Source organism: Patella vulgata, chromosome 1 (assembly GCF_932274485.2).
Source record: "Patella vulgata chromosome 1, xgPatVulg1.2, whole genome shotgun sequence".
NCBI lineage: Eukaryota > Metazoa > Mollusca > Gastropoda > Patellidae > Patella > Patella vulgata.
This window is the reverse complement of record NC_065879.2, coordinates 12935481-13062529: the sequence shown is the minus strand read 5'-3', so window position 1 is coordinate 13062529 and position 127049 is coordinate 12935481. Positions and strand designations below refer to the sequence as shown.

At 36.9% G+C, this 127049-nt stretch overlaps 4 protein-coding genes across 8 annotated transcripts; 2 read left to right on the top strand and 2 right to left on the bottom strand.

Moving 5' to 3' along the window:
* The first annotated feature begins 51920 nt into the window (after positions 1 to 51920).
* Positions 51921 to 66398, top strand: LOC126808624 (uncharacterized). 3 transcript variants are annotated; one of them, XM_050533510.2, is made up of 6 exons: positions 51921 to 52318; positions 56017 to 57132; positions 58210 to 58269; positions 59443 to 59720; positions 60837 to 60921; positions 61194 to 66398. In XM_050533510.2, exons 1-6 carry the CDS (start codon positions 51973 to 51975, stop codon positions 63860 to 63862), a joined length of 4554 nt encoding a protein of 1517 aa, XP_050389467.1. In that variant the 5' UTR covers positions 51921 to 51972; the 3' UTR covers positions 63863 to 66398. The 3 variants fall into 3 exon arrangements, with proteins under 3 accessions (XP_050389467.1, XP_050389466.1, XP_050389468.1); XM_050533509.2 differs by having other exon boundaries at positions 56014 to 57132; XM_050533511.1 differs by lacking the exon at positions 51921 to 52318 and having other exon boundaries at positions 55727 to 57132.
* A 1479-nt stretch (positions 66399 to 67877) lies between these two features.
* Positions 67878 to 83775, bottom strand: LOC126808665 (cyclin-C). 2 transcript variants are annotated; one of them, XM_056101537.1, is made up of 12 exons: positions 83711 to 83775; positions 82173 to 82279; positions 81342 to 81426; positions 80788 to 80857; positions 80260 to 80311; positions 78371 to 78462; positions 77503 to 77594; positions 76060 to 76127; positions 74831 to 74910; positions 73046 to 73164; positions 72157 to 72211; positions 67878 to 69452 (listed from the first exon to the last, which is right to left on the bottom strand). In XM_056101537.1, exons 1-12 carry the CDS (start codon positions 83740 to 83742, stop codon positions 69417 to 69419), a joined length of 888 nt encoding a protein of 295 aa, XP_055957512.1. In that variant the 5' UTR covers positions 83743 to 83775; the 3' UTR covers positions 67878 to 69416. The 2 variants fall into 2 exon arrangements, with proteins under 2 accessions (XP_055957512.1, XP_050389545.1); XM_050533588.1 differs by lacking the exon at positions 72157 to 72211.
* Positions 83776 to 85088: 1313 nt separating this feature from the next.
* LOC126808641 (H/ACA ribonucleoprotein complex subunit DKC1) lies at positions 85089 to 100418 on the bottom strand. Of its 2 annotated transcripts, XM_050533541.2 has the most exons (14): positions 100315 to 100416; positions 99968 to 100011; positions 98902 to 98988; positions 96508 to 96599; positions 95424 to 95673; positions 94927 to 95053; positions 93979 to 94109; positions 92901 to 93044; positions 90807 to 90927; positions 89135 to 89253; positions 88181 to 88284; positions 87518 to 87584; positions 86769 to 86930; positions 85089 to 86380 (listed from the first exon to the last, which is right to left on the bottom strand). In XM_050533541.2, exons 1-14 carry the CDS (start codon positions 100328 to 100330, stop codon positions 86321 to 86323), a joined length of 1524 nt encoding a protein of 507 aa, XP_050389498.1. In that variant the 5' UTR covers positions 100331 to 100416; the 3' UTR covers positions 85089 to 86320. The 2 variants fall into 2 exon arrangements, with proteins under 2 accessions (XP_050389498.1, XP_050389499.1); XM_050533542.2 differs by lacking the exons at positions 85089 to 86380; positions 86769 to 86930; positions 87518 to 87584 and having other exon boundaries at positions 88177 to 88284; positions 100315 to 100418.
* Positions 100419 to 100426: 8 nt separating this feature from the next.
* On the top strand, positions 100427 to 117254 carry LOC126812100 (DNA excision repair protein ERCC-5). Its single transcript, XM_050538349.2, has 15 exons — positions 100427 to 100602; positions 102292 to 102427; positions 103531 to 103706; positions 104300 to 104505; positions 105225 to 105294; positions 106076 to 106216; positions 107186 to 107780; positions 108469 to 109076; positions 110093 to 110344; positions 112522 to 112641; positions 113613 to 113826; positions 114569 to 114713; positions 115420 to 115508; positions 116614 to 116716; positions 117122 to 117254. Exons 2-15 carry the CDS (start codon positions 102340 to 102342, stop codon positions 117252 to 117254), a joined length of 2940 nt encoding a protein of 979 aa, XP_050394306.1. The 5' UTR covers positions 100427 to 100602; positions 102292 to 102339.
* The last annotated feature ends 9795 nt before the right edge of the window (positions 117255 to 127049 follow it).

Sequence of the window (127049 nt, the reverse complement as noted above, 5' to 3'; positions counted from 1 at the left end):
GAATGATGAGGATGGTGACTTTGCCTAAAGATCTAGAGCTATATAGTTATCTGCGACGTTAAGTAAACTTACTTCACATTCATTTAATAATTTGTGGCATAAGGTGTTAGATTTCAAAAGGTATTAATCGTGCCAAAACCTGCAAAAGTTGGGATAAAACCCGGAACCCTGCTAAGAAAACCTTGTACAAAATATTCTCGTCCTACCCATAATTAAGCTAAAGATAGAAGGACACAGAGGATTCGGTCAGAGAGAATTTTAACCCTACGCAGTTACCTTCTATATTTAACATTTGTGGGTGAAACGTACGTCCACCAAAAACATTCCACCCTTGTCGACAAAACATAAACCCTACCCCCAACCTCATTCGCAAATTAAGCCTTCCACATTGCAATTGCCTAATTGGTGAAGCAGTTAGCCACCACTATCAGCACATGTTAGCCACCGTTGGGACAAAGTCTCGTGTGCAAGTTAAACAATTAGCCTGTTTAACCTCTGTGACCGAAAACGTCAGTCCACCCAAAACCTGCCACAGTTGCGACGCAATCTCCAATCCTACTCCCAGCAAAATAAGCCCTCGTCATTGCCTAAAAGTTACAGAAGGACGTAGAATATTTTTTAGAGACGCTTGTTCAAGACGAGTTGTTGTTTGAGAACATCTGCTGTACGAGGTGTCAAACCAATTGACAGAACACTTGAAGAGATTAAATAAAACTTAATATAAAAAATCCGCGAGCAAGAACAAGTAGAGTTACCAATCCTGAACAACGCATTCAACCATTCATTGCGTTTGTTTACACTAATGTCACGCCCGAATATTCACAATTTTAATAAAATATTCTAATTTTTTAAATGGATAGGAAAAAAAATCGAGAAAATAATACACAATAACATCTCAATTAATATTGATAAATAGCTATTAATATCGGATGTTTTGAAATTTGGTTGGGGTTTTGTTTGTTTTATTCTTGACGAAGTATGATTAAGACATAAAGGCAATAAAACGCGTCTCTGTTATTCCCGCTTTTAACACCTTCAAATACCCGGCGATATTTTTTTAATAAAATAATCCAATTTATTTAAAGACATGTGTGATATACAAATGAATAGATTCTCCATTTGCTACTTTAAGGAGAAAAAAAACAGAAAAAAAGAAATACTAGTTGTATAATGAATTTTAGTAATAAACAGACCGAGAAGAGGTTCATGGAGGGCAGATTGACAGTTCAAAAGTGACATAAATTCATTAAAGTCACAGGGTACTTAGTGCGAGTACTTCAATGTAATCGGGTATCGCATATTCCATTTTTTTCGTTTCTATTCAGTAATGTTAATTTAAATTCATAATTGATGTAATTATGCATTATACATTCAAACATCCGGTGATGCTTGTTTTCTGCTTATATTATATAGTTCAAGATTTGGATATTTTAAAAATATTGGAAAGCACTTGAAAATTTTTTAGTTGGTGTCAATAATGTAGCCCTATACGATATTTTATGGAATTAGTGATGACTGTTGTTCATAGACAAGGTGTATAATCCTCCTCATAATAGAGTTTATCAGGTTTGTTTACATTTCTTAGTTTAAGAAATTAAATAGAATGGGATTCAACCTACTTGTGTACAACAAGTCAACAACCGGAATAAGACGGTCATTGGCCATGTTGTGTGCTATAAGAGACATGACCCGGACAACAGCGCTACGGCCAACTCTTTATTTCGAATTCCAACTTCCTAAGTTTCTTTTACGTGCATATCAACGCGTACACGGGACCTTGGCTTTTCGTCCCATCCAAGTTAATAGTTTTAAGTTTGGATTCTTAAAATACTGGCAAACACTTAAGAGATTTACAAAATGGTTTAATACTACCTTAATACTTCTAGGGGGAATTATTACTGAGTGTCGTGGACGAGGCAGACAGTATAGGGTGAGGCTATTTTAATAATTAAAATATTCGCAAAACATAGAAAACAATTATAAATAGAATCAGTATTAATATTAAGTGCTGTGCACGGCACAGAGTATGCTTATTCCGCATTGCTTATTTCGATACCAAACTTTTTCTGCGGTGAGAGTCGTAGTGATGGGCAAGACTCCCCGATCCCACCCCCTCGCCTCCTCCTCTCTCACGTTCATGATTTGGCGTGTTATCTCTGTAGAAGGTATATAATATTGTGAACCTTTTTTTAAGCAACATTGTTACTGTTTTCTTAATCATTTTAGAACAAATGATTTGACAGGTAAGTGTTTTGTAATGTTGTAGCGTGATTAAAGTGAATGCAAAACTCCGTTTTCCGTTTCCCAAAGTTGTCAGCCTACTGACAATCTTATGTGTGTCGTACCAACGCAGCTAATTTTAAAATTAATGATCATTTAATTTGTAGCTAAATGTTCATCACAACTATAGAATTCAAACAGAAAATATATCTCCTATAACCGGAAGTCCCACTTCCACTTTACTTATGTTTAAGTGGGTTTTTTTTTTAAATTGTGTTCTTGCATTGAACTTCGATTATTGGACTAAGACCGGAAACTGACACATCTTTAGGCGTATCTTGGAAGTACATAACTATTTTTAGAATTTTTATATAAGAAATAATTTAGCGTATGCTGTCGTCATATTGTCTACCAATCCAGATACAGCGAAACGCCCACATTCACTATTGACTCGCATTTTAAAAGATGCAATGATGTTTGATATAGATACAGTTCTCTCTGGTCTATCATTATTATAGGAAAACAAAATGTTATTATTAATACATCGTCAAGTTATTAATATGAAGCCAGTGGCTGGAAATGAGTTGTACTTGTTTCTCCGTACCTTACAACCGTTCGGCACAATAGACACATACCTCACCGCTAATCAGCTGTATGTCACGATTACCAGGACGTTGGGTGGACATTACAGAATAGTCATATCAATACCTATCGATCGAGACTAGTTCCGGTTTATTTATCCCGGGACAATGGGGCTCGGCAAGCGCCATGTTTTCAATTTATTTTGAATAGTATAAAAATATTGGCATGAATATGCAATTAATATTTGTTTACATGCCCGTTGTGAAGAATTAATCAGTTTGTAATCCGCACCAAATCAACCCAACTTTACTCAGAGACGTTTTCGCTTTGATAACTTTTAATCGACCGACTACACAAACCGCCATCTGATTCGATCGCTAGAAATTGTCGAACAAATCAGGATCGAAATTTAATCTATGATCAGGTAATAATACCTGTCTATTATTTCTCGCCTTTCTATACAATATTAGAACCCGTATTCTTTTCACGAAGGAAATATTAATCTGTGGAAACAATTGCTATTTCTAACCGGCTTTTCTCAACACGTAATAAACTACTTATTAAAATATCTCCGTGTGTTTTTGATAATCAATCGTCCCGTAATTATTTCTCCTGAATATAAAATTGTCTCCCTTTATTTCTATTATTTTGTTACAAATTATATCTATTATGATGTTTTGTTTGATGTTTTTGTAACTGGATGAGATTCTATAACAAGAATTTGTTTTCCTGCAGAAATATGTCTTGTACTAAAAGCCACCTGTTTTGTTCTAAAATAATGTTTTGGTTTATTTTATGAAATAATCACACTAGAAAAAGTTTGTTGATTTAATAACATAATTCACTGATGCTTTCTCTTCTTTATTTGGTGTTCAGAATATCAAAATCTTTTCACATACAAAAGAAAATCATTTATAGCTAAGTGTTAAAAATGTAACTAAAACACTGCGAGAACCCAGTAAACAAACATATTCTACAGCAAAAAGAGTGAAAAATAAATAAAAAATAGCTAACATTTTATTGGTCACAACACTTTCATTTGTTTGTTGGAAAATACGATGGCTTGGAAATCAAGCGGGGCAATCTGAATATAGACCAGACGTTTATGGAGTAAGACTACTTACTGTGTCCCCATGTAATGTTAATTTCTTGTTATAGGAGCTTACAGTTTGTTCTTGGGAGTCTATAAAAATAATTGTTGGAATTTATTAACTACCAACCCAACATGCCACAATTATCTGATCCAAATCTTGATCTGTTCTATCTGTTTGTAGCTAATAAACTTACCGAACAAATGTTGTTTTTTTTTCATGGGGTATTCTACGCCATAAATAAACAATCATAGGCATGGAAAGGGGTAGAAAAAGAAGCCTAGGGGATTTAACACTGTCATTTTCTACCCTAATTATTAGTGGGCTGTGTCCATATCGAACCACTTATTTAGGATTGTCGTTCATGGTGAAGTGGTTAAGAGTTCATTTCCGGTATCAAATGAAAAGACAACATGGACGGCACATCAGTTAATGATACTGATCTGCACTGTTGAATTTGACTATCAGATCGAATTTAATAGCCACGGGTAGTTACTCGATGGAATTGCATCAGACTCTCTGATATACTCACATGATGCACTAAAAGAGTCGCCCCAGATTCCATTTTAAGCATTTTGAGAATCCTTGCCATAATTGTTTATCGGGCCTGTATAACTCACAAAATGCTATAGATACCCTATAGTCGGACTTAATAAGAACAGATGAGAATGGTCGGTTTACATTTCAGGGGCCTTGTATAAACTAAATATACTGTTTTTAAAATTCGAAAAGACAGCTATTTGACAACAGGACCTCCATGAAGGTTTTAAACGACTTTAATTTCGAATGAAAGTCAATTTTTAACAGGCTTTTGGTTACAGAACCGATCCAGTCTCGATTTAAACCATAAAGGAAGACATCAATGAAACGACTGGATCAGACCTTTACAAATGAGCAGTTAAGAGCGTCATGAACAGTGCATAATTGCAATCCAGGATTTGATCGAGAAGCCTCCTCCAAAGTTTCCAGTTTGGTTTCTGGGAGATACCCCCACCCATGCCTGTCTTTATTAGCCCAGTTGGTGCAGAAAAGTAAAACCTTAATCCCTATTTCATTTCACTGTTTATATATAGTTTAGGAATTATTCCGTACCTTTGTATTTACATAGACCCGTGGTCTCTTGTCGAGAACCTTAGGTCATGATTTAATATTCAATAAGTTAATTCTTGTTAAATATTTCACCTTTCATAATAAACAATTACGTTAGCTCCAGGGTACGACTTTAAATAAAGTAATTGTCCCACAAATAACAACAATCTTTATAATTTGGTTTATTTAATCTTTAATGCTTTTAAGATCTCCCCAATATTCGGACTGACATATTGACCAAGCTAAAACGATGCTTTCATATCAACAATCTTCAAAGAAAGTACTTTACATAATTTATGTAAATTAGACAGATATTGTTTAAATTTGCATAAATTAATATATGATTAGATCTTTTAACCAATTTGTTGCTTTTCATATTTACCGAACACAAATTACAATAGTTTCTAATTTAATTGATTTTTAAATTAGTATTTGGATTGTTTTCGTGTGTGATTTATGTATGTCAGTCATTCCAAAGAGACTTGTTTTTGCCATAAGCCATACTTATATTTGTATCGTTATAACTTGAGCCAAAAAGCGATGCTGTCTTTCTATGTGTATAGAATAGGTCTCGGACACCAGAAATGCAATTTAAAACAAAGCAAGCCCTTCTTCGTGCCAAAACAAAAAGAGAAACCCCCAATAAATACATGTCCAAAAACTGCGATTTGCGATGTTGTTAACGCCAAGATTCAAGGAATTACGAACACAATTTATAAATGTACTAGCATTCTTTTTATTACTATTATTTTATTAGTCAACTGATGTTTTGAATTAGATATCTTGTAAAGCACAATTTGACCGTAACTTTGCATTGGATGCTAAAATAATTAGGGTTCACAAGTTGTTGACGCTGTAAAACTACAAAAGTTTATGAAACGCAGGTGCATTATGTAACGATAAAGAACTATTTCTTTTCCGAATAAAATCTCTTTATTTTAAGTCCACTGCCAAAGGCGTACCGGGTACACAATTATGCATTTTAAAAGAAATTTCGAAACTTCCATTTCTTCAACATACCAAGTTTGGCATTTCTTATAAGTATATAACCGACTACATATTGAATAATGATCCAATTTAATATTTATTTTAAATTTTCTGCAGTTTCCTAATACTATCTGGATTATCGCCCTTATTTTAGGCCTTTATAAATACACTTTCATACTACCATTTCTTCAGCATACACAATCTTCATTTCTTGTAGGGGTATTACGTATTGTATTTTGTGCAATTACATAAGTACTAATTCCGATTAGTTGCTAAATCGATAGTTTGTTAACCTTTTGGTGTTATTTAATCTGGATTGTCGCCCTTTTTATTGTGTTTTTTGTTATTTTTCTAATTTTGACGTCATTGACAACCTACCGGGTTTTTTACGTCACGTCATTCAGTCAGCAGACGGCTGTCTTTCTTTGTATTCAGTATTGTTTGTTTTTGTTTTGCTAATTTTTACTTAAATATGCTTACATTCATATTTCGTGTAACATATTTATAGCAAATCATGACCAATGCTGGCATTACACAATGGTTTCTCTGAGTTATATTCCTGATTGTTTTCAAATTTGAGTGAAGTCTGTATCACTACAGGCCCGGGACTGTACAGCGCAGTGGACGCTTACGGCTAGCCCCCGGATCCATTCACTTAATTTGAATTGTTCATTTGGTTGTGATTTCTGAGTGTTGTGTCTTGTCCGTATATTTGTTTTTGTGTAAATTATGTGTAGCGCAGTCCCCTTGCACTTACTATTTCAGCTTTATATTTTCTGTAATATGCACGATTTGCACAGAAAGCTAAAAATAGCGTGATCTAATATTGCGACTTGTGTTGTTTTAGCTGCAAATTTCCAAGCAAGTTTATTCAAAATTATGAAAACAATTCGAAATTATGAATATAATTGACAAATGCAGATGTATTCTTTCTATCCATATTTTTTAAAATATACCATTGATGTTTTGGTGGGATTTTTTGCAATTATATTTTGCTGTGAATGCTAAACAAAACGTGACCCCAAACTGCGACTGGGGTTGTGTTGGCTACACATTAAGAAGAAATTATGAAAATAATTTACAAATGTAGGAGTATTCTTTTTTTTTTCTTTTGAACTATTTATGTTTTGGTGGGATTTTGTTCCAGTTCTATGTCCTGTAACCCACAATTTGACCAAAACTGACCCAAACTTTTACCATAAAGAGATAGAACGTGCTTCGCCTTGCAGTCATAGTTAAGTAATCTTTTCACGAGGCACTGACCGTCTTAATACCCGGATGACGAATGGCGTCATACAACTTAGAATAAATGCCTTGAGCATAGTGTGAGACAGAAAAATCCGTACTTTCATAATCAGAAAGTAATTTACTTGATTAAAAATACGGATTAGACGAAAAGCCAGTCTTGATTCCAGCAGCAAAACAAGACGGTTTAAACCGTTCAGGACTTAGCTTGCTAAAATCCAGAAATGAAGATGGAAAAAAGCCAGACTGAAAATTAATCTCTTTTAGATGTATATTGTGCTGTCAAACTAAAAGATATGTTTTTCTCTGGTGCTATTTATACAACGGAATGTGGGTCATTTTTATAGTGCATTCAAACATACATATTGATGTAATGTTTTCACGAACATACATTTCCAAACAAAAGCTGGAATGTAGGTAAAAGACCCCATTTGCAGTTGGAATTCGATATAAATGAAATGAAATGGGGTTCAACGTCCTACTGTTCTGCTCCAAACTGGGCTAATGAAGACGGGCATACGCCATACAGTGTGCTATGAGGGAAATTTTGCCCGAACAGCGGCACTACGTCATACTCTTATATCGAATTCCAACTGTCAAGGGATATTTTACGTGCACGCCAATGTGTACACGGGACCTCGGTTTTTCGTTCCATAAGAACGACTAGACAGCTGTCCTTGTCAGGCTCTGCGTCCTGCGGAATTCGATATAAGAGTAGGCAGCAGCGCCGCTGTCCGGACAAAATTTCCCTTATAGAACACTGTATGGCATATGTCTGTCTTCTTTAGCTCAGTCACAGCAGAGCAGTAGTAGGCCTACGTTAAACACCATTTCATTTTCATTTCCAGATAGAGGCAGGAGAACTGCTCGGCAAAGCACAAACAGAACTGTACATAATGAACAAAATGAAATGGGGTTTAACGTCCTACATTACTGTACCAACCTGGCTAATAAAGAAATGAAATGAAATGAAATGGAGTTTAACGTCCTAATGTTCTGCTCCTAACCTGGGCTAATGAAGACGGGCATACGCCATACAGTGTGCTATGAGGGAAATTTTGCCCGGACAGCGGCACTACGGCCTACTCTTATATCAAATTCCAACTGTCAAGGGATCTTTTACGTGCACGCCAATGTGTACACGGGACCTCGGTTTTTCGTCCCATCCGAACGACTAGACAGCTTTCCTTGTCAGCCCCTCCGTCCTGCATCACTGACAAGGGAGAACCACGCCGGAAAATCTGGATGAACTTTCTCGGCCAATCCAGAGATCGAACACCCGACCTCCAGGCTAGGGCTAATAAAGAAGAACATGTGCCATGCCGTGTGATATGAGCGAAACTATATCCTCAAGGCGTCGTTTTCACCTTCTCTTCATCGAATTCCAACTGCTACGATGTACACAAGATCTCGGAGTTTCGTCATAAACACAGTTTCCATATCAAGCCCTGGTTTCACAAAGCATTTTCATACTTAAGTTACGAATTTACTCAACTTTTAATCACTGTTTATGAGAAATATTTTTTGATCCAGAAACACAAAACTTTGCACGTTGTTTCTTATTGATGTATTTGATACATTAAAATAACAAAGGTTTATAAAGGGTTATATTTTAGTTAAATTAAGGGAACAATTTTGAGTAAATTCTTAAAGCGAGAATTTCATATTTTCTAAGAAAGTCAAAACATAATTATTTCTATGTCTTTTGCTCAATAGGTTGTCAACTCACTATTATACGATCATAGGTATCATTCTCCCACTTATAAATCCTTGACCCCGGAAATAACAACACAATTACCTCCCTTGTTTTTCTATTTCCCCCGATGGAATAGCTATCTTCAAACATTTGAAGTTGAAAATTATATTTTTGCCAATTTCTCAACTGGCAATAGTGAATTATAGGGTTAATAGAATTATTCTTTAACAAGGTAGGACTGTTTATAGATACCATCTATTTTAAGGCTTTATTTTAATACATTTTAAAAATATAACTTAAAAATATGAAATTGCAACTTTAAGTCTGAGAATCTTTTGTGAAACCGGGGCCTGACCACCCGCCCTGTACAAAGATAAATCAGACTGGAAAATCCCAAGGAACTTTCTCGGCCAGAACCAGGATCCGACACGAGAGCCCCGGTTAGTGAGCCAGTGCCTTACTTAAACCGTCGCTCCATAGTGCAGCAGAACTGCGCAGTTAACCATAGACAGAAATCCGATCTGAGAACCGATCTGAGACCGGTTAACGAGTAGCGAGACCACCTCAGTTCTGCATGGTTATGTTTGACCCATTTACAATATACAACAAAGTTAACCGTGCTGTTCTCGGCACCGTTCCTGGCACCCTTAAAATTTATAACGTAAATGGGGTGGGTTTATCATAAACCGATTGGCAACATCTTTCTAAATCTTGCCTGGTTTATTCTTCTGTCTGTTTCCCGCAATGAAACTATAGATTTATTCGACAAATACACTAGTTGATATGAATAACTGACTCATAATAATTGTTGTTGGCTTATTTTCGTAATGATTTATAAAAAAAATGTCGATTATTAAACCAACAGAATAAGACCATCTGTCTTTTGTTTTATCTTCTTGGGTTTTAACCCACTTTAGAAAAATAAAGATTCGGTAGAAAAATGTCATATTTGTTTTTTTGGGTTTTTTTGTAAGTTGAACAATTCAAAAGATATCGACCAATGAATATTATCTATTTTGAGCCACCCTACACTGATTAACAAATATTTTGTATCTCATAAAAGTAGATACTTAGGTTATTTTGGAGGGGCGGTTTTTTTTATTTTCAGTGGAGTGTCATTCGTATATTCGTAACTAAAGTGATTTGACAATTTGTTAGAAATGTACAAATGAAAAAATATAAAAAAATAAAAAAATTACATCGTTGTTTTTGTCAGAACAGTACATTTTACTGTATGTATCTTATTATAAAATATGTTTGGTATATCTGCAAATACGTACCCTAATATTGTGGCTGGGAGTAAGCGACTATTAGTCAATATTTAAATAATGAATACCAGAATAACCAGTAACTAATGTTGTTAAACACTACAGTTTAACTAAGCATCTAAGTAAATATTAGCCATATATTTGATTCGAGGCTATTTTCATTAGCGATGTGTGTGGATACTAAATTCTATAGCTCAATATTGATATTAAATAAACACATTTTAAAATCTATCGCCGCTATAGGATTTAGCTACAGGCGGTCATTTTTCATTAGGAAATAAATTCATGGTCATTTTCATTTACTTCTCTCCCGGAAGTTTGGCAGTGTTTGTTAATTCGCAAATGACGTCATTAAGTCATTTATACCAAAGTAAGCAAAACGCCAGAAAAACAATAACCAATAATATTTTGGCAAACATTATTTTTAAAAGTAAAGTGGGGTTTTTTTTCGTTTTTTTTTTCTTAGTTTTTTTTTCATTCAAGTTAAGGAAATTAAAACCTTTCGCATATTGATAAATATTATGTAATCTATTATAATATGCATGTATACAACTCTATGACGTAGGTAATAATATTTATATACATTACAGCATTTGACGAGGCTTATTAAGGGCAAACAGATCGCTTATAAATTGATGCATATCAGAATGAAAAGTGAAAGTAGTTAATTTTTGTTTAATTAACGATTTATAATATAAATAAATTATATTATATATGAAACAAGACATAACAAAATTAATAGGGTTTCTTAATGACGGGCATCTTAAAAAACTAAAAAAAGAATAACAGAAAAATATATTTTGTAAAAAAACTTTACAAGTGCATTTCGATCCATCAAATTTAGATTCATTTTAAATATTTCGTTTCGTTTCTCATTCATCATATTCCAATATTTGCTAATACTTTGTGACCCTTGACCTCCCGGCAATGACCTTTGGTCGCATATGCCCACATCTATCAATATTTTGCTTTTAATTCGTGACGGAGTAATGTTGGTAATAAATTCATATTGCCGTTTCTATAGAATCACTTGATGGATTTAGAGTAGTCGTGATAGGTCTCGGTCACTTGCTGTTATTAGTTCTCTCTAAGATAAATTTGTTTTAGAACCCCCCGAGACCGACGTTTGTGTATCTTCTATTTAGCGCGAGTGGCATATATTTGTAGTAATTTGATCTGGTTAGATTGAGATATGTTTAAGAAAAATAAAATATATCTACCATTGATACGTTTATTGGGCCGGTAAATATAGAAGATATGTTTTAGATAATTTAGTAAATTACTACCATGTTGCGTTGATTGGATCAGTAAACATAGAAGGTATATATGCCTAATACAATAAAGACGTATCGCCCTACCCCACTCTCAAAAAAAGATTTTGTATTTCCCTGAGGTATATTGATTAGAATGGAAAATATAGATGATACGTTAGAAGACGAACATTGACAAAAAAATTCTAATAAACTTCGTGATTGTTTATAGATGTTATGGTCTCGAAATGATGGCAGTGTTATGTTGATGCGGTATCATACGCCGTGTTACTCTTTTAAATGCAGCTTAATATATAATAGCCATAGACGGGGATTTATCGTTTAAATTAATTGAGTCATACACTTTAAACTTGTGACGGTAAAAAAAACCCTTAAACCTTATTACAAGAACTGTATGTTTAAAAGAGTTGAAAGGAACCGGGGAAAGCAGAGGGATAAACAAATATATATGAGGAAATATGAAATGAAATGGAATTTAAGGTCTTTTTTTTCAGCACGGGGGGGGGGGGGGGTGGATGGCCGAATGGTTAGCACGTGCGAGCTGTATCATAAGGCCTGTCATTGAGTCAACTGGCGTGGTTTAGAATCCCCGGCTGTACGTGACAAGGAGTAGGGTTGCCTGTCCGACCTCGTGGATTTTCTCCGGGTCCTCCGATTTCCTCTCACTGCTAGAGACCCCTATGGGTAAGCGAATTATTGAAGTAAAATTAAATCATATCTTAGTTCCGAAATGACCTAGTCTGTGTCGAGTGGACGTTAAACCCCATTTCGTTCTCTCTCACTGTTTTCTGTACCTACTGGACTAATGAAGACGGGATGACTAAATATGTTTTACTGTTCATGTAATTGTCAATATTTTAAAACAAATATATTATAATACTAGGAGATTGTGCCCGTAACTCCGAAACCGGAAGCGATATGCCAAGGTCGCCTAGCCTATGTTTCTCCCCATCCGAGCTACCCGTACACACCAAATTTCAGCCCCGGACAGCCCTAGTGTAGCCGCAAACCCAGAACAGACAAACAGAAAAACGACAGTCACAAATATTAGTATATAGATATTATCTCTTGTTTGAATGGTCAATGAACGTTCCATTTCTCTCTCTCTCTCTCTCTCTCTCTGTGATACATTAAAAAAACAAAGGTTTTATAAAGGGCTATATTTCAATTAAAATAAGGCAAAGATTTTTTAGTAATTTCTTAACTTAAGTCTGAGAATGTTTTGGGAAACCGTGGCCATAATGTTAAACCCCATTTAATTTTTATTTTTTGCAATCGTTGATATTTTTTAACATATGCATGCGGCATAAATTACCATATATAGAAAATCGAAACAACAAAATACCCGAAAGTCGTCCAATATATTTAGAAGGTTTTAACGGCTTATTACACGAAATTGTCCTTATGTTTATCTATATGTTTGTTTTATTGATGTTCGAGTCTGAAAATCGTTTTATCAATACTAAATGAATATACCACGACTGGATAATCGATCCTCTTCACACCTGAAATTGTTGTATTTTTTATATACGGATATATACTAAAAGTAGCCACCAAGAAAAATTAACAAAAGCTTAAGTTGAGTTGTAAAGATGGCCGGACAAGAGAGAGAAAGAGAGAGTGGGTTTAACGTCCACTCGACACAAACTAGGTCATTTCGGGAGAAACATATGGTTCAAATTTATTTCAATAATTCGGAGAAAACTCACGACGTTATCACGAATAAACTGGGAATCGAAACCACACTACTTGACTCAATGACAGACCCTGTGATCTAACGCGCACGCGCTTAACCATTCGGCCATCCAAACCCCCTTCATTTTGATGTATTTTAATAATCAGAAGTAAAAGAAGTTCTGAATATGTCCACAATATAGTCCAAACGCTTTATACCACATATGGAGCAACGTCTGTGACAAGTTCGCAAGATTTAAATTCATAGTGACATTTTAATTGAATTTTGGCACTTGGTGCACTACATTTTAATACTAACTCGTAGTAAAGGGTCATGTTTACAATGCAAGAATAATATTCAACCGTATACCGACTAGGCATTGTGGGGGGTGGGGGGTGATTTTTCTTTTCTTTTGCTTTTACTTTTACAAGAAAAATGCTTTATAGAGCCACTTTAAAAGATCACATCACTAAATAACAGTTTAATTACCGACGTGTTGATTTGTCGATGTTTTATTGTAAAATGCGACTGCAGGGCTTCATCCAAGGCCGACTACTTAACCCCTATCTATTAATTGTCCTCATATATCATTGTCAAATAGATCAGAGGTCGCTTTTATTTCGAATTTGTCATGGCATGGTTGTCCAAGAAGGAATAACGAGAGTTAAACTGCGTCTTTATACACATGCCACTTGTTAATGTATTAATATGACCCTAGCAACCACAATCGTCAATTCGTACAAATGGCGGAACACGACCTTTGCCGCCTTAGTGCCATAAACATTTAAAGGAGCTAACTCGCTGTTCTTTGGCACCTAGAAATGGACACAAATGGGTCGCCACGCATATATTAATGTAATATGAATGTATATTAACTGATTTACATTCAGCCGGTTTTGTTGTTACTCTTAATTTCTAATGTGGCGAAATACGCGATGAGTGCATTATTGAATGGGAGTCTTTGGCGTCTGGTTATTCTAGTCTGCTCCGGTAGTCTTCCCTTGTGGGATATGCTTAGCCTCGTTCATCGAGTAGCTTCATTACAAATGGCACTCGGAAGCATTCTTGCAGGCGATTCGTGTGCCAAGTTTAAAATTTTCACTGTGTCTTAAATACTGGATACCAGAAGCCCCTCTTTAACGGTAAGACGACAACATTAATGTTGATGTAAATTAGGTAGTAAGTCGTGTTTGCAATAGAAAGACTTTAACTTTAAATCCCTCTTAAGTAAAATCTGAATGAAATGAATCGGAGTTTAACGTGTAAATTGTCTATGAAGGGAATTTGTGTCCGGACATCGGCATATACGCTCCGGCTCCTCTTCGAATTCCAGTTGTCAAGGGTTTGTGTAGGTGCACACCGACAAGTAAACGGGAGGTCCACGGTTTTTTTTTGTGTCTTCCGAGCGACTAGACGCTAACTCCTTCCGCCCTGTACCCGAGACCTCCTAGTTAGTGAGCCAGCGTCATACATGCTTTTATTTGCCATGCATGTTATATATAACCTTGTTTGTATTTGCATGCTGCCTCTAATTGAGTGTTTAGATACAATAAAATCTTATCTACTCGCTGAACCACCGGGATGTCTTACAATCAATTGGACCGAAATATTTTTATAATAAATACATATACGTGCATGACCAGGAATCAGGCACCTTGGCACTATATTACTAGTTTGAGGACCACACTACATGTAAAGAAAACCAATTTGGACATACAAATTACAAAAAAAAAACATTTCAAGGAATAAAAAACAGCAGAATATATCAAATCAAGTGGAATGAATCCGGGAGTCAGCTGTAAACGTACACTGCGCTGTACAACCCCGGGGCCTGTAGTGAAAATTTATAATCTGGGAAACGCAGGAGGGGTTCACTTAAGCGCTACGTCAGGCACCACTCATCGAAATATTAAAATAATAACCAATCAATTCCTTAATGTCACATGCTTTTTGACGGTGGTCGAATGTCAGGCTTGTCATGTTTGAAGCGTTGAAATGAAAGGTTGTTAAATTTGCGGTTGTCCGCACACCATGTCAACATGGTATTGACGAACAGCAATCGTGGACGGACTCAGGGTTGTATAGTATCGGCGAGCGGATTCATTTATCAGAACTGATGTAGCGTCAAGAAATGATTTATAGTTTTAATACAGTTATCATGTACATTATGATTATAATTAATTGATTGTTGATTGAGCTGTTTAAATGAAATAACTATCATTGATTTGTTGGTTGGAAGATGAACTGGGTATTAAATAGCTCTACTTTCGATTTAGTCTGGCGATGAGGAGTTCGACGTCGCCCTGGATGAGCTTGAGCAACTAATCTGATTAAAACTAAGGTGCAATTTTTTTCGTTTTTCATAGATCAAAATTTCGTTTCACTTGTTTTCACTTCATGTGATGGGGGGCCTTCAAAGTATAAAAAATGAAATGAAATACACATCCGTATTTTAATCACCCTACTTTAGACCCAAGATCTTGGAATTGGGACGTCAATCGATGCACAATCATTCAAGAAACCAGCTGACCATGTTTAATGTCGATCGTTCTTTAATCGGCGGAGCCTTTAGATTTTTTCGAAAAGCGTCTTCTCCAAGGGGCAAAAAAGGGGGAACAAAACGAACAAGAACTGAAAGAAAAACAATAAGTTGTGTAGCGCTTAGGGTCTAGTTCCTGGTTCCAACTAAAAACACAAAGAATAAAGGACATGAGGTTGATCCTATCAGAAAACAAAAACAAGAAGGTGTGCAGCGCTTAGGGCCTAGTTTCTGGTTCCAACTAAAGACATAAGGAATATGGGACATGAGGTTGATCCTATCAGAAAACAAAAGATTCCAAGTTTCTAGTTAATATTTCCCTCTAATCATATCTCATAAATAACGGAGCATCTGCTCTGGGCGATTTTACTAGATTGAAAAAAGTCTTAAACAATTTCTATTTGACATTTTCATCTGAAATATCAGAAGTTATCGCTCACCTCGTCTAACGTACATCATATCAATAAAGACTTTTCCGTATCAGAAACCTGTAATGATCTCACTAATTCTCTTCACCTTCTCATCATTTACCTGGATGGTCTCAGGTGGAAAAAAACAGGTTTGGCGATTAAAGCCGTCCAAAATTCATATTCGTTATATTCTGAAATACTACACCACCGTTAGCGTCAAATTGATAAGAATCTTACTAATAAAATCTAATTCCATTTTCTAAGCTTTATCTCGTGTATCTGAGCGTGATGGGATTTTATTTTTAGTTGTTTTTGTTTTGTTTTTATTATTGTTGATTCCTTTTATAGGTGTGCGAGCATGTGTGGGGGTGCATGTATCGTTTTGAGAAGAACAACAGTAAGTTAATGTAGGTAATATGTCTTTTGGGTGAATAAAGTCCAACATTTTTCCTTGAACCGGAAGTGAAATCATGTACCGAAACACTGCAGCGAAGGCAGGTGACTTATAGAATTCGGTTTTATTCCGACCCACTCCGCCGAACGCCTTACACAGTTGCCTGAGATATTGCTTTATTCTAAAATATGACTTACTAACAAATGGTGGAATACGATTAGGGGCTCGAATGAATTAACTGTACGTAGGCCACAAATGTTTTATCATAAAAAGTTTGTCTGGACCTGTCTGTGAATATTATTAATCTTAAACAATTAAACACAAGCGTGTCAAAATTCGTCTCGGAATACAGCTTTGAGATTAGAGTGTTCCCAGCCAATAAAATCGAATCTCATCAATACCTTTGAGAGTCGACGACGCCTTTAAGTTTATTCTTGTTACAAATTAACTTTGGTATTTATCGCACCTGCGTAAACAAGGTGACAGGATTGAGCCCACTAGATTCAAAGAGATAATGACATGACATAACATTCTGTATTTGATACTAATCGTTATACGGGGACTTTTTTTGCTAATTTCAATTTGTGGAATTTAAATTTTGCGAGTTATTTGAGGAGACTTCGCCGATATTTTCTAATTGACAATAATACGTGCTATGTTTTTTTAGATAAACAATGGAATAAACTTGATTGTATGCCTCGTTGATACTATATTTGTTAAAGTTAATGATAAACAGACATTAGTGTATTGTATGCAATATGGCTTTTATTTGCTTTTTTTTACAACAGGCGACCCATCGTGGCTCAGTGAGTAAGACGGGATTTTCCTGAATAGTTCCCCCTTGTCAGTGGTGCAGGACAGAGGGTATGGGAAGGGAAAATGCGTAGTCGTTCGGAAGGGATAAGAAACCGAGGTCCCGTGTACAAGATCCCTTGGCAGATGGAATTCGATATAAGGGTAGGCCGTAGCGCCGCTGCCCGGGCACAATTTTTCTCATAGTACACTGCCTGTCTTCATTAGCCCAACACTAAGTTGGGCGTCAAACCGGATTTTATTAACCTGTATAAACATCGTAACAGTGCTGTTTAGTTTGTGGGAAATTTTATCGAAAAGAAACTGTCATTGTAATCTAAATTATAAAAGAAAATATTTTTTCTTCTTGCAACAAAAGCTAAATATTTTTATTGCTTGAGATGATGAATAAATAAATAGAATAAACATCTCCACTAGGTGAATACAATATCGGGAGTGTCGAATAAAGTCTGAACTTAATTGTTTCTAAAATGACTCTATCCTTTGTTTCTGGAAATCTTTTGAGTCCACGTGGAATACAACTAAAGATGTGAATTATTGTATTCCCATGTAATATGTGTTACATCAGAATGATGTAAATTTCAACCTCTGAAAATACGTCATTGATATCTTTATATTGTTTATTAATAACCGCATTCAGAGTTTAACATCCCAGCCGTTATAATATACAATAAACAAAGCATGAAATTTTTACTCTCTCTTGTGCCTTTCTTTTATAATTTCCATCTCTCTCGTGTGTTTCTTTTTTAAATCTAGTTTAATAAAAACAATATACATGAGTGAAGTTAACGTGTTCATGATTTGGAATATTTAGAAATCGCTGGAGAAACAGAAAGAATTTATACTGAAATGAACCCCAGTTGCCGGCAAAAAGATGAAGCAGAACAAATTGAATAATATCTTTTGTGGATGCGATTATGTTGGTTTGTTTCTTTATTTTCTTATTTATTTATTCCCCTTTCCTTATTTATTGTTGCCACATAAACAAAATGCGTTTTTTGGGGATCCAAGTACAGTTCACAAAAATCAGAACAATCTAAGTCCGCCTGTGGCAACACATCTCACGAACAGCGCATGGCAACCTAACATAAGTTGATATTGTGGATATTCTGAATTTGTTTTCTTACTTAAATGTAAAATAATCAATTTAGTATGGATTTAAACGAAAACGTCAAATGGCGATGTTAATATAATATATTCCTTGGAGTTTGGAAATACAATATGGACACCGGCAATTCTCGGGAGAGCGAAGAGGAGTTAAACGACCACTTGGCACAGATTAGTTCATTTCGGGACTAACATATGGTCAATAATTCGCTTCTGCGTAGGGGTCTTTAGCTGTGGGAGAAAACCGGAGGACCCGAACAAAATCCACGAACTTGGCCAGGCGAATCCTTTTCTAAAGCTCGATAACTGTTTGGTCTAGAAGAATGGCGACGGTGTTATTTTGATTATTTATTTGATTAATACACGCCATAAAATGTGACTGCAATGTTTAAAGGTTGGATTTTACTTTTATGACTTCTTAAAGCCCGAAATGTTGAAATAAACATTTTTTTATACGATAGTCACGGTTAAGATGGTGCTACACCCATTGTCTTATCATGTAACTTCTGGTGTGGTTTACAAGAAAAATTCCTTTTATCAATTTACGTCAATTAGAGTGCTTCTAGTACAAGAAACGTTAGTTGACTATCTTCTTCCGATTTCGGAGACTTTGAAAATATAAAATGGATAAATAGTTGGATATATAGAAGAAATATTGCTCAAAATCAGCAAATTGTGAACTTTTTCTCGGTATTCATTACAATTTTGACCTACCTGTATGATAATCTATTTCATAATATTTTAAAAAGTATACACTCTATTTTAATATCGCAGCATGGTTATATTTTTCACACATCAATAACTGATTTATTGTTGCTAAAATATGGAGAGTCTGGTTAAACACGTCTTCATTAACGAATAGCTAAAACGGAAGTGCTAATTCGGCGACTCGTGGAGAAATATGAAGATTAAAAGAAATTCTTGCCTTAGGCTCATATCGATTCTGGCTCGTTTATTCAAGAATACATTTTCCTCTGCGTTCCCCGTTTCCGTATCTTGAGGGACTATTTTATTAGCTGTAGGAAAGTAGGCTAGCTAAATAAGCGTATAAATATTCGCTAGCCTCATATCAATCGGATTGCTAATGTTATCAACACACCAAAAGTTAAGTCGCCGTGAAAAATCCGTCTGCCGTGCCAACAAAAGGTCACCGAATGAATCTTTATCCTCTTAGTGGCGGGAAATATCTCGAGATGTCTTTGTTTTCATCAATATTGATACTTTCATCAGTAATTCCAGCGGTTCTACTGATGTGTTTTTTGTTTAAAATCAACAAGGTGTATGTCAATAAGTATTAATGACTTACATAAAGCGCATTACAGATATTGGGCATTGATTTCAAAACCTAAGGTTAGCACGTGCGCGCTGTATCATAAGGTCTGTCATTGGTTTCGATTCGTGACAAGGAGTAGGGTCGCCTGTCCAGCCTCGTCGGTTTTCTCCGGGTCCTCCGGTTTCCTCCCACTGCTAAAGATCCCTACGCGCAAACGAAATATTGAAATAAAATTGAACCATGTGTTAGTCCCGGAATGACCTAGTTTGCGTCGAGTGGACTTTAAATCCCATTTCTCTCTCTCTTGAACTTGAAGTTAAGGAGAAGAGCACTCGTCACTTCTGTCAGTTATATAGAAAGAAAACTCGTGTTTTCCTTTTGCGTTCGGCACATCCGTTTTTGGAAATCTTCATAACGCATCTATCGTAGCAATGATCTGTGTTAAAGTTATATTTAAAACGGGGTAAGTGGGTAAGACGCTGGCTGGCTAGCCTGGAGGTCGGGTGTTTTTCCGTTGGGGTTCACCCTTATCAGCGATGCAGGACGGAGAAGCTGGCAAGGACAGCTGTCTAGTCGTTCGGATGGGACGAAAAACCGAGATCCCGCCGTGTACACAGTGGCGTGCAAGTAAAAGATCCCTTGACAGTTGTGCGGGCAAAATGTCCCTCATAGTACACTGTATGGCGTATGCCCGTCTTCATTAGCCCAGTTCGGAGCAAAACAATAGGACGTTAAACCCCATTTCATTTCTATATTTAAAACGTGCTTAACCAGTTCTATCACATATGTGATAATGACTGAAACCAATATTGTCCTTTCACGTAACAAGTAACGATATTTAGATCACATTTAATCAAATTGACATTCCAAGTACCCAGTAATCTTGGATCGACCAATTAAATAAATAATTTCAAAAAAGAAAAAGAAATTGTTTTATTAAAACAACACTGCAGTACATGTTTTTTTCGATGAGTCTACGGAACACGTTTTGCAGATTCGTAAATCCACGCCCGCTCGTTAAATTTCACAAAGTTTGTTCGGCATCCAGTGCCAAATATTTGAAATGGTTTCAAAGCGTTAAGAAAAATTTAAATCGTCGCCAAGTAAACGATTACGACGAGAATAGTTTACATTACGTGTTCGTGTTTATTCTTGTTGCCAATTATTCCTGTATCGAGTCGAGAAGTCACCAAAACATGAAATTAGGGGGAAAAATCAGTAATTACTACAAACATAGACGACTTAATTAAGCACAAAATAAATGGACGCCCAGATTAGAAAGTGGGTAAGAATATATCTCTTTCCAAATTAGAAATCGTTGAAATTTTTAAATATATCAAAGTTAATTATTATTCTTCACATAGACTCGTTTATGACTGCAAATTTGTTTTAAGAAAGGTTTAAAAGTACGCCCAGATTAGAAGGTAAGATAACATATACTTCTCCAAATTAGGAATCTGTGAAAATTTTAAATATATCAAAGTTAATTGTTCTTCACACTACTTCGTTTAAGGCTGTAAATTTGTTTTAAGAAAGGTTTGGTAGGGTGTTCGATCCCTGCATTGGCCGAGCAAGTTCATCCAGATTTTCCGGCGTGGTTCCCCTTTGTCAGTGATGCAGGACGGAGGACTTGACAAGGACAACTGGCTGCTGTCTAGTCGTTCGGATGGGACGAAAAACCGAGGTACCGTATACACGTTGACGTGCACTTAAAAGATCCCTTGACAGTTGGAATTCGATATAAGAGTAGGCCGTAGTGCTGCTGTCCGAGCAAAATTTGCCAAATAGCACACTGTATGGCGTATGCCAATCTACATTAGCCCAGTTCGGAGCAGAACAGTAGGACGTTAAACTCCATTTCATTTCATTTAAGAAAGGTCTAAAAGTACGCCTAGATTAGAAGGTAAGATAGAATATACCTCTCGAAATTAGGAATCGATGACATTGTTAAAAAAAACCCAATATCTAAGATACTGAATCTTCAGAGCTTAAGATTATAATTTGTTTTGCGAAAGGTTTACATGTACTCCTAGATTATAAAATATCTCTCCAAATTAGAAATTGTTTAAACTTTTAAATATATTAAAGATGATTCTTCAGTGTTTAAGATTGTAAATTTGATTTAGAGGCAATAAAATTTTCAACAAGAAACAATTGATTTCATATTATATCCCGTTGAAGATTCGCCTAATTCTTATCCGGATTAACATTGTAAGGCGCCCCTGGTCCTTCCATAAACAGTATTACTAACAATCTGACGTGGTCTAATTATAGAGATGTTCTTGTGAAATTATAACAATTATAGACTTTATCCGTTCAACCTCAAAATTTACAGCCAAGGAAGAAATTGATATTGCTATTAAGAAGAATTTAAGAAACAAGCAATATATGTCGATTTTGAGGCATTCGGGCAAACGTTTGCACACTGTAGCATCACATAAAATCTCAGCACACGGTCTAGTTATCCCCCGCACACTGTATTGCTGATAGGCGACATCCTTCCATCCCAATCTGGTCTTTCTATGTATGAAATGTATTTGCCACACAAACAATTTTAACTAATTTTGCCTACCCGCACCCACCTCCACAAAAAATACTAATAACGGAGTCCCTGTGTTCAACCAAGTTAACCACCTAGTCTTTCAGATGGGACGCTAAAAACCAAGGCACTTGTAAACGTTGGCATCCACGTAAAAGAGCCCATGACTGTTGGAACTCGATAAATAGTAGGCCAAAACGCCACTGCCCGGACACAATTTCCCTCATAGCACATATTACACCCGCTTTCATTAGAACGGTTCGTGCAGAAAAGTAGGACGTCAAACCCATTTCAGTTCATTTCCATCGAAAACAAACTTTCTTTCTAGTTAAACCCCATTTTATTTCATTTCATATATACTTACCATCAATAATTTAAAAGAACACTGCAAACGTCTGGAAGTGTCTGCCAGACCGGCAAGTTTTACTTCTAGGTCACCAGGTATTTCAAAAGTAAGACAATTGCGCTAAATTCCAGTACTCGACCTCCTTTGGGCATTTGTGGAATTTTTTATTAACTGCTATCGTAGCATGAACATCGGCTTGTGGAAATGAAATGATACGAAATGGAGTTTAACGTCCTACTGTTCCGCTCCGAACTGGGCTAATGAAGACGGACATACAGTGTGCTATGAGGGAAATTTTGCCCGGACAGCGGCACTACGGCCTACTCTTACATCGAATTCCAACTGTCAAGGGATCTTTTACGTGCACGTCAATGTGTACACGGGACCTCGTTTTTTTGTCCCATACGAACGACTAGACGGCTGTCCCTGTCAGGTCCTCCGTCCTCAGTCGTCAAGGAACAACACCTCTGTCCTGTCGGATTTGATATCTTTTAATGCACGGTGAAGATACACTGAAACTATATCGTCTACGTTTTAACAAAGTTTTATACGTGTTAATGTACACTAATTTACACCAGGCTTGGTAGAATCGTGTAAGTACGTGGGCCAGGGGCGGACTTGAAGGTCACAGTGTTGATCAGAATCGAGATAGAAAGACGACGATATTTCTGCCACCTGGATTTATTGTCTTTGATCGGCTTTCTTTGATGTATACCTTGATGACATGACGAGGTAGATAAACGGGAGTGGTGCTATTTAGGTTCTTAACCCCGTGTTTCCCACGATGTGTAGTTCAAGATACAATTTAATGTCTTAGACGAACAGGGTGGAGTTATCTTATATAATTGAATTTGTCACTATTGAGCAAGAACAAGGGGGAGAACTCGGAACCCGTAGTTTGATCTGAAAGCTTTTGTTCAATAGTTTCTGTCAGTTTTCGTCGTTTTAATTGTCTAAACACGGATCTAACAACTTGATGAGAAGACATTTGGGTAACTATAAATAAACAAGACCAGAGACAACATGTCGACAAACCAAGGCTATTTATTTGAACCCAGGAAAATTCCCTATTCTTGACAGTGTTCTGGTTTGAGACTTATGGTGACCAGTTGACTCTGTTAGAGATATGTAATCGAACTTGATTGGAATAGGGTTTAACGTCTTCTACACACACACACACACACACACACACCTTCCACATCTTTCGTCATTTTGTGGGCTAACATGTGATATTTTTGGTTTCGGTGGTTAAATGCAAGGGGGAAAATGTGCCTTTTCAGCAACGTATTTGCCTGCACTTTCTCAAATTCCAAATGCAGTGGGATATTTACGTGCACGCCATTGGGTACAAGACCGAACCTCGGTTTATTTCCCATATAATCGAAATTGGTATGTATATAATGAATGACATCTTAAACATGAAGCTTGAAGTATGTGTATGGTCAGAACTAAGTAAACTGGGGAACAGCTTATTAACACAGTTGTGATAGAAATATTTAATAACTAGATATCACAATAAACTACAACACATACGGGAAGAACAATTACTAGATACAAGGCAAACGTAAATTGCTAGTCCGCATACGTGATACGGCACACGGATACGACAGCACGTATCGAACAGCTTTCATACGGACAAGGTCCGTATAACATCGTTGTCTTTTTACCGTATGTTTTAGACGCTGAAATATTGTGCCGTAGCGTTTTTATGAATATATGTGTATCCTAGAACACAAAGGTGTATATTTGACGTGATTTTAACCATGGCAAAGACGACTTCACTCCCTTCAGGAATTTGTAGGCTAGGTACTTGACTAGTACTGATGTTGATCTTGGTAGATAACTGCCATTATGCTGTAATAGAACTACGCTCAGCTCAGCTACCCATACGTACGCGGCGCTAAAATCTGCCAAAACTCTAAATTAACGCAACGTATCAGGTGACGATACGAATACGTTATACGGATGGGAAAAATTCCACTTGCCAAAAGTCTCTACTCACTGGATTGGACGACGTTTCAAACAAATACAGTAATAGCTTTAAAATGATGAAAGAATACTCCTAGAAACATCGCCTGAATGAAAAATGACTGGGCCCATGATATCATTAGGGCAATTTTTCGAGGGCAATGGGGTTTTCGTCCACTCTTTATAGAATTCTTTTACGTCCATGCCAACTTTTAAATGGGGCCCCTTTTTGTTGCTCCCTATCTTGCATCACTGCCGAGGGGGACACCAGACTGGAAGATTCCAAGGGCATTTTTCAGCCAAAACCTGGATCAAACCAAGGACATCCAGGTTAGTATGGTCAGATCTAGATAAAAGGGATCATTTACGTGCACGTCAATGTATACATGGGGCCTGTCTTTGTCAGGCCCTCCGTCCTGCACCACTTACAAGGGAAAACCACGTTGGAAAATCCCGATGAACCTTCTCGGCCAATGCGACCTCCAGGTTAGCGAGCCAACGTCTTACCCACTTAGCCACCGTGGCTCCCCAGATCCAGATGGTTTAATAATAAGCTGAATTAAGTATTTTAAGAAATGGAATGAAATGAGGTTTAACGTCCTACTGTTCTGCTCCTATACTGGGCTAATGAAGACGGATCTTAAGATATATAAGTCTTTAAACAATTCGTGTATTAAATTATATACGTGGATTGTGACAATACGAACGTAAACAATGTATTTGTGACTAATAGAAGTCACAGGTAAATACTTATACACTTATAGAGTGTTTACCTAGAAACAGGATAAAATTACTAATACAAACCGGCGTCAATCAGGATGGTCAAATAAATACGGATTTCCTAATTAAAAGGACAAATTCCACATCGTTTTTGACCTCAATTAAACCGTAGATAAACATTTTGACCAATTCTTAGTGTTTTTTTCCCACGCGTATCCCGTCTTCTGGTTATGACTTCTGTTCTACGCCTGCTTCTCTGCCAGTTTTCCCCCCTTCCGTGTTTAGCAGACGACAATCAGAAAAGGTCATGGGTCACATTCCTGCTCGAGATCAGAGGAGAGGTCGCCTTGAACGCCCCGTTGAATAAACAGGTTTTGCATGCTTGTGACTACTTTCGCCACTCAAAAATAAACTTTGAAAACCGTTAGTAAACTGCAAATGACAACTGTCGCAATTTTGTGGAATTAGCGAAGAGACACATATTCTTGCATCGTCAACAACCACGATCATCTTGATAATGTTTATTCCGTGAAGATAGGTGGGACCCATGCTATTAATCTAATCGAAAACTGGATCAAAATATGTAGAACTTCGAATAATTTCCATTAAAGAGCAAGCCAACAGTGCGACTGCTGTTCCCCGCCTCCATCCCCTGATAAATAAGTTAACACTCATTATTTACATGAACATTTATATCTTTATAAAACATTAAACAATCAAATTACTTATCTATACTTAGCCTAAGCAGAAAAGAGAGAAAATACTCATTATCGAGCTTAGTCACGGCAGGGATGAATTCAAACTAGACGTCAAGTTTCGTCATGCTCAGTCAATTAGAATCGAAGTCATCGTGTTCCAAAGCATCGACAGTTCACATTGCTTGTCTCTGTCTAGCCAAAGCAGAACATGTTCATAGTCGAGTTCAGTCAAGTCATTCACCCCACCTGAATATTCTACCCCAAGTCGAACCAAAGATATTTTGTTCCAAAGACGTGAATGATGGTCAGGCGGACAGACGAACGTACTCATTTTAATGTGTCCATGTTTTTTTCCACGAAATGCTGAGAATAATTTAGCATCACTCTGAAGGTAGCTCAACTATATAGTACACCAGGAACTTAGGTTTATGTCTGTATGTCCTGTATGATTGATTGGTGTTTGTAGTCTTTATCGAAAAGTATAATTTAGACTTGTTGATTTATAGATCGCTTAAAGAAAATAATAGATTTCTGTCAACACAGCCACAAAAGCGTTACTTCCTTCTAAGTTCAGATTTTAGCTTCAAAGGGTTGATTATTATACTAACTTGAACGAAATGACAATACGTGAAAAGGCACACGTATTGCGACTTTTAGCCAATCAACAGATTATTAAATGATTATTATATATACAATCTGGTCATGTTCAATTTCTCCATCTAGTACATAGGCGTAGGTGCCGGGGAGGCTGGGGGCTACAGATCCCCGGAGTCGGGCAAAACAGTTGTTTTCGGGCGATCATCAAATCATTCGGGCAATGGCTAAATTAAGAAAAATAAAAAAATTAGTAAATATAAAAGGACAAATGTGAAAATTATTGTATCCCGTAAAAGGAAGTGTCCAAGATCCAGGACTTTTACTGAACACTGTGTGGGGTGATGTAATTCCCAACCGGAATTCAGAGTTTCAGAAAATCACACAATTCTGATTTTTATTCAATATGTCTAGTTCTCAAACTCAAACTACAGTTCCTGAAGAGTCGCTCCGGTTGGCGCTACTTGCCGTTATTGTACGAAATGCTACTACGGTTAATTTGTGGTAAAGTTATGTAGGGCGGCTCTATTTTTCTAGTACATGTGAATAAAATGTTTTGTGTTTATGGGTGTAGGGGGAGGGCGGGGGGTGATGGTGGTATCTTATCAGGTGCTAATTCATTATTGATGACACTAGACAACGTTCGAAGCAGGGTATGAAGATGGAGGGGGTATGATGAAATCTTGGACACTATAACATAACATTAATTTAACAATCCTGGGATCTGAAGAACAGTTCCTTTGATTGCCGTGATTGAAACTACAGCCATGTTTTATCATGGTACACGACTTTTGAATTGCAAAATCTACAAGGTAAATGGTAATCTCTGAAGCTGGTTGTCTAATAACGGTACATTAATATACAAATCTTGAGATTTCAAGAACGGTTTCCTTCAGCTCCCTGATTAGACTGTAACCATTGGTACACGACAGTGACGTGTTTCGATGTTTGTAAGATATTTCCCAGGATATCTGTGAAACTGACCCGTGTGACGATTTCATTCATGAATGATCGTGTCTCCGGGTTTAATTCTGATTGTGAGATTAAGAAAGACGACTGGGTATCTGTAAGGTGTAAGACGCCATTTCTTGAAAGCGACGTTTATTTACAGACGAAACGGAGACGAACGGCGTTAACCGAAAGGCCATGTCATATTTGTCGAGGAATATTACGGTTTGGCGAAATTGTGGGCGAAAAGAAATAATTGTTCACAATGTTTGTAATGTTGTTTTTCTTTTTTCTTTTTCAATGCGAAATGTATTTAAAATCGACGTGGGCTTTGATTGGATTTAGGACTCCTTCATTCAGTTCTGTTAGTCAAAGTTTACTGACTTTGTTGTTTCTTCTGTAATGTTTTTTTTTAATTGTTCTGGTTTTTATTTTCTCCAAAAACTCAATTTGTAATCGACGTATAATTGTTTTATGTTTTCTTAATTTAGCCACGTTACTCAAATATTAAGTTCTGTGAAATTTTGTCTCATGTTATAATTAAATTGTTCCGAGTTTTTAGTTATTTATTTATTTATTTGAAGAGATGAGTAGTGTAGTTTGCGAAAGTAATGAAATTCAATGCAATGGGGTTTAACGTCCTACTGTTCTGCTCCGAACTGGGCTAATGAAGACGGGCATACGCCATACAGTGTGCTATGAGGGAAATTTTTCCCGGACAGCGGCACTACGGCCTATTCTTATATCGATTTCCAACGGTCAAGGGATCTTTTACGTGCACGCCAATGTGTACACGGAACCTCGGTTTTTCGTCCCATCCGAACGACTAGACAGCTGTCCCTGGCAGGCTGTCCATCCTGTATCACTGACAAGGTGGAACTTTCATGGCCAATGCAGGGATCGAACACGGGACCCCAAGGCTAGCGAGCCAGCGCCTTACCCACTTAGCCAACGGGAACTCCAGTTTGCGAAAGTAAAACCAGGGGAGGAGACAACCAAAGGATTCAACAAATAACAAAGTAAGTAGGGGATTGCATGAAGAGCATGTGCCTCTGAACACTGATATGTGGTATATTTTATTATTCAATTAATATCATATTCCTACAGCACTGAATCACAGGTAATAGGAGACGAGGGTGCGATATAGTGCGAAATTGTAGTCGTTAAAGAGACGATATTGGAAGGGCAGTGTAGATTTTAAATAATAACAAAAGTACCGGGAACCGAGCATGACGTCATCGCCGCCATCTTGAAATTGTGAAGGTATATAAAAATCCAAGCGCAATAGTCAAGGAACAAGCATGCCAATAGTCATGTCAATCGTATTTGAATAGGTGGAGAACAACACCAATGAGCAGCGCTTGGAACCGGTTATTGGTCCAAAAATTACATCATTAAATTAAAACAATATTTATTATTATAGATGGTCATCTGTGGCACAACATTGAAACTATGAGATGTTACTAAATGACTAACAAAACATAGATGTAAAATTTTAACACATAAATATCTTTAAGTTAGTTTTGAAGTAAATAAATGATACACTTTGACGTAGGACTTTCGTTAGTACAGTTCCTGTGGTTAGTTCTACTTTAAGTAAGGCTCGCAAGCTGGTCTTAATCATTAGCGTCGATAATATTGGCTCAACTAAATGGATATCTAATTGTTTATAAGTGGGGTTCTTTGGTGCAATTTACAAGTAGCACGGCCCCTATACCTTGTTCGTGCAAAATACAGCTCTATGGAACACGTCCTCGTGAAATCCATACGTAGCTATCTTAAATTGCTCGAGGAGGCGTTGTAGAAATTCGGAGATTGTGTGCGTTCCTCTTGAAACAAGATGGCGGAATATCACCGAAAGAGGTCGCCCTGTAAATGTCTATCAATTAAGCGAAATCAACACCTGTTGAAAATATGGCGGGAAACTCACGTACACTCGCTATGTAAACATACATACAAGTGCAGGAGCGGTAAGCAATGGGTTTAAGAGTTTGTCCAAGAAATCATCAGGCTTTTGGGAAAATTAAAGCCACAGAGTCGTATAATACAGAGTGGTCGACCACTGAATACCGCAAGGGTAACTAGATTACCTCAAGTTTACTCAGTGAAATGACTTTACTTAAGCTTCCATTGAGAAAGGTAAAAATATACAAGAAATGTCCTCCTGTTGAATATATTGATAGTATACTGTTGATGTCTGACCTACGGGGTGAACTTAAAATACTTGGCTTTATAAATAAATACGTTGGTACAGTGACCCATATTTATGTAGATCTATACAGAGAGACGGAAAATACAAAGATACCTTTTTAATGAAAATATACACAAATTGAATCTATTTTTGGTTATATTCATAGACCCCGTCTACATCAGATATTATTGTGCCTGATTATACTTGGACAAGTTTATAAATAGAATACTTTCATGGGTTTTTAATAAAATACTTTCATGGATTTTAACTAGAATACTTTCATGGGTTTTAAATATAATACTTTTATGGGTCTTAAATATAATACTTTCATGAGTTTTTAATAAAATACTTTCATGGGTTTTTAAGAAAATACTTTCATGGGTTTTAAATATAATACTTTCATGGGTTTTTAAAAAGAATATTACAACACTTCTGAAGTTTTTATATTATAGAGGTATAAAAATTAGAATTAGAATCGGTCGGAAGGTTTATATAGGTTTATATATGTTCTTGTTTTCTTTAATAATTATGAGTGTATTCTTCTTGTCATTTTTTGCGCCTTCATTAACCCTGTTGGTGCAGAACAGTAGGACGTTAAACCCATTTCAATTCATTTCATTTTATTTCTAATTATTTCAATTTCAATTTCGTCTATGTATCCTCTTTATTTTTTTTTTTTTTTAATATATATTTTATGTATTCCTACTCCATCTGGTGGCACGAAAAACCGAGGTCACACCCACACTTTGGCGTGTACGTTAAACAACCCTCAATAGTTGAAATTCGAAATCTAAATAGACAAAAACGCCACTGTCTGGGTAAAACGGCCGTATTCATTAGCCCAGTGGGTAAACAAGTAGGACGTTAAACCCCATTCCATTTGAGGTCAACCTTGCCTAAATTGTATGCTGTCCTTTATGAATATTTTGATACAATAAAATATTATTTCCTGTCTTAATGTTCTGATTAGTATTACTTTTTAAAGATATCAGTGTCATGAAAGCAGATTTTGTTTTGTTTCACTTTATCGTTGTAATTGCTAATCCAACAATCGGTGCAAATTAAATTTAAAATTACATAAAAGTATTAAAGCGCACTGCCCCAATAGTCTTTCATTGTTCAATTTAAATTTAAAAGTATACATAACTGATATTGACATTGTAATCTCTACTTTTAAGTATATCGTTTAGTCCCAAATACATTGTATTGTTCAGTAAATTAAATTATCTAATTCCATATTCAGCAAGAGTAACATAATAATAATTATGTTATTCCATATTCAATAAGAGAAAATTAAATTCAGTTCCATATTTTAATGAGAGCCATTAAATTTAATATTGAATAAGAGTAAAATATGTAATTTCATACCCAATAGGAGTAAATTAAATTTAACTCAATATTGAATAAGAGTAAATTAAGTTTAATTCCATATTCAAAGTGAATAAATTATGTAATCCCATATTCGATAAGAGTAAATTAAATTATGTAGTTCCATATTTCATAAGAGTAAATTAAATTGTGTAATTCAAAAATAGTATATTAAATTCCATATTAAATAATAGTAAATTATGTAATTCCATCTTCACGAAGAGTACATTATGTAATTCCATATTCAACAAGAGTAAATTATGTAATTCCATATTCAATAAGAGTAACTTCAATTTGATTAAATTATGTAATTCCATATCAGTAAGAGTAAATTAAATTAAATTCCATATTCACTAATAGAAAGTTATGTAATTCCATATCAAATAAAAGTAAATTAAGTTTAATTCAATATTCACTAAGGGAAAGTTGTGTAATTCCATATTCAATAAGAATAAATTATGTAATTCTATATTCACTAAGAGAAAGTTGTGTAATTCCATATTCAATAAGAATAAATTATGAATTTCTATATTCACTAAGAGAAAATTGTGTAATTCCATATTCAATAAGAATAAATTATGTAATTCTATATTCACTAAGAGAAAGTCGTGTAATTCCATATTCAATAAGAATAAATTATGTAATTCTATATTCACTAAGAGAAAGTTGTGTAATTCCATATTCAATAGGAGTAAATTATGTAATTCTATATTCAAAAAGAGAAAGTTGTGTAATTCCATATTCAATAAGAGTAAATTATGTAATTCCATATTCAAAAAGAGTAAATTAAGTTTAATTCAATATTCAGTAAGAATTTAATTTAATTCCATATTCAATAAGACTACATTAAATTTAATTGCATATTCACTGAGAGCAAACTAAGTTATGTAGTTTCATCTTCGATACGAGTAAATTTAATTTAATTCAATATTCAATAAGAAGGAATTATGTAATTCCATATTCCATAAGAATAAAGTCTTAGCCGTGAAACTACAGATATTACGTATCAATTGTTTCATCTTCGATGCGAGTAAATTTAATTTAATTCAATATTCCATAAGAATAAAGTCTTAGCCGTGAAAATTGTTTTTATTTATGTATAAAATCCTTAGTTTTTAGTACTTTTATTTCTCTAGTACGAGTTAAAATAAATCTTTTCTCTGTTATGAAAAAAGTCGGGTTAAGGTGCTTATTCATTAAATACACATTCTTTTTACCTCTCTTTGCTCTACAGATTTAAATCCAGGACACAAAGTAAACGAAGAAGAAAAAAATCCGCGTGTAAATAGAGAGATGGTTGGAGGAGTATTGTTCAAATATACGCTGAATCTTACAGGCTAGTCTATCACGTATATATTTTATACTTGAAGTGTTTGGTTTTCTTTCCCTACTTCAATTTTATGTCAATAACATGACAAGGGAGGTAACTCTTGTTTACTACAAAACATTTTCATTTTTAGGATTTGACTGTACGTATAGTATTTAAAAAAAAATGTTTACTATTCTGGATGCCATTTGCTCTCTAAAAGTATCGATGTAGCTGTTGTTTGACAGAATGAAGATATTAAATACGGAATTTATTATACCGTATTATACCGTATGGACCCCTTCCAGTCAACCTAACACTTACAAGCCGCTCTCACTGATACACGTAAACACATTTATTTATCAAAGTGTATACTTATTCTCAAGAACCTACATATCTTATATTTTGGAATATACTAAAGTATTTCCATAATATTGGAATAATGGATGTTTACGAAAAATAATAGACCCCCTTTACGCGGAACTAATGTCTATCCTTTTTAACATGGTTCAAAATGGCTTTAAACTTCTACGCCTTCGATGGCTGTTAAACGGAAGAGATTCCCATTGCATTCATAAAAAAGCAAATTAACAGGTTATGGAAAAAACAATTACTTTACAGATTTGAGTACTTTTAAGCGGAGATCCAGCCCAAATTTGTAAATTTATTGTTTTGAGATGCTGATTTAAAATTTTTAAAGGGGTGTCTAGTGGAAACATCGACAAAAACACACATCGATAATAATCTATTGAAGGAGTTTTATAGTCCCCTTAAACAGTAATTATAAGTGTATTGGCGGAAGGATATCATGTTTATTCGTTTAACTCAGCTTTAATCGAATCGCACTACAGTTTCTTGCGATTAGATTCATACGCTTCGGGCCTGTCAGTGAGGACTTTGTAATTTAATAAACTTTATCACCTCAAGCCCCTGGCATAGTTTATTCTTGTTTTCATAATTTCATAGAGCAAATTCGCCTCCATTCAGCCATTCCTCAATTTCGCGTAACCATGTAATAGGTTGCTCAAGAGATAGCCACTTTTGCCGAATTGTGTTTACAAGGACATACAGAGCAACGAATGGGACGTTTTCATTCCTTGCTTGTAATTCAATTCTAGATATGCCCGGGGCGTAATTCTCATTCGAGGAAATGAGTCTATTCATGTGCGAAACGGTCTATTCCTTGACTATCATTTGCTCATCATGAAAACTTTACCCTCTTTCTTGAAGCATAATACGATCGAATTGCTATTATCGCTTATTCAAACTAACTGTATGTGTACTTCGTTTCGGCTAACTACTCATTCCAACATTTTGTATGACTCGTTCTCATCCGGGGAATAGCCTGCGGGCGCGTGATGGCGGCCATATTTACTTTGCTGGCGCTGCGCTTGAAATTGTCAATACTTGAAGCTGCGTATTTCTGAAATCTAAACTAAAACGGCGATATTGTCGTACAAATAGCTTTACATGTAGCCAATAAGGTCAACGACAAAATTATCCGTCAGTTTCTCTTCATCAACATGATCGGACAAAGGCCTATTCTAGCTTGAAAGTTGGCAAAATATTTGTTCGTATTTAGGGTGAATCGAACATAAATATGAAAAAGTTTGGGGTCCCTTAAACCATCTGTGAATTCGTTATTCAAACTTTTTAAGTAAATAAATATAGTTTATGGGTCTCTATGGCTTATTGCAAACCCAGTCCTCGCCGCCTTAGAAATAAATAAAGAAAACAAACCGGGGGGCAATAGGCGTTAGTTCACCGAACAAATGTTCGAGAACTAAAAATAATAGCAAGGCCGAAACATGTGAAGTGGGTTAAATTCGTGAATAAAAGCTAAGGAAACCACACAGAATAGTTGTACTGGTGACTGAATGAACAACCGGATTTTAGGCAATAACAATTTATTAAACCTACTCACCAAAATATAAATGAACGGATGCAGATATACACTGAAACTTGCTAAACTATACCTTTCACGCCTAGTAGCAACTAATAGTAATTCAAATCCGCCCTACCACTAAAACCAGGCAAAACATGGATCTCACTGAACAAATTTTTCATCGGTCGAATAATGTGTAATATATAATTATTAAGCTTGAAATGTAAAAAAATGTAAATGGGAACAAAGCTCCGTCATTATCGAGACATTCCGAATTTCGAAATGTATAACCCAAAACAATCCGTGCAATATCCTCTAACAACTCAATCTTTCGAGCAAATTAAACGCTGACAATTTCCGCAATTTTGCAACAGTGCTCGGAAAATTGTAAATATATCATACCCTATACAAAAACACCATTTCCTGTCTAATCTGGAATAGAGTGGGTAATATGTGTAATTTGACTTCCCCAAACCAAAATGAAATGAGGCTTGACTTCCCACTCTTCTGCCCCAATTCATGGCGTATGCATGTTATAAATGAGGGAAATTTGCCCGGACAGCAGCGTTTGTGTGTATTCAGCATCGAATTGCAGCTTCCGAGGGTTCTATTATGTGAACGCCAATATGTGCACGTTACCTCGGCTTTTCCTCCCTACGAACGCCTAGAAGCTCTTTCCTGGTGGGCAGACCGCACTGCAACACTGACATGGGGATACCAGACTGGATAATCCCAAGGAACTTTCTGATTAGTGATTCTAGAGGGGGGGGGGGGAATGGTTTACGCGTGCGCGTTGCATCATAAGGTTTGTCATTGAGTCAAGTGGCGTGGTTTCGATCCCCCCCCCCCCCGTTGGTCTTCTCCACGTCCTCCAGTTTCCTCCCACTGCTAAAAGACCCCAAACGAATTATTGAAATAAAATTGAATCATGTTAGTCACGAAATGACATATTTTGTATCGGGTGGACGTTACCACCCCGCTCCCACCCGTCTCTCTCTCTCTCTCTCTCTCTCTCTCTCTCTCAGTATCTTACTCGGTGAGCCACCGTGGCACCTGTTGTAACCACACAGAAAGAATATTCTGAAAGTCCCTAGAAATGTGCAGACCGGATACGAGTGACAACTGCTCCACGACAAATTGTCTCAAACAAAATACACACTCAAAAAAAAAAAGTTTTACGTCTCGCTCTTAAACAAATGCAGCTCATTTTTTATTATTATGAATAGTGCAATTCTCATGGTTTACAGGTTTTTGTCATTTCAACTTCTTTAGAAATAAAAACACAAAGATTCCGGCATAAGATTAAAGAATTTGGGAAACAAAGATTCAGTGGTTTACAAAAATTCTTCAAAAGATAGAAAAGGAAAACCAAATCATAGAAATGATTTCCAGCATTTCGACTGAAGAATGATTTTTAAAAAAGATTAAAAAGATTTAGGAAATAAAACGCTTTCAAGCATAATAACAACATGACGACGATCATATTCATTAAATTATAATGTCAAAATATGGACAACTCTGGGTCTTTTTGTGAGTTTTATTTGGATGCGAGTTGGGATAAAATTAATTAATTTGTCGTGAGCGCATTTAAAGAATCACACGAAGCATGAACCGCGCACTCGCTGACACGAGCAGCTTCTGCGGCCAGCATCTCTAGATTCTTTTGTGCTTACTTCAATGCAAAACAGAACCCGGTTTAATTTCTCTAAGTTGGTTTTGGGGAAATTTTACGAGATATTGGTTATGTTTTTCTTGGAGAAATTATTTTACCCTGATCCCATCACAAGGGGTCAGCCGATGTTCAGACAAGCATAAGACTTGTCCAGTAGAGTTGCAATAATTTCAAATAAATAAAATCAAGACGAGGCATTGACACGCAACCTTTATTAAACTATGTCTCATATTAGTTAATTTCACCATATGATTGGATTAAATCAAAAAATTAACAAAGGCAGCCATTGAAAATCAGAAGTGGAAATAATAACAAGTCAACATCACTTCATCGGCTTAGCGCTCCCGGTCTATTGGGTAAAAAAATATTTTGTTTTTATTAAAAATTTTGAAGACAAGGAGCCCTTCGTCAGATTTTACTGTGAATTAACTGTCTTATTTTCCCAAAATGTCTATATTGAGAGTTTAATATTGTGTATAGTCTGAGACAGGACGGGGGGCATGGTAAGGCATGTCCGGGGAGGGGGGGGGTATTTGATTTGCCCGAAAGTAGTCAATCATTAACTAAAACGAATTTTCCACAAAGCTGTGATGGTTGTTTATTTTTAATTAATTACACAATTAAACAACAATATACATTTACAATTTAAGCAAAAAACTACTTAATGTTTCGCACTCTCTGATATGTTTGCGCCCGAAAAACGGAAATATATTGCCCGAGCAATGGACGGGCCATAGAACAGTGTACAGCGTATGTAGTCTTCATTAGCCCAAACGATAAACCATATTTCATTTCATTTCTCAAACGGACGTTATCGCTACATAGAATTTAACTGGTGTTAATAGGAGATAACTGATTTGGGGGGGGGGGGGCATATTACAAACTGCCAAAGATAGCACTTTTTGTATTCGTTCATTACGACGATTTATTTTGCGCTTGAATCATAAACTGGTGGTATACCATGGCATGTTTGTACTAGAAAAATATATTTTGGCATAAATAAATTCAAATTTGAAGTAGGTATTACGTTCTTTTTTTTTAGGAATTCTGAAGATTCGAGAAGCCTCATTTCTTGAAGCCTTGGCCCGTCAGATCAAATAATGAAAAAGATACAGAGAGCCAACCGATATAAGATTATTTCAGACATTCTCAAGACAACAACAAGATTCTTCCTTAAACTTCATCCACTTGAGACCCGCTTCATAAATTCCTCGATTAATTCTGGTAAATGGCAGAAGATGGTGGATATTAACGGGTCTTCTGTGGCTTCAAATGAAATCAAATATTTCATTTAACACAAGATATTGAAACAGGTTCAATCAACATGTTATAACCAGAAATTTTAATGGAATTGTTATCCTGCTCAACATACTTCAACGCAGCTTTACCACATATTGCGCACGCGCAATGACATAAGTCGAACGCTTACATCACGTTCCGCGCGAGATTTGTCTCCTACCAATATGTGTTGAGCAAACGGTTCGTGTGGAGAGTAAACTAAAACAAGTGGTCGTTACCGCTAAAATCCATTTTACGACGGCACACGTGTGAAATATTGACTCAATCCCTGTTAGTTGTGTAACTGGGAGGGCAAGAGGGCTAGATATGTGGCGTGAAACACCAGTCGACTAACACGTCGCCGCCATTTGCATTCGTTACGTCACGTGTTTACAGTTGGATCAAAAGTTCAGGTCAAGGAAACGGAATGTGACAAATGTCAATAACTGATTAAAACGAAACGAAATCTTTATTTAATCATTCTAAGTAAATTTCGGTTTTGTTTATCGAGCGCTGAATAAACAAAACTTTTATATTCTGGCTTCCTTTATTCTCAGTTAATTATAATTCAACATTCAAATCTCTATTAGATAATTATCCAGAACGCGACTCGGGTATCGTCTAAAACAATCTTAGAAGTTTATTTTCTTGGCGAATGGACATGATGAAATTTCTTTACAAGAGGTATCTGTTTTCACGAGATATTACGCTGGGTTTAAACTGTATGAACTAAAACTACCCGTACTGTGATATCTGGAAATAAATAGGTATGCAGAGGTCAGCCCTCGAAAACTTGCATTTTCAAATCTAATACAACATAGCTATTGGTTGTTTCTACAAATGCTCCACGTTTGTTTTATTTCATTGGCACTCAGAATTCTGAAGACTGTAAACAAAGTATGCATGTAACTTTTTTAAAACAGTAGAAAAATTGGAACGCTGGATATAGCCTACTTAACTTTCAAAGCAGCACCTGGAATACCCAGTAGAGCTTCTTAAAGATACATTATGTAAGATTTAGATAAAGAGCTAGCCATTCTTGCTATAATAGTTCGAAAATAGATAATGTAAAATGAATAATTGGAAAATTTCATTCAAATTACTCTATTGTATTCAAAGATATTAGCATTTGAAGGTTTGGCAAGACGTGTGCAATAATTTTAACCACCGTACTGGTTGTTCGAAGCTAAGTCTCGCTCCTCCATTTTTAGCTTAAATCAAAATATGACTGAAATGTTCTAATCTATTTAATATCGGAGAAATCCGATGCCATCGAGAGTTGATTATGGCCTGGATAAGTTAATTAATGTCTAATTAATAATTTAGAAAACATTTCAGGTCTAAAGAAAGACTTGCAATAGGCAGATTTAGCTCTTGCATAATGTATGTTTAAGGAAATGGAGGGCTGCTTCGTGAACAGCATCAAAATATGTACTTTATTTTCAAGAGTTTAAACAACTGGTGTTCAGACAGTAGGATGAGTTCCTAAATACGGTAGTTTATTTATTTTTAGGTCATTGTTCCGCTATGTTGTAACATGATCAATTGAAGACAGTTATGCATATTTCACACATGTAACATGTATTGTGTTTTATTTGACATTTAAAAAGCCACAATTGAAATCAGCAGATGAAAGGCAGAGTACAAAGCTATGCATTGTTACAATTTAAAGTAAAAATCAACATCTTCAATGATTATCTCCGAAATATCTTTTAAAAGTACATAACAACCAACATAAAACATATCTCTTAATTCTAAAATCGTGATTTCTGGCAAAAACTGAAGCTACGAGTATGTACATATACTTTCGTCAAAATATCGTATAAGCACGCATACCTACTCGTGTTAAAACAAAAACCAGTGCCCTCTCACTCTCTCTCGGGTTGGAAACTGTTGACTAAAGGGGCGTAGCAAGTTGGTTTAATATCTCGGTAATAACTAGGTCTAGCAGACAAGCAATATGTACATATTGACGACACACACTATGATAGCATATAGGTCTTCCGTGCTTTGGTAGCGACTTCTTCTACCAGATCGTAACTGATATTCTTTATTTAAACTCAATCGACCCCCCTTCGACGGGCACTTGCTGAGATCAGATATAGCGGTGACACTCCGCTGTGAAAAAGAGATAGCGACAACTCATTAGGGTTTGACTCTGGCAGGTAACATGAGCTAGCCCTCAAGTGACCAGTCCGCAGTGACCCCTTCTTTTATTAAAGTTATAACACAACAGTACAGATCAAACTTCACTCGGTGTTGTGAGGTGGCCGGAACATAGATATAATGGTCCCCGGGCTTCTCTATGTTGACCGTTATACCGTTTGTGGTGCCTATCTATAACAAAACACTACACCTTTGTTCTGCTGAAGTTAAGTTAAAGATATCTCCCTATATACACGGGAGTCGTGGTGGTTCAATGACTAAGACACTGGCTCGCTAACCTGGAAAGTTCATCAGGACAAAGAATAGTCGTTGGGATGGGACGAAAAACCGAGCACCCGTGTACACATTGGAGTTCACGTAAAAAAGCTCTTGGCAGTTGGAATTCGATATAAGAGTAGGCCGTAGCACCGATGTCCAGGCACAATTACCTCACAGCATGATGTATGTCCGTCTTCATTAGCTCGGTCGGGGCAGAACAGTAGGACTTGAAACCCCATTTCATTTCTCTATATAAATTTTGGAAACATAAAGCCATGAATAGGATATTAAAAATACAGAACTGAAAATTGGTTTAGCCAAATCGAAAACATCCGCATATCCCTGCCAATCTTGCCGAAAACTCTTGAAATAATAATATACTATTCAAAAAAAGTAGGGGATATTTGATTTTGGGGGCATAATACTAAAATATGCAAATGACTACGAAAAAAGTCACTATAGAACCTAACAGAAGAAACATTTCCAGTTACATGTGACGCCCAAACGCACCAATAGCTACCGCATGGAATGCAGGTGATGCTTGGGATCATCATGGGGGTCCAACCCAAGATTTGCACGACTCTGACTTTGAATGCTACAGTCATTGTGGCATTGAATTCCAGGGTGGAAACATCAGTTTAATTGTTTTAGTGACCAGAAAACAAATTTTGATATGCGTCGGCTTACCCAAAATGAAAGGTTACGTGCCCTTGGCATGCTACAGATCGGCACAACACAGGCGGTTGTGGCGCGGACGATGAATGTTTCTCAGTCTGTCATAAGCAGGCTATGGTCCAGATACCGTGATACACAATCTGTACAGGACAGACCACGCTCAGGTCGACCAAGGGCGACAGCTCAAGCCCAGGATCGATTTATCCGTACCTTGGCCTTGAGAAATCGTGTCATCACAGCAAATCAGATCAGCGCTCGTCTTCAAACAGACACTGGTGTGAGAGTGAGTGGCCAGACGATTCGGAATCGACTGCATAGGGGTCACCTTCGCGCCCGACGTCCTCGCGTGATCCCTTGTTTGAGAGATCATCACATTCAGGCAAGACGTCGTTGGTGTAGGGATCGTCAACACTGGGATAATCGACGCTGGAGCAATGTGATGTTTTCAGATGAGTCAAGGTTCACTGTTGATTTTTTGGACAGACGTAGGAGGGTGTGGCGTCGTCGAAACGAGCGCTTCCAAGACGTTAACGTCATCAGACATGATCGATTTGGGGGTGGTTCTGTTATGGTGTGGGGAGGCATCACTGTTGCTGGAAGAACGGCTTTACATGTTGTTGCAGGGCGTGTTACAGGCCAGTACTACCGGGACAACATCTTGGCAGTCCATGTTGTGCCGTTCGCACGACGTCATGGCCGCCGTTTCATCTTCCAGGATGACAACGCAAGATGTCACAGGGCCAGGATCGTTACAGGTTACCTCCAACAACAGAACATCACCACATTACCTTGGCCAGCACTGAGTCCCGACCTCTCCCCCATCGAGCATGTCTGGGACATGCTTGGACAGAGGTTACATCAACGTCAACAACGTCCTGCCAATGTCCAAGAACTTGCTGCTGCGTTGCAACAGGAATGGGACAATCTGGACCAAAATGACCTTAGACGTCTCATTAGGCGTATGCCACGTCGGATCAATGCTTGTTTGGCAAACAGAGGAGGATTTACCCGTTACTGACTTGGTTGTGATGCTGTGGTAACTTTGCTGTTTGACCCCGGGTATCATTTTACCCTTATAATGGTCAGTCTGTGCCTTACTTAGTCTAACGATCATTTGGAATAAATCGATGAATGTGAACTTCATTTCATTTTGTCATTTGTTTCTTCGTCAGTTTCATTAGGTGACTTTAATAACACTTAAAAATCAAATATCCCCTACTTTTTTTGAATAGTATATTTATTTTAAAAGTGCTTAACCTCTTGATTTAGGTTAAACTGGTGCTCTGTACAATTAAAATTTGTAGGCCTGACTAATAAGAATGGTTTTATTTTTTACTTACTCTGTCGACAGTGGAACACAAAATCGGCTAATCTTTATCCGAAGAAGTAAGATCTTAAACGGCAACCGCCACTCTAGGCATAGTTTGTTATGCATTTTAGAAACAAAATCAGTCGGTAGATTACAATTGACATATCCGTATAGATGAATATGAAATGAAATGAAATGGGGTTTAACGTCCTACTCTTCTGCGCCGAACTGGGCTAATGAGGACGGGCATACGCCAGCCAGTGTGCTATGAGGGACATTTTGCCCGGACAGCAGCACTAAGACCTACTCTTATATCGAATTCCAACTGTCAAGAGATCTTTTACGTACATGCCAATGTGTACACGGGACCTCGATTTTTCGTCCCATCCGAACGACTAGACTGCTGTCCTTGACAGACCCTCCATCCGGAAAATCTGGATGAACTTTCTCGGCAAATGTAGGGATCGAACACCCGACCTCCAGGCTAGCGAGCCAGCGCCTTACCCGTTTAACCACCGTGGACCCATCAATGAATGTTTCCATGGACGGGTTACATGCTGCTCATCGGGATGCATGGTTCCTGAAAAGAACGTACACCTCGGTTAGAACCTAGGAACTCACTGGGAACATCTTAGGGGTTAAGGATGTGAAATGAACATAAATTAACAAATTCATCATTTTGATAATAAACTTTTATTGATACAATCAATGTCCAGTTGTTCTATCCTTCACAGTTGGTATGAAAATAAAAAGGGTGGGTGGCGTTAATTATATTTTTCATGAAAAATCGAGGTTTACGAGAAGAAGACATCACGCTCCATATGAAAAGCTAAATGGGCATGCTATCTATTGTCCGCTCTGCATAATTGCACCTAGTCTGTTAAAGAAAAACAATTTACATAGGATTTTGAAGAAAGTTTTTAAGTGTTTTTCCGTCGGTATCTACCTGTCTACGTCATGGGACAATCAGTGATCAAAGCAGATACCTGTGTTGTTTTAAGAACATTTTGACGAAGCGTATTTTTTAAGTAAGTGTCTTCATTTCTCTTATCGGGGTTATTAGGAGCAAATTGGCAATATAAGATTTTACCTTAATCAAATAGATGAAGTACGAGATCTAAGAATAACGACTGAGGAAAATGTCCCATAAATCACGCAAAGAAGAAGATGTGTCCTTAATAACTCGCTGAAAAACAAACAATGGCGACCATTAAACACACAATCTTCCAATCTACTACCTCTAGTACGGTAGCCATTTAATAGGAGTGCGGAAACAAAAAAACGTGACAATAACCGCTATAGGTTTTAGATTACGTTAATTTGAGTCGTCAGGGAGCCAATAGGTAAACTTGTGGGCAACGTCTCGTGAGCTCCACCCTTCACGAGGAGATCAGAGCGAGGTCTCGGTACCACGCGGGCACGTGAAGTCCAGTTTTTCATGCCGTTGTTAAGCGACACCCTGATATTGTGAAATAAAAGTATATAACCGTGGATTAATTGAAATGTATTGGACGGCTGAATCACACGAACCAGAGATTTCTAAGTAAAAAGTTTAATTGGTTCGTGTTTGTTTTAATATCCACGTGTAATGATAAAAAACACGTAATAAAGCGCCCAGTGAAATGATTAAACGAAACTAGTGTTGACTTTATCAAAATCACAGACTTTAAATGTTTTAAGCCCGAGTGCTAGATAAATTATCCTGGCTGACACTGATGGGATTCGAGTTCACTTGGGAGTAATTTACAACCAAACATCATATCAAAGACATGACATTTTTCCATCGAATATTTTTCAAATGAAATGAAATGTTCTAGAGCACCTCTCACATATCTTCGCTAACTCCAAAATGGGTGTATTGCATGTTGCATTTTATCCCATATAAAAGTATTTTCCAATCAGCTATCTAAAGTGGTGGGTGTAGAAGGACAAAAATATTAGGGGTGATTGTTCTGACTCAATTTAGACACCCTAAAAAATATTATATCATTATATGCTCAATTAATGGAGAAGTTCTTGTGGGGCGTAATGACTTTGTTGCTGCCACTTTCCTATTTCGAAACCATAGAACTGAAATGAAATGGAATGGGATTTAACGTCCTATTGTTCTGCAAGCTACAATGTTGTGACAGTTAAATCTTTACTAGGAATGTTAATCCAAATATGGTTCGATTCCGTTCAGTGTTTACAAACATATTATAAATTGAGAATTTGTCAACATTCCACAGTCAAAACGACTGCGCCACCTATAATTTGAGCTAAGATCTTTTGATGGGCCTCTTTTTAATCGGATTGAATCTTATCATAAAGATTACCGCTGATGTATTATGATATTATGAAGGTTAGATAGTCGAGCAGGGTACATTTTGTCCGGATAGTGGCCTTTCCGTAGGTATACTCTTCATCGAATTCCAACTGCGCCAACGTGTATACGGGGTCTGCGTTTTCGCCCCATCCGAAGGACTTGTCACTACTGTTCCCTGCCAGGGCCTGACAAAGGAAAACAGATTGAAAAATCCCGAGGTACTTTCTCGGCCATCACCAGGATCAAACCCATGCCTTCCTGGTTAGTGATCGGACGCCATGCCCCAGAGAAGAAAGCCTTTTATAGAAAGTCAACAAGATGTATCCAATTGGGTCCGAACCTAAGATATTACAATGAAAGTGGAACATTTGGCAACTGCAGACGGGTGCTACGAGACTAATTAACTTGCAAAAAGAAAAGATAGTTTTTTTTGTGATAATCTTACTAGTACTGACGGAGTGATTCGCTTCTGACATCCGCCGTGTGCTACTCGCCTGTTTGAGAGGTAAATATTATGCGATCTCGAGCTTGTTCCCGCGCTCTCAGATAATGATCTGCAAACACCCAGTCGCTTATGTCAACAAATCAAAATGACGATTTTCTGGAGCGATTAGCGGCGCTAAAAAGAAGAGCTTTTAGATTAGTCATTTTTCAATCAAACTGTTGGCCAAATGATAATGAAGTATCCGTACGACAGCAGATTACATGCGGATAGCGAACGATGTTGAAATTGTTGAAAAATAGAATTCTGTTGTCTGTTTTTAAAAAGCTGTGTCCACGAGTCTGATTATAATTTCTGGGAATGTCGTAGACGATTGGAGATATTCTACATATTTCAATCGATATTCAATCTTTTAGACAGCGCGAGTGAGGTTTAAGGTCCACACGACACAACCTAGGTCATTTGGGGACTAGCGTGGCACAATTTTAATTCGTACGGGTCTTTAATAGTGGGAGGAGAAAACCCACCTGGTTGGGTAGGTGATCCTATTCCTAAAAATGACTGACTAATCAACACCGCCCCGCCACCTCCCCCACACCCACACCCACACACACACTCTTTTAGATAATTCAATTAAATCCACAACCGAAATAAAGCTTGCTGATCTTAACAATTTAAATTATACAGTAGCTTATGTATGTATTTACATTTATATTGAAGACCCTGGGTTGAAAAATGCAGTCACATGCATAAACCTCCTGGTTTATAGCGATCTTCGTCAACGACTGAAAGCGGTTTCACCTGAACTGTCCACAAGAAGAAAATAGAACCGAAAAAAGAACGGAACGCGGGCGAAGGGGGCGTGGGGGTCTATATTTTTAGGGGCGGATCTCAGATTTTCAGCTGCGGGGAGGGGGCGGGGGCAGAAATTTCCGATCTTCATATTCCAATGGTGTGAAAAGCACACAACGGGTAGTCTTGGGACATACCCCAGAACATTTGACATAAAAGACCGCTTTAGATGTCATTTCCGCAAAGGATGTCTAAATCCATTGATGTATCAGAATATCCCCGCCAATTCTGACGTTATTCTTCCAAGTAAAGTCACGCATAATATAATTTTAGAAGTAATTTTGGGTAAGCCATTCATCTTCATCAATACGTCGACCATCTTCGATATTTTCCGGTATGGTAGTGTAAGATGGATGACCTGGCAAGAAACACGGCCTATTCGTTCGGGCGGTACGAAAACACCAGGTTCCGTGTACACGTAGAATTTGACAAATATACCCTTCTTCATTATCCCGGTTGGTGCCGAAACGTAGGACGTTAAAAAAACCCATTTTATTTCGTTGTCAATCCGCCCACCCTTTTGTACACCAGGGGATCACGATGGCTAAGTGGGTAATACGCTGGCTCGCTAGCCTGGAGGTCGGGTGCTTGATCCCTGCATTGGTCGAGAAAGTTCATCCAGATTTTCCGGCGTGGTTTCCCCTTGTCAGTGATTCTGGACGGAGGGCATGACAAGGACAGCTGTCTAGTCGTTCGGATGGGACGAAAAACCGAGGTCCCGTGTACACATTGGCGTGCACGTAAAAGATCCCTTTACAGTTGGAATTCGATATAAGAGTAGGTCGTAGCGCCGCTGCCCGGGCAAAATTTCCCTCATAGCACACTGTATGGCGTATGCAAGTCTTCATTAACCCAGTTTAGGAGCAGAACAGTAGGACGTTAAACCCCATTTCATTTCTTTTTATTTCATTTCTTGTACACCATGACAGACAGAAACAAAAACACCCCTCTCTAGTTTATCTAGTTTATCTTACTAGTATGACGACATTATATTCTAACATAGACCATTCCCAATTAAAGAGTCATAGCTTACGTGTTTGTTCTAGAAGATCTTAAGGATACTTGAATTTGAAATTATTTATCTTTCTATGACAAAGATCTTTAGACGATCTTTATACAGAGGTAATGTAAACATATTATGTGGATATTGTGTTCGTGTACGCATGGCACCTAGTAGGCAGGTGTTACTTCCGGTTAAGGGGGATTGCTACCAAAACAGACTGTGCATAGTATTGTGTTTGATTAACCTGTTCAAGAGTTATCTAATACATGTTTTCTTACAGTTTCATCAGATTTTGTTTTTCTGACGAGGAGCCACGTTTGGCTCAGCGTGTAAGGCTTAATCCCCATGAAAGTTTCTCGGGATTTTCCTGCGCGATTTTCCCTTACTAGTGAGAGGGGGGGGGGGGCACGGTGGCTAAGTGGGTAAGGCGTAAGCCTAGAGGTCGGGTGTTCGATCTCTGCATTGGCCGAGAAAGTTCATCGGTGTGGTTCCTTTTGTCCGTGATGCAGAGCGGAGGGCCTGACAAGGACAGTTGTCTAGTCGTTCGGATGTGACGAAAACCGAGGTCGCGTATACACATTGGCGTGCAAGTAAAAGATGCCTTGACAGTTGGAATTCGATATAAGAGTAGGCCGTAGTGCCACTGTACGGGCAAAATTTCCCTCATAGCACACTGTATGGCGTATGCCCGTCTTCATTAGCCCAGTTCGGAGCAGAACAGGACGTTAAACCGCATTTCATTTCATGTCCTTATTAGTGATGCAGAACGGGGCGCCTGGCAAAGAACAGCTACTAGTCCCTCGGTTGGGACACAAGAACAAGAACTTGTAGACGTTGACGTGTACGTAAAAGAACCATGGCAGTAGGTGAAAACATGAGCTATGGTCGGTATATGAATAGTGGTCTATGTAATAATGGTCGTCCAATAATCAGTGGCACGTGGGATTGACATTCAATAATCGGGGTCCAATAATCGGTGGTCCATGGAACTGACGTCCAATAATCAGTGGTCTATGGAATGGTCGTCCAATAATCAGTAGTCTATGGAATGGTCGTCCAATAATCAGTGGTCAATGGAATGGGTGTTCGGTGATCTACAAAATAGCTTTCCAATTAACAGTGGTTCAGAGTATGGACTTAAATGACCAATTATCAATAGACAGATCGATGAAAAGCCAATGATCCATGCACTGGTCGTGTAGTGATCGATAAACAATGTTTGCCCGAATGGTGTATTAATAAACAATCGGGTTATACCACCTAGTCATCGAGCGTGAATAATAGTTCACACAGGGCTTGTTCTATGAACATTATCTAAGGACCATTGGGTTATATTCCAGTTAGAGAGAGAGAGAGAGAGAGAGAGAGAGACTGGGGGTTAATGTCCACTTGACACAAACTAGGTCATTTCGGGACTAACACATTGTTCAATTTTATTTCAATAATTCGTTTGCGCGTAGGGGTCTTTAGCAGTGAGGGGAACCCGGAGTACCCGGAGAAAACCCACGATGTTGGACGGTGGACAGGCGACCCTAACCCTTGTCACGTACAACCGTTATCGAAACCACGCCAGTTGACTCAATGACAGACCTTATGATACAGCGCGCACGTGCTAACCATTCGGCCATCCAGCTCCCCTATATTCCAGTTAATAACTGCAGTGGAATATATCTGGTAAAAAGAATACCCCCTTTCCCTAACACAAAACGTAAAATAAATAAACAGAGGAATTATCTGCTGTGAATCATCTCCAATATCCTCTTGGGGATATAACGAATGACCAAAAAAGTCATTGGTTTTCCTGGAATGAAATCCTACGAGAATCGGATCATTAAACCACAACTAGTATAAAGAAGATTGGATAAGAAGTGAGGATTGATTACATGACGTCATATATCAACATGTAATGATGAGAGGAAGGAGTCGGAGGAAAGTGGGTACTTCAGTTTACCTAGCTAAACGTCTATATCAATAAATCGACATTCCCTTGTTGTGGGTTGTTAGGGTTAATGTCGTGATGAACGTACCCAAGGATGATATCACCGTAACAAAATAAATCCCACTTTAATCAGTATTCAAGTAACATAAAACATAGTAAAAGAAATGGGGTTTAACGTCCTACCGTTCTGCTCCGACTGAGCTAATGAAGGCGGACATACACAATAGAGTGTGCTATGAGGAAAATTTTGCCGGACAGCGGCTCTAAGACCTACTCTTATATCAAATTCCAACTGCCTAGGGATATTTTACGTGCACGTCAATGTATACACGGGACCTCGGTTTTCCATCCCATCGGAGCGACTAGACAGCTGGCATTGTCAGACCCTCCACCCTGCGCTACTGACAAGGGGAAACCACGCCAGAAAATGGCGACGAACTTCTCGGCCAGCACCGAGAGCAAACTAGCGACCTCCACGCTAGCGAGCCAACACCTTACTCACACAGCCACCGTTGCTCCCCATAGTCAAAGAAATCAAATAGAAGCTTTAACGTTCTATTTTTCTGCATGGAAAAGTCCAGGAATTAGTGTTAAAGTCGTGAAAGACGGACCTAGGATGGTGATATCACCTAAACAAAATACAAATAAATCAGATGAAATAGACCTTAATCAGTAATCAAATATTCCAAAAATAATAAAATAAATATATTATGAATATAGATCGCTGCTACATACCAGGTCCCGAATTCACAAAGCATTCCCAGACTTAAGAATTTACTCACGTTCAATAAAACTTTGCATAGTTTCTTATTGATGTATAATTTGATAAATTAAAACAACACTAGTTTTATATAGGGCTATATTTTAATTAAAATAAGGCGAACAATTTGAGAAAATTCTAAATTTAAGTCTGAGAATGCTTTGGGAATGGAGGTATTGCGAAAGTCTTTTTATAACTTTGTAGAAGATGACTGCTTTCTACATGTGACGTCACATCACGGGGAGTCGATCATTGGCTCGGTGGCGCGTGCATTGTTTATACAATGGGCAGAATGGTGCCTTTTATTCATTTTATATACCCATTTACACTAAATAGGAAATATTTTTTTTACTTACATATACTTCAAACACCTTTATTTATTTTTCTATTACTTCAAAAAAATGTTCTAGAATTTAATTTGCAGAAGAAAAATAAATAAATATTGCGAGCTCATTAACCCGGACCGATATCATCCCTATTAGTGACTGGAGTGGCCTAGCGAATATTCACTACTGATCAGTGTGGTTTAAAACAGAGTTGGGTTCAAAGTCGGCTAAATCTATTTGTCAAGGCCAGCTCAATTTTCGTCAAGGTCGCTGGGATGTAAATAGGGTTAGGGCACGTGATTGTTAGCGAGATTGTAGGTTAGTGTTAGGGTAAGCATTAGGGCTAGGTCCAGGGTTAGGGTTGGGATTAGCGCTAGCCCTGTTTACATCTCGTGATTTTTGACCAAACTTGAAGTTGGCCTTGTCAAATAGATTAACCGTTCAAGTCATCGAATGATACCGATGTAGGGGGGACAACTATATTTTATAAACAGGGTGCAAACCACCACTAACTTCCACATTGACACCACTTTGCCTGGATTCATTCCAAAATGTTCGTTGGGTTAAACGAGAATTGTTATAATAATAATTTTCTAGTACGCTGAAGATTCAGTCAGTCCGACTACTCCGTGGCGCTTTACAAAGAAATATAACATACATAACAAGAACAACTAAAACAAAATTATAGACATAAAAAAAACTTGACGTCCACTTGACACAAACTAGGTCATTTTGGGACTAACATATGGTTTTTAATTTTATTTCAATAATTCGTTTGCGCGTGGGAGTCTTTAGCAGTGGGAGGAAACCGGAATACCAGGAGAAAACCCACGAGGTTGGACAGGCGACCCTACTCCTTGTCACGTACAACCGGGGATTCGAAACCACGCCAGTTGACTCAATGACAGGCCTTATGATACAGCGCGCACATGCTAACCATTCAGCCATCCCCACTCACCTCATATGTGTTAATAAATCAGTTAAATAAGCTGGCACAGAGGGGTCGTTGATATGGGTAAAAGGTAATTAACTTAAAACTGATCCTGTGTTTAATAGGTAGCCAGTGTAGATCTTTTAAAACGGGTGTCATATGTTCAGATAGTTTAGTCCTGGTCACAACTCTGTCAGCTTTATTCTGTTTTTTTTTGTAGTTGATCAAGTAGGTAGTTTGGCAGAGAGTAAACGAGTTACAGTAATCAAGAGACGACATAACAAAAGCATACTGATTTAAATCAGTAAGTCTTGCCCCTGCTGCAAAGTTTGTATGTGGTTGACCACTGAAATTCTAAGATACACAAACTTTGAAGTAGCATACTAGGACCTAGTAGGTATACTGGTTAATATTGTATGGTCCGACATCACCATGTGAGGCAGTACGACATATCAATCATATTTTCTATTGTGTTTATTTTACCATAAATTTCAACTTTAATGTTAATTCTTGACCGACTCAACGTTTTCCACATTTTCGTTTGGTTGAACGCGTTCTATAACAGGTATACCTAACGTCATCCCCAAAAGCATGCATCAGGTTCACGATGGAAGCCTTGAGGTACACAAACTTGAAGTAGTGATGTAGCTATCCGCTGTACATGTCGACGTAACCAGCATTTTAACTTGGTTGTCCTTCCGCTTCAAAATCATGAATAAAAGCCAAAACTTTCCAGAAAATGTAAATTCAAATAGCAAATATCGCTATAGGAAATGGAATAGTGCGAGCTTGTGCATGAATATTGATCATGCAAGTGAATGTCATAAGTACCTGAAGCATGCAGCGGCCGCGAGTTTTACAGCATTTAGCCCTATATTGCAGATGTTGAATGCCAAATTAGATGAACCGATCAACAGACAACGATGTAACAGACACACGCTCGCATTGTTCCCTTTTCTATAGCGATGTTTGCAATTCGAATCTTAATTTAAATTTTTCTAATAATTTTACGCCGGATCAATGCGACATATATGTGTGGCATTGAGCCACCTAAAGTCGGCGTTAAATTATTAGAAAAATGGTTTAGTTGGGGGGGGGGGGTAACTAACCCAGGTGGCCGGTTTTACTGGATTATTCCGATTCTAAGATCTGGTAATGCATGCTGTCCTTAATAAAAAAAAAAAAAAACCTTGCTCCAAAAAAAACATCTTATCTGCTCCAAGCCCTGCCTTCAACTTTATTGTTTTCAACAAAAAGTCTAAAGTCATAAGCTTTTTTCTCTCTTTTTTTTTTTGAGACAACATTTGACGGAATATTAAGAAAATTAGTATATGGAGTGTGTGAAGACAAGACCTGAATGGGTTTAATGAAAGCAAACGGAGAAAATGATATAGGACTGTGGTCTGATCCCACGCGATTGATAACAGTTGCTTCCCCTAAATCGTCTGAATAATCGGGTCAACCCGCGTTTGGTTGAACAAAACATTACGATTGGATCACTTGCCCCGTACTTTCTCAAAATAATCAATGTTATACGCCGGATGTATAGCCCATCACAGTTTCTCCAGTCGCATTCAAAATAGTCCTATTTTGTATTATAAACGACATGCTGAATCTTTCATAATGTCCTTCGATAGTACCGTATTCGTTATTTTAATGCAAAATATATTTCTGAATACTTATGCAATGGGTTGTTAAATAGTTTATGTCGCTCAACATGCTTTGTTTTGTGGAAACTGAAAGTAGTATTCTGCTTTTTTAAACATGGCGACTCGGTCAAAAGCATCAAAATGCCGGTCGAAATATTCCAATGTCTGTTTCTGCTGCCTAAGTATGGCCAGCAGAACCCTCAAAATAGACTCAAGGACGTTCATCAAAGACCGAACAGTTAAAATAATTGAAAAGTTTCTGTCTTATGAGCAGTCAAAAGTATATAGTTCGGGAGTTGACGGTGTTGATAAGCTGGAAAATTTGAACAAACATAAACAAGGATCGGACAAAGTTGGACTGTGTAAAACGTGTTACCGATGGCTCATTAAAGCGGATAATTTCATCACCGATTTTTGTGCTGGCGTATCATATTATTTAGCAAATGAATTTGAAGTACTCATTGAAGGCACACAGAAGAAACTAATTAACACCGGAATTAGAGTATTTGATGAAAAAAATCAAATTAAAGGTACGAATTAATTGTTACAGATAAGATGTTTTATTAAACGCATATGTTTATTAAAATATATATTATTGAATCAAGCTGTCTGTCTACAGCTAGCTTCACCTGAGAACAGACACTTAGAGAGAGGGGGGGGGGGGGTAATTAACCTCCACTCGACACAAACTAGGTCATTTTGGAACTAACACGGTAACAATGGTTAAATTTTATTTCAATAATTCACTTGTGCATAGGGGTCTTCAGGCTTCAGCAGGTGGAGGAAACCGGAAGACCCAGAGAAAACCCACGAGGTTGGACGGGCGACCCCACTCCTTGTCACTCCTTTACTCAATGACAGACCTTATGATACAGAGCATACACGCTAACCATTTGGCCGTCCAACCCCCCAGTTAGATAGAGAGATTAGACATGATACGTTACATGAAGATAAATTTAATGTAGCTAAGTCTCTAACTCAATCTCATCCAAAACCTTCAACAATGAAAACATGAATTATTTGTCAATTGTTATCAACATTGGTGTTGTGATCTTATCGGAAAAAGGTGGGCTTCTGATAGCCAATATTTAACCCAAAATAAACATTTTACGATTGGTACACGAATTGTGTACCATAATGCATTTCAGCGCAATTTGTAACATGCGACTCGAAGAACGAGGCTAGACATATTCCACAAGTCATGTCAAACGGTGACCCCATATTCTTATCTGGAGAGAATGCGCAATAAATACTATCGGTGTAGACTGGAATAACCAGACGTTAGAGATTGCCATTGGATTGAGACTTCTGGTGTATTTCGCCGAACATAACTGCTTTGAAATTAGAGTAAAAACGGAAACGATTGAATGTAAATCAGTTTATTTACATTCATATTACATTATTATATACGTTGCGACCCATTTGTGTCAATTTGTAGGTCCCAAATATTAGCGATTTAGCTCCTTTAAGTACTAGTAGTCCCCAGTGTCCTTGCAAAATGTCTCCTTAGCTATATATAGTATAGCAAAATGTATGACTTACCTACACCCTCTTCATTAGTCCAGTGGGTGCAACAAAGCCTACATAATTTCATGTATGTTAAGGTACATTGACAATATAATAAAATTGTTTTAATTATGGTAATCTACGTAACGTTTGTCTCAAACGTTTGTCGATGTGCATGTACTACATGCATGTAATTGTAATGTATTTTAATTTACAATAAATGAATAATACTAACATAACAATCAATACGACAATAGCTGATAAAAACCAATAATACTAACATAACAATCAATACTACAATAGCTGATAAAAACCAATGTATGAATTTTCTAATTGGGGCATTCCACGTCAAGTGTACACACTTTCTGACCGAAAAATGACAAGACATCTCAGATTTCGTTCATTTGATGTCTAATGGTGGGGTGGGATGAAAAAAGTGTAAAAACAAAATTTCAGGCGAATCGACCCCAAATTGACGTTTTTTGGGCCGACCCAATTTTGGGCAAATCTGGTGGGTCAAAAATCTTCCAACAGCTATAATTTTCCTCCTAACCGTCTGATTTTCATAAAGTTGGTACCAAAATTTTCAGATAATGTTTTCAATTTTCTTTTTATTTCTTTGACCTTGACCCTGTCCGGGCAGAAAATCCGATGACCCCATTTTTTTCTCAAAATCATGTTCTATATATCATCCACCCGTGTGCCAAAAATGAAAATGGGATCTCTATGGGATCATGCCCAAAAATACTTCGAAAAATGCCACCTGGGTTGAGTCTGCATGGTTGAACATGGGGTCCAGTGTATGTTTGACTGGGGGGGATCACGTGGCTAAGTGGGTAAGACGCTAGCTCGCTAGCCTGGAGGTCGGGTGTTCGATCCCTGCATTGGCCGAGAAAGTTCATCCAGATTTTCCGGCGTGGTTCTCCCTTGTCAGTGATGCAGGACGGAGGGGCTGACAAGGAAAGCTGTCTAGTCATTCGGATGGGACGAAAAACCGAGGTCCCGTGTACACTTTGGCGTGCACGTAAAAGATCCCTTGGCAGTTGGAATTCGATATAAGAGTAGGCCGTAGTGCCGCTGTCCGGGCAAAATTTCCCTCATAGCACACTGTATGGCGTATGCCCGTCTTCATTAGCCCAGGTTAGGAGCAGAACAGTAGGACGTTAAACTCCATTTCATTTCATTTCATGTTTGACTGGTATCCAGCATTTTCTGAGAAACGAAAGTGAATATATTTTCTGTTACAGTAAACCTTGCAGAATTCAGTTCCTCGGTGGACTCTAGAGTTGAAACTGTTGTAACTTCCAGTTCGGCCCCGAGATTTGAAGGACCTTTGGGGGTATACGTCACGGTACGTTATGACGGACACTGGTGGCTATCCTACATAGAGGAAGCCTTTGACGACACACATGAAGTTAAAGTGAAATTCCTTCACCCGAGCGGACCCGCAAAAAGCTTTGTGTTTCCCCAGATGACTGAAAGGTGTCTCCTCGACATCAGCGATGTGCTCCTCCGAGTTGATCCCCGAACATCTACCGGCAGGACGTATGAACTGTCAAATAAAGAGATTGCCGATTCCAGCAAGGCTTTAGAAAAACATCAGTGAATTCAAAGTTCCCTGAATTGAAAATTTTGATTGAAATAATGAAATTTGAGGTCAGTTTATGAGTTAAAAGTCATAAATCAAGCTATCGTTATTATAATGGCACTGAATATGATAATATAATAGGAAAATTCTTATGCTTTAAAACATGTCTTCTCAAAGGATGATAGCCTACAGTCAGGGATGCATATTATACCCTGTGTGTTGCTTTGTTGCCTGAATGGCATTGTAATATTGAGCCCAAAAGTTGAAATTGCGAAACCCTATGACTTTGACCTTCATTTCCCCCCAGATCCCATTGAGATCCCATTGGAAAACATTATCTTATAACATCGTGTAATACGTCAAATGAAAGGTCTTTATTTCCTGATCATTTTGGTAGCAACTTTATGAAAATTAGACTGTTAGGAGGAAAATTATAGCTGTTGGAAGGTTTTTGACCCACCAGATTTGCCCCACCAGATTTGCCCAAAATTGAGTCAGCCCAAAAAACTGACCCATTAGGTTTTCAAACCTGAAACTTCACATAAATTGTTTTCTCGGTGGGGCTAACTTTTGGAGAAAAATTGAAAAGAATCTGTTACCATGGTGTCAATGAGGTGTGTACACTTGACATGGAATGCCCCAATTGTAAATTTATTTTCTGTTGCATTTGAAGGAATACTCTATATAAGCTCTTTGCCGATAGTCCCGAAATGGCCTAGTTTGTATCGAGTGGACTTTAAATCCCGTTTTTCTCTCTCTCTCTCTGTAGACATAGTTGGCGTTTATTTTTACGCTACTTTCACTTTTTAAAATACGTTATTTTCATATTACCTCCCCTGAACGCTCTTTCGCTTTGAAGATTCTCCAACGGACATGTCACCCATTACCATTGAGAAATTTGTGTAAAAATTCGCATTTTTCATGTGATTCAAAGAACGTTTCGGACGTTTGAACGTTTGATTTAGGTTTATTTTGATATGGGGCACAAACTTGAACAAATTCAGTTTTCATTCCCGATATCGGTTTTGCGAACTTTGGCGACCGCAACCAAGAAGCGCCAACGGAATCTCTTCGTTTACAAGGGTTTTTGTCCCACGCCAGGTGGCGCTAATTCTGATTGTTTATTTACAGCAGTGCTTGCACGTGGAGAGAGTAAAGTACGACTGACACTTGAAAACGAAGGCGGATTTGTTGTAGAAAATGATGGTAAACATCTAGTCTGTGAACCAATCGATTTAAAATTACAAAAGGGTCCCGACAACAAAGTTGACAGAAGTCGCAGCCCTGTTAGTAATACAAGCAGTAATGTCATTGATGGAGAGGAGTTGGAAGTTTATGACGACATTGCCGAGGAAAGTGACAATGATGATTGTCTGCGTGACACACCAGACAGGGAATTGTCTCCAGTTAGGAAAAGAGGGAGACCTAGAAAATCCAGCCCCGGGGTGAATGATAAACAACAGTTACGAGTTGTTCTAGAGAAACTGGATGTCAAGTCTGGTAAAGCTTATGAGGTGGATTCAGCAAGTGAAGGAAACTCAGAAAGGGAATCGGATGAAGATGGCAATGAACCACGCAGTAGTAAAAACCTTACACAGAGTATTGGAGGAAGAACTCGAACCAGGGTTATTCGTAAACCCACAAAATACACAACGCCTTTGGGAGAGAGTTTGGCCTCAGAAACACACAGATCAAGCAGTGCTAAATCAAGTACCAGACATACATCCAAAAATGCCCATTCGCCTTCAACACCTCACAGAGGACTGCAGTTACCCACAGTTACCCCCAAAACAGCATTCATGAATTCAATGGGATTGAAACCAGCTGGACAACAGTCTGGCACTCCCAAATCCCAGCTCATTCTTTTGACTTCTCCAGCAACACTGATAGAAAAAGATGGCCAAAAACAACTTATCTTACCCCCAGGATCTACACCTATTACCCAAGAAGTGGCTAATCAAATGACAAACCCTAAATCTGTAGCAAAACCGAAAAAAGTTAAAGGTCCTTATCCAACTATGCTGATTGGTCCAGGCTTTAAGGGGAAGCCGGTGATAGATAAAGAAAATTCTGACACAAGAGACATGATGATGGATGACGAAGATGCTGATCCAGATTGGGATCCACAAAATGATGATGATGATAATTTAGTTGCCACAGCTACGACCAAGAGAAAAGCTACAGATACACTGTTGAAATCCGCTTTGCAATCCAAGATAGCAAAACTGACCCCAGAAACAACACCAATAGGTGAGTAGCACTACTATGTAATGCAAAGGTTACGCTTACAGTGTACCTTACATGTAAATTTAGGCTACAAATAATTAATAATGGTTCATTGAAATTGTTGTCTACATATACAGTTTCTGCCTCGCAACCTCAAATGTGAGTCAAATAAATAATTATGTACTGTAACTGTTACCGTGTAATAGTATATCAGACACAAAAACAGTACATTAGATTTGAAAAACAAGAATTTAAATTATATTCAAAGAATTGTTATAATGGTAAGGAATCGTAAAGAAATGATTTTAATTCAGGATCTTTTTTTAAAAAAAAAAGAAAAGAAATGTAACAATCTACACCTAATTGGAATTCTTAACTGACTGTAATTGGAAATTAATTAGTGTTAGTTAAAATTAATTAGTGTCAGTTAGTACTCACTCAATCAAGCAATCAGATTTAAAAGACAATGAGATACTCCTATTTCCCATTGAGTTAAAACAGTAATATTAACTTCCAAGTTGAGATGTGTGAAACAATAAAATTATAATAACTTGCAAGTCTTCCATCATGTCCCAAAAATATCTTGCGATTTGTTTTACCAATATGTTGAATAATTATTGGCCATTACAACTGTAGTATAATTTTTTTTAAAAATATACATGATGTACATGTGATGAACCGAGAATTAAGCGACTGAAATTCCTATAAACCTCGGTCATCATTACTAAGTCAGTACGATAAACAGCATAGTCTCGATTATCCATTTAATCGTTTAATAGAGAAGGAAAGTTATGCAGTAAATCGGCTTACAATCCACTAAAGATCGCAGGCTAGCGCTGCCATCTAGAGTTGATTGTGGCCTGGATAGGTTAATTAATGTCTAATTAATAATTTAGATAACATTTCAGGCCTAAAGAAAGACCTGAAATAGGCAGATTTAGCTCTTGCATAATGCATGTTTAATGCAGAAACACGGGATGTTAAACTACATCAAGCAGCTTGTTAATGGACTTTAGGGCCAATATAAGCTAATTATATTATTATTAATTATTATATACATGTTTTATTATTATATTATTTCATTTTGTTTGTATTTTTTAGGAAAGAGATTTTCATCCTCTGGTAAAAGGTTTGATCTTACGAAGAATAGGGTTGGAGCAGGTAGGATGAGTTTTGTTGTTTTTTTTCTCAGAAATAAAAAATGTGAGTCGAAGGTTAATGCATACATAGAGTTGTGATGATTATCAGTTTTATCGGTCAGTCCGAGGTCAAGAAGCTGGTCTCCAACTCAGTTCCTTTGAAAATCTATCACAAATACATATTGCTTGATATTTGAGTACAAGGCTTCTAACTTAGAGCAGGGCTCTTGTTTCTGTCACTAATATTTGCAAATCTTGACTGACTGGCAATGGAATTGACCTACTGGAGAACTTAGCTTACATGTCAGTCAATTCATACTGTGCTGTGAAATTGATATTTCAGATTATGCAGCTTAAACAGGCATTATGTATAAGCCAAACCTGTCTATTTCAGGTCTTTCTTTCGGCTGTAAGTGATATATAAATTATCATTTAGACATTAATTATCATGACAAAACCTTAATCAGTTCTCGATGCCATCAGATGCCTCCGATTTTAAGTAGATTAGTAGGATTCGGCTATTTAATTATTTAATTTAAAAATGGAAAAGCAAGGCTAAGACTCCAATGAGTTATGACCAGTACGATGGTTACAATCAATGCACATATCTCAAAACTACAACCATTGATAACATCACTCAAAATCAAGTAATTTGAATGAAATTTTCAATAGTCATTTTGCATTATATATTTTTTAATGACCAGCTCTTTATCAAAGGCGGGGATCACTTGGCTAAGTGGGTAAGACGCTGGCTCGCTAGCCTGGAGGTCGGGTGTTCGATCCCTGCATTGGCCAAGAAAGTTCATCCAGATATTCCGGCGTGGTTCCCCCTTGTCAGTGATGCAGGACGGAGGGCCTGACAAGGACAGCTGTTTAGTCCTTCGGATGATTTGAAAAACCGAGGTCCCGTGTACACATTGGAATGCAGGTAAAAGATCCCTTGGCAGTTGGAATTCGATATAAGTGTAGGCGATAGTGCCGCTGCCCGGGCCAAATTTCCCTCATAGCCCACTGTATGGCGTATGCCCGTCTTCATTAGCCCAGCATAGGAGTAGGACGTTAAACGCCATTTCATTTCATTTCTTTATCAAAGGTATGCTAGACAAGTTTCTTTGCAATGGTCGTCAGTTTTTTTGACTGGCAAACTATCTTCCTTTTTCTTTTAACAACTAAAATTGTTTTTATTTGTTCTTAGTTTTGAATCAGTTGCCCAAGACTCCTCTCGTCACTATCAAACCAAATACCAAAAATAAACAATTATGGGATGATCATGACTATCTGCGTCAGCGAGAGACAATGAAGCCTGAGACACAGACTAGATCTCAAACTAGAAAATTGTCAGGTTTAAGTGCCAAAATAGAGTCCTTAAAGAATGCTAATGAGGAATCCAATGAGGTAGTGCAAGCACATGAACCAGAAAATGAACAGATGGATGATGTAGATGAAGGTTTGAATTTCCAGAAAACCTTCATGGTAAGTATTTTATTGAATAGCTTTAGACATCTTTTAGCACTGGGGGTGGGGCTTGGATTGCTGAATGGCTAGCGTGTGCGTGTTGTATCATAAGGTCTGTCATTGAGTCAACTGCAGTGGTTTCGATTCCACGGTTGTATGTTGTAAGGAGTTGGGTCGCCTGCCAACCTTTTGGGTTTTCTCCACGTCCTCCGGTTTCCTCCCACTGCTAAAGACCCCTACGTGCATGCAAATTATTGAAATAAAATTGAACCATATGTTAGTCCTGAAATGACCTAGTTTTTGGGAGATGGTTGGGTGGTCTAATGTGCAGTTTAGTTTATAAGGTCATTAAGTAAACCTAGGTCCCATGTACAAATTGTTGTGTACGTAAAAGATCCATTGGCAGTTGGAATTCGATATAACAGCAAGCCATAGTGCCGTTGCCTGGGAAAAAATTTCCCCCTTGCACACTGCATGGTCGTGTAATCTAATGTGAAGCTTAGATCATAACGTCTGTCATTGAGTAAACCAGGGTTCCGTGTACACATTGGCGTGCATGTAAAAGATCCATTGGCAGTTGGAATTGGATATAAGAGTAGGCCATAGTGTCACTGTCTTGGAAAAATTTCCCTCATAGCACACTGCATTGTGTATGCCCGTCTTCATTAGCCCAGTCGGAGCAGAACAGTAGGACGTTAATCCCCATATCATTTCATCTCTGTCATTGAGTAGTGTTGCATGGCTACGATCCCAAGCTTATGCATGGCACAGAGTAGGGTCATCTGTTGAACTTTGTATAGGTTTTCTCCGAATAAGTGAGGATATTGTCAGGCTTTGCCTTTTGATATTGTTTCTGCTCGTCAGTCAGTGACGCAGGGTGGAGGAAGGGTTTAGAGTCGTTCTTTAACGTGCACACCAACGTGTACCTGGAACCTCAGTTTTTTGTATCATCTAAACCACAAGACATTGTACATGTACTTCTTTCACCGTTGACAAGGGGTAACTTTGAAGGACAATGCCGGGATCGAACCCGGGACCTCTGGGTTAGTGAACACAGCGTCTTACACACATGTGCCATAGTGGTTACGTACAGGGTGAGAAGTGTTTGATCAACTTATATTTTATATTTTGCAGAGACAATTAACAATACCAACAGTTTATAATATCAATCAAGTAAATACAGAATATCTTCAGATGAAACAGAAAGAAGCACCTGTCAGTAAGTCTTCAGACATTTTGCAAATTTTCGTCCTCTAATAAGGACAGTAGACTGTTTGAGTTTGGGGGAGGGCTTCGTGATCAGATGCTGGTTTCTGGAATGGGGTCGCAACAAACAAAAGGTGGAGAACCCCTGATATAGCTGAATGTAATCACTGTACCAGTGACCTTGTTATTATGTCAAAAGGGCCATCTGTATGATGATAAATATATACATAAAATCTAGATCCATTTTGCTCAAAATTAAAAGATTTATCATTTTTATATTTTCAGAAAAACCCACTCCCCAGGAGGCTGTACCAGTCGATTTAGAAGAAGTTCCACGAATCTACCAGCAAATTATTTTCACAAGTAAAGGTCGACCGTTGAGAATACAGGTTCGAAAGAAGAAGGCTGAGATTGAGAACCAAAAGAAGAAAGATGAGGAGGAGGAGGAGGATGAAGATGATGATGATGATGAAGATGATGATGAGCTGGAGAAGACTCTAGACAATGTTGAAGGACTGGATAATATCAAATTACCCTACAACTTGATCCCAACAGATTCCGGAGATATTGAAATGTTTGATGATACAGTTGAGGAACAGCAGCCAGAGAATGAAGGAATGTTAGGTGGCCATTTTGTAGCGCTCAATGAAAATGGAGAAGAAATTAAATTCCAGGATGAAAATGGAGAACCGATTGAATTGTTTGACGAATTTGGTAATATGAAAGAGCTTTACACTGAGGATGGAAACGTTCTTCAGTTTGTTGATGAAGCTGGAGACTCTGTCCAAGCCATCGAGGAAGAACCTGGTCCAGATTATAGTAACTTTGATCCAAACTTGAAAGTAGAAAGCTTTGATGACGTCAATGCATTTTTTGGCGATTATGAGAGTTATGATGCAACTGTTCTCGATATTGAAGAAGAGGAATATGTTGATGTGCCCATCGAAGATGTGGGTCTGTCCGTAACATCTAAAAAACAGACACTTAGCAATATCAGTTCATCTGCGAATACCGTACCCTGCGAAATCTGCAGCAACTTTTTCTTGAATCATAAAAACTTACTGGCACATGTCCGCAGCAAGCATAAAAAGGACAAAAGTTTTGCGAGTTTTGAGAGTCGGATTCGAGAAAAGTTGAAAGTGAAGTGTGAAATTTGCGAAGATTCAATGGACACGGACATCAAGTTAATGGAGCACATGCAGCATGTCCATAAAGTGGAAGCAAAACATAAATGTAAAACTTGCGGAAAGGGATTCATGGTTAAGATCCGCCTCGATCAGCACGAAAAGAAAGTCCATCATGCTATAGACCAACTGTGTCACTTATGTCCAGCCGTCTTCAAGAATGCCCGGTCCTTGGAGCGACATATCGAGATGCATACAAGTGGACAGTGGGATAAACTTGAAGAGAAAAAGATTTGTCCCCACTGTAGAAAAAAGTTTGATAAAAGCACGTCTCTCCAAGCTCATATCAAATCTCGTCACTCAGATCCAGGAAAATCAAACCAGGCACCAGTCTGTCGCTGTTGGACTTGTCAGGCGGAATTTGTTTCCGCTAAAGAGTTACGGAAACATATGATAGCAGAACACGTCCTGCATGGACACAAATATCACTGTACATTATGTAAGAAGGTTTTTGATTCGATGGATGCATTAACTAATCACAAGTCAGAAGTACATAGTGGTGGTATCTCCTTGCATTGTCCGTTCTGTGGTATTGGATATATGGCCAGACATACTCTCATTTCTCATATCTCTAATAATCATTTAAATCGTGAGACTCCATATAAATGTCCCTTCTGTCCTAGTAAATTCATCAGAGCTGTATTCCTTCAAAAACATATTGGTGTGGTCCACGACCTTGTAGCAGAAGTTGAGGTACGTAAAGGTTCCTGCGACGACCAAAACGAAGAGAAGAGCACGTCGAAGAAATGTATATTTGAGAACTGCGACAAAACTTTCATCCGTGAAAAGGATGTGGTGGAACATATTCTTGACTCCCACAAAGAAGAGTTTCCACATGAATGTGAAATTTGTGGACAGAGGTTTGCAAAAGACAAATATGTGACAAGTCATGCACATGCCGCTCACAAGACTAAGGCCTTTATTGGTGCTGAAGCACCAACTGACGTGAAAGAGCCTGTTACCAAAGTTACACCTATTTCAGTTACTAAACCTGGTCATGTAATAAAACCAAGAATTGTCACCCCGAAGGTGACCACGCCAAAGTTAAGTAAAGTAAATGTAGTACCTACAACGGTAAAATCAACTGAATCTGTCACCAATGTAGCAGTGGCTTCAATAGCTCCTCCCTCAGCAACAGCAAACATCGTAACACAAACCATTGAAACTCCATCAGCCAAACGCACAATTATTCTGGACACTAGTCAGTTCCAAACAACACCTAAAGTTATCGCTCGAACACAACCCCAAGTTATTCAGCAAGTGCAAGCATCACCCACCCTCATCACGTCCAAAACAATTCAAACAAGATCCCCTGCTAAATCATACCCCACTGCGGTCACACGCGGAACTGCCGCTACAGTTTTGGGTCCAGGGAAGACGACATTATATGGAAATAAAATAGTTACAGCCAAGAATCAACCACCTGAGACATATATCCAGCAAATAGAAATACCGTCAACAACCACCACAGAAGTACAGCCTCAGTATCAGATACAGACTGTACCTCAAACACAATATACAGACTATGTTGTCACAAGTCGGGCCCCGGATCAACCGCAACAAAATGTTGACGTGGAACAAATCGTTTATAATCTCAACGTTGAGACGAATCCTCGGGCTTGGCATTATAGTCGTATTGAAGATCATGCTGCTACCATGACAATCTCACAAGAGCAGACGTCTGTTATGGCTGGTGACGCCCAAAGCTCCATCAATGTGGTTAGTGCTGAAGATTTGTGGAGAATTATTAATGAGAACATTGACCAGTAAAAACATTTAAGACATGACATTCTTGTGTAAATGTTCATCATGGTTGGAAATAAGGCTCCTGTCATAGACATTGTCAAGCACAAATTCAGACTCTGTCGTCAAGACAATTGATCTGCTGTCAAATTTTGTCCAGTACTGATTTCACCTATCTTCTTTAACCCAGTAGGAGCAGAACAGTAGGACGTTAAACCCCATTTTTGATTTCATTTCAGGATTGATTTGTCTTTGATCTGTGTTATTATCATACTATGTCAGGCACTAAGTTCAAAATGTCAGGTACGAGTTTAAGTAGTGTTTGATATTTTGTTGGGTACAACTAAGACCATTGTTTCCAAGCTAGTGAGTTTGTGTTTAATTAAATTACAAAGACAAAGAGGACACATAAGGTGGATGCAGACCAGTGGTTATTGATGATAGATCTAAGTAATATTTCAATAATTTTATAATTCAATTTCATATATCATAAAAGATATTTAACATTCTCAAATTTCTTTGTCCCAAACTCAGAAAAATCAACTGTACAGGAATGTCGATTTGTCATAAGAGAGACTTTTTTTCATGTTCCTGGAAAGACCTAAAACAAAATCCATATTTTAACATTATCTCTTTTTTATCTCTCATATCTATACATAGTCGTCCATCTCATTATCACTTAAAAGCAGTGGAAAGAAATAGAATGCTTTGATATCAATTGAAAGAGGCGTTATCTGTTTAGGTTTAGAAGTCTGTAAAAAAAAAAACGAATGTTAAAATTTGGTGGTAAGCAAAATTTTAGGCATAATCACTCTGCTATTGCTGTCAATTTGTGATTCATACAAACTTGTTTGAGCTAAAGGAACACTAAATACGATAATATCTTACTCTGGGCAGGTCAGTGTTTGAATTTTTGGTAATTTATGTGAGTATTAAATTAATTATATTGGTGTTCTTAGTAAAGAGTGGTGATGAAAATAATTTGTATTAAAATATTATAATTGTACATCTCAGCTTAATGATATTATATGTACATATGTTAAAGATACATTATGTAAGATTTAGATAAAGTGCTAGCCATTCTTGCTTTAGTTCGAAAATAGATAATTTAAAATGAATAATTTGAAAATTTCATTCAAATTACTCTATTGCAAGCGAAGATGTTAGCCTTTGAGGGTTTGACAAGACGTGTGCAATAATTTCAACCACTGTACTGGCTGTTTGACGCTAGGTCTCACTCCTCCATTTTTTTAGCTTAAATCAAAATATGGCTGAACCTTTCTAATCTATCTAATATTGGAGAAATCTGATGCCATCGAGAGTTGATTATGGCCTGGATAAGTTAATTAATGTCTACCTAAAGAAAGACCTGCAATAGACAGATTTAGCTCTTGCATAATGTATAAGTTAATGTTTAATTAATTAGGATTTGTAAATTGTTCTTGTATGTTTTGACACTTCAATCATGATGGTAATTTATTCTATTTGTTTTATTGTTTAACTTGTAAGTAACCATCAGTTGAGATATATTATGTTCTGTTTGGACAGATTTTAAACTACTGTATAGTCTGACTGTGTCACCGTTACCTACATGTAGGTATCATTAAATCTTGTGTTTTTAGCATTAATTTCTTTCACATTTATTCAATATCAAATCTTTGTTTGGAAATTGGCAAAAGTCATCTAATATCACCCAAATCATCTGATTTGTACTTGTGTCTAGTTTAAATCTGATAATGACTGTCAAGTTTACAAGTATTTGATTTCCTGACCACTGGACAATCATTATTAGAATTGAACAGACAGGAACTTTTTGAGGAATTTACTTGGCAAACATCAAGAACGAACTTGAGACTTACTCAATGAGTAACCAAGGCTCCTTCATACGAAAGGAACAAAAACACTTTATTAGTTCATTTGGTGCATTAAACCTCATTTCATTCATTACGAAGGTCCTGTGTATGCCATTGGGAGCATGTTAAAGATCCCTCAAAATCAAAATAAGAGGAGTCTTAATGCTGCTTTTAGGACAACTTTCTGTCATAGTACCACCTTCTGCATTAGCACGGTCGATCCAGAAATGTGAGATATTAAACCAAATTTCATTATTCTGTGGTCGAAGCCTGTCCTTGAATTTAGTTATCTCTATATTAATTTCTAAATTCTATAAATAATTTTCGTATTTGTTAATGGATGTAATTAAACGAACTCGTAGTAACTGATAATCTTTAAGAGGCATTTAGTAACTGGATAGAGCAATCCTTATGGAAAGCAGCAATTTATTTATTTGGGTGATGGTTCAAAAAGTGTTCTTAAGCTAATACAGGGGGTGAGAGCATACCATACTCTTCGAAACGTCGCCCAAATTAACTAGTAGCTGTTTTCTATGCGTAAGTGTTATAATTGATATTAACTAGTGGAATAATACAGTGCATGTATTATAAAGAAAATTTCAAATGAAAACCTGAATTTTAAATTTGCGTAGTTAGATATCCTGACCAGTTGTTATATTTATATTTCATCATTATAATCAGACTTGTTGAATTAAAAATTTTCAATGATATTTTAATGGATTATTTTCCCCGTCAGTGGAGCAGTGTGGGAAGGGTCTGGTAGAAAAGCAGACGTCTATGCCAGTGGTTCTCAAGGGTGCACTTGAAACCCTACAAGTAATTGTAGGCGCACTATATACATATTTCTGATATATATGTTATATTGAAGTCAAATATTATACTAAAGAAATGGTGTGACTAAACATTTTTTAAATTACGTGTATGTAACACGTACATGACCTGTTAGGGCATATCCGTAATCATAATGAAATGGTAAAGCCTATGGGATTGTAATTATACATTTTTTTTTTTTTTTTAATATCTGGTCAGTGATTTCTCTGGAATGCCACAGGGCGCACCTACATGTAGACATGTTGACTTGTTGGTGTGTACATAAAGAAACAGGGTTGGTGTACATATAAAAGAACCTATGAGGCTTAACAGATGAAATTCAAAGAATATCAAGTATCAACCACCAATCAAAGCATGAATGCAACCATGATTTGTATCCCTCCCAAGAGAACAAGGCATGAATGCAACTAGGATTTGTATCCCTCCAAGGGGGGGGGGGATGCCTGAATGGTTAGCACATGCACGCTGTATCACAAAGTCTGTCATTGAGTCAACTGGCGTGGTTTCGATTCCCCGGTTGTACATGACAAGGACTAGGGTTGTCTGTCCAACCTCACAAGTTTTCTCTGGGTCCTCCAGTTTCCTCCCACTGCTAAAGACCCTGACACACAAGCGAATTATGGAAATAAAATTGAACCATATGTTAGTCCCGAAATGACCTAGTTTGTGTTGAGTGGGCGTTAAACCCCATTTCTCTCTCTCCCCGTATCCCTCCAAGCACAGCAAGGCATGCATGAATCCAATCAGTATTTGTATTCCCAAATCTGAGCTTGTATTACCCAATTGCTGATCAATGTGAGTGAGGCAAAGCTTAACATGACTCCAAATGGGTTAATATTAGAAGTCTTGCAAATAATTACAAACACAATCTATTCAGTAATTTCTATTTCTTATCCATTCTGGGTGCAACCTTTGACAATATGGTAAACCAAGTCACATTAGGACGCCTTAGTTGAATATCTTTGGTACCTCGCAAGAACTAGTGTAGATGCTACAATACAGAAAGCTATTGATCTGGGGATAGTAGTTTGGGTTCCTTCAGTGATATACTGGCTTTTAGTAATTAGGAGACATATAAACAGAAGGAATATTTATGAGAAACAGTCACTGGTTTTATTATATACACATGTAAGCAAACGTTTCAAGTTTGACAAGGAGTAGGGTTGCCTGTCCAACCTCGGGTTTTTTCCGAATCCTTCGGTTTCCTTCCACTGATAAAGACCCCTACACACCAGCAAATAATTGAAATAAGATTGAACCATGTGTTTGTCACAAAATGACCTTGTTTGTGTTGTGTGGATGTTGAACCCCATTTCTCTCTCTCTCTTCCAAGTGATAAGCCTTATAAACCACTGAACAACAATATAATTTGGTATTTTATACACATTTATATATACATGTAGAACTACATTTTTCATTATTTACAATTAAATTGACAAGAAGAATCTGTATTTGTACTATATCCATTATTTCATTGCTCAAAAGATCCCTTCTGACCTCAAACATATAAATACATACATGTATACACCAGGCCAACGAAAGAATTTGTTAATGTCGAAAAAAGACAAATTCTGGGGTCCCCCTCCCACACTATTGCAAGAATAATAAATAGATAGGGTAGCTAACATTAACCCTTCTTAGTCAGAGTAGGGGTTCTGATTGGGCTCGAATATCGAACATGCCAACGTAAAACAATTGAATAGATATTTATGGTACCCATGTATACTGGCTGCACTTCAAAGTTCTTGGGCCTGTGTATACAGTGTACATGTATATCTTTACATCCATAAATGCCTCCAAATTGAGAACACCACCATTATTAGACCTAAAGTCATCTTGTAATGAATTACCTCATTCAATGGATGCATTGGCCTATATTTGTTTACATAATTGAAACTTCTGTCTAAAGTTTCTCAAAGTCGCAACTAGGCAGGTAAATACCCACATGCAATTTCACACATACTTACATGTAAGAGATATATAATTATGTCTTTTACAGACAAAAGAATGTCTGTATTATTAAGTAGAGTAGAACCCCACAACATGTCTTAGTGAGCCCCTCAAGTGGTCATAAAGCCCCCACCTGGTGATAAGAAGCTTGTCAACCCTCTCATGACTTCAACCAACAAAAAAACATAAATTTACATGTTTCACAGAAAGACACAGAATAATAAATGAATTTTGTATAATGTTATTTAGTTAGGGGCCGGGCCCTTAAATGGAACGGCCACTGGGAATACCTTCCATATTTAAGAAATCAAAAGTCTTTTTATATCCTTGACAGAACATTTTCATACAATACACTGGACATAATGTTTATTACTGAGTGATGTTTCGACTGGGATTCTCTAGTCTTTATCAAGCTAGGGAGCCATGGTGGCTAAGTGAGTAAGATGCTGGCTCGCTACTCTAAAGGTCATAGTTCATTGGGATTTTCCAATGTGTTTTCCTCCTGTCACTGACACGCATGTAAAATATCCTTTCACAGTTTGAATTCGATATAAGAGTAGACTGTTAAGCCGCTGTCCGGGCAAAATTTCCCTCATAGCACACTGTATGGCATATGCCCTTCTTCATTGACCCAGTCAGAGCAGAACAGAAGGATTTTAAACCCCACTTCATTTCATTTCTTTATCAAGCAAGTCGAAATGTTGCTCAGTAAATAAAACAGTAATTGTGTCCATGTGTATTAACAAATGCCTTTGAAACCATCTTCCATTAAGAACTACTTTTACAACCAGAAAATTGTCTCCCTTTAACTTGTGTACTTCTGTTCAATTATTGATACATTATGATCTATTGACCCTGACCTCTTGCCTAATTCCCGATTTACTTGGTCTTTACATTAATGTTTAGTCGTTTGTTGACTTGATTGAGAGGCTGAGGAATTCTGGGAATTATTTTCCTGGTTGTTGGCTCCAGTTGATGGCGGCCTGAAAAAAGAAAATGTCATTTAATTTCCATTATAAAAAAATCCTAATTGCTTGTAATGTAAGCAGTCAGCAGACATAATATTTCCATTATGTAATTTAAAAGCAAAATATATCGAGTAAATTACACAGAATAAAACTTTTAGAAATCATGAAGTTATGTTTTGAGAGTGTTTCCTAGTTTGGTGTCCATGGACCTTTTAAAGGAGCTAAACCTCCAACTCAATATTTTCCATAATATTATAAAAATAAAAATACGAATTAGAATTCAATACAGTAGACTCAGCATATAACGGACGCGAATACAACGGAAAATTGGATATAACGGACACAACAGTTTGGCCCGATTTTTGTAATAGAAATTTCTTATTTTCAAAGTCTTTTATAGCGGACACTGTATAACGGACAATCGTTTATAACGGACGATTTTCATCGGCAAATCAATGTAAAAGTCCATTTTTATAACAGACTCTCGAATAAGCAGAACAAAATGATGATATTACTGATTTTATTATGGGTGACAGGAATACTTTTCCCAGAAAATATCCATACTGATTTTATGGGAAACATTTTTCCGTGAAAATTCAGCCCAGGCACAACAGTGATTCCACACACATTAAATCGCGAATAACAACAGAAATTTTGAGATTTCAATTTGTTCAAAAGTAAATTTTAGTCTTCTTCTTCCTCAAGTAAATTTCAAAAGTCTTCTCAATACGTTTTTTTTTAATGGACAATGTTTATAACGGACAATTTCTTCAGGTCCCAAGGTGACCGTTATATGCAAAGTCTACTGTATTAATATTAGTCCATTTCTATTAATATTGATGTTATCTCGCTGTAAAAATATGTGATCCTAATATCCAATATTTAAGAAACATTTTAAAATCAGTACTCTATGGTTTCAGACACCAAAACAATGCGGACACGATTAGTAACTGCTTATTAAGAAACAACAAATTAATTTTAAAAAACGTGTAGAATGGACTAAGAAGATGTAAACAACCGCCTTTCAATTTGCATTGTATTTCAAAGAACATAATAAATTAAAAATTACAATAAATTTTATAACAATTAAACATAAATCCCATTATATACACACACATTACAATAACCTGTGCATTTAGACCCATTTTCGTCTATTTAAAGGACAATATTGGTGTCAATCATTATGTGATAGAACTGATTAAATACATTCCAAATGTAATTTTAATACAGAGATCATTGCTACCATAGATGAGTCGTGAAGCTTTCAAGAAAGGGAAGTGACGGACGCAAAAGGAAAACACGAGTTATCCTTCTATATAACTGACTGAAGTGACGAGTGATAACAGATACATGGGCGAATTTCTGCTCACTAATAATTCCTTCGAAGACTAAAAATTGTTATGTGAGGCTGTGAGAGGATATCTGATAATTCAAAAAAGTAATTGAATGCCACTAGATATGGGAAAATGAGAAAAATAGAAATAGCCTATATATATTCCCTTGTTTTTATTCATTCTATACTTTATAAAACCAGTTCTATCACATAAGTGTTAATGACTGAAACCAATATTGTCCTTTAAGGTCCCAAAGAAAAGAGCCATATGTCCTTTAAATGTCAAGAGATACCAGTAGCCAGGCACAATTCAGTATGAAATTATTGGTATTCGGACAATGAATTTCTGTAGCTGATATCAGAGTCATATTATCAGAATGGCCCTTATTAGGGTTTATCAAAGTTTTATGTGAAAGGTAGTATCACACACCTTAAGTCCTAATGCAGATAAGGGGGACCTCAAGAGATTTGTAAAATGGGTCTGAAATTGGTAAAATATTTGGAACCAAAAAGATACAACCAATACGACTGATTGCTGGTATCTATCACCATGTGCTCATCTCAAAAACTGAAACACTTGTGGTTGAGATCAAAAACAATCTCTTGAGACCTCCAAAATATTGCTGCATGTGCTAGACTTTAAAAGCAGTGCCAGCTTTAGGCTGTAGCAACCATGCACTTACTTAGGGACCACAACTAACATGTAGGTGACCTGGCCCTAGTTCCCAGAGCATTTTCATACTTAAGTTAAGAATTTAAGCAAAATTGTTCGCCTAATTTTAACTAAAATATAACCCCTTATAAAACTTTTGTTGTTTCAATGTATCAAATACATCAATAAGAAACTATGTGCAAAGTTTTGTGTTTCTGGATCAAAGATATTTCTCATAAACATTGATTGAAAGTTGAATAAATTCTTAACTTAAGTCTGAGAATGCTTTGTGAACTCCGGGCCTGAAAATTAAACAGAAAATATCCCATCAACATCCTAACCAAACACTTTTTGTGGATGTTTGAAATCAACCATAATTAAATCATTAGAATATAGTGCTTTTGAAGTATGACCCTTGTCAGTGGTGTAGGACAATGTATAGTTGTTTGAATTGGACGAAAAACCGAGGACGCTTGAACACATTGATGTGTGCGTAAAAATATTAGTATTTCGTTATAAGAACAGGCTGTAGCACACATTAGCCAATTCAGTGCAAAACAGTAGAACATTAAACCCCATTTCGTTTGCTTTTTCAGTATTTATATGTCTGTAAAGTGTGGGCTATAAGTCTGTGAGGTGCGGTCTATTAGTCGTCAAAGTGTGATCTATTAGTAGTAGATTATAGTTGTAAAAGAACAGTTTGTTAAATTCTGATATACAAGATACAAGTTTACCTGAGATGTAGGAATAACAGTAGTATCTATATTACTAATATTATTACCCTCTTCCCTGCCAGCATAATAATACAAGCAAATTATAAACTAATCACATCCTCTTATCCATGATATATAAAGCTTACAACTCGCCGTACAGGTTTTGACATGCACAGGTCATGGGGTTTGGTAGCTCGCAGACCAGCCACAAAAAATGGGTGAAAATGTTGTATCACTCGGCAAACCTCGGCAGATTCCGTTACTCTACATCTAGCCTCGGCTGTATGACGGTAAGTGATATGTACCTATGCCTATACAATTGCGATGCCGATGTGGCACCGGTTAACTTATTAGGAAAACTTGCTGCTTTTAAAAGGAAGTTATCAAAATTGTTTGAAGAAAATCAGATAAACTTGAAAGAAAATCAGATAAACTTGAAAGAAAAACAGCTTCAGACTTTGAAAAAACATTCTTCAAAGGTGTCGTCATGGGCAACGTCATTGGTAAATCCGGGAACTTGAAATCCAGGAATTTCTACAGTGCCGCACACACACAAGTGACGCATAGGTCTCACGTATGGGTTTATCAAATTTCCCACGTAAACTGCCCGTAGTAGCACGTACGGTGGCTCGTAAGCTTGGCATTAGATACAAGTTAACCCAAGACATAGGAATTATGTAGTATTTATATTACTGGCATTAATACCTTCATCCATGCTAGCATAATGATACACAAGAAGGCCATTAATCAAATCGTTTGGCTGTTCATCAATGCACTACTCATGCATTATCGTACATTAAAAAAAAAAATGATCACATAACTAACAACACATAGATCATATACAAACAAGATGATCACAAACCTAACCATAGATCATATACAAACAAGATGATCACAAAATAAAACTAACCTGGAGGGATTTAACTTCGGTTTCGGAATTTTTGAAAGTATTCCTGCTATCTCCTTTTTTTCATCGTAAGTTTTCCACATTTCATACAGAGCTAATATTTGTCTGGAAATTTCTAATATCTAAAAGAAAGTAAACCCTTTTTATGAATTATTCTCAATCTCTTATGAATTTCAAATTTATTCATTAGACAATTATTATGGGAACCAATCACTGGTTTTATAACCATAAGAGAGAGAGAGAGAGAGAGAGAGAGAGAGAGATGGGGTTTAACGTCCACTCGTCCACTCGACACAAATTAGGTCATTTCGGGACTAACACATGGTTCAATTTTATGTCAATAATTTGCTTGCGTGTAGGGGTCTTTAGCAATGGGAGTAAACCGGAGGACCCAGAGAAAACTCACAAGGTTGGACAAGTGACCCAACTCCTTGTTAAACTCGAAAGTTTCTGCTTACATGTTTATATGTCTCCCGATTACTAAATGTCAATTAGAGAAATCATTCAGTAGAGGCCAAGAGACATACCTTTTTATACAATTATACATCACAATTCTGTGCTGTGGGATTTGAATGACTGGTTGTGATAGATAATATATATTTTTATCGGTTTTGTAAACAGCAGTAGTAAAGAGCAACAACAATACATTATAGATCAACATTAAATGAGTTCACAGGTCACAGTTCTGTGGACTACAATTACTGAGCAACATTAGTTTGATAAAGACTGGAGAAGCATAGAGGAAACAGTGCATTTTCAGTCTAAATACTACATGTATTTGCCATTAAAATGATTTTAGTTTAAATGAGGGTAGTCTCTATCATCCAGAAAAATATTCTACGAATACAACATGTATATGCCATTAAAATGATTTTAGTTTAAATGAGGGTAGTCTCTATCATCCAGAAAAATATTCTACGAATATAAGTCTTGATGTGTTGTCAACATTTGAGAATAATAGGTCATTGACTAGATTATCCAGTCTTTTACATTTTCATAAACAAAGTCTAAAGGAGGTAACTAGTCCTAAAACAAGATGTTGACATGTTTGAAATTAATTTAACCCCTTAACTGTGTAGTTTTTAAAACGTTAACTACCCCCTATTGCGTAATTAATTTGACGAAAAACGTCATTTTGGACCTTTTCATTCCTGAATACTAAATTTGGTAGTCTGAAACCAAATTAAAACTAACGGTAAATAGAGTTGTCTCCCTTCAATTAGATTTCCTCGACCAGGCGTAATATAACGTCTTACACAATGATGCGATCGTGTTCGAAGAATAGGTTGGGGAAAATACCTCCAGGACGTTATATTACGTCCTACACATGGTGAGTGGCAGTTGTCCAGGACGTTATATAACGCCCTACGCAGTTAACAGGTTAAGAATGTCATTTCAAAAAATCCTAATCTGTTGTCACGATTCATGTTTGTTTATATTAATGCAAGAATTATGGGGTTTATTGCAAGAAGGGGTGCAACTCTTATGTGATTGGCCAAAGACACTGGATAATCAACCACTTTAAAAACTTTACGCATGGGCAATGGACTTTTCGTTCTGGGTGACCAAGACTAAAATGAGGGTGGATAAGAAAGGGACACATTATCATTCAGTTAGCTAATGAACGATATAAATCTTTTGGTACCTGGTACATATAAATACTGAAGACCCAAGTTCTCTAAATTTATCTATTTTACGTTGAATTTTGTAGCTCAATTTCGAAAAAGCCTAAAATGATTTCTCCCCAGGCTGATAATTCTACATCCTTAAATATTAATGGTGTCCTACCTTATCCATATCAACTGATAATTCAGCAAACCACTGTTTAACATCTTTCTGTTTTATAACACATGCCATGTGTAAACACGCTGAAATATATATATAATATCCAAATGGGGTTAAACTTCTTACTTTTCTGTTACAAGGGCCATTTTTGCCTTGGTTTCTAAAAAAATATTTGCTTGTCTGATTTTCATTAATGAAATAATTTAAAGCAGCCAGGAATTTCTAAAAATAAGAAAGCCATGTAATTTTATTTTTGGATAATTCAAAAACAATGGCATATACAGTAAACCTTGCATAAGTCAGATTAGTATAAGTCAGATCTTCTCTCAACTCAGATAAAATAGTTTGGACCCTTTGATCCTGCACGTTTTTCTTATTAAATTTCTGCGAGTAAGTCAGATTTCCTAAGTCGGATCTTTTCTCAACTCGGATCAAATTGTTTGGTCCATTTGATCTAATTCCAGCTTTTTTCCTTCGCCTAAGTCGGATCGACAGTATGTTCACAACATGCTGTTAAAAATATGTCCCCCTCCGCCAAATGGTCTGGCTGACGCTATTGAAATCCCCAAAAAGGGCAGCGCACAAATTTCCGCACCTCGGCCAAAAGACGAAACGAAATTGGAATTTTTGAAAAAAATTTGATTGTAATTGGGCTAGGAAAGACAATATTTGACTGAAGTTTCTCAGCTTTTCAACAATTCTAATTTTTCCCCAACACAGCTTACCTAAATTTTGTTTCATCTTATATGGCCGAGACATGTAAATCTGTATGCCACCCCACATCTATACCTCAATGGCGTCCGCCAAAGCCGTTAAGCAGAAGGGGACGCATTTTTAACAGCATGTTGTGTTGCATATAATGACTCTAGCGAGGTAAGCAAGATCTTATTTTCTCACTAAAATGTTCCTTTACATTGTTCAGGCGTTCACAGAGACTGTTAGCAGTAAAAAGTTGCCCAGTAAAATTGACTAGGAACCAATTTTATTTCGACAAGGGTTCAATAGAAACGGTTCCTCAATGTACAGGGTGATAATGAGACCTACGTTCGGTGCTGAACTAGGTCTTTGGCTAACTCGGATTTTCGCGTAACTCAGATAAAATTGGTCAGTCCATTTAGATCCGACTTATGCTAAGTTTACTGTATAAATAAACTATGGTAAACATGATTACTATGAGGCAGACTATGTTGCTAAAAAAAGAAGAGAGACAATAAATGAAGTTAAATATTTACCTATAGCTATTAAATATGGTGGATATAATAGTGGTACATCTGTTCTTAAACTATCATTTACAATACGCCTGAAAATATAACAACACAATTACACCAGGTGGAAATATAACAATACTATTACATCAGGTGGAAATATAATAACATTAGAGCTGCAACGATTCAGTTTGGTGCACCGATAACAGACACTAGCCGTCTCGGTTCGATCCACGATCTACAACGTTCAAATTTCGATTCGATTCAATTGCAAATTAAATTTCAAATAAAAACAATGTACACCTTACCATATGAAAAAAAATGAAAGACCTGTAGCAATTAAGTCCACTTAAAATTTTAAAAAAACTTTGTTTTTACGTAACTTTTAATTTACGTTATTTAACAAAACACGAATGTCACTCGAAAACATAACTAAAACAGAGTGACCTCCCTTTAAAACAATTTCCGTATGTTGACGAAAGTTAATTTATTTAAAATTGGTGACGTACCAAATGTTTATTGGATGTTAATTTATTTCAATAGCTTCGGTAATCGTTATATAAATTCTAAACGATCTCATTAGCTGATAATTCCGGTCATTATCTTCGAATATTTTCGTGTTTAGCGATTATTACCCGTAGTCAAGCAAACGCTGGAAGGTAAAATTATGGCAGACAACGTACTTTCTCGACCACCAGGTTATTTGAAATCTAAAGTTTGGGATCATTTTGGTGTAAGAAAAAACTCTAAAGATGTGGCAACTTGTAGAGTATGCTACACTGACATATCCCATAAAACAGGAAACACAACAAACCTGTCAAACCATCTAAAAAGAAAACACAGTCTCGATGTCAGTGTGAGTGGGCAGTCTAACTCTAAAACTAAAAACGAAATCAAACTTAGTCTTGTGTTTTTATTGTTTTTAAAGCATTATATACAGGAAAAATTACTGGTTATTGTAGCTGATAATCGAATCGAAAATAATCGAATCGAATGGTTAAAATCGAACCGAATCGAGGTAGTTGTGAATCGTTGCAGCCCTAAATAACACTATTACATCAGGTGGGAATATCAAAACACTGTTACATCAGGTGGAAAATATAATAAAACCCTTACACCAAGTAGAAAATATAAGAACACTATTCCACTCAGTGGAAAATATAAGAATACTATTACACCAGATGGAAAACATGTCCCTTGACTCCATGGCAGTCCATATGATGCAACCATTCTGCCATCCAACCCCGCCACAAAATGACAGAGAGATTTATTTATTCCTAACAAAGATTTAATTTGTGCCAGACATTGTCATTGACAGGTGGCTGATTTCCAGTCCTCAAAATCAGTCATGATAAATTTATTGGTTGAAAACTAAATCCAGGTGGAAGGACAGGAGTAAAATCTTAATGCCGACATCCCTTATCCCTTCAGACAGGAAAATGAAAATTAACATATTTGACAGAAACATACCATGATAAAGGTAGAAGATCATTTTCAGGTTTTAAATCGTTACAGAACTGAGTTAATGGTCGATAGGGTTGGTACAAAATTAAACAACAATCCTGAAAATACAAATTACAACAACATTATATTACAGTTACAATAAATCTCATATTAATAACTGAAAATACAAAATTCAACAACATTATATTAGAGTCACCATAAATGTCATATTAATGACTGAAAATACAAATTACAACAACATTATATTACAGTTATAATAAATATCATATGAATGACTGAAAATACAAAATACAACAAAATTATATTAGTCACCATAAATCTCATATTAATGACTGAAAATACAAATGACAACAACATTATACTACAGTTACAATAGATCTGATATTTATGACTGAACAACTAAGTCATTTTGGGACTTATCATTGCATTTCAATCATTTCCTTTAGAAAGCTTACAAGGTTGGGCAGGCGACTCGACTCTTGTTACACTCAAGCTTGGGATTGAAACCATTCCACTTGACACTATAATGACAGACCTTATGATCTAAAGTGCACTAAACCATCTCCCATTGGAAGGCACGAAATAACAAGCTCTTGAGTGTTCTCTTGGCTGCAAGTAAAAGATCCCCTAGCCCTGACAGTTGAAAATCAAATTAAACAGTAGGCTGTTACACCTCTGTCTGGGCAAAATTTCCCTCATAGCACAATGCATATCATATGCCTATCTTCAATAGCCCAGTTGGTGCAGAAAGTAGGATGTTAAAAACATTTCATTTCATGGCTTATTTGACTCAATTATGTAAATATAATGGCAAAAAAACCCACTAGTTTGGCACATTTGACTTTCCCCATCAAAAGTAGTTATATAGTCTTACCATCATTTCTAGAAGATAAAATTCACATTCTAAAACATTCTGTATTCTATACGGATAATCACCATTAAATGCATGCGGGAATTTATTTTTAACTGAAAAATATAAATAAAATATTATCAAACAAAAGATCAGTATTGTGTTCTAGAAACATGAACATTAGAGAGAGAGAGAGAGAGAGAGAGAGAAAGAGATACACACAGACAGACAGAGAGAGAGAGAGACTGAGAGATGGGGTTTAAGGTCCACTTGATACAAACTAGGTCATTTTGGGACTAATATATAGTTCAATTAAATTTCAATAATTCGCTTGCGCGTAGGGGTCTTTAGCAGTGGGAGGAAACCGGAGGACCTGGAGAAAACCCATGAGATTGGATACATGAACATTAGACATGTATAAAAAAAACTGTCATTTTTTAACAACTTTTCTTCCCATTATCACAAATTGAAATCTCTGGAATAAATGACAAAAATGGTGATTTTATAATACTGCTGTATCACCACTATACGCTGCCAAACATGCAATCAGCTTTAAGAAATCCCTTAGAACTATGAAATTTTACAGGTCATTACATTTATAACTAGCATACACTAACTAATTGACTGAATTTTATACAGCCCTTACATATATTATAAATTCGCTGCATTCTGTTTTAAAGTTCTCAGATTCTATCGGACCTTTAGTCCGACCCAGATCGCAATTGATAACATGGCCCTATTCAATGTACATGAAACAACTAGTCAAAATCATAGTAACAAAACAAAATGGGGGGAACTACATGGCAGTTCAAAAACATATACAATGACATTAAATTAACATAACAACATATTACAAAAATCAATTATTATACATATCAATTGGCATCTATTTCATAATTTGGTTTGATTTATATTAATATGCAAAATATATAAATTAGAATATTGAATAATTATTTTAATTAATTGTGATGATAGAAGGCGCAGTTCTCTTGCTGGACACTTCACAGGCATTGAAAATAAGCAGGATGAAAAAAAACGCCTAGAAAGTCATAAACTTTATTACAAATAAATTTCAACGGAAGAACCATCCACCGATGCATACTTTCACCAGGAATGACCCACGTTTCGCATTTCCTCTACACTACATTTAATAATATCGCAGTCCTCTACGCCATAGACAAGTTGTTTTGACGATGTGGTCTAAACAAACACGTGATTGTTTTACGCTCAGAGTATCATAGCAAGATGCACGTGTAAATACTACTCAGGTCGTCTCTCCACTGCGAAATCATTCTACCATGAAATGTAACGTGAGGCTCAGAAAGGGATAAATAATGAAAGAGCAGAAAGTGTGCTAATAACTACTACTTACTTATCATCCCACGATAAAGACTGTATTTTTGGGCATTGGTTGGACTTTTCTGTCCACATCTTATGCTATTGGTTATTTTGTATAACTGACTGGCAGAAGGTGAGCACCATGTCGGTAATACAGAACTATCTGAACATAATTCAATTTATTATTCCTATCAATCTAGATTCCACTTCAAATATTAGTTTGGACAAAGAGAGAGAGAGAAATGGAGTTTAACGTCCACTCGACACAAACAAGGTCATTTCGGAACTAACACATGGTTCAATTTTATTTCAATAATTCGCTTGTGCGTAGGGGTCTTTAGCAGTGGGATGAAACCGGAGGACCCAGAGAAAACAGCACAAGGTTGGACAGACAACCCTACTCCTTGTCACGTTCAAACCAGGGATTCGAAACCATGCCAGTTGACTCAATTACAGGCCTTATGATGCAGCGCCTACGTTCAAACCATTCGGCCATCCAACCCTGCTAGTCTGGACAAATAGTAGTTTTTGTTTATATTATAGTAACCGGCTATATTGATGATATAATAACTTACCCACTGTTTGACAAGTTGTTATCAATCTACTGTTTGATATTACACCAAATTCCTTAAAAAAAATTACAAAATCAAATCTTATTTTAAAATATTTTCACTAGGTGGATCTATCTCATTCTCTTGGCAAAAGGTCATATGTCCTGCATTTTTTCAGGATATTAGATGATAGTCCATAAAATATGGTACTTATTTTTAGCTTTACAGTAGGCATTACCTATATGTCTATGGTTCTTTCTTTGTCAAAAAAAAAAGATTTTTGTGAGAGAGAGAGAGAGAGAGAGCGAGATGGGTTTAACATCCACTCACACAAACTAGGTCATTTCAGGACTAACACTTGGTTTAATTCTATTTCTATAAATCGCTTGGATGTAAGCGTCTTTAGCAGTGGAAGGAAACCAGAGGACCTAGATAAAACCCACAAGGATGAACCCATCTCCTTGTCACGTACAAACAGGGGAAAATATTTTGTATAGAAACTTTAGCAAACATGAGTACCAATTAAAAAGAATAATAGTAAACTGAACCTACCTCAACTTTTGAAGCTAGAAAAATACACGTAGGGGCCATTAACCATGGATCTATACATTTTAATGAATTCCTAAAACAAAAAATACAATACATTTATAATCTCTGTGATTAACCCGTTAAGCGTGACGTTTTTAAAACGTTAACTACCCCCTATTGTGTAAATAATTTGACGAAGTGACGAAGAACTATTTACTATGTTCTAAGAATAGGTTGGGGAAAATACCTCCAAGGTGTTATATTACGCCCAACACACAGTGAGTGGCAGTTGTCCAGGACTTTATATAACGACCTATGCACTTAACGGGTTAAGGAGGATTTCACCAGGGCAGCAAAATTATTACTTGCATACATTTCATCAAATTCTAAACTGATTCCATCTAAATGAATAGTACCATAGGTGTTACATGTTACTTGGGATTTGTTTCGCAAAAAATAAGCAAGACCTAAAATGAAAGGAGATTTAACGTCCCTAAACCAAGTCCCTTTTAACTGTATAACTGCAATTTAAAATAGATTTCTTCAATACAAGCTTAAACCTTACATTACAGACCTACCTTGCATAGAACCGTTTAAAATAAATAGTTGCAGTTGCTATGACCTGTTGTCGAACTTTCAACTGTTCACCTAAAGCCTGGATAACTGAAATAAAAATACCATATAGATTATAAATTAATTCTAATAATAATTTGACCAAAAAAATCAATATGTACAAAAGTGTTCCATTATAATTCCCTACCTTCGAATCAAAAAAGTTCTATCTCCACTTGGGGGAAAAATTGAGATACAGATTGTAATTATTAGATTTAATATTATCTCCCCTAACCAAATTTTAGATCACACTTTTCGCTGAAAATTTACTGATTAGAAATTTGGAAAATTTAATGTAAATAACTTGACATAGGGCTTTAATTCATAATTACATTAATAGAAATGACACACAACCCCGGTAACCAGTATAAGTCAGATGAACTCCATAGGTGTGATCAAGAGGTTTATTAATAATCAGTCGTTTCAGAGACCTATTGAGTTCGTCTGACTTATACTGGTTACTGGGGTTGTATTTCAACTAACATTGTCTTCTGTATGAACCCCTTGTGTATCGCTGAGATCCCAGTACAGATGTCTTCCGATCATTAGTCTCCAGCTATCTCAGACCACACTTTACGAGAGTTGTTGTCGTCCTCTACTGCTATTAATTACATTAATTATTGAATAACTTCAAGCATTTGCATTGTATTAATTTAAAACAATGTATATGCTTGAAGTTATTAAAGACTAACTTTCAGGTTTTGCAACTGGTACTTTAAGATAGCTACATGTAGCAACACTCTTAGTCTACACAATTTAACAGTCAATTATTAATTGATTAATAAAGGGAGACTCACAGTTTGAGAAAAATATCATAACTTTCTGGTATTCATCTTCGGTTATAACTTTTAGGTCAGCTTGACGTTCTCGCATTAAATCTTGTTTATCCAGGACCCATTGTTGACTGAAATAGATACCATGTATATATATGAATATGGTTATATATAAGTTCCCACAAAGATATGAAGAACTTTGGATCTATTTCACATGGCCAACTACAGATTTCGTCACACATCATGAGATGTAAACAGGGCTAGCGCCAACCCTAACTCTAGCCCAAGACCTAAATCCAACCCACAATCCTATGTAACTACCACGTGCCCTAATCCTGTTTTTGACTCATGACCTTGGGGAAATCTGCACGTGGCCATGTGAAATAGATCTAATCTCGGTGATAGCTAAAATAATAATATAATAATGTGTTGCGACTATATATAGTAAGTGCAGTGGGAATGCACCACACATAATTTACACAAAAACAAATATACGAACAAGACACAACACGCAGAAATCACAAGCAAACGAACAATTCGCATTAAGTGAATGGATCTGGTGGCTAGCCGTTGGCGTCCACTGACCTGTACAGTCAGGAATATAACCCAGAGAAACCATTGTGTAATGCCAGCATGAGTCATGATCTGAGGTGTTCAAATGGAATAGTGTTTAATAATTGAAGCAGTAGCCTAAATTGCTGTATTCTTGAAACAATTTCATGGATGCTAAATTATTCAAAATTAAAGCCTAAACTTAAATAGAAAAATAATTCATCCTGCATAATAATAATTAAGGATTTCTCTATTGATAGCCATTTGGCGCCGAGACCAATTAATAATACAGATTTGCATCCAAAGTCCTGCATGTATATAAAACTGATATTTAATTGGTACACGTAGTCTGGGAGTGCACAGCCAAGGGCAGAAGATATTCCATACATTAACTTAATTCTAGGTCTTTGGTTACATTCAATCCATTGTCCATTCTCACCATAGATTTCTTACTACCGATACACAGTAACACAGATAGTTTTTCAATGCTAGCAGACTGTGCTGTAATTCTTGTAGCATTTTGAATAGTACTTGGTGTAATAATTTAGTATAAGGAGTAAAGGACCACAGTGTTTGATAACTGGTTTCAATAAACAAGAGCAACAAGATGTACAGGCCTACTTGTCAAATAGTTTGACTCAAATAAAGTCAGCAAACGAATTAGGTCTATGCACCCAATACTAATAGCTAGACCACTGGGAGTCAAAAATATACTGGTGGTTTGTCGATAATATGGGCTAGTCCTTAGAACTGGAGTTTTACTACACCAATAATTTATTCTGGCAATTTTTTATTACAGGATAGGAATAATAGAATGCATTAATTCCACAAAAATGTCCCAATCAGATCAGTAGGCCTTATATAGCCTATGGAACTCAACGATCAATTAAAAATAAAAATAAGCACACAAACAATAAACCTAATGTACTAATTTACTAGACTCTGAAGTTCTAATGTAGAGTAAAAATTAAATAATTTCCACGAAATTTCATTGTAAAAAACGGACTTACTAGTGAGAACTTTGCCAAAAATTACCAGCCATTTCACTTTGTTGATTCTTTACGCACACGGAATTCCCACTTAACCGGAAGTAAAAATAAAGTTATCGGAAGCTAAAAATAAGCTATTTTTAGTAACGCGGGATATGTCTAGTCGTTTAAAGGGACGATTAACCATTCAAAATATGATTGTAAAAGTAATTTATTATGACTCATCTCATAATAAGAGAACTTCAATAAAGTTTTATGTTCCCAAGAAAAATAATTCCCTTGGAAGACTAAGGGGAGATAATCCAAGTTTGTTTTCATGCTGGAATCACACCACTCCTTGTGTAAAAATTAAGAATTTCGAATGAGTTCCTCCATAGCCACAAATGAACTATACTACCATGATTCGTTGACAACTATGTCCTGTATCGTTACTTTATAAATGTATTAACAAAATGTGATAGTGTTTTTCATTATATCAGACATACTGAACAATCTCATCCAGTATTGAAACAATCCATCTAGAACTGTGTTTTGTAAAGTATCACCCCCAAAATGTTGGAGGGACACTGGTGACAATAAACTTCCAACTTTTACAGGGGTGTATAAAAAGGTTTAAAGTTATTCTTTATAGTCCCCAATCCCTAGCTATGAAACTAATTAAAAGTTTGAAGTTATATTTTGCTGGACTGGTATCAGATGAAAATCAAATGTCTTGTCTTATTTTAGTTGTGCTATTAAAACAGGTCTAAGTAAGGATCTTCCAGTAGGTTTTTCCCCTTATCTGTGCTGTAGAATGGAGTACATGGCAATGAAGTGTCGATTCGTTTGGACAATATATAAAACCCAGGTTGGTGGTCACATAAAAAGAACTTTTTAGTTGGAATTTAATTAGGGGCAAAAGCTGCTGTCCAGATAAAATTCCCTCATAGTACACTGCATGGCATACGCACATCTTCATTGGATGAGAGAAGTAGGATGTTTACTTAACACCAAGTATCTTGGGACTAACATGATACATCTTTACTTCCATAATTTACTTGTGTGCATAAGGGGATTTAGTATGAAAGAAAACCTGTGAAAAAAAACCCACGCGGTATCCCATTACTCCACTAACCCCTGGGTCCAAACGCGGAAAGACACAGTGAAATTATCCACCCTTGATACTTGTGCTATTTTTATCGTAAACTGTTTTTTGATTGGTTTGTAGGATCAACCTCCGATCAAGGGTGGATAATTTGAATTTGTGAACACCCTGTGAATGGACCCAGGGCTTATTGGAGAAGAAAGGAACATGCCACTGGGGATACAGAGGATGAAGACATTCACACTACATATCACTGACAGTTAACATAAAGGGACAGGCAGACAAAGGCTACTGACAAATCAAAATCAAGACACATTAGAAAGTTATTGTTTTTTTTTATATATAATTTGATTATATCAAAGACAAACAATTCGAAATAAAATTTTATTTCAAGATTCTACATTGTTAATTGGTATTCAATACGATACCAACTATAATAGCAACACTACCAGAAAGTATGGTAGATAGATTTACTGTACATGTATCAAAACCGAGTTCTTCTTTCACAGATATGAATTGTTTCAATCTTAAAAAAAAAACCAGGTGACAATTCTCTATGGAATAAAATTACTGTTTATTACTGAGCAACTCTTATGCTAGATGTCTCTACTCTTTATTAAACAATACTTGAATAATAAATGAAATGAAATGTGGTTTAACGTCCTACTGTTCCGCGCCCGAGATAATGAAGACTGGCATACACCATACATACAGTGTGCTACGAGAGTAATTCCACCCCGGACAGTGCAACCACAGCCTACTCTTATATCGAATTCCAACAGTCAAAGGTTCCTTAATGTGCACGGCAAATGACTATATCTTGTCCCCAGCCAGACCCTGCGCCCTGCATCACGCTGGAAAATCTAAATGAACTTTCTCGGCCAACACAGGGATTAAACACGGGACCTCCAGTTTAATGAGCCAATGTCCTACTAACTGAGCCACCATGGCTCCTGCTTGAAAAAGACTGGAGAAACTTAATCGAATTATTACTCAGTAATAAAAAGTAATTGTATTCCATAGAATTTTGTTAAGTTTATTAATAGATATGACCTTTTTTTTCACACCAGAAATGTTATACTTAACTTAAAGGCATGTATATAAGATGTAATCTTCTTAACAAGATAATCATTTTAAAAACAAGTATGGTTTATTTATAATCTGTGCCTTTATCTAAAAACAAAATCTGGTACCTGGTGACCCATAGTAACCAGTAACGAAAAGGTTTATATATTTATATCTTTACCATAATAACTGATATGGTAAGAAGTTGTTTTATATAATGAAGGATGATTTTCCAACATTTCAAATGCAATCTCTACTGTGTTGCCCTCATCACTTTACAAACAGTGAATGGCCCCACATCATTTTTCATTCATTGAGTCTAATATATTGAACACTTATTGTGCATTATCCATATATTTTGTCTCTAGCACTGTAAACACCATTCTGTCATTCAATATAAAATGTTTCTATTCTTTAAAAACAGTGAGATGACGAATGAATGAAGAATGAATGAAATCAACAACTTAACAAGATGATTGAAATCAATCTGAATCACTTGATGCTACTTCCTTCTTTTTCTTCTTTTTTTTCTTTTCAGGACTCTGAAATAAATATTCAAATTCAAATAAAACTATTGAAGATATTATAACGTACAATTTCTTTAATAGGACAGGGCTGTATTAAAATCTAAAAATAATTTTGGCAATGTAATGTATTAATCATCAAATTCCATCAAAGAATAATAATCCATGAAATACATATATACTACATGTTAGGTATTTAGCTGGATATTTTGATCGCCATCACAGTCGACTTTTATCACCAGGGGTTTCAGACTATGTAATATTCTAAGTCAAACAGCCTAATCCTTCTATGTAAATCATAGGAAAATTATCCAAAATGTTATCATAACTGATCACAAAGAACTAAAATTGAAATTTTAATCAAGGCATAATCTCTTAGTAGCAGGTATTGTATCAAAATCATTACCTCTCCATTTTCCTTGTGTTTTTTCTTTTTCTTTTTTTCTGAAACAGGCTCTTCTTCAGATTCATCTTCTTTTGTCTTCTTTTTCTTCTTCTTCTTTTCCTTTTTAGCAACAGGTTTGGCCTCTTCTGATGAACTATCGTTACTTGATGATTGATGCTTTCTCTATACAAATAAATTAATTTGATTAAATAATCATCTTATTTTGTTTGAATAAATCAAGTAGGGGCTTTACGGTCTTACTTTTTCCCTGTACTGACCAGGCTAATGAAATGGGCTTTAGCATCCTACTGTTCTGCTCCGACTGGGCTTATGAAGACGTGCTATGAGGAATATTTTGCCTGGACAGTGGCGCTACAGCCTACTCTTATATCGAATTCCAACTGTCAGGGGATCTTTTACTTGCCACCAATCTGTCTGATCCAAACGACTGACAGGTGCCCTTGTCAGGCCCTCTTTCCTGCCAACTGACAAGGGGAAACCACACTGGACAATCCTTATGAACTTTCTCAGCAAATACCGGGAGCGAACCCGCAACCTCCAGACTACCAGGCTAATGAAGACAGGCATACTCCCATGCAGTGTGTAATTGATGAAACTTTTTCTACATTTCATCAAATTACAACTGTCAACTTTTACATGCACATCACCAGAAAACTGATGTTCCTTGGCTTTTTTGTCCCCTCCATTTTTAAATTATTGTGTTTTTTTAATATAATAAATAGATATTTAAATGAGAAATGATTATTTACCTTTATTTGGAAACCTGATGGCTCTGATTTTGCTGGAGTTGTTGGTTCTGCTTTCACTTTTTCAACACTATTATAGATAAAGACATTATTAATATTACCAATACATATTAGTTAGACATTCAGTGTCCAAAATATATTCAACTAATGTATGACAATGCTTTGCATGAACTTCAAGACCAGAAATACATATATATAATAAGAAAATAATCTTATATCAAAGGGCATCTTCCTTCAAAGAGAAGATCTTCTTTATATCAAAGAGCAGAGCTGCTTTATACTGAAGGCATTGTCCTTATATCAAGGCACATCTTCCTTATATGAAAGGACATCTTACTTATACCAAAGGCTATCATCCTTATACCAAAGGGCCCCTTCCTAATATGAAAGTGAAGACCTTTATATTCAGGGCATCTTCCTTATATCAAAGGGCATCTTCCTTACATCAAAGAGCAGAGTTCCTTTATATTGAAGGCAATGTCCTTATATCAAAGGGCATCTTACGTATACTAAAGGGCATCGTCCTTATATCAAAGGGCATCTTACATATACTAAAGAACATCTTCCTTATATCAAAGGGCATCTTCCTTATATCTGCTGTAGACTCTAGTAGTCAACAATGTTTGTCAGTTATAAATTAGTTGGATCAATGTTAAAATTGCTTACTTGTAATCTTGATAGGATTCTGTCCAGTTTTTCGGTGTTTTTTCTGTTGGTTTACCAAATTTATCTAATAAACCAGTCTTAATCATCTTCTTCTTAATACTAGCCTATAAATATAGGTTAATATGCTGATTATCTTGTGCACTGGGGACTAAGTAGGGGATAACCTGGAGTACCTAGGGAACACTCACACAGAGGGGAGACCGATGCTAATCCAACTGTATTACTGAGCCCTTAGTCTTGCTTAGAAAACAGGCCTTATTTATGATATACATCCATCCACTCACCTGTCTAAGAATCGAATGGGTTGGGGTTTTATGTCTCAAGACAATTTTCAGTGAAACCTGGACATTTTTAGGGCTATCATGTGCAATGTGAGGTAGGAGAATTTTATCCAGACAGTGGTGTTCCAGCGTATTAGTCTTTGACTACTGTCAAGAGTTCTTTTACATGCACTGCAATATGTACGAGGATGGAAAATGATTTATCATACCATACAAACAACTGGGCAAATTTCCTTTTTAGCATCACATGTGCAGCACTGACACATGAATGCTGGGGCCATGGAAGTTCATCAGTATTTTCCAGCGTGGTCCCCTTTTGTCAGTTGTGCAGGACAGAGAGCCGGACAAGGACAACTGCTGTCTAGTCATTCGGATGGAATGGAAAACCATGAAAGTAAAAGATGCCTCGGCAGTTGAAATTTGATAAGAGTAGATCGTAGAAACTCTGCCCGGGCAAAATTTCCCTCATAGCACACTGTATGGTGTATGCCCGATTCATTAACCCGGTCAGAGCAAGACAGTAGGACGTTAAACACCAGATTTCATTTCACGTGAATGCTTGTCAAGAAAAACGCAAACTAAAGCTTTGATTAGAACCTAGTTCAGACTCCAGTGTCCTGACCACTTCAACCCACCCACCCGTCTAGGTTTTAATATATATTATCTACAATACCTTAGGGCCCAGACCCCATTTTCTAGGATATGTATCCCGTTCCATTATAACACGTTTTAACTTGGCCACTACTCCATGATCACATGTTGACATTACAGCTGTAGTCATTAATGCAATAGCTAAAAATAGATCATATAAACAATATTATTATAGCAAGCAGTGTGACACTACGGTGTCGTTAAATAGATGAATTATCAATTACTTCCTCTTCGTGATACGGCCCGTGATACTAGGGTGACACTATCGTCTAGGACTTTCTTTGACTTCACGCTGTGCATAATATGATAAATTAAACAGGAGCAAAATCTGATTATTGCAAGTCTTAATTTAGGCTTCAGATGTTATAGAAATTATAAATTAGATCTTTATTTAAACAACAAGCCCAAAATCAACTCTGTAGACCCACAGATGGCTCGGCTACAGCTCAAATTTAAATAGGATTTCACTTATTAATTAATTCAAATATGGCGCATCCTGATGAGAATACGTCAGTTAGATCGAAGTTAAATGATAGAGTGTACTTAGCGAGGCCGCTGTAGAGCGTTTCAAATGCCATTGAAAACTTTACTTGATAATCGAGATATGTAAGTGGAGTTAACGCCTGTCAATCAAACGATCGGACAAGGTGAAGGCACATTTCACTACCATTTCTAGTCAAATATTACAACGATGATAACTATGTTCAGAATAAAGTAATTTGACTGAAATTTTCAATATATTCTTTTTTCATCATCTACTTTTGAACTGTTATAGCAAGAATGGCCAATTCTCTATAAAAATCTCCCATAATGTATCTTTAACTCTGGAACAATTTTTACTTTAACTATGTTTTTATATCTTTATAACATCCATAATACAACGGTTATGTACAGGAAACTATACACACAGCTATGACATTAAATATAAGCTAAATATAAGTTCTCTTTCCCGAGCTTGTGTTTACAAGCATAGATTACAACTGACATCATTCTCTCTATCCCACCATTTCGTAGAACAAGTTAACTGATGGAGACCCTCACATCATAATCTGGCTCTCCTGGTGTCTACATGGTGTTCGAATGATGTCTATTTCCTAGCCCCTCAGTCGAGGTGGCTGTGGATATGATGTTCCCCTGGGAACTCTGAATGATATCTATTTCCCAGCCTCTCAATAATGTCTAAAGAAACTTAAATCATGTACGTTCTTTATAAAGAGGTTACGCGCATGAGTCATGTATTGAGCCCCGGGAAATTGACCAGGTACCTCCTTTATCGAATTGGTCAGCCGCACAGACGCTACCCTGGATTTCAACACAGTGTACTTATATAGGCACCTAGGAGGGTGGTTAACGACGTTTCTAATGCATGGGATTACCATATTTGGATTATCAGACTATGATGTCATTGCCCGATTTTAAACTACCAGATTTATCCTTGTTAACCTAATTCTCGTTGTCATTGGTACTAGCAAATGACTTAATACATTAACCAGAACATCTTTTACAGAACTTGGGTAACCTCTACAGTATATAGGCCCTATAGTGTTATAGTAGGTCGATAATTTCATCACTAGATGTGCATCCATAAAAGATAACAGCATTAGATTTGGTTCAGTTAAACTCAAATTTTTTTAAAATTAAATTCATAAAATAAATAGTCTGGAACCTTGAGAATAACTAAAAGATCAACTTACCTAATGCTACAGCCTCTCCTTTTGTTGTTACTATGACGATTTCTTGACCTACTTCTATACCATCTTCATATCTCAATACACCTGGTAACATAATCTTGGCACCATAACATAATGCATTTACCTACAAAATACAACATTATATTATCTTAGCACCATAATACATTTACCTATAAACTATTAGAGCTGTGTCGATATATCAATATGTATCGATACGTTCTGGCGATATATACAAACGACAGTCATACGTTAATGAGAATCGGCCATATTCAAGTTCATAATACGAGTACCCTAATTAGCTTATTTAACAGTAATTTTGATAATCCAGTAAAAAAACCAAGCCAACAGTGAGGCTGATGTCCCCCGCCGAAATACCAAAATAAAAAGATGACACATATTAATTAATCGCACATTTATTTTTTTCAAAAGTATCAAGCAATTAAACATTACATTAAGTTTCATCACTCTCTATCAGATAGAATCAAGATTATCTTGTCCCAAACCATCGACAAATGAAATCGATTAGCTCTGCTTAGCGTCAGCTCGAAATATTAATCATTGAACTCAAGTCAAGACATTCACCTAATGAACATCTACATTGAGTTTAAACATTCACCTAATGAACATCTAAATCAAATTTAAACATTCACCTTATAGACACCTACGCCAAGTTTGAACATTCTACCTCAATTAGGAGAGTTATTGTGTTCCAAACTGTCGACCAATCAAATTGCTTATCACTCTGATTACCCTCAGCAAAAAATGTTCATTATCAAACTTAGTCAAGGTATTCATTCATGTAATAAAGCTATACACCAAGTGTCCTCACTCTCACTTAATTAGAACTAAAGTTATCGTGTCCCAAAGCATCAATCAATCAAACTGCTTATCTCTGCTTACCTTAAGCAGAAAATTCTCATCTTCGAACTCCATCAAGGCATTCACCTAATAGACACCTACGCCAAGTATGAACATTCTAACTCAATTAGAATGAGAGTTATTGTGTTCCAAAGTCTCGACCAATCAAATTGCTTATCACTCTGCTTACCCTGAACAGAAAATGCTCATTATCGAACTTAGTCAAGGTATTGATGTAATGAAACTATACACCAAGGTTCATCACTCTCACTTAATTAGAACTAAAGTTATCGAGTCCTAAAGCATCAACCAATCAAATTGCTTATCTCTGCTTACCCTAAGCAGGAAATGCTCATCTTCGAACTCCATCAAGGCACTGACTTAATAAACACCTACACCATGTTTGAACATTCTGGCTCAATTAGAAGAAGAGTTATTGTGTTCCAAAGTCTCAGCCAATCAAATTGCTTATCGCTCTGCTTACTCTGAGCAGAAAATGCTCATTATCGAACTTAGTCAAGGTATTGATGTAATGAAACTCCATCAAGGCATTGATCTAATAAACATCTGCACCAAGTTTGAACATTCTAGGTCAATTAGAAAGAGAATTATTGTGTCCCAAAGTGTGACAGACAGACAGACGGACGGACAGACGAACATATTTTAATAGTCCACTGCTTTCTTCGAAAGGCGGGGGACAATAAAATACAAGCTTGCTGATTATTCATAACAGGTTCAGTAAGATGCTTTTGTAAAAATAACCCACATGGCAAAAGAAGACGATCACGGTATGGTTTTCCAATTGAGTGTCTTCCACGTATCGGTTTGAAGCATCGTCAATACGTATCGTATCGAAAATGAACTGTATCGACACAGAACTATAAACTATACAATATTACATAAAATATTTCCTTTCTATTTGTCTTTACACATACTACTGATGAAGTAAAATAATTATAAACTCTACTGTCTTCCATGATCGAAGACCGCTCTAATTTTTGATTGCAAAACCAGATGTTTTCTTTGTGTAAGACAGTGTTTCACAGTCTGGGGTCAACGAAATCAACAGGCTCAGAAGGAAAAAGGGTAGACAAATTATAAATTCAGTATGAAATTATTGGTATGTAGACAATGCATTTCAGTAATAGATATCAGAGTCACATTAACATGAGCTTGGGTTTACTCCATATTCCTCAATGTTTGAATAGCCTATTCAATAGTCAAATGGTTTTTACTTACTGCTGTGTCTTTCATGATAATACGTTTATGAGCAGTGAGCAGAGCTTCTAGAGGTTTTATTGCACGACGAAGATAAGCTTCATCTTTATGATTCTCGTACAACCACTGAGCATCCATCACATCATGCATCGTAACTAGTCCTTCCTGGAAATAAAGTACAAAACTTTTCAAACACAAATTTTATGTACTGTTATTATGTGCCGAGTTTTAAAATGGAAAGGTTGAATGTCCCGTCAACAAAATAATTGGGGTTTTTTTTTTTCGACTAACATATAGTAAATTTTATTTCTATGGTTAAGCGTGTAATGTGAAGTGAGACTCTTCCTTGAAATTTAGGGGAGCCACGTTGGCTCATTAGCCTGGAGTTCGCGTGTTGGATCCCTGCATTAGCCGAGAGATCGTTCATCAGGATTTTCCGACGTGGTTTCCCCTTGTCAGTGGTGCAGGACGGAGGATCTGAAAAGGACAGCTGTCTAGTCATTCGGATGATACGGAAAACTGGGGTCCCGTGTATACACTGGCGTGCAAGTAAAAGATCCCTTGGCAGTTGGAATTTGATATAAGAGCAGGTCATAGTGCCGTTGTCTGGGCAAAATTTCCTTCATATCATACGGTATGGCTTATGGCCATCTTTATTAGCCCAGTCACAGCAGAACAGTAGGACGTTAACCCCCATTTCATTTTCATTGAAATTCCAACTGCTGCGGGTTCATTTGCATGCAGTATTCTGTCCCATCCGAAAGACTATAGACATATTTCCATGTCTTCGTTAGCCCAGTCGGAGCAGAACAGTAGGATGTTAACCCTCATTTCATTTTTATTGAAATTCCAACTGCTGAGGGTTTATTTGCATGCAGTTTTCTGTTCCATCCAAAAAGAATATAGACACGTTTCCATGTCAGTTAGCAGAGTTTTGGAAGAGAGATTTAGAGCGAAATGGATCAAGAATATGGAACTTTGTATTAGTCCAGAAAAATACATGTGATTGTCAAAATATCTAGAATAAAATAAGCTTTCAAACCAGTCACAGCAAAAAAAACCCAAAAAAACATTATATTAAGAAGTTTAATCAGCAAACCTTTTCATTATTAATACCAGAGCGAACTCGTCTTAGTTCTTGCATCTGACCTCCAACCCCTAAGAAAAGGCCTAGATGAACACACATGGTTCGGATGTACGTGCCTGCCTCACAGCTCACCCAGAATATACCTGGGAAAGACGAAAGAGAACACTATTATTAATATTTAATACAAATGCTGGAGGATGCTAGTAAGCATCCTATAGAGCTTAACATATGTGAAGCTAATATCAAAACTACCGCAGAACTGTAACATAAAAACTACTGTTAAACTGTAAGATCAAAACCACTGTTGAATTGTAATATCAACCAAAACTGTTGACATTACAACTACTGCAGAATTGCTATACGAAAACTACTGTAGAATTGTAATATCAAAACTACTGTAGAACTGTTATATCAAAACTACTGTAGAATTGTACCTGTCTGTGAAAGTAATTTCCAGACCTAATTTTTAGCGGATTCCATAAAAACTTGGTTTATAATCAAGAAACCTGGTTTATTTACCAAAGAAATTATCATAAAATACATTAAATGTCCTGTAACACCTTATTCGGACTGCTTTGAAGTTTAAAAGTAAACATACATTAGTTAAATAGCTAGCCATTCCTGTTATAACAGTTCAAAAATAGATAATGCAAAATGAATATATTGAAAATTTCATTCAAATTAGTCTATTCTGAGAGAAGATATAAGCCTATGAAAGTTTGACCGTACTGGTGGTTCGTAGCTTAGCCTTGCTTCTCAATTTTTGAATTAAATCAAACCCTTCTAGTATACTTAATATTTGAGAAATCTTATGGTATCGAGAGTTGATTATGGTCTGATGTTAATTAGTGTCCAATTATAAGTTTCTATAACATTCAAAGCCTAAAAAAAGACCAGCAATAGGCATATTTACCTCTTGCATAATGCCTGTTTAATAAGAATAACATTTAATTTGCATACCCATTCCTTTATCTTTATCATATTCCAATAGTTTAGATTCATAAACAGTTCGAACTCGAAGTTGTCTTTTTACAGCAGATATTAAAGGTGGGCGTTGAAATAAAGCACCTGTTAACATTTCTATATTCTGAAACAAAATAAAGATCAGAACACTAAAATATCTATCCTGAAATGAAATCGGGATTAATATCTTTTCTGTGCGACCAAGGTTATTGAAGACAACCAAATGACACACAGAACATTTTACAACCTACTCAGATTTTTATTTCGAACTGGTAAGGAGATCTTTTAACGTTATGCCAATGCTATACAAAAGGCCTCTGGTTTCCATGCCATCTGAACCACTGACACAGGGGAAACCATGCTGGAAGGTCTCAAGGTACATTATCAGAATGTCAACACCAGGACAGAAGCTGGGATCTTTTAGCTTGTGAGCCAAGGCTATGCCAATTCAGTTCCCTTGACTCCCTATTTTTAAATTTTACGTAACTACATACCTTTGCTACTTTCTGTTCATCTTCTACAAGGCTATGTAAGTGAAAAATACAAACATATTCTTTCCCTGCACTTTGTTGCGATTTGACCAATCGTGTAGCTCGTTCTATACAGACTATGAGACATCCTGTGACCTTAGGGTCAAGTGTACCACTGTGACCAGTTTTTTCTACTTTTAATATGCGTTTGACCCAAGCAACAACTTCATGTGACGAAGGATTGGCAGGTTTATCTAAATTAATGAATCCTGATCTGTAAAACAGAAACAAATAAAGAATGAAAAATTTGTTAGTCTTTTAACTATATATATAATCAAAGTTGTCTGTGTTCGTCCATCACGTTTCGTCACTTACTCCTATATGGAATTCCAACTACCAAGGGATCTTTTACGTGCACACCAAGTGTACACAAGACCTCATTTTTCCGTCCTATTTGGGTGACTATATGTTGCCCCTTGCCAGGCCCCCTGTCTTGCACCACTAACAATGGGGAACCATGCTGAACAATCCGGATGAACTTCCTTGGCCAATGAGTGAGAGAGAGAGAGAGAGAGAGAGAGAGAGAGAGAGAGGGAGGAGAAAATGGGGTTTAACTTCCACTTGACACAAACTTGGTCATTTCGGGACTAACGTGTGGTTTAATTTTATTTCAAAAATTCGTTTTTGCGTAGGGGTCTTTAGCAGTGGGAGGAAACCGGAGGACCCGAAAAAAAAAAAACCCATGAGGTTGAACAGGCGACCCAACTCCTTGTCACGTACAACCAGGGATTCGAAACCACGGCAGTTACCTCAATGACAGGCCTTATGATGTAGCATGCATGTGCTAACCATTCCCCCCCCCCGGCCAATGCAGGGATCGATCAAACACAGGAACTCCAGGTAAGTGATCCAACGTCTTTCTCACTTAGTAGCTGTGGTTCCCACATTCTACAGTAGATATCGCATGTGATAACTTTCGTATTCTACTTTCGTTAGACTTGTGTTGATATTTTGTGATATAAAAAGAACCTCATAGATTCTATATTTATCACATGTGTTCTACGATCAACTGCCTATTTTTAATTTTCAAAGACAATAATTTCCTTACTTAACATATTCTTCAATGGGTCTTTTTAATGGTGAACTGCCTGATGGAATGGGAACAAAATGATTTGTTAACACATTTAATTTATCAAAATTCTGAAATAAAATAAATAAAATTAATTTTAAAATATGTTTACTCTTCCACTACCATGTTTATTTACATGCAAGGCCCAGTATAACCATAAGAAGTCTTTAACTTTTGTTTATACAATGTAATTTTTATGTGTGGTTGTTAAGGCCGTGTTGAATTGATTGCTTGTTTCTCCTCGCCCGCGCGCTTAGGTCGAGGACCCCGAAAATCGTGCGCTTATGTTTTTAACACAAAAAAAAATATTCAAAAAATTACGTTAATAACATCTAAAAAAAATTCTACCAAACATCAGAAGTCAATTCTCGTTGTTTATTCCTCGTTACGAACTAAATGAGTAAGTGCAGGGGGGCCGCACTACACGCAAAACAAAAATCTACAAGATAAACCTGCGGACAAGACAGAAAATAGGCATTGCACCGAATAAACAAATATCAAATCAAGTGAATGGATCCGGTTGATAATACACATGTAGGGGCCCGCATACTATGGAATAAGTTACACTGTATATGATTGGATGAATTCTGCAAAATGGCGCGTGTAGCAGTCATTTCGGCTAATGAGAAAGCATATTATAAACTGTAAGACAGTCGCTAATATTCAACCGGGAACCTGAATAATCAATTTTTTCATTGGCTAAAATAAATAACACGTCATTATTATTCAAGTATTACCCAATCATATCTTGTGTAATAAATAACGCACGCCTTACATAATGGTGAGCTATACCGGGACATAGGTAAATTCGCGTACCAGTCGGCCTAATTTATTGATGTTCAAGGAAATAATAGTGGTCCCGTTCGCTCGTTTCGGGAGTTTAACGAACGAACGAACGGGACCACTATTATTTCCTTGAACATCAATAAATTAACGAACGAACGGGACCACTATTATTTCCTTGAACATCAATAAATCAGGCCGACCGGTACGCGAATTTACTTATCTCGACTCGACTTTGGTGTGTATTCCCAGCACTTTCACTTTCGATGATATTGTCAGAACCATCTATAAGTTATAACTCAACAAGCGAATCAAATTTCGTCTAACTGGAATGTTTCCATTGTATTGTAACACAAGAATACGGAAAATTTATATCAAATTTTAGTTTGTTATTAAATTTATTTAATTAAATAAATATTATCTGTGTTTTTATTCTAACCAATAATATAACTAGATTATTTATAATATTATTAAAAATGGTACACAACTCTCAGACTATATAGGTATTATGCCCGACCACTTTGTGTTTTGAAACCCACTTTGTGTTGTGTTTACCGCACTACCGCACATGATTGCCAGAGTGGTGGCAGGAGAAACAAGGAATCAATTCAACACGGCCTAAGGATCGATCAGTACATGTATATTCAAAACTGGTCGTCCAATATCCCGAAATCAAATAAATCTGTTAATTATAGAATTTATAAAACGGAATTTAAATTAGAACTGTATCTCATCTCATTGCTGAATAATTATAAATATACATTTCTAAGATATAGAACATGTAACCATAAACTCAATGTCGACGTCCGACGATGGATGAATGTAGATTTTGTTCTTTGTGTGAAGTAAATGAATATCACTACCTATTCAATTTACTTATTTTATTAAAGAACGTACTTAAAATTTTTAACTTTGTACTGAACAGGTAAAAATGATATAAATAAAACACAAAACAAGATAATTTGCGCCAGGCGATATGAATGCATCTGACACTGTGGGAGACAGAATTGCACTTGACAAAGCCTGAATTCCTGCCTTTACAGTGTCCAATGGCAGATGTCTTAATACCAGACATGATCATACAAGAAAAGCAGCTCTTACACAAATATCAACGAACTGCTAACAATTCACAATGTAACTGGGTATCATTTAATCTTGTGTATCTAGCACTAATATCTTTCACATTGGTTTAATAGCAAATCTTTGTTTAAAATTTTATAAAAAACATTTAAAATCACCCAAGATCATCTAATTTGTACTTGTGTCCAGTTAAAACTGACTCATTAATTTTGATAATGAGTGGCCAATTTACAAGTATTCTATTTTCTGATCACTGTTCGAAAATTAATCAACGCTTGTAAATTGGACACTCATCAAAATTGAATGGTCAGCTTTAAACGGGACACAAGTACAAATTAGATATTTTTGGTGATTTTAAATGATTTTTACAAATTTTTAAACAAAGATTTGATATTGAAATGAATGTGAAAGAAATGAGTGCTTAATGCACAAGATTAAAAAATACCCGGATTACAGTGTCAATCACCAAATAAAATACATGCAGATCAATGTTATTTTACAATACTGTACCTTTAATAGTAAGGGCCATTGTGATGTATTTAATTTTTCTACTTTCTCTGAAGGCTTCAGTAAAAAATGTTCTGACTGTTGGATATCCTAAAAAAAATAATATAGATTATTAAGTGGTGCTTGACAATTAAGTTGGTAACTTACATAGGGATCCAAGATTTATAGTTAGAAATTTTAAGTTTCAAATGAAATGGGGTTTAACATCCTACTGTTCTGCTCTGACTGGACTAATGAAGACAGACATACCCCATACAGTGTTCTATGAGGGAAATTTTGCCTGGACAGCGGCTCTACGGCCTACTCTAATAGCAAATTCCAACTGCCAAGAGATCTTTTATATGCACGCCAATGCCTACAATGTACATGATACCTTGGTTTTTCATCCCATCAGAATGACTAGACAGTTGTTATTGTCAGGGCCTCTGTCCTAAAGTAACCTGCCAAGAGATCTTTTATATGCATGCCAATGCCTACAATGTACATGAGACCTTGGTTTTTCATACCATCAGAACGACTAGACAGTTGTTCTTGTCAGGGCCTCTGTCCTACACCAGACACAGGGAAACCATGTTGGAAAATCCTGATGAACTTTCTTGACCAAAACCAGGATCGAACCCGCGACCTCCAACCTAGCGAACCAGCGTCTTACTAACCTGACTGTTTTCGAGATATTATTTGTACTAAACCAAAAGATGTCACTCCTAACGGTATAGTTACATGTAATGATAAAGCAATGAACGTAATTTCTAAAGTTGCTGTAATAACCAAAAAGTTAAATATTACTGCTATTCAGAATCGTAAAAAATAGATTTTTTACGGCTGTAATAGTTGATAGATGTGAGGAGAATATCACGTGCGATGGCTATTTGTAGACTCTTGCACTGAGTGTTATCGTAGAGCGAGACTAGCCAGAAATCACTTCCGAGTCAAGCCACTGAAGAGTGCACATTCAGCATTCCTTTCAGTTGGGAAAATTTTCGCTGCACGGGGCACCCTATCATTTCATCTTTTTTGCGACAAGTGTACGTGCCTGCAGTTTTGAGTTTAAAATTGCAATGAAACTTACTGCAACGTCAGCTTCACTGATGCTCTTTCTTTTCTTCTTTTTTACTGCAATAACATTAATTAATTCAATGTAAAAACTATTAGATAATAAATCTTAATTATGTTGACTAATTGAACCTTCTACTCAGCCGCAAAATAAAAATCATAAACAAAACCACGTGCTTTTTCAGGAGCAAGAACACCAGCATTTAACTAAGCGAATTACTCAAGATTTTTCTGACAGAGGACTTAAACTTTAATTACATGGATCTAATAGGCGATAACTTTCAATATCCCAAAATATGCATTGGTGTCGCTATTTAGTTTTTGCATTATTTTGAATTTCGTTCAAATAGAGACAATATTTACCTTCTACATCAGCCATTTTTATTTTTAGGATTTTAACAACACGTGGTTGAGCGCGCGCACCAGGAAGCTACCAGCCGGTTCGTATCCGGTTTGTTACGATTATCAAGTTGTGTATCTTCCTTCCAAAAGAGTATTTATGACAAACAAGCCTTCAAAAATGGTTGAAAACTGAAAGAAGAAACATTTTGTTGCGACTGAATATGCAACATTGGAATGTTAGAGTTAGACACACTAGATAATGATACAGAACTTACTGTACATGTACTACATGTAGTTTAAAATCAGAAGGTTATCATTATGTGGCATTGTTGGTTGATCTGACTAATTTTTTAGGGGGCCCTTTTTTCACAAAGAACCTAAAATTAACAACCCTAACAATCCACATAGTTTAGATTTGAAAGGGGTTAAATAAAGAGAAAGGATAAAATAAGAGAAGAGAAACAAATGATAAGATGAATGAAAAAAAGTAGTCAGATCAACCAACAGCGCCCATTATATTTATATAATTAGTTTGCATGTCTTTCCATTATGTTATAAATAAATTTTTGGATTTTTCTTTTCATTTTCAACTTAGAATAGAGAAGTGTAGCGAACCGATCGATGATAACAGATCCAAACGTTATTATTTCGCAGCTATCGATGATTGTCTTTAGTCTGATCAGAAACCTTCAACTGGCAATTAATTTAAACTGTTAAAAAACTAATTAGATACATGTATTCTCAATGGCCCAGTGAAGTGTTGGCTTGCTATACTAACCTTCCAGTGTTGGCTGAGAAAGTTCATCGTGATTTTCCGTCTAGTTCCTGTTTGTCAGTTGTTGCCGGATGGAGGACTGGCAAAGGACATTGTCTAGTTGTTCGGATGGTAGATGTAGCATAAACAGAGTGAGTTCCTGTGTTCATGTTGGCGTTTTCGGCGTGGTTCCCCCTTGTCAGTGATGCAGTACGGAGGGCCTGACAAGGACAGAGGGCCAGACAAAGACAGGAGTCTAGTCGTTTGGATGGTACGAAAAACCAAGGTCCCGTGAACACATTGGCGTGCACTTAAAAGATCCCTGGACAGTTTGAATTCGATATAAGAGTAGGTCATAGTGCCGCTGTCCAGGCAAAATGTCCCTCATAGCACACTGTATGGCGTATGCCCGTCTTCATTAGCCCAGTTCGGAGCAGAACAGCCGGACGTTAAACCCCATTTCATTTCATTTCATGTTGGCGTGCACATAAAAGGTACCTTGACAGTTGTCATTTAGAGGTGCGCTATTTAGTGGGCCATTTAGAGGTGCGCTATCTAAGCAGAGTTCCCACATAGCACACAGCATGATCTAGGCTAGTTCAGTTCTGAATGTAGGTCTCATTACACCCGCGCTGTAGGCTGTCTTCATTAGCCTGGATGGAACAGAAAAATAGAACATTCAACCCCATTTCATTTCTGAAATAATTTGAGCGATTGTCAATATTGTCATGTCACAAAAAAAGTATATCAAGAGGCCAACACAAATTACTAAATGCAATTATCGTAAAAGATAATATATATATATATCTGAGTTTATATCCAGTTAAAATTGATCAAAATTTAGTATTTAAATTTAATGAACAAGTTGCATGTTATACATTGTAAACACAAATTTTAAATCTTTTCATCTGTTACAAGTTAATTATATAATTTGTATATATCTAAAATTAATATTATTATTTATTTGTTTTCCTCACTTTCGAATCCCCGGTTGTACGTGACAGGGAGTAGGGTCGCCTGTCCTTCCTCGTGGGTTTTCCCCCTGGTCCTCCGGTTTCCTCCCATTGCTAAAGACCCCTACGCGCAAGCAAATTATTGAAATAAAATTAAACCATATTTTAGTCCCGAAATGACCTAGTTTGTGTCAAGTGGAAGTTAAGCCCCATCTCTCTCTCTCTCTCTCTCTCTCTCTCTCTCTCTCTCTCTCTTTTGTTTTCCTCACAAACATAAAATTGTCTCATCAGGTTTATTACTGTATACCAAGAGAACGAAAATCAACAGCTACATGAGAAATGGGTGTTCATGGTTTGTGGCAACTGCTTCAGGCATCAGGAAGACCTGTATCTTTAGAAAGTTTGGATGGAAAAATACTTGCTGTGGGTATCCTTTTATAAATAGCATTCTGAGAACACTTGACGAGATGTTAAACTGAGAACACTTGATGAGATGCTAAACTGAGAACACTCAGTGAGATGTTAAACTGAGAACACTTGGCGAGATGTTCAACTGAGAACACTTGGTGAGATGTTAAACTGAGAACACTTGACGAGATGTTAAACTGAGAACACTTGGTGAGATGTTAAACTGAGAACACTCGGTGAGATGTTACACTGAGAATACTCGGTGAGATGTTAAACTGAGAACACTTGGTGAGATGTTCAACTGAGAACACTTGACGAGATGTTAAACTGAGAACACTAGGTGAGATGTTAAACTGAGAACACTTGGTGAGATGTTAAACTGAGAACACTTTTAATCACAATGTTTGATAAATGTAATTGATTGATTCAGGTAACTAGTGCATTGAAGTATGTTCGATAATAAACAAATAAATATTTCTTATTAGACATATGGGAGCCTCTGTGGTGGTTCTATTAATATGGTACCGGATAGGCTACTGCCGACTCCCACAAAGTCCCCATGTTCGATCGCGGTGTTGGCCAAGAAAATTTGTCTAGATTTCAAGCCTGGTTTCTATTTGTTCAGATGGGTCAAAAAGTCCTGGCCTTGGTAACAAGTTAAAGATCTACTGATCGTTGGAATTTGAAATTAGCGTATGCTGCTGTTCAGGCAAAATTTCCCATATGGCTAATTGCATAGTGTGTAAATGCCTTCTTTAGTTTGGATGGAACCGAACCCTAATTACATGTACATTTAAAGCTACCAATTTACATGTACGTCTGTCATGAACTTAGATCATTGACTTTTGAACTTAGGAATAAAAAATGTCTTTACTTAACAAACGTTTTACTCAAATTCAGCAGTTTCTGTCAAACAAGAATCAATATTTTTCCAGATTTATGTGTTGATGTGCTGCTATCCTGACATTTTGTGGGGAATAACGTTTTAGGTCATCCCAGTTAGATTTATCTCTGTACTGTTATCAGATGTTTCATTTGTGGGGGAAATTTTTGTAATGGCAGTCCAGTGAGCTTGCACTCTGTACTGTTATTGGATGTTTTATTTTCCTTAACGTTGTGTAGATGTCAGTCTGTGGTTACATCAGACTACTAAAGGTATGAGAGATAAAGATGGCAATCCTCTACCAAATGCCCATCTTCATGGTCTCTTCACTCGTATCTGTAAACTACTATTCTATAGAATAAAACCAGTTTTTGTTTTTGATGGAGGAGTTCCAATTTTAAAGAAGCAAACTTTGGTAAGTTTTGAAATCTATTTTGCAAGGTTTCAAACCCAAAGAGGTCCAGAAACGTAATTGTATGGAAACCAGCCATAATAATTAAACTGGGTTACTGTTCTGCTAAACAAACCTGCAGCCATTCCTTTTAATGTGACTCTGATATCGGCTATTGAAATAAATTGTCCGAATACCAACAATTTCAATATTTGACACTGACATTTACTTGGCTTTCATTTTTTTTTTTTCATAGCTCCTTTGATCCCTCCACCCCCACCCACCTTCGCTTGTTTTATGGCCGAATGGTTAGCATGTGCGCGCTGTATCATAAGGTCTGTCATTGAGTCAACTAGCGTAGTTTAGATTTCCCGGTTGTACATGACAAGGAGTAGGGTCGCCGAAATGACCCCATCCCAGTTCTCTCTCTCCCCGTCCAGTGGGGGGCAGCTGTAGTAATTGCCCCCCACCCCCACTACGGGCCTGCAATTTCACTTTGAGAGTGTCGATAAGCTTAGTTAAATTATAATCCCTGAACATCTGCACATGCAAACCATCATAGATACATGATTCTTGCAACCATATGATTCTTACACATAATTCTTCTCTTTTCGCAGGCTGCTCGACGAGAAAGAAAAGAATTCGCGGAGAAAGAGAGTGGTAAAGCCAGCCGTAAATTACTGGAGAATTTGATGAAGAGTCATGCTGTTAAAGCTGCATTGGGACAAGATACATCTGGAGTTCAACCAGGTCCTTCTTCATTGAACAGTAATAGAAAACCTGATGTATTTGAGTTAGCTCCCTTGCCAGATATTGACAGAGGGTAAATCACATTTCATATTTTAAACATTGATTTATATCAGGGTTTGACAAATTTTTACTAAATAATTGTAAACTTGAAACCAAGCCTGGACGGACAATCGCTATAGTGCCAACCATTTTGCTGACATAGATTTGGGTATTTTGATCAGTGCTATTAATGAAACTTATAATATACATGTGGCCAAGTCGTATCATTGTGTGGCTAAGTTGGTAAGATTCAGTCTCTGCACTCTCATCAGGATTTTCCAACGTGGTTTACCCTTGTCAGTGTTGCAGATGGAGGGCCTGACAAGGACAGCAGTCTAGTCATAAACCAAGGTCTTGTTTATACATTGGTATGCACGTTAAAGATCCCTTGGCAGTTTGAATTCAATATAAGAGTAGGCTGTAGTGCTGCTGCCCGGGCAAAATTTCCCTCATAGCACACTGTAAGGCGTATGCATGTCTTCATTAGCCCAGTCGGAGCAGAACAGTAGGCTGTTAAACCATTTCATTTATAACAATGGAGATGGCAGATGACTTTATCATCAATCTACAAAAAGTTTGCTTTGCCCTGATTCATTTCCCCATCTTCATTAGCCCGGTTGAAGCAGAACAGTAGGACGTTAAACCCTATTTCCATTCATTACTGATTCATGTCACTCTTTCATATCCTGATCACCAAAAATCATGTCAGTGTAGACTAATTAAGTACATGTATCTATCTATTTGATTTTATAGATCAACCGATGCTATGAATTATGATGATGAATTTGAAGAAGAATTGCTGGAGTATCAGGCCTTGATGGAGGTAATGACAAGTAGGCTTTAATATATAAAAGTTCTCAAAAGATTATACAAATTATTTTAATCTTTTCCACACCAAATGAAGTTCTAGGATGGATATTTCACTGATTTCTATCCCTCCTTTGTTCCTGGTTTTGTTTACAGAACATTCCTAATAAACCGTTCACGATATCTTTATGAGCCTATTGTGCATGTAGTATTTGAACCGTTTGCTTATTAGAAATTATAACCGGGTATCTTAAACATACATTATGCAAGAGCTAAATCTGCCTATTTCAGGTCTTTCTTTAGGCCTGAAATGTTATCTAAATTATTAATTAGACATTTATTAACTTATCCAGACTATAATCAACTATCAATGTCATTGCTCGCCTGCGATATTTACTGGATTAGGATTCGATTTACTGCACGACTTTCATTCATGATTTAATCATAAAATGGATAATCAAGACTTTTATCATACTGACCTTAATAATGATGATCAAGGCTAGGCCGAAAATTCTTGGTTCAGAGTGAATCAATTTGACCGTTATTTTCAGCAATTTCCATTTACATTATCTATTATTTAATTATTATAGTGAGAACTGCCAGCCCTTTATCTAATTTCCCATAATGTATCTTTAATTAAGATACTCTGATACTTTATATTTGTTGATTACCAATAACACACAGATTGATACCTATATCTATAAAGACATGTCCAAGGATGTGGGATGTTGATGACGAGTCTTCTTGTTTTCTAGCTTTCAACTGTTAACACCGTAAATCTTTTATCTTTTGTCTAGGAAAAATTTCAGTCGTTGAATAATATTGATACAGAATCAGATGATTTTAAAAATCTTCCTCCAGAGATACGTCACGAAATACTCACGGAGATGAAAGAAGTTAGAAAAAAACATTTTGTTATATGTGAAGATTTACCAGAGGTAAGCTGAGTTAAAATATATTTTTATACGGCAACATTTCATTGTGGGCTAATTATGTCGTCACCCTGTCAGTTTTTGTCAGATTTATTTCAAATTTGGTGTGAAACATCGCAGTCTTGAGAGGACGAATCTTATCGATATCCAGTTTGCTGTGACTTTATGTTCCAGAGTGATCCCCCAATTGCCAAAAACCTTGTGAACTCGATAGAGGCTGTAGTTTTAACAGATGTTTTTCAAATTTGGTTGGAAGCAATGGGGTCATAAGAGGATGAACCTAGATCCTTGTCAAATTTGCTCAACATCCAAGTTTCCTTTCGGATAGCTGTAGTTGAGACAAAGCTACTGTGTGAGCACATTCCACATTTTGTTACTAAGAGGTAATCTTTGAAATTTAACTATTTATTGTGTTCTTTGAGATTGTAATTCTGTGTCATACCTGCAATGAGGGCCCTGATATCAACCGTTGACGTTAAAAGTTATTACCTTTATTTTTTAGCACTCATCAGAACCTGTTTGTTTATGTCAATTCAATTATTTATGTAATGATGATTTATTTGTTTATGTGGGGTGTTGGATGGCTGATGGTTAGCATGCGCGCGCTGTATCATAAAGTCTGTCATTGAGTCGACTGGCGTGGTTTCGAATCCCCGGTTGTACGTGACAAGGAGTAGGGTCGCCTGTCCAACCTCGTGGGTTTTCTCCGGTACGTCCGGTTTCCTCCCACTGCTAAAGTCCCCTACGCGCAAGCGAATTATTGAAATAAAATTAAACCATATGTTAGTCCCGAAATGACCTAGTTTGTGTAGATGGGACGTTTAAACCCCATTTCTCTCTCTCTCTCTATTTGTTTATGTAATGATAATTTATTTGTTTATGTAATGATAATTTATTTGTTTATGTAATGATAATTTATTTGTTTATGTAATGATAATTTATTTGTTTATGTAATGATATTTTATTTCTTTATAGGACACAGACGATTTCTCATCCTTTCAAATCTCTAAATTAATGAAAAGAAGTAAATTATCTAGTCAGATCGAAGATGTTCGAAAACAAATGAATGCTCGTAACTCAGGGGATATAACGGCATCGTTGGGTTGGGACATTCACAGTGATAATGTGATTACATCGAGAGTTGTCTCCGAGGACTCTTCTCATTACATACTGATCAAAGGGCTGGGAAAAAAACGACAATTAGAAGAAGCCAATGAATGTGAAAAAATTGTAGCAGAAATGGAAAAAATGGAACCAAAAGTTAAAAGTGTTAAAAAATGTTACGAGGACAGCAGCAATGGAGAAATATCCAGCGATCTTGACGAACTTGGTCTTAACAGTGAGGAGGAAAGATTACGTGAAATATATAAAAGGAATTTAGAAAGGACTATGATGAATGACAGTCACTTGGATGATGATGTTGTTATAAGTTCTAAGGCATTTAAAAAAGGTCAAAGTTCACAGCATATTGAGAGAGTTGGGGTTAGTTCTAGTAAAACGGGAATGGAACAGAAAACAGACACTCTCCAAACAAATGCAACCACAGAGAATAATGAGGATTCTTCCGATGGTAATAATATTAACCCTAAATGGTTTTTCAAAGTTAATAAATATGTAAGATTCAACTGACATTTTGCGAAGCTGATTATAATTAATTACATTGCAATATAATGGCCCAAGCCGTGGTTTTCAGTCATATTACTACTCTTGACTGACTGGTAGTGAGAGAGACAAAGAGACAAACAAGGCCATGGTTCAACTTTATTTCATTAGTGGTGAGAGGAAACCGGAGGATTCTGAGTAAACCCTTGAGATTGGATAGGCGACCCTACTCCTTGTCACATACAACCGGGGAATCGAAACCATGCCACTTGACTCAATGACAGACCTTATGATCTAATGTGAATGCATTAACCATTCGGTCGCCCATCCGTCCGTCTAGTAGTGAAATTGACCGTCTGGACAATTTACCTGTCTCTCAATGTACATGCCATACAATTAGAATTTTAAAGAATTTAACCGTAACCACAATAAATACAGTTATATTTATAGTTTTTGTGTGTGAAAACAATTAAAAATATATTTAAACATTTGGATAATACTAAAAATTGGCTAATTCCTTGAAAAAAAAACGATCTTGGTAATATATCACAACTTTACTGGGTAGTACAATTTGAAGTGAAAGTCTTGGTTGGAAATTTGGAACAACATCAAAATTTCACATTTTCACAATAATTTATATTTAATACATTTTACAGATGAGGGATTTATAGAAGTCACAATTGATCCAAATAAAGCAGACCAAGATGACATGTTTCCGGCAGCCATGTTTGATTCAGCAGATGTTAAAAAAGATTTCATTGCCGAACTCATAAAATTAAAAAATAAAAAGATGCAGACCAAGTCATCAGAGACTTTGATACAAAGTGATGAATCGAAAGTAGAGACTTATTCTTCCTGTGATAAAAATAATACGAGGTTGTTAGAAAAACCAAACAATCATGATATGCAAGAAAAAACTAATCAGGTACAAGCAGAAATACCATTGGAGAGTTCTGATTTCAAAAAGCCGAAAGATCCAATCAATGAACTCCATACAAATACTAACATAAAAGAAAATAATTTTTCAAGCAGAGAAGTCACAAAAGATCTTGTTTTAACCTCTGATGGTGATGGCTCTTCCAAAATAGAATTAGAGCAAGAAATAACAAATCAGTTATCCGACCGAAAAGAAACAGATTTCAACAAGCAGATAGAAGTTATTGATGTGGAGTGTGAAAATATTTCCAATAAAGAAATAGAATTCAATAAAAAGGAATTTGAATTACTAACAGACGATGAAAAGGGAATTATTAACAATAAACTGGTAAGTTACACAATACAATAAATTCTGGGCCCTTATTCACGAAAACTTAAACTAAGATACAATCGAAATTTTAAGAAATACTGCAATTCGATTGGCTGACCAATATGCAAATTGGATATATGCAAATTGATTTTACTGGTCAGCCAATCGAATTGCAGTATTTCTTAAAATTTCGATTGTATCTTAGTTTAAGTTTTCGTGAATAAGGGCCCAGGTTCTCAAATAATGCTTCTAAATTATTTGGCTAAATGACTTATCACAAACATCACATTTCAGCATTCATCTCGTTTGTTTTCTCGTTGCTTGTTTACTCACAATGTTTATAGGAATTTACTTCAGTAATTACTATTCTTGTGTTACAGTCATATCTAAATTAAATGAATTGAAATATGGTTTAACGTCCTACTGTTCTGCTCTGACTGAGCTAATGAAGACAGGCATATGCCATACAGTGTGCCATGAGGGAAATTTTGCCCAGTTAGCAGCACTATGGCCTACTCTTATGTCAAATCCCAACTGCCAAGGGATCTTTAATGTGCACACCAATGTGTACGTGGGATCTAGGTTTTTCGCCCCATCTAAACGACTATACGTTGTCCCTTGCCAGGCCCTCACTGACAAAGGAGGAACCACGTTGGAAAATCCTGATGAACTTTCTCAGCCAACGCAGGGATCGAACACGCGACCTCTCTGTTAACGAGCCGTCTTACTGTGCCCAATCATATCTAATGTGCTTAATACAAGTTTATTTACAGTAACGAATTGTCGTCATGGTCTACGATTTTGTACTTCTAATTTGAAGGATGCTCCTTCCATCACTCATCCACGTTTAGTATAATTTCAATTATGTCTTTCTCATTATACTCAACACACTGGATGTAGTTCGTAGGATAGTTATCAAAAAACAATGAGGTTTGAAGATTAAACATGGCAACTGTGTAACCAAATCGTGGCAATGCCTGTTAAAAAAAACATCTTGGGCTAAGCAATACAGAAGCTTATTTGTATGTTTGTAGAAAGGTTTTCAAGATGTCAAAGATATTGACATAGAATCTGAAGAATTTAAATCATTACCACCAGAAATACAGGTTGAACTTTTTACTGCCAAAAATAACCAACCAAACGTAACAACAGACGAACAGTTGTCTACCCTTGTTGATGAAGCAAATGCAGAAGATTTACATAGTGACCACGGTGACGATGGGGGTCAAGTAGTGATTGATGAGGAGAGAAGAAATTTCGGTGAAGAATTTCACGGTTTAAACAGGGTAAGTTCATCATTGTATATAATCACATAATAGACAGAAAAATTAAGTTCTGTTGTATACCATTGGCGAACGTTAAACATCCTTGAACAGTTGGAAATCAAAATAAGAGTAGGCTGTAGCACTTCAAATTGTCTTTCATAGCACACTGCATTGCATATGGGATGGATAACCAAGGTCCTGTGGTGTTTTCACATTTTCATGTACCTTAAAGAAACCTTGGTTAAATTAACTTAATAGCACATTGTGTGGTATTTCAGATGGAAAACAAAGTTTATACATTTTCATGCACACTGCATGTCATATGGGACGGAAAACCAAGGTCCTGTAGTGTTTACACATTTTCGTGCACCTTAAAGAACCCTTGGTTAAATTAACATCATAGCAAACTGCATATGGGACAGAAAACCAAGGAACTGTGGTGTTTACACATTTTCATGCCCCTTAAAAAAACGTTGGTTATATTAGCCTCATGGCACACTGCATGTCATATGCGATGGAAAACCAAGGTCCTGTGGTGTTTACACATTTTTGTGCACCTTAAAGAAACCTCCGTTATAATACCTCATAGCCAAAAAGTAAGATGTTAAACTCCATGTTATTTTCTCCGTTTGGTATATATACTATTCAAAAAAAGTAGGGGATATTTGATTTTTAAGTGTTATTAAAGTCACCTAATGAAACTGACGAAGAAACAAATGACAAAATGAAATGAAGTTCACATTCATCGATTTATTCCAAATGATCGTTAGACTAAGTAAGGCACAGACTGACCATTATAAGGGTAAAATGATACCCAGGGTCAAACAGCAAAGTTACCACAGCATCACAACCAAGTCAGTAACGGGTAAATCCTCCCCTGTTTGCCAAACAAGCATTGATCCGACGTGGCATACTCCTAATGAGACGTCTAAGGTCATTTTGGTCCAGATTGTCCCATTCCTGTTGCAACGCAGCAGCAAGTTCTTGGACATTGGCAGGACGTTGTTGACGTTGACGTAACCTCTGTCCAAGCATGTCCCAGACATGCTCGATGGGGGAGAGGTCGGGACTCAGTGCTGGCCAAGGTAATGTGGTGATGTTCTGTTGTTGGAGGTAACCTGTAACGATCCTGGCCCTGTGACATCTTGTGTTGTCATCCTGGAAGATGAAACGGCGGCCATGACGTCGTGCGAACGGCACAACATGGACTGCCAAGATGTTGTCCCGGTAGTACTGGCCTGTAACACGCCCTGCAACAACATGTAAAGCCGTTCTTCCAGCAACAGTGATGCCTCCCCACACCATAACAGAACCACCCCCAAATCGATCATGTCTAATGACGTTAACGTCTTGGAAGCGCTCGTTTCGACGACGCCACACCCTCCTACGTCTGTCCAAAAAATCAACAGTGAACCTTGACTCATCTGAAAACATCACATTGCTCCAGCGTCGATTATCCCAGTGTTGACGATCCCTACACCAACGACGTCTTGGCTGAATGTGATGATCTCTCAAACAAGGGATCACGCGAGGACGTCGGGCGCGAAGGTGACCCCTATGCAGTCGATTCCGAATCGTCTGGCCACTCACTCTGACACCAGTGTCTGTTGGAAGACGAGCGCTGATCTGATTTGCTGTGATGACACGATTTCTCAAGGCCAAGGTACGGATAAATCGATCCTGGGCTTGAGTTGTCGCCCTTAGTCGACCTGAGCGTGGTCTGTCCTGTACAGATTGTGTATCACGGTATCTGGACCATAGCCTGCTTATGACAGACTGAGAAACATTCATCGTCCGCTCCACAACCGCCTGTGTTGTGCCGATCTGTAGCATGCCAAGGGCACGTAACCTTTCATTTTGGGTAAGCCGACGCATATCAAAATTTGTTTTCTGGTCACTAAAACAATTAAACTGATGTTTCCACCCTGGAATTCAATGCCACAATGACTGTAACATTCAAAGTCAGAGTCGTGCAAATCTTGGGTTGGACCCCCATGATGATCCCAAGCATCACCTGCATTCCATGCGGTAGCTATTGGTGCGTTTGGGCGTCACATGTAACTGGAAATGTTTCTTCTGTTAGGTTCTATAGTGACTTTTTTCGTAGTCATTTGCATATTTTAGTATTAAGCCCCCAAAATCAAATATCCCCTACTTTTTTTGAATAGTATATTTAGCCTAAATAATTTGTTTTTCAGGGAGGTTTAGAAGATATGCAGACAGAGTTAGAGTTTGAAAGTCAAGTTTTACGTCAAGAGATAGGAAAGCAGGATAGACTAGCGACATCTATTACAGATCAGATGAATTTAGAAGCTCAGGTTCGTAAAGTTAGATCCAATATTTATTTTTCTGAATTCAAATCAAAATTTTAACAAGTGTAGTTGTTTGGATGACACCAAAAACAGATGCACTGTTTACATTGGCTTTGCCATTGAAGGATTTGTTGACATAAATATGCCGTCTGCTCCCAAATTCTTTATTCCATCTTAATTGTTGATAATTTATTCCTCGTAAAAGAGGTCCAGATGTTTATCAATTATCACATTTGTCCAAAGCAGCAGTAGCCAAAGGTTAATGGTTTATAGTTTACTTAATTATCTTTACCAACATGCATAGTTCTGCAAATGTTTTGTTATGGTGTTGAATTTTAACAGAAGATGTCTAAAAAATCTGTTCATTGTGGCATGGTCGGGTGTTCGATCCCTGCATTGGCCAAGAAAGTTCATCCAGATTTTCCGATGTTGTCCCCCCTTGTCAGTGATGCAGGACGGAGGGCCTGACACGGACAGCTGTCTAGTCGTTCGGATGGGACGAAAAACCGAGGTCCCTTGACAGTTGGAATTCGATATAAGAGTAGGTCGTAGTGCCGGTGTCCGGGCAAAATTTCCCTCATAGCACACTGTATTTCATATGCTCTTCTTCATTAGCCCAGTTCGGAGGACATTAAACCCTATTTCATTTCATTGTGGCATTTGACCGTGGTAACAGTTGCCATTGCCCTATATTGTCCGTGGGTATTTATCAGTATTCTCCAGCAATGTTTACCCACGTCGTTGATGCAGGATGAAGGGAAGGGCAAGGAAAGGTCTCTTGTCCTTTGGATGGGACAAAAAAAAATGAAGTCCTGTGTATACCATTTTCATCACATTAAAGATATCTTGACAGTTGGAAATTGAAATATAAATAAACCATAGTGCCACTGTCAGTGCAAAATGTCACTCATTGCACATTGCCTGTCTTCATTAGTAAAATAAGATGTTAGTCTCCATTTCATTTTATTTGATTTCAGGAGTTATTACAGTTGTTTGGTATACCATATGTTGTTAGTACCATGGAAGCTGAGGCCCAGTGTGCGTTTTTAGATGTGAATCAATTAACACATGGTTCTATAACTGATGACAGTGATGTCTGGTTATTCGGAGGACAGAGAGTTTATAAAAATTTCTTTAATCAGAATCGTCACGTGGAACTTTATACTAAAGCTATGATAGATTCACATTTTGGTAAATATTATGAATCTTTCTACGCCCATTTGTTCAAGTACTCCCGATTTATTTTAGTATGCACATATTTTTACTCTTAGAACATTATGTATGCTGTAACATATTATAGGTTTTTGGATGGCTGAAAGATTAGCGCATGCGCGTTGTATTATAAGATCTGTCATTGAGTCAACTGGCGTGGTTTCAATTCCTCAGTTGTACGTGACAAGGAGTAGGGGCGCCAGTCCAACTTTATGGGTTTTTTTCCCACTGCTAAAACACCTATGCACAAGCGAATTATTGAAATAAAATAGAACCACGTGTTAGTCCCGAAATGACCTAGTTTGTGTCGAGTGGACGTTAAACCCCAGGTTACAGACACATTAAACAATTTGGCCATCCAACCTATCTAATTTCAGTATGACATCATTATGTGAGAGAGAGAGAGAGAGAGAAATGGGGTTTAACGTCCACTCGACACAAACTAGGTCATTTCGGGACTAAAATATGGTTTAATTTTATTTCAATAATTCGCTTGCGCGTAGGGGTCTTTACCAGTGGGAGGAAACCGGAGGACCCGGAGAAAACCCACGAGGTTAGACAGGCGACCCTACTCCTTGTCACGTACAACCGGGGATTCGAAACCACGGCAGTAGACTCAATGACAGGCTTTATGATACAGTGCGCACGTGCTAACCATTCAGCCATCTAACCCCACACATCATTATGTAACAGTAAGTAATTGTCATGATACTATTTACAGGTTTATCAAGGGAGGCATTAATTAATATAGCTCTACTGTGTGGTAGTGATTATACTGAAGGTATACAGGGTATCGGTCCAGTTACAGCTCTAGAAATATTAGCAGAATTTTCTGGAGAACGACTGGAGGGACTGAAAAAATTAGGGTAAGTTTTTATTTAAAGTAATGGGGAGAGGGGGCGGGAGGTATTAAGTCCAATAAAGTTCTAATTATCAAAAGACAAAACTACAGGTTAATATGTGTACAAAGTTTGAGATAACCTCTTGAGTCAAATTCAGGATGGACAAGAGTTAATTTCTGTATCTCTCTCCTAACTTCAAACCTGGAAATAATGGTTTTAGTGATAAAAGACAAAATATAAGATACTGCTGAACCTGGTATTTTGAATTTTATGCCAGATGTGTATTAATAATAAAAACACAGAAGAAAAACAAATCAGTGCTGGGTTACTATAGGATTATTCCTATTGAGTCCACGATCAGGATACATTCGGATACGTTTCGATACGATCAACACAACTGCGTCCACGCTCTGGTTAGCTCAGATATGACCAACACGATTGCCACGACTGGCCTCAATATATGATAAGACCTGATAGGATCACCACGATTTGCTCCATGATTTCAGTTGTAGCACGAATGGTGATAGTCGGAACCTAGCATGAACAAAATGACATTAACCAGAGGGATTGTGCCTAACGAAGACTGAATTTGTACCTCTCAATGTTATTTCTAGTTTGGTTAACTTATTTCAGCATGAGATAGTATACCGCCAGAAACCAAGTTAAAATATAAACATATACTCTTTAAGTTCCTCGAAGAATCAAATTATTGGAATTTTGTCTTTTTAAGTGATTGGTGGAGAAATGCCCAGAAAGAGAAAAATAAACCGCCAGAAAGCAAGTTGAAATATAAACTTCAAAAACTACACTTTAATCCAGGTAAATAATTCACACCAATTGAAGTAAATTTGCCGCTACATTTAGGTGGATCTATGGTTATAAAAAAAAAAACCATAACTGACCAGACTGATAACTGATTTGGGGCGTCAACTGGTCATATTATTTACATCACAGGGTAAATGTCAAAATAAGTTGATATGTGACCACCTGTCATTTGTATTGCCTGTTTGGATTTTTAGAATAGCATGGGTTTACGGTACCGGTAGTTAAAAGAACATCTGATATCCTAATGAAGAAAGAGGCCATTGTACCCAACGTAATGTCTAACACCACTAAACTGGTACCGGACATTTTGATCTTTGTGCTGGATATGTATTATAAATATCAGTGAAAATACTGATAAAAACAAAATCTGTATATGCCAGACAAAATGACAGGCACCGAGGCATTGTGTCTGAAAAGGCCTGAATATGTGTCTGATTATGTCTGTGATAGAGGTACCTCATTTCCAGGCTTGTGTAGAAAGCCCCAGTTCATTGTTAGACAAAAGCTGATCTATTGCAGGCTTAGGGCAATATCTCATAACCATAAACTATAACACATACTTATGGAAGAACAATTACTGATTTGTTGCTATTGCGTGTCTATATATAATTGCCCTACACATTTGTTGCTGTACTTACTTGAAAATACTCTTCCAAACATTGCCTAAATAGATCAGTAATTGTTCTTCCATAAGTATGTGTTATAATAGTTATTTGCTCTATCCTGTTACTAAATGCGTCTGTAAGATTATGTCTCATATAACCTTTTGAGACCAAATTAAGGCAATTATTTTTTGAGGTATGTAGATTGTTTACTAGAATAATGTCAAATTCTCAACTTATAAACAAAAATAAAAACAAAATGTGACATAGATCCCGGACTTTCATCCTAGTAATTGATCCTTAATGGGCTGCTTGTTCTACATTGTTCGTATATTTGGTAATGTCTCCAATTAGACATGTGGATTAAAGGAAATGAAATGAATTGGGGTTTGACTTTCTACTGCTTTACTTTGACTGGGAAGACGGATGAGGAATAAAGTGGAAAATACATTACATTATTATAAATTTATCTGTATATTATACTTTATATTTTGAAGGATTTCCCAGTGAAGTTGTTGTTGAAGCATATTTAAAACCAACAGTTGATGAATCACTGGATAAATTCTCCTGGGGTACACCAGATCTAGACCTATTAAGAGAGTATCCTTTTATAAATGTACTACATTCTCAGTTATAGTATCTTCTTTGACAACTGCGGGGAGGGCGGATGGCCGAATGTTTAGCATGTATGCACTGTATCATAAGGTTTGCCATTGAGTCAACTGGCGTGCATTCGGTTCCCCGGTTGTACGTGACAAGGAGTAGGGTTGCCTGTCCAACCTTGGGGGTTTTCTCTGTGTCCTCCGGTTTCTCCCACTGCTAAAGACCCCTACTCGCAAGCGAATTATTGAAATAATTGATTCTAATTGAGTGAGAGTGATGAAGTTTTTATTGTAATTCTATAGCCCATGTGAAAATGTATACTTTGCTTTCAATTTTCTTTCTTTAAAAGTTTATTTTATTTTTATTAGTATTGTTCATAAATTGACTTAACTCTTGTTTAAGTTTTGGGAAGAGTAAATTAGGATGGAGTAAAGAAAAAGTTGATGAACTGATCAAACCTTTATTAAAACAGCTTGCTCAAACTCATGTAAGTTTTTTTTACACAGATATTTGTTATTTTCAGATAATTATCTGAAAGTTGTGGGCTGAATCCATCTGCTTGAAGAGTTATGCCTCTTTATTTTCGGTAAAAATGTCAGACAAGAAAAAATTTGAAATAGCAACACTGGTTTTAATCCTTTAACATTTGCTACATGTAAATATTGTCAACCTCTTTTCCCTGACAAAATTAGACAAAAGTGATGTTTTTTTACATCACTGAGTTGAGTAAATTAAAAGAAAGATTATTCAAAAGTTTTGGAGCTTGTGGACTAAAAATCCTGTTTCCTTGGAATACAAGTTTTGATTGCAACAAATAACATGACTTTTTTAAGTACTTTATAAAATGAAATCTGATTTAATATCTAAACTTTCTGCACCAACAAGGCTAATGAAGACAGGCTTTTACTCTGCAGGTTTTGGTTGCTAGGTTGGCTGAATGCGTGCACATTAGATCATAAGGGGGGTGGGGGGAGAAATGTGTTTAACATACACTCAACACTAACTAGGTCATTTTGGGACTGAACATATGGTTTAATTTTGTGTATAGGGGTCTTCAGCAGTGGGAGAAAACCGAAGCACCCTGAAAAAACTCATGAGGTTTGACATGCGACCCTACTCCTTGTCACGTTCTAGCAGGGAATTAGATCATAAGGTCTGTCATTGAGTCAAGTGGCCTTGTTTCTATTCACCGCTTGTACATGACAAGGAGTAAAGTCACCTGTCCAACCTCGTGGGATTTCTCTGAGTTCTCCCACAGCTAAAGATCCCTACGTGCATACAATTTATTGAAATAAAAATGAACCATGTGTTAGTCCTGAAGTTACCTAGTTTGTGTTGTGGGGACGTTAAACCCCATTCTCTCTATGCAGGTTTGAATGATTCCTAGTACATTCTATGCTAGAAACAATGAAGATGCCAACATCCATTCTTTTCTTATGTATAATTTCAGGCACAAACAAAAATAAGTGGTTTCTTTCAACCCGAAAATTTTATCAACCCGGAAAAAATTAAAAGTCAAAGGATTAAGCGTGTATTAAACAAACTAAAAGGTGTACCTGATCCCCCCTCTCCTCCTAAAATGAACCCTTCCACTAGCATACAAGGTATTCAGAGACCTAAAGCCTCAGCAGCACCTGCAAAGTCAAAAGGAAAGAGAAAACCAGGTCAAAGAGTAAAGGGTAAAAGTCAGGCAAAGGTCAGACAAGTGAAGGATGAAGTGGATTTATCGGAAAGTAGTTCCAGTGAAGAGGAAGGTTGTGATAATGTTGTGAACAAAAACAATGTTGCAGAGAAAAAAGCCCCCGTTGTTAAGAAAGTGAAATCAACCTCGAATAAAGCCATCATCAGAAATATTGTGAACATGGCTAAACCGTTACCTCAAGTCGCAGTGAAACAAAAAGAGGATAAATTTAATAACAGTGATCAATATATATCGGACATAGCTAGCAATGGTTTCAGAAAAAAACGCAGAGGATTTACATCAAATGAAGTTCAGGAAAAATTGAAAGCTACAGAAAATAAGACTGAGGGGAAAATAGTCAAGCAAACGTCTTCGGATATGAAATTGGAAGATGTAGATTGGGACAATGAATCTTTCTAAATTCTTAAATATTCAATGGCTCATTCCATGTCAATTCACCCCAAAAATCTGGGATTTTAAACCTGACGGTCTCAGATTTTGTTGAAACTTGATATGTTGGGTTGTTTTTCTGGAAAAAGTCCAGATTTCAAAGTTCCAGCTCAATCATACTTGTGGTTTCTGAGATATTGGGATCTGCTTTTTGGGGTTTTTTTTGCATATTTTCGATGACTCCCCTTTCTTTAGGAAGCCATATATATATATATATCTCCTGAACTAATGGCTCAATTGTCGTGATGCCTACATGAAACTTTGAAATTTGGCTTTTGAAGCTGATCAAACCTAAATACCAAGTTTGATCTAAATCTGAGATGGTCGGGTTTATGTCATTGGATGGATTACCATGGAATGACCAACATGTCACATTTTATATGAGGGAATATTTGAAGAATAGATTACTAGTTAAAATTGAATCTCACATGTATAGCAAGGTTTTGGGTGTGGAGTTTTTCACCACAAGATTTTCACAAGATATTGAAACTGGAAGAAAATGACCCATTTTAAAAATCGAATTTAATGCTAGTGCTAAGTAAATGGGATGCTAGTGCTAAGTAAAGCGAATGCTAGTGCTAAGTAAAGGGGATGCTAGTGCTAAGTAAAAGGGATGCTAGTTTTAAGTAAAGGGGATGCAACCAGTATCAAACATGTACCATAACTCAGATATGCTACAAATCGACTTTACCATGTTACACAGCCCAAAATTTCTCAGCAACAGGGAAGACAACACTGCTGTTTGGGCAACTTAGCTGCTGATGGCTGTGTTTTTCATTGCCTGGCAACACATATTTTGAATATCAATAACAGCTTTGAGCCTCCAAGGAGTAATATATCTTGAGCCCAAGTTCATTTCATTTTTAATTTCGAATTAAAATCAACTTGTGCTATAATATTCTGGCCAGATACTACCTCAGGATTGTTTGTTTTGTAAATTAATTGTTTATATGATAGCAATATATACTATTTATTCATACTTGTGTAATTGATGTCGAATGAATATGAAATATCATGGCCTATTATCTTTTTATTGAAATATTGGCTTCATTTTGAAATAAATTTATTTTTGATAAAAAAGAATTGTTCAGTGTCATATGCAACCATCTTCAAGATCTGCCCATCTTAATGATATCTTCCATAGTTTAAGTTCCCTGAGCCTTGAACCCAGAACTACATGTACATTGTAACTGATTATCCATGTAACATGTAATCCTTACGTGGCGAGGGGGACAGGGCGGAAGTTTGACTAAATAAATCTCATTAAAATTTAGAGTCTGTGGAATGTCATTTTTTTTAAAGTATTTTTTTACCACAAGAGTTCGACAAGACATTTGACTTACATGTACATGTAGATATACAGGTCACAGTTGTATGGAATACAATTACTGCTATTACTGAGCAACCTTGCTAGAAATCCCTTATAAACTACAATATTGTAGAAGATGAGTCTGTAATAGGACTATCGGTCCAAAAATAATCCAGTTCTGGTTCAGCATTTCCAAAGATATGTTGAATTGAAATATCATGGATGCATGCTTTTCGCTATTTTATTGTGGGCAAACAAAAATGATAAGCCTATATTAGATCCGATCGAATTCAAGCCGGCAGGTTAACTAGCGTTGGTATTTTGTTTTCTTGATTAAATATTAACAATCCGGCAGGTTAACTAGCGTTGGCATTTTGTTTTCTTTATTAAATAATTAATCGGATTACATGTTTGCGTGGATTAAGCCGTGATACATTTGATATTTTAGCGAAAAATGCAAATGACGCATCATTACTTAAAATCTTTAATTCGAGTACATATTAGCGTGGATTTAGCCGTGGAAAATGTGACATTTTACGAATAAAACAAATGCCGCACAAAGACTTTAATTACTGAATACCACTGAATAATTCTATTGTAAGAATATATTCTACCCCTACATCCAATCCATAATAGATTTTAAATACAATTCAATTTGAATGAAACTTGTATATGGACTGAAAATCGAGTTTCCGATCCTGGGCTATTACCATCAAAAGAGGTGGGGTGGGGGCCGAATGTCTTAACGCGTGCATGTTGGATCATAAGATCTGTCATTGAGTCAAGTGGCATGGTTTCGATTTCCCGCTTGTACGTGACAAGATGCAGGATAGCCTTCCGACGTCGTGGGGTTTCTCCGGGTCCTCTGCCCCCGAACCCCACAGCTAAAGATCCCTACGCGCAAGTGAATTATTGAAATAAAATTGAACCATATGTTATCCCCGAAATGAGCTAGTTTGTGCCGAGTGTATCCACCCCTCTCTCTCTCTCTCTCTCTCTCTCTCGAATAGATATGCAAAGACATGATAACATTTGCGGACTCTCGGACGACTTACTAAGAAGAAGTATTGTGACATTGCAAGGTATACATTTTACAGCATGCGCGGAACCTTTTGTGATAGAAGCGAGCAACTGAAATTAAATGAGGTTTGATTACTACTGTTCTTTAATCAGCCGGGCTAATGACGACGGGCATACCCCATGCAGTGTGTTATGCGGGGAATTTTGTCCAGCCTACTGTGATAAGGGACATTCTGCCACGACAGCGGACGTTTCTGCCTACTCTTCGTCGAATCCCAACTGTCAAGGGTTCTTTTATGTGCACGCCAACGTGTACACGGGACCTCATGCTTCCTGGTCAGAACCTCATTACACACTGAATGGCGTGTGACCATCTTCATTAGCCCGGTTAGAATTTAAACCCCATTCCATTTCAGTTTATTCGTTTGTGCAAATATGCTGCCAAGAAATAACCCACAGCCCGTCCCCTTAATCAATCAATCAATCAATCAATTAATCAATACTGAATTTGTATAGCGCAAACAATACCTCGATAAAGTTCCTAATGTGGATTCTTTTAGTGTTTATTTTCGTCAAATAGATGTGTCTTCAAACGTGAATTCACTCGTTCAACTAATCTCTTTAAACATGAACATAATCGAGTACAATAAGAGGACGGGAATCACACGACAAATTCTATACTGTTAAAGGACAATATTGGTGTCAATCATTATCACATATGTGATAGAACACGTTCCAAATATAAGTTTAACACAGATATCATTTCTACGATAGATGCATAATAAAGGTTTCAACAATCGGAAGTGACAAAGGCAAAGGGAAAACACGAGTTATCCCTCTATATAACTAACTGACTAAAGTGACGCGTGATAGCAGATACACGGGCGAATTTCTGCTCACTAATAATTCCTTCGAAGACCAAAAGTTGTTATATGAGACTGTAAGAGGATATCTGACAATTCAAAAAAGTAATTGAATGTCATTAGATAAGAGAACACGAGAAAAATAGAAATAGTCCGTACATTCCCTTGTTTTTATTAATTCTATACCTTATAAAAACATGGTAATGCACGGACTTTTTCTATTTTTCTTTCGTGTTCTCTTATCTAATGACAGTCAATTCTTTTTATGAATTGTAAAATATCTTCTCACAGTCTCACACAACAACTTTTGGTCTTCGAAGGAATTATTAGTGCGTAGAAGTTCGCCCATGTATCTGTTATCACTCGTCACTTAGTCAGTTATACAGAGGGATAATTCGTGTTCCCCTTTTGCGTTCGTCACTTCCGATTGTTGACATCTTCATTACGCATCTATCGTAGCAATGATCTCTGTGTTAAAATTATATTCGGAACGTGTTTAACCAGTTCTATTACATATGTAATAATGACTGACAGCAATATTGTCCTTTAACGGGGCGTTTCTAATGTCGAATTTAGGTATCAGCTGAATGGTCCGCGGATGCCTTAACAGCACGTTTCATTTTAAAAACCAGGCTTTTGTACGTAATGAGTAATTAATTGTTTTGTGGCGATCTAGTGTCATGTTTTTGGTACACACCTTCGTACAACATTTTGATGCAACTTTCTTAACCGCCAAGCTTTATATGGGGTCAGGGCCCCACCCCGTCTAAACCCGGCACCGGTCTGTATTACCCCTGTGTGTACCACCGCCTGAAATGGGACAATAATACATAATAATATATTGAACTCTAACGATGTGGAAGTTGACTAACACATGGTAAATATTGACCACACAGCACTTACAGATTTATGAAGTAATAACGACTGATTGAAGCCGATTATCTTAATCCCCACTAAATGACAAACACTTGGCCAATACCAATCAATGGTAGTAATCCGTTAATCTGTTTTGAATCGGTGTAAATAACCGTCTCATAACAACGGAGATTTTGATATTTTGTTTAGTAAGTTATAACAAACCAAACCATGAAGTGGTCAATATCTACCGTGTATAAGATATCCATCTAATGGTGATTGACAACACAGATCCAACAGGCAAGTTAACTGGAATAATATACTCATTTTGTGTACAGTATATATAATACTGATGATATTGGCCATTCCCTCATGTCTGATGTGCGATTTTGTTTGAATCCGTGTCATTTTTGGTCTTATTTTTACGGACTCACTTTGGTCAGACAGATTGTTGTGTGTTGCAATAGAGAAACATCCGACACTCTCTATCACTGGTAATTAAACATCTTCAGTTTGAATTACCCTCCAAAAATGTCTGAATGAACAGTGCTTGTCAATGGCGAAACAGTAACTTCGGGGGGGGGGGCGGTGGGTAAAAGTTGTTTGGGTTCCACTAGAGCGAAATGTCCGCAACTAACGAAGTTCCACTCGAGCGAAATGTCCGCAAATAACGCCGTATGTTCATTCTGAAACTGAAGTCGCCCTTCATGTTTACTAGGATTCTCTAGAATCGTTGCTTGATAAAGACTAGTCAACGTCATCCAGTAATTGTATTCCTATGTGTTCCGGGCATGTCAAGCTTTTTTTTTTATCCCAGTGCCTCATCATAATCTATATCTACTGACAAATCCCAACACGTTGGAAATTTTTGAATTTTGTTATTATTTCTGTAAACTATTGAAAGTATCTTGAATTATTACAAAACCAGTACCCAAACCCCCACATGTTACGAAAAGTAACACAAACTCTGTACAAATGCGAATTTATGCCTTTATTAGTATTTATCAATTCGTCAGGTATGGAAGCCGATAAGTCCCACTCCAAACGCGAAGGCAATGAGGAGCTTATCGGTTTCCATACTATTCACTGCTGACGTTACATAGGATATTGTCAAACCCATCCAGCTAGCGTCACCAATAATTTTCGATGAAATTTTTTTATTGGACATCTTTTCAATCCGATTGAATCAAAGACGGGAGATTTCTAACGTTGATATTTTGATTTTTTTGTTCTCAAACAAATATTTAAAAATCAGTCTGAGAACATGTTAGCGTGGATTAGAACTAAGCTATGAAATACTAGACATTGTCCGATAAATGCTATAGGCCTAATTACGATCAGCGACTTTAAGTAATTTATTTTCGCTGCATGTGCCAATGCTTATTTCAACCCAAATGTATATAATATATACAACAACAACACCATCTTGTTTGTTCTTGGTTAATCATACGGTATTTTATCTGTTGTAGATAGATGAAATGGTAATTGCTTGATATTAGCCTAAAGATGGCTGAAAGTGAAGATGCTCGACATTTATTTCTGGCCATTGCTTATGGCAAGGTCCACAGACTTAGCTCTATCCTCTCTACGCTTACTAACGTGGATTGCCGTGATGCTACCCAGAGGACACCATTAATTCAAGCAGTTTTCAGTAACAGGGACGAAATACGTGCCCACTGTGTTCGTTTATTGATTCGACACGGATGTGACGTCAACGCTAAAGATGGCGACGGACGCACGGCATTGATGTATGCATGTATGGAAGAAGAGAAGGTAGAGAGTGTACGTTTGCTTGTGCGATGTAAAGACTGCGATCCTAATTTGGTAGATAACGAAGGCTATTCGGCTTTAATGCATGCAGTTATCGCGGGAAATTCCACGGCAATTCGTATAATCGCTAACCATTCAAACACCAAATCCAAAGTTGACATTAATATGCGAAATAGGCAGAACTTAACGGCACTGGACTTGGCTGTAAAACTTAGGTTATCTGAATGCTGTTCTGTGTTGGTCAATGAAGGAAAAGCAGACGTAACAATGGTCAGAAATAATGCCTCCTTGGTGAGACTTTTAAGTGAGGGCCGCATTCATACCCCGATCGTAAATGGCGCCTTGATGACGCCACGGGAAGATAACTCCAGATTAAGTGGCATGTTATTTCGATCACAAATGGACGGTTACATAAATTCTCCACGACAGCCGGCAACGCCCATGAGGATATCCGCAACTCCAGTCTACCTTCGACGAAAACACAGTGAGCTCTATACAATAACCAACGAAAATTCTCTAGACTCGCCTAAAGAGATCCTTTCTCCACGGACCCCAAGGACCTCATTCGAGTTCAACAGTCTGGCAAATATCAAGCGACCTTTGACTCCACTGTCTCCACGGGAGAAACCCCCTGGAAGATGTCTCGAGTCTCCAATGCGGAAAATCGTCGATAAAGGGAAGCTACCCAGTATCGGTAGCAGAAGATATTGCTTTGTTAGTCCCAGAGAAACACCTACCATCATGGAAGGATGAATTGAAAAATATATAAATTTTTGTTAATTTTAAGATAGTTGATTTATTTGTTTTAGAAATTGATTACTTTGTCTCATTAAAAGTGTTGATTTGTTTTCATTAAAATAAACGGTATTATTTATATTTGTATAGAATCTATTTGACATTAAATAAAACTGTATACAATAATGTACAATTGTATAAAAAATATTTGAAATGTATATAAATGAAATGAAATGGGGTTTAACGTCTTACTGTTCTGCTCTGGGCTAGGCTAATGAAGACGGGCATATCCCATACAGTGTACTATGGGGAACATTTTGGCCGGACAGCGGCACTACGCCTACTGTTATATCAAATTCCAACTGTCAAGGGATCTTTTACGTGCACGCCAATGTGTACACGGGACCTCGGTTTTACGTCCCATCCGAACGACTAGACAGCTGTCCTTGTCAGGCCCTCCGCCCTGCATCACTGACAAGAGGGATCGAACCACGCCGGAAAATCTGGATGAACTTTCTCGGCCAATGCAGGGATCGAACACCCGACCTCCAGGCTAGCGAGCCAGTGTCTTACCCACCATGACCCCTAAATGTAAATAACATTATTTTATATAATTTATGTAAATACTGTAGATTATAATGTATATGTTTGTATAAAATATATTTTACACTGTATTGTTATTAATAAAAAAGAAATATATTGAATATACCTTAATCTGAGCGAGGATATGAATGGTGGATGTTTTCATTGCCACCATTGTGAGAAAAAAACAAATTTCGATTATCCATTGTTAAATTTAATTAGTGAATGGTGATCATGTTTAATCCATTGAGAGAGAGAGAGAGAGAGACTCGCACACCCACACATACAAACTAGATCATTTCGGGACTAACATATGGCTTCTTTACTTGTGGGAGGAAACCGGAGGACCTGGAGAAAACCCAAGAGGTTGGTCAGGTGACTCTTTTCCTTATGACTATTCGGCCACCCAAACCCACTAATACACGTACTTGTTATACAGAATAGTGGGACAACGTTGACAAAATAAGAAAATCTACACAATTTGATTTAGATCAATAAAGTTGAAAATTGCGCTTCAAGACTGTTTTCCACACTAATTACGACACTAAAGGTGCCCACGTCTCTTTGCAATCTGTTTCACAGAGAATTACGAGTCTAGTGATATATCTCTGTCAAAGATGACTGCCTTAACACGTGCTGTCACAGCACGCGGCGTTAATAATTGGTGAATGGCGCGTGCATTGTTTACATAAGACGTTACTGCTTCGGAGAGAATGCTGCATTTTAGTCATTTTAATACCCATTTACACTAAATAGGAAATAATTTTTACCTACAAATACGTCAAACGCCTTTATTTATTTTTCCAATACATAAAAAAAAATGTTTTAGAATTTAATTTGTCGCAGGAAAAAAGTTAATATTTCTGGCTCATTAATCCTTATCAGTGATTGTAGCGGCCTAGCAAATATTCACTGCGGATCAGTGTGGTCTCTTTGTAGCAGGGGGGTTGGATGGCCGAATGGTTAGCGAGAGAGAGAGAGAGAGAGAGAGAGAGAGAGAGAAATGGGGTTTAACGTCCACTCGACACAAACTAGGTCATTTCGGGACTAACATATGGTTTAATT

Coding starts and splice junctions, on each gene's coding strand:
- LOC126808665 (XM_056101537.1), bottom strand. CDS start 83,742: ATGGCTGGTAATTTTTGGCAAAGTTCTCACTA. Junction 82,280..83,710: donor TTTTGGCAAAGTTCTCACTA/GTAAGTCCGTTT, acceptor TATCTATTTCAG/TCAACAATGGGTCCTGGATA. Junction 76,128..77,502: donor GATCTTCTACCTTTATCATG/GTATGTTTCTGT, acceptor TTATATTTTCAG/GCGTATTGTAAATGATAGTT.
- LOC126812100 (XM_050538349.2), top strand. CDS start 102,340: ATGGGTGTTCATGGTTTGTGGCAACTGCTTCAGGCATCAGGAAGACCT. Junction 107,781..108,468: donor TAATGAGGATTCTTCCGATG/GTAATAATATTA, acceptor TACATTTTACAG/ATGAGGGATTTATAGAAGTC. Junction 115,509..116,613: donor AAAACTACACTTTAATCCAG/GTAAATAATTCA, acceptor TATATTTTGAAG/GATTTCCCAGTGAAGTTGTT.
- LOC126808624 (XM_050533509.2), top strand. CDS start 51,973: ATGGCCAGCAGAACCCTCAAAATAGACTCAAGGACGTTCATCAAAGAC. Junction 52,319..56,013: donor TGAAAAAAATCAAATTAAAG/GTACGAATTAAT, acceptor GTTTATTTACAG/CAGTGCTTGCACGTGGAGAG. Junction 60,922..61,193: donor ACAGAAAGAAGCACCTGTCA/GTAAGTCTTCAG, acceptor TTATATTTTCAG/AAAAACCCACTCCCCAGGAG.
- LOC126808641 (XM_050533541.2), bottom strand. Junction 98,989..99,967: donor TCAGTGAAGCTGACGTTGCA/GTAAGTTTCATT, acceptor TATTTTTTTTAG/GATATCCAACAGTCAGAACA. Junction 87,585..88,180: donor GAATCCTATCAAGATTACAA/GTAAGCAATTTT, acceptor TATCTATAATAG/TGTTGAAAAAGTGAAAGCAG.